General features: G+C 41.4%; 13 protein-coding genes across 23 annotated transcripts; 8 read left to right on the top strand and 5 right to left on the bottom strand.

Annotated features, from left to right (window-relative positions):
• Window positions 1-9,421: 9,421 nt before the first annotated feature.
• Window positions 9,422-37,167, top strand: LOC6560371 (terminal nucleotidyltransferase 5C). Of its 2 annotated transcripts, none has more exons than XM_032735361.1 (2): window positions 9,422-9,722; window positions 34,224-37,167. In XM_032735361.1, the coding sequence occupies exons 1-2, from the start codon at window positions 9,597-9,599 to the stop codon at window positions 35,991-35,993; spliced, it is 1,896 nt and encodes a 631-aa protein (XP_032591252.1). In that variant the 5' UTR covers window positions 9,422-9,596; the 3' UTR covers window positions 35,994-37,167. The 2 variants fall into 2 exon arrangements, with proteins under 2 accessions (XP_032591252.1, XP_032591253.1); XM_032735362.1 differs by lacking the exon at window positions 9,422-9,722 and adding an exon at window positions 29,700-29,770.
• A 3,421-nt stretch (window positions 37,168-40,588) lies between these two features.
• LOC6560372 (protein GDAP2 homolog) lies at window positions 40,589-58,667 on the top strand. Of its 5 annotated transcripts, XM_001986792.2 has the most exons (13): window positions 40,589-40,828; window positions 48,318-48,396; window positions 48,473-48,624; window positions 48,704-48,846; window positions 48,915-49,047; window positions 49,125-49,234; window positions 49,790-50,050; window positions 51,809-51,936; window positions 52,041-52,141; window positions 57,129-57,282; window positions 57,354-57,493; window positions 57,563-57,761; window positions 57,845-58,667. In XM_001986792.2, exons 2-13 carry the CDS (start codon window positions 48,322-48,324, stop codon window positions 57,887-57,889), a joined length of 1,641 nt encoding a protein of 546 aa, XP_001986828.1. In that variant the 5' UTR covers window positions 40,589-40,828; window positions 48,318-48,321; the 3' UTR covers window positions 57,890-58,667. The 5 variants fall into 5 exon arrangements, with proteins under 5 accessions (XP_001986828.1, XP_032591164.1, XP_032591165.1 ...); XM_032735273.2 differs by lacking the exons at window positions 40,589-40,828; window positions 48,318-48,396; window positions 48,473-48,624; ... (2 more) ...; window positions 49,125-49,234; window positions 49,790-50,050 and adding an exon at window positions 50,454-50,503; XM_032735274.1 differs by lacking the exons at window positions 40,589-40,828; window positions 48,318-48,396; window positions 48,473-48,624; ... (2 more) ...; window positions 49,125-49,234; window positions 49,790-50,050 and adding an exon at window positions 50,476-50,499.
• A 2,068-nt stretch (window positions 58,668-60,735) lies between these two features.
• LOC6559481 (2-acylglycerol O-acyltransferase 2-A) lies at window positions 60,736-64,162 on the bottom strand. 2 transcript variants are annotated; one of them, XM_032735280.1, is made up of 7 exons: window positions 63,844-64,162; window positions 62,560-62,844; window positions 62,400-62,497; window positions 62,207-62,338; window positions 61,785-62,126; window positions 61,529-61,728; window positions 60,736-61,464 (listed from the first exon to the last, which is right to left on the bottom strand). In XM_032735280.1, the coding sequence occupies exons 2-7, from the start codon at window positions 62,686-62,688 to the stop codon at window positions 61,307-61,309; spliced, it is 1,059 nt and encodes a 352-aa protein (XP_032591171.1). In that variant the 5' UTR covers window positions 62,689-62,844; window positions 63,844-64,162; the 3' UTR covers window positions 60,736-61,306. The 2 variants fall into 2 exon arrangements, with proteins under 2 accessions (XP_032591171.1, XP_001986829.1); XM_001986793.2 differs by having other exon boundaries at window positions 60,917-61,464; window positions 62,560-62,768; window positions 63,844-64,131.
• A 102-nt stretch (window positions 64,163-64,264) lies between these two features.
• On the top strand, window positions 64,265-65,407 carry LOC6559595 (S-adenosylmethionine sensor upstream of mTORC1). Its single transcript, XM_001986794.3, has one exon. The coding sequence runs from the start codon at window positions 64,265-64,267 to the stop codon at window positions 65,279-65,281; it is 1,017 nt and encodes a 338-aa protein (XP_001986830.2). The 3' UTR covers window positions 65,282-65,407.
• On the bottom strand, window positions 65,404-67,709 carry LOC6560057 (transcription factor grauzone). The gene is made up of 4 exons (XM_001986795.3): window positions 67,552-67,709; window positions 66,212-67,494; window positions 65,757-66,147; window positions 65,404-65,697 (listed from the first exon to the last, which is right to left on the bottom strand). The coding sequence occupies exons 1-4, from the start codon at window positions 67,669-67,671 to the stop codon at window positions 65,404-65,406; spliced, it is 2,088 nt and encodes a 695-aa protein (XP_001986831.1). The 5' UTR covers window positions 67,672-67,709.
• Window positions 67,710-67,919: 210 nt separating this feature from the next.
• LOC6560058 (apolipoprotein D) lies at window positions 67,920-71,953 on the top strand. Of its 3 annotated transcripts, none has more exons than XM_043216391.1 (5): window positions 67,920-67,965; window positions 69,035-69,652; window positions 71,081-71,235; window positions 71,307-71,379; window positions 71,436-71,953. In XM_043216391.1, exons 2-5 carry the CDS (start codon window positions 69,509-69,511, stop codon window positions 71,706-71,708), a joined length of 645 nt encoding a protein of 214 aa, XP_043072326.1. In that variant the 5' UTR covers window positions 67,920-67,965; window positions 69,035-69,508; the 3' UTR covers window positions 71,709-71,953. The 3 variants fall into 3 exon arrangements, with proteins under 3 accessions (XP_043072326.1, XP_032591172.1, XP_032591173.1); XM_032735281.2 differs by having other exon boundaries at window positions 67,958-68,052; XM_032735282.2 differs by having other exon boundaries at window positions 67,959-68,113.
• Window positions 71,954-73,368: 1,415 nt separating this feature from the next.
• Window positions 73,369-76,590, bottom strand: LOC6559740 (tyrosine-protein kinase transmembrane receptor Ror2). Its single transcript, XM_001986798.3, has 5 exons — window positions 76,489-76,590; window positions 75,404-76,433; window positions 75,065-75,344; window positions 74,767-75,009; window positions 73,369-74,704 (listed from the first exon to the last, which is right to left on the bottom strand). The coding sequence occupies exons 2-5, from the start codon at window positions 75,797-75,799 to the stop codon at window positions 73,434-73,436; spliced, it is 2,190 nt and encodes a 729-aa protein (XP_001986834.2). The 5' UTR covers window positions 75,800-76,433; window positions 76,489-76,590; the 3' UTR covers window positions 73,369-73,433.
• Window positions 76,591-76,906: 316 nt separating this feature from the next.
• On the top strand, window positions 76,907-82,820 carry LOC6559741 (tripeptidyl-peptidase 2). Its single transcript, XM_032733897.2, is given in 16 exon segments — window positions 76,907-77,354; window positions 77,581-77,841; window positions 77,919-78,038; window positions 78,111-78,447; window positions 78,512-78,817; window positions 78,887-79,130; window positions 79,225-79,779; window positions 79,848-79,969; window positions 80,033-80,189; window positions 80,255-80,460; window positions 80,523-80,686; window positions 80,753-80,864; window positions 80,930-81,541; window positions 81,544-81,927; window positions 81,992-82,316; window positions 82,377-82,820. Coding segments are annotated over 16 exon segments (4,530 nt in total). The 5' UTR covers window positions 76,907-77,102; the 3' UTR covers window positions 82,750-82,820.
• Window positions 82,821-83,125: 305 nt separating this feature from the next.
• LOC6559516 (activated Cdc42 kinase-like) lies at window positions 83,126-94,299 on the top strand. Of its 2 annotated transcripts, XM_032735278.1 has the most exons (8): window positions 83,126-83,171; window positions 84,193-84,262; window positions 84,615-85,011; window positions 85,098-86,183; window positions 86,240-86,958; window positions 87,023-87,245; window positions 92,091-93,599; window positions 93,674-94,299. In XM_032735278.1, the coding sequence occupies exons 1-8, from the start codon at window positions 83,168-83,170 to the stop codon at window positions 93,863-93,865; spliced, it is 4,200 nt and encodes a 1,399-aa protein (XP_032591169.1). In that variant the 5' UTR covers window positions 83,126-83,167; the 3' UTR covers window positions 93,866-94,299. The 2 variants fall into 2 exon arrangements, with proteins under 2 accessions (XP_032591169.1, XP_032591168.1); XM_032735277.1 differs by lacking the exons at window positions 92,091-93,599; window positions 93,674-94,299 and adding an exon at window positions 87,547-89,674.
• A 323-nt stretch (window positions 94,300-94,622) lies between these two features.
• On the bottom strand, window positions 94,623-99,837 carry LOC6561343 (condensin complex subunit 3). Of its 2 annotated transcripts, XM_001986801.2 has the most exons (9): window positions 99,682-99,837; window positions 99,422-99,598; window positions 98,536-99,344; window positions 97,820-98,468; window positions 97,242-97,752; window positions 96,794-97,173; window positions 96,071-96,736; window positions 95,848-96,009; window positions 94,623-95,450 (listed from the first exon to the last, which is right to left on the bottom strand). In XM_001986801.2, the coding sequence occupies exons 1-9, from the start codon at window positions 99,763-99,765 to the stop codon at window positions 94,812-94,814; spliced, it is 4,077 nt and encodes a 1,358-aa protein (XP_001986837.2). In that variant the 5' UTR covers window positions 99,766-99,837; the 3' UTR covers window positions 94,623-94,811. The 2 variants fall into 2 exon arrangements, with proteins under 2 accessions (XP_001986837.2, XP_032591170.1); XM_032735279.1 differs by lacking the exons at window positions 99,422-99,598; window positions 99,682-99,837 and having other exon boundaries at window positions 98,528-98,593.
• A 765-nt stretch (window positions 99,838-100,602) lies between these two features.
• LOC6561044 lies at window positions 100,603-103,636 on the top strand. The gene is made up of 4 exons (XM_001986802.2): window positions 100,603-102,081; window positions 102,143-102,375; window positions 102,468-102,861; window positions 102,936-103,636. Exons 1-4 carry the CDS (start codon window positions 100,618-100,620, stop codon window positions 103,443-103,445), a joined length of 2,601 nt encoding a protein of 866 aa, XP_001986838.1. The 5' UTR covers window positions 100,603-100,617; the 3' UTR covers window positions 103,446-103,636.
• Window positions 103,637-103,879: 243 nt separating this feature from the next.
• On the top strand, window positions 103,880-105,059 carry LOC6560745. The gene is made up of 3 exons (XM_001986803.2): window positions 103,880-104,064; window positions 104,136-104,371; window positions 104,440-105,059. The coding sequence occupies exons 1-3, from the start codon at window positions 103,986-103,988 to the stop codon at window positions 104,755-104,757; spliced, it is 633 nt and encodes a 210-aa protein (XP_001986839.1). The 5' UTR covers window positions 103,880-103,985; the 3' UTR covers window positions 104,758-105,059.
• Window positions 105,060-112,053: 6,994 nt separating this feature from the next.
• LOC6561013 lies at window positions 112,054-121,577 on the bottom strand. Its single transcript, XM_032734808.2, has 9 exons — window positions 120,773-121,577; window positions 119,960-120,483; window positions 119,573-119,907; window positions 114,813-114,932; window positions 114,482-114,720; window positions 114,279-114,406; window positions 114,038-114,195; window positions 113,817-113,959; window positions 112,054-112,501 (listed from the first exon to the last, which is right to left on the bottom strand). The coding sequence occupies exons 4-9, from the start codon at window positions 114,877-114,879 to the stop codon at window positions 112,457-112,459; spliced, it is 780 nt and encodes a 259-aa protein (XP_032590699.1). The 5' UTR covers window positions 114,880-114,932; window positions 119,573-119,907; window positions 119,960-120,483; window positions 120,773-121,577; the 3' UTR covers window positions 112,054-112,456.
• Between the last annotated feature and the right edge of the window lie 1,628 nt (window positions 121,578-123,205).

A 123,205-nucleotide genomic window follows, 5' to 3' on the forward strand; every position in this document is an offset into this window, starting at 1 on the left:
TTAAAAAAAATATATGCAAATCATCGGATGCGATTATGTAATTGCATATTATTATTTTGTTTTTGTCTCTCGCATTGGCAATATTACAAAGTATTCATTAATTTGAATATGCTGTGTGATTAGCTGGAAAATTCAGAAGCGGCTCCATACTGTAATTATTGCATATTCATTTAAATATTTACAATAATTACATAATCAAGTTTATAGCTTTTTTTTTTTTAGAGTCGAATACTGTGTTGGAATTGATTTAATTTTGTATTTCATTGATGTGATAAACAAAACTATATTCGTATGTTATTTTTCCATGATAATTGCGTGAGTTGTAAGCGTATTTGATATTCGATTAGAGATTTTCTTCCGCTTGTGCTTATGTGGCTTACTTTCCTTTTGTTGTCTCATTTTATATATCTTTTTTTTCTTCTTTGGTTGTGGCGTATTTTTGCCCACGCCACGAAAATGAGGGGAATGCAGGCTGTCTATTTTTAGATGCCAATTTGTAAATAGACTGACTGCCAATACGGAGGACTCTCAATCAAGTTAAGTCAAGTGTGTGTTGGTGTGTGTGCGTGCTTGTGTTTGTGAGTGAATGAGTATTTGAGCTGTGTGTGTTGCATGCTGATAAACATTAAATGCTTATCAACCATTTTGCGAGCAGTTTTGTTCGCCCACACAAAATGCAGACAGGAAATTGTTAGTCGTGATTCTCAGCACTCTGCTGCTGACGTACGGTTTGTCTTTACTGTGTGTTCCATACCCTACAATCAAACCAATTTTGGGCAAACAACATGCAACAGGGCACTGTGTGCAAATTGTTGGTAGAGCCTTTGATGGCTTTGATTTAGTGTAGGCATTGGTAAACAACACAAACTATAGCTAAGCCGCCTTATTTGCCTTGCCATGTGTGCTGTTATACCATATGCAGACAGTATATATTTTTCAAGCCATGGATATGCTATTTATTTAGTCATATTAAAAATAATAAATAATATTACAATTAATAAGTAAAAACACTAGTGGCTGCAACTCTGCTAAAAATAGTATTGATTTGTTTATATTATTTTATATGTATTCTCGTAAATTAAAGTTTTTAATAAAGGATTTACAGAAAAAAGTTCAAAACGGACTCAAAAGCTATGAAGTTGGGGTATGCAGCAAGCAGATGGCAGCAAATTCGCCACCATTAACTTTATACATTAATATACTTGATCGGCTTCCAGAGCCAAGTCCGGCATTGTTTGTTTGTATTTAAATCTCTTTCCCAGAGACAAGACGAGCTCTCCCGACTTTCAAGCATTCAAACTATTTAGAGGGTATCTATTAGTCTTGTACCTCAATCCAAAGCACTCTTTCTTGCCATATTTGCGTTACTCTTATTTGGGTCTTTAACTGTGGCACTTTGACGCCAGCAACGCGACAGGACATCAATTTCATGGTCATTTGTTTACGGGGTGGGGGAGGGCTGGAGAGCAACGGGTCAGCAACAGAGGGTGGAGTCTTGACTGTGGCTTATATGGCATAATTTACCGTTTTATGTTGTATTTGTTGTTGTTTTTTATTATTTGCCTTTGGATCAGTTGTGTTCACGCTTCGACAAGTTTTCAAATGCGCCACAAAACGTTGACGGCAACTTTCAATTTTATTTTATTTTTTCGCGTTGAGCCTTAAAAAAAACAGCAGCAAATAATTGTTGTGCGTGTGTGTGTGTGTGTGTGTGTGTATGTGAATTATCAATTTGGTTCATGGCAATTCTTGTGCGTTGTTGTGGCAGCCGCACGAGCTCGTTAACGCCGCCTAATGGAGGCTGCATGCCACGGAGGCGTTGCGCCAAGTGTTAGGACACAATTCAGACGATGGCAAATGAATGCTGCAGCAGCAGCAGCAGAAACAGCCACAGCCACAGGCCGAGCCGGAGTTGCAGTTGCAACCAGTTCCATTCTAATGCGCCTGCAAAGTGAGCGTTTGCCACAGATCCAAAAGCCAAGAGCTACACTGCCGAAAAATTCGACGAGTTGCTCCATTAAATAACAAGTTTTTAGTTAAAGTTGGCGTGTTGTTGTATTTGATATACATGCCAATATTAAGATTCTTAGATCCTTTTAAATTTTGTGTATTTAGGTATATTTTTGCGCGTCTCTAGCTTGATGTATCTGTAATTATTGCAGTGTACTTTGTGCTTTAAATGTGTATTCTTTCAAGATATGCATTTGTATACTGAGTTACTTCAGTAATCGAAAGCATTCAGCTAAGTGTTTTAGTATCTGTCCATCTTTGCTTTTAATCGATATGTTTAAGTGAAATTTCTTGTTTAGCTTTTTATTATTGGTATGCAAATTGGAATCAGAGAATTAATATCTGCCATCAATTAGATCAATCGAATAAAATTGTATCTGTCTTGCATCGAAAGTTTTACTTTCGCCTATATTTTCCATTATTTTATATTCACAAATTGATGCAAGTTGGTTTTGTGCCACATCGAATAAGTCCGCAATATAGCATAGAATTTGTATGGGGTCAAATCTGTTTTTGTAATGCTTGACAAGCCCAGAAATAAGCTTTTCTTTTAAATTGAGTATTGCTCGAGGCTTGGGCTAAAAGTTTACATGCAATCAATGGAATTCCTTAAACGTTTTCATTTCGGTTTTTTTCCTTTAACCTTAGGGCTTAAAATTCGTTGAGTGTAAAACTGTTGCAAATGGCATATATTTGTATATGTTGTATGTACAGAAGTGTGTATGTATGTACATATGTATGTGTATGTTTCCAAGTCGAGAGTGCAGGCAGCATTGTCGCTGCCCTTGGAGTCGTTTCTTGACGATGTTAATTCTGCTGCTGATGCTGCCACAGAATTAAGGTCGTTGTTGTTGCCACTCACGGTTGCACGTTTGGCTCTGGCCTTTCGTTCTTTCAGTCGTAAATTTGTTTGGCAGCACACGTGTCTGGAATTCAGGATGCGCCAACTCTTATCGCTGCTGGCCAAAAAGCATCGCAGCAAGCCGCCAAGTCGACAACAACAATTCGATTCAACGCTGCGTATACGTAATGTAATGTGTCTGTGTGTGTGTGTGTGTGGTGTGTGTGCATGTGTAATGTGTAATCATGTGTGTAATGTGTGTTGGTGTCGCAGTTGTTGACTTTCACTTTTTGCAATTGAAATTCTTGCATAAAGCCAATTTAATTAACGTTTCTTACATAATGCCCCAAAAGACTTAAAATAACAAAAACAAAAACAAAATGCCTGCGCTAGATGCTGTTGCTTGGAGTTTATTGATTCTTTAGCTGCAATTGTATATATATATATATATATATATATATATATAGCCTGGAGGGCGTTGCGTTTTGTTCTTTTGCCTGCTGGCATAAGTGAGAAACGAATATACCCTAGAAACACTCCCTTTTTTGTTTGCCTGCTGCTTGCTTGGTAGCTTGAGGCATTTGAGCAATTCACTTTGCATTCGGTCAACAATAAACGACATTCTTTTAACTTGTTGGCAACTGCAACTATAACAACAGCTGGCAGCCAACACCCAAGGCACACACACTTGAACACAGACACTTGAACACACACACTTGCACTCGCACTCGCAGACACAAGTCAAGCCAAGAATTAGTTGTTGCATTTAGTTGGTGCCTTTTAGAAGTCTCACAGCAAATGAGCTGTAACAAGAAGCCAGCCAAGAGACAAACACACACACAATAACTACTACTATTTGTGAATAAATATGTGTGTGTTTGTAGTCAATAACTAAACCAGTCTTGAAAGGTGTCTTTTTTAACCTGGCATAGGCCGAACAGGGCACTCCAAGAGCAACTCAAAGCGAAGCGAAGCCAAGCCAAACCAAGTCAAGCAACCGAGCAACCAAGCAACAAACCAACTCAGCCAAGTCAACAAGTTAAATGTAACCAAGTAGACGAGCTGGTAGCTCAACTAACACATACCCTGTAATAACCAACTACGTGCTTCGCTTTATTCATATAGTAGGGAGTCTTGGAGAGAGAAAGAGAGAGAGAGGATGAGAAAGTGCCCACTTTTCAAACTATGAAACTTTACTTATATATTTATTTCAAATATATATCGAAAATCTCAATTAATCGATTTAGAATTATAAATGTTTACATAATACTGTCTATTATGTAATTTTAATAGCATTTCCGAAATGCTCTCAATATTAAATCGTCAATCGATAAACATCGATATGTATAAATCTGTCCATTGGTCGTATGTCTGGCTCTAATATGCTTTATTTCAGTCTATGCACATACTTACCTAACAACATCAACACTTATTTCGATCAATTTCAAAATGTTATCGATTGTTTTTGTTTGTTTTATCCTCTAACTGACATAAAGCTATCTAATTATTTTGTGGCCATATTGAAACTAATTTAGATATAGCTAACCAAAACTAGCCAATTTAGGCATTTCTTCTTTAGTTTCTCAGCTGTTATCGATAACAAGTATTATATATGTAAGGTTATCGGTTTGTGCTGGTTGCCTACTCGTTAAAGTGTTTGAGTTGTTAACAGGGTATTCGAACTAAAACATTTTGGCCAACAAGTTCTACAAACAACGTCGACGACGACGTCGACGACGATTACGAAGCTTGCTGTCGCTGCTGACGTCGACGGCGACAGCGAAGGCGACGCCGACTGCGGCGCATTGAAGCGTGTTGCTATCGACAGACGTCGCCGTCGACGTTGCTGCTGCTTTAGTTGTTGTTGTTGTTTTTGTGCACTTTTGGCTTGACTTGGGCTTGGACTTGGGTCTTGTTGGGCTAGCGGAGCTGTAGGCGTGGCTGGCAGGGTGGAGAGAAGAGGGGGGGTGGGCGGTGTCGGAGGGGTGCGGGGGTGTCACTGGGGCTAAAATAAAAAGCATTGATACAATTTATAAATGACTTTGCTTTGTATCTATCACAAAATGCTAGCCTGCTGCTGCTGCTGCTGTTGCTGCTATTGCTGTTGCTGCTATTGCTGATGTTTTTGGTTTTTGTTTTTTGTTTTCTTCTTATTTTTATTAATTTTTATTTGCGATTTTGGTTGTTGGTATTCCATAGTCAGATTTCAGTGCATAAAATAGCAATTTAAACGTTTACTTGTTGTGTGTGCGACTGACTGTGACTGTGTCAATGTGTGTGTGTGTGTGTGTGTGTGCTGTGTGTGTTGTGTGTGTTGTGTGTATGTGCGTTTTTGAAAATCGAAAGCAAGGTCTTTTTATTCTGCGCAAAACACGCAGACAACAACTCAGACAGACAAGACGGACGGCCAAGTTGCCTTTGTTGCTGCTGCTGCTGTTGCTGTTGCTTTTGTTGTTGTTGTTGTTGTTGTTGTTGTCTTCTGTTCTTTAAGCTCCACTTTTAGTTTAGAACGTAATTTATATATGTATATGTATATTGTGCATATATCTATATATCATTTTTTAATTAACGCCCCAAGTCACATGCCGCAAACATACGCAGCCCAAAGGAATTCGCATGTCGTTTTCTGCATTTCTGGCTTAAAGCCTTACAGGCCGCCCTTAAACTAATTTTAACAGCAAAAATACAACAAATGTTTCTCCGTCCGACTGTCTTTCTATCTGTATTTGTCTTGAGTTTTGTTTGTTTCCATTCCATTTCACTAGCTGCATCTCTTTTGCGTTTTGACACGTGTCGGTCTAATTGCAATTAGCGTTGTGCCTCAACTAACTACCAACAACTATTAATAGGTAGCAACAAACACTCTGACACTGATACACACAAACAGATAGCTATTGTTGTCAAGGGCGTTGGGGCACAAATCTTCGATAAGCAGCAGCAGCTCCCCCACTTCATAAATATAACTGTGAAATGCATCCTGTTTGCTTGTGTGTTTGCTACTGATAATAGCAGAACGCAACAGTAGCTATATATATATATATATATATATTTATATAATACTTGAAGTCAAAAACACTTGAGTTCAGCGTACTTTTCTTTTACTGCTCATTTGTCTTTGTTGTACAAATAAAACATTATATAAGTGAACATTTCTTTATTGTATTATAAAGTTATCATCAAATATTGATCCAATCAAATATATACAATTGCTTGAAATCTGATTAAATTTCTATATATCTATATATATGATAAGACTGCAAATGTGCATCCAAGTAGCATAATAATGTAGATAGTTTTTAGATCATAATTGAGTTTTCAACTGTACATTTCACAGTTGCAGAACTTTGCCGAAAAATCTTATAAATAGTGAAATACCTTTACACCTCACAATCAATATTGATAAGAATTGACGCTAAATTCTTGTTAACTTTTACTTACATTATGTACATGTACATTAATGTACATAAATATGTACTTATCGAATTCCTATGATATGCTATAGGAAATGTATAGCTAGAAGGCTAGATAAGATAAAGTTCAAAGTGTTGTTCATAATTTCAAAGATGACAAGTGTATATATAACTTGAAATAATCCCATATCTCGAAGTTTATAAGATTTTATCTGCAAATACATGTGAAAGACAAATCTTAGCCATAAACCAACATTTTATGAATTTATTTTACCAGAATTTCCAGTTGCAATTTAAACAAAATAATTAGCAAATCAGCAAACAGTTCATGTAATGTTTTTTTGTTTTTTGTTTTTTGGTTTTTCTTCTCTCATAAACCCAATCCACTGATTTGTCAATCAGCAATCAAAATTAACTGCTGGAATGCACACAATAATTATGGAAAATGTTGCCTTTGGTATTTCGTATTTAATAAGAATTCGTTAGCAGAGCTATAAACTTTTTCATTGCCATTGACTTTGACTTTTGATTATAGTCGTTCTCGAGGCATTGACTACAACAAAGTAAAAGAGGCTACAAGTCTACAATCTATTTATATATGTATATGTATGTCTATGGCTTTAATTATATTAAATGAGTAGGTAGCGCATGATAAATTAGCCAATGTCACCAAATACGAACTAATTAAAAAGATGATTGCCATGGATAATAATTAAAATCAACTTCTCCATGTTGTCTTTCAGTAGTCAGCTTTGATAAAAGCAGGATACTCCATAATTTTTGTTGAAATTTAGCTAGCCAACCATTTTAGAAAATATTTCTATTACCTTGCAGATTATACCCTTAACATTTTTCCATATGTGTCAAAATCAAACTTGAGTGCAATATACAATTTTATTATGATTATTTTTTTGTTTGTTTGTTGAATGCCTCTCAAGTAGCCAAGTGTCTGTCAAATTTGCTTAAGCAACATGAGTTGCACTTGAGCAAGAGATGTTCACACTACGTATACGCGATTTGTATGGTATTTCAATGCATTTCGAGAGATTTTCGAGATTCGAGTGAAACAAAAGAAACAAAACAAGTAAAATAAAATAAAAAGCAATTTCAATACAAAATTCAAATAAAAATAAAAATAGTTAACTTCGTGCAAATAAGCGATGCCAAAAAATAAGGTGACAAAACTCGCAAAAAAATAACAATAAGAGAAAAAGAAATAAAACAAAAATAACACTCAACAAAGGTTTCATTTGCAATTTTTACAGTTGCTTTTTGTGGTTGGGGCGCTAAGCTTTTTTTTCGCATTGGGTTGTTCTTGTTTTAGATTTTGTTTTTGCTTTTGTTTTGTGGCTGCTATTTCGATACGCGTTCAAAGTGAATTGCATTAATTACGTACACACACACAAACAGATACACACACACACACAAACAGATACACACACACACACACGCACACACAGACAGTCAAACATAGGCATGTGTGTGCTTGTGCACAATATTTATTTCTAATTAATTTAATTTTTGTTTTCGCTCGCTGTTTTGTTGCTGTTTTGTGTGTGCTGCTGCTGCTGCTTTTTGGTAAGCGCTCCCAAACATGTACACATACCTATCTGTGCATGTGTTTGTGTGTGTGTATGTGTGTGCCTATCTGTGTATTTTTGCTTGGGTCGCTATGCTTTGGGTCGCGCATGAATTGAAAAAAAGAACGGCGCACGAAATTCGTATAAGTAAACTTTTAGTGCAAAGCTTTGCGGCCTGTCGTCGCTTTGTGTGTGTGTGTGAGTGTGAGCACCTCTGACGTAATTGTGCTGCTGCCGAAGCCGAATCGCCAAACGCACCAATACACACAGACACATACACATACACATACATATCTAGGAGCACCAAAACAATGAGCGTGTACAATTTGTTGCTTCTTTGCTACTGATCGACGCAGCGCTGCTGCTGCCGCTGCCACTGCTGCTGCTGCTGCTGCTGCTGCTGCTGCTGCTGCTGCTGCTGTTTGCGCCTTGCCGGTTTCGAAAATCCAAATAGTAAACAACAACAACTACAACAGCAGCATAGCAACTAGTGTCGGTGGCGCAAATATAATTAAACTTTCGAATGGGATCAGCAGCAACAGCAGCAGCAGCAGCAATGCTTGACAAGTTTTTTTTGTTTTTATTTCGTTTTCGATTATTTTGTTTTTGCTGTGCTTTTCACTCAATTTAAGAGTCGCGCTTGTGCTTTTGAGAGCTTTACTGTTGCTGCTGTTTGCGGCTGCTGCTGCCGCGGCTGTTGCTGCGTTTTTTTCCACTCAATTGCTGTTTGCTTGGGAACGGCATAGTCAAGTTTCATGCCACCAACGATTGCCGTTGAATTCAGTCGTTCAACGAGAGTGACCGCGCACGAAAGCCCCAACAAGCCAACAGCGGAGCCGCACAAAACATCATCAATAACAACAAAAACAACAACAAATTGTTTTATACACACATGTAGAGTGAGAATTGAACGCATATACACACATATATATATGTTGTATCTGTTGTACTAGAACACAGAAGGAGCCTCGAATAAATCAGCAGCGAAATTTGTGCAAGAAAAAAGAAAAGAAAAGTAAAGTAAAAAACAGAAGACCGACCCCCAATCAAAGTACGAGAAGAGTTGCCCTTTCTTTGAGAACATTCTAGAAAACAGCTTTGCTTACCGTTAGGAAAGTACTCTCGCTCCTGCCGTCAACTCTGCTGTCGTCTCCTGCTCTTCTACACTCTCGCACTCACTCACTCTCGCTAACTAAGTCACCTTTGCTTTTGTCACGTCACGACGACAACGACAACGACGACCCTTCAGAAGTTGCGTACGTGCCTGGCTGCCCAAACATATGTTTGCTAGAGCAACACTAACAACAACTGCAATTAAAGCTTCTCAGTCTATTGACGACTGCTGTTAAATCTAACATATGTTTGGCCGCCAGAGGCCGCTTTTGCCTACCAAAGTGCAGTTGTGTGCGTGTGTGCCCAAAAAGCGTTTAACTTACAAAATTTAGCAAAGAAAAGAAAAGTAAAAAAAAAGTTTTTGTCAATTCGTCGCGTTATATACATATATTATATATAAACGTCAACGGAGTGTGTGTGCAGTGTACAAATCAAGACAACAACAACAACAAGTAGAAGTCGCAGAAGAGAAGAAGAAGAAGAGCAGCAACAGTGAGTGCAAGTGCAATTGAAAAAGTTGTCACAGCTGCCCAGCCCCGCCCCGCCCGCACCCCAACTGAAGTGTGCGCACTTGAAATATTTGTAACTCTCTTTTTTTTGCAACAATTTGTGCGGTTTGTGCCGCCCACAACAGATTTTTAAATGAAACCGGAAAATTGGCTAGAAACATCTGCCTCGACATCAGCAGCAGCAGCAGCAGCCGCAACAGCAGCAGCAGCAGCATCAAAATCGGCAGCAGCAGCAGCAACGTACACCAGCAATGCGAAGGTAAATGTCACGCCCACAAAGACACGCCCCACGCCCCAAATACCCCCTACAAAGCACAGCCAGTAACCCACAAGTGGCAGCCACACCCACACATACACCCACCCACCCACACATCCACACACACACACACATACAGCCCATTCGCAATTGTAGCATATGGCGATGAAAAGTTTTCCCGATGCGTAGCTCGTTAAAAATGTGTTTTCACATACCGCGTGAAAGCCATTTAAAATGGGTTATACCCAATAAATACGGGTAAGAATCAGAAGAAAGAATCTTGGATCTTGAGATATATCTGTGTTTTTTTCAGCTAGAAATTACTAGCTTATGGCATATAAATATATATATACAAGTATATATAATATATATACATGTAATAAAAATATGTTGACAATTTGAGCACTTTATCGATCTTCAAGCAAGAGGGTATCTGTTAGTCGAGCACTACAATTATTTGGGTTGGTTTTAGATGTGCGCTTATGGCATTTTGTTGCTCTTGTTGTGGCCCATTAAGTGGCAAGAATTCTGCTTAATTTTGCAGCTCCAAAGTCATTTTGAACAACGTAGTTATAAAAAAAAAGCAGCTCTCTCAAATAGAGACATATTCGAAATGCAGTCGAATTGAATTTCAATTTCCATTTCAATTCAAATTCAATATGCGACATTGATATTCCAGTTCGATACAAAATGCGTGTCACAAATATATGTACATATGCTTAATTTATAAACAAAAACAAATCACATCTATACTATTTACAAAGACTACACACACACGCATACACTATGTATATATACATATCTTTGACTATTTATATATATACACTATATACATGTGTATATATCCGGGTTCATTAGCGTCGCGCGCAGTGAAACCCAATGACTTGGTCAAAACTTTGATGGGGCGCAGAGGAGGAGGATGATGAAGAAGAAGAGGGAGGGGGGTGGGTGCACTGGGCGTTGGGTCACGTGTGACACCCAGGAGGAGGGAGGCCCACCCAGACACATTTCACAAGCGCAAATTACATTTTGACGCTGCAAACCCTCACTAATTACATTACATTGCTCTTTATAATGTGTGTGTGTGTGTATATATATATATATATATATATATATATATATATATATATATATATATATAGCACTTGGCACAATAGTTGCACCTATTTTGCTTTTTTCGTTCGTCTCTTTTTCTATGTCAACTTTGTGCAGGCAGCGCACGTTGCCAAACGCCACCCAATTGGACTCTGACTATCAATTGTGGGCAGCGTGTCTGCTTCTGCTTCTTCTACTGCTTCTACTGCTGCTTCTTCACATATAGATTACACAAAAGAAAATAAATTTAAAAATTGACACACTGCATGTGTGGCGACTGATTTGAGTCGAGTTTCCGAATGTGGAGGAGACTGTTTAATTCAAGTCTTGTATTTTATTCTATTCCATGCTTAAGATTAATGAACGACGTTTCTGCTTAGTCTGGCAACGCCAAGTGATTCCAGCTGCCTGCTATGAAATCCTGCTTACAATTTGTCCCACATTAGTCGAACAGCTAGCAGTAAAATTCAGGCTAGAATTTAGTCTGTACATAATTTCTAGCTTGCAAATTTCGCTCAGTGTGTGCGTCACGGATTCGATGTCATTCAGACCCGGGCAGCAATTATGTAAACAATGCATTGCCTAGTCGCTTTGCTGTGTGTCTCTTTTATTTTTGTTGTTTTTGTTTTTACACTTTTACAGCTCTGTAGCGCCTATCAACTGATAATATTGATTGCCCACAGCCACGTACCAAGATTCTGGAATTCATTTGGTGTTTGCCTTATTGTTGCCACAAGTTACAAAAAGGAAATAAACAAACAATTTGAGTTTATTTGGTGCAAACATGCATATTACACTTAACCAGACTATAAATAAACTCGAGTTATAAATGAATTTATTGATGGGTGTTCATACAACACACGCCAGATGAGTTAAGAGGGTTCTTATGAAACACAGCTGTGGGCACACGCAATGCAAATGGTTTAATTATCAAGATGTATATAAGAATATGTATGTGTGTCAATGATTAACAGATCAATATGATCTACCTGACATTTATCATGTATTTTATGTGCTTTTTTATTTGCCTTTGCTGATTGCTAAGAGGTCGTTAACCTGCCTTTAAAATTGGCCAATCTTTTGGGCAGCATCTACCTGTAAAAACTTTGACGATTATGCTTGTGGCACACGCTCCGCTATCGATGTCTCTTAGCATCTGACCCCATTAAAAGTCATATGGCAACCAACAACTGTCGTTGTTGCCTAAGCTGCGGCACGTTGGCCAAATGAATATTCTTAACTCTTGCCTGGAGCTATTACATATCTCTCTCGAAAATCCGATAGGTAAACGGCCTACGCTTTGTATTATCCCAGTTTTTTTCTTCTTCTATTTTGTGTGATTTATTTCCAGAAATTACATAGAACAAAGTTGCGTGCCGCAGCATAAATCACAAAAACAATATTTTAAGATATGCCAGCAGGGTTTGTGCTTTCAATGCAATATTTAATTAGAATTCTCAACTGGTTTAATTAATGATATAAATGTGTATATTCGTAGTACAACAATACCTTGGCATACATTAACCAGTTACAATGCTCTAGTGGAGAGAGCTCGACTAGGGGAATACCCTAAATGAAGAAGCTTCATCTAATTGCTGTGTAAACTGTTAAAACTGATCAAAATTGAGTCAAGGTTTTTATTGCTATCGGTAATCGATTCTTATCGATAATGGCGATAACTTGTATTCCAAATTTAAAGTATCTACTTCATTAAAACCATCATTATCCATTTCCAATGTTATTAGGGTAGGCTAAATAGAAAAACCCCAGCTGAAAAGTACCGTTGATAAGTAATTGTGCCAAATTAGCAGATAGTAAAAGGGGTTAACTAAAATATATGCTAATGAATGCAGCTGAAAATAATGCAAATGGGCCAAAAGTGGAGCATTGATAATACTCGAAATTCGTATGTAAATTGGTTGAGACTCGAAAGCAATTTGTGTTTGCCTGCTGATGACGAGTTAATGAGTTTGTAATCATAATTACAAACCAAACTCTTGAGTTACCATTAAAGTGTATTGTGATAGATGTTGCGTAACAGACACACAGCCTGAGGAGAGTGAAAAACGATGCTGCAACTGAAGCTGAAGCTAAAGCTGGCCAAAGAACTATTAAAAAGCACTCTGTGTCTGTGTCTATGTCTGCTTCTCTGCTTGTCTGTGTTTAAGTGTCATAAAAACTTCGTTTAACAGTTTTAATTTTTGTTGTTGTCTTCTTGTTGTTTTGTTTTGTTTTATTTTGATGATGCTAGTTACAAGTCACGGCGCTGAAATTGAAGCCAAACGAAATCGCACGCCAATGGTTGGCTTGTCTTTGTTTTTATTTATTGTTGCAATGTGCAATTAGGTTTTTCGGCCTAACGTCACACAACACAACTCTGCCACAAGCAACAGTCGAAGCAACAGCAAGCAAACAATGCAAGTTGCAGGTTTCTTTTTTTGGGTTTTTGGGTTTGGCAATCACTCAAAATAGTTCATATTGTTCGAAATAGTGCATAGACGTAGCTTGAAAAACAGGTTCAAATATGCCATAAAAACAGTTACTATAATCTTAAAAAAAATGATAAGACTATAAAAATCATTTGGGAATATAGGACTCAGTCTAGAACTAAAAACTTTTTTAATATCTATCAAGTTATTATAGCTATAATAATGGTAATAACACTTAAATAGTACTTTTATAACTTTGCAGAACGCATGGGCGTAGCCAGGTTGGGTGGGGGAAGAGGGGGTTCAGATAAACAAATTTGAATTCTTGTTTGAGCAAGTTGTTTGTGTGCATTAACTAAACTCAACAGTTATGCATTTTAGAGGATCATCTAGATTGCACTAATAAATCTTATATAGCTGTCATATAGGGTATGCAAGGGTATGCAATATTCGGCTCATTCAAGTTAACCGCTCTATCTTGTTGACATTAGCAAGAACAAGCCCGTTTCGAGTACCCGGATTTTGTTCTCTTCGAGTGTTTTGGTTTTGTTTTTTATTTTTATTTTTCTGTTTTTGAAATGCAAGCCAGAGCCAAATATCAGGCGGGGCAGCTCTTGCTCTAGTTAATGCGCTTTTATCTTTATTGTCGCTGCTGGTTGTTTGTTGTTGCCAGTTGCTGGTTGCTTGTCGTTGGTGGTTGCTGTTGTTGCTGTTGTTGCTATTGATTGTTAACCTTGATATACGTACGACGCAGCGTACACGGCGAAGGTCGCCAAGTGCGTTGTCCGTCGGCTATTTCATGCACAAACTAAATAGCTAAATAGCTAAGTAGCTAAATAGCTAAATAGCTGTGAGCTATACTGCTGCCTGCTCGTATAGATACGCAGATAAATAGACATACATATTACATATGTCTACGTATGTACATACTTAATGTACGTAATGCATTCGCATTAACATATGTATGTGTGTGTGTTTGGCGCGATTTGACTTTGATTACAATTTTGTTGTCGTTGTTGTTGTCGTTGTTGGCTGCGTTCTAATTAAAAATGGGCGCAGTTTTTCGATATTTCGATATTGTTGCGTTGTTTATTGCTTTTCGTATGCAGAAGCCAAAACGTCAGTTAAGGACAAGAGCACAATGAACAGCCAAATGCTAATTTAATTAAGACTCAAACACAACAAGCACCAAAGTGCTTAGAAGAGACCAAAATAAAGACTTGCCGAGCACAAGGCTGTGCAGAGATAGAATAGAGAGAATAGAGAGGGAGAATACTTGAGAGCGAAATAATGTGAGACGCCTCAATGACCCAGAAGGCGACTCGGGCGAGAGATGCAGCCAAAAGTCCCATTTGTAGATACATTTGTATCTAACGCTGGCAAAGGGCATGGATTTGATGTTGATTTAGGCACTCGATTTGGCTATTTGATGGCTACACTTGATAACAGCAGCTGAAATATAAACACATATAAAAGATAAATGAGTTTACATACGAAGAAAACAATTTAAATTAGCCCAGAGTGTTTTCAGAGCGAACTTTTAAAAGGCAGGTCTAAACATAGATCACACTAATTATATATAAATAATTTTTCTCTAAAGAAAAGGTTGTTGAAATTTATTTATTTTTCAATTTCATATGGCAGTCGACATTGAGTTTAATGGGGCTATTTTTATATAGACCTTTATATACAATGAAGTTGTGCACGTGAAAACAACTCCAATCCATTGTCTCAAATTGATTAATTTTATCGATAAAAATGTGCTATTGATAGCATTCAAAACTATTATATTAAAGATAAATCTTTTCATATCGAAATTATATATGCCCTGACATAATACTAATGATCTATCAAAATTTCATGAAGATCGTTAACGAAAATCGAAGATATATACGACTGAAAGACGACCTCTCCCAGCTAGCGTATATTTCTATGTTATTTATATCATTTTTCGATACACTTATTTTTATGGGCACCTCATAAAAGTGGCAGTTGTTTTCTTTTGTTCTTTCTGTTTATTGAAGTAGGTGATTGTCTGTTGTTGTTTTATAGTGCTCCCATTTATGGATATTGTTGAACATGAATTTCGATCAAGTTGAAGTGGGCAATCAGGCAAAAAAAAAAAGAAAGAAAGAAAAAGGAAACAGCTGTGACAACAGCTGTTTAAATATAACCCATATAAGTTATTATTAACTCAACTGGAGTAGAGCGCAAGTTGTTTGAATTGAGCTGAGCTGATCTGAATTCAATTGATGCCCAAAACAAGTATTGTTCTTAAACGCCAAAAAATGCGTCCAATTTGTTTTTTTCTTTTGGTTGTTGTATTTGTATTTTTATCAAAATAAAAACAAAATCAAAACAAATTAATTTATTTGTGTTTATTTTTATTTTTTTTTTTCGGTAATGCTCGTTTGCCTTGAGCACATTACCAACACAAATTTGCGAATCTTTATTTAAATTTGTTTGTTGCTTACGAACAGCAATCCCCGCAGCATCCCTCAAATATTCAAATTAGCGTCCACTTTTCAATCGGACGGTTGTCAAGCGCTCAAGATTTTTATTTTAGCAGACATCGCATTTTTGTTGTGGTTCTTGTTCTTGTTGCGTATATTTTTAAATCGCATTTCACATTTAGACGCGCATCGTAAATGATTTTATTTTAATTTCACACTTTTTTGTTGGTGTTTTTGTCGTTGACTTTTACATTGACTTCTGGTGGTGACGCTCGTGCTTGGAGACACTTTGTGGCGCCTTTTTTGGTTACACTTCTACTGCAGGGTATTCGAAATATGTTATGGGTTCTGCAACATATCTAACAATATAAATATCTATCCATATAAAGAGAAACTCTCTTATACACTTTAAGACAACTTTTGTTTAGTTTAAGATTACAAATACTCCGGAGTATGCTTGTAAATTTGAAGGGTATTCAAACAATGATATACCCGCGTACACACTTGTTGTTGTGCCTGTTTTAGAATGTAATTTGAATTGAAATTGGAAACTGTTTATTGATGCAGCATTTTGCATATTTTTCTTCTATTTGCAGGTAAGCCATTTCCCTCTGCGCATTGAATCATTTGAATCATTTGAATTACACGAATGAATCATGTGAACAATATTCAATTGGCAGCGTAAGTAAACATATGAAAGTAAACAATTTGACAACTCTATTTTAGTGTTTGTAAATATTTTGCCAACTATAAAATGAAGAGGAAAACAACAAAATCAAAACAAAACCAAAAAAAAAAAAAAAAAAAAAAGCAGAAGTAAAAGAAACAAAACTCACTTTAATGACCGCAAACAGTCGTTGCGTTTCTTTTTTGTGTGGCTGCAACACCAATAACAATAACAACAATAACAACAGCAAAAGCAAAGAAAAGCGCGTTTTCAAAGATTTCACTTTTACGCCGTAAACAACAAAAGAGGCGCAAAATGCAAATGCCGACAAAAAGATAAGTTCCACAGATCTTTGCAAGCGCCTCTACTCTCGTCTCTCGTCTCGTTGTTATCATCGTTGCATGAGTATAATCAAATATATATATACATGTATATATATATATATAACATCACATAATTTAATATGAATATAAATATTTAAATCGTGTTCTATATACAATTTGTATATTTAGACTTGTTTAGAATTTGTGAAAAATCTTGTATACGAAAGCATCAAAATAGATAAACAAATTTGCCAATATAAGATATAAAATTATTAATCAATTTTAAAACACAAATATAAATATCCTCAACGAACTTTCGATAACTCTCGAAACTTTCAAGAACATATAAACTTAACTTACTTTTGCAGAACTTAATTTAATACCCCTTTTGTACCCATTAATGGTGTATGTGAAAATAATGATCTTAAATATTCATTTAGCAAAAATTTCCTGATTGTTGAGCGGTTTTTTGTTGTTTTTTTGACTTAATGAAAGTGCAGCAATCTCAAATTTTAACTGTAATATGTGCCTTCTATATAAGAGCAAAGGCAACAGCCACAACAACAACAGCAACAACAACAACAACAATGGTAGTAAAATGCCACAAAAACTCTCAGCTCAATCTCACGAGTTGTTGCAGTTGCAATTGCAATTGCAGCTTTAGCTACGGTCAGGTGGTTGGTGGTTGGTGGCTGTTGCTGTTGTTGTTGTGGATTGTGGCGCAATGGTTTGGCATGTGCATGTGCATGTGCATGACTTGGGGGCATTGTAACACACACACACATCACAACACACACACTGCTGCTGTGCATGCTCATATTTTTTTTGGTTTTGCTTTTTGCTTGAGAGGCATTCAATTGCCACAGCGACAGCAAGCAGCAAAAAAATGCAGCAGCAGCTTTGTGGTTTGGGTTTTTGGTTTTGGTTTGTAGCTGCTTTTGGGGTTGGGCATTCCGTTGTTGTTTGTTTGTTTGTTTGTTTGCTAAGTGAAAAGCGTTGTTCGCTGCTCGTTGTTATTGTTGGTTCGTTTGCGGACAACACACTCGACACTAATTTTCACCAACAACTGTTGTTGTTGTTGTCGTTGTCGTTTGTTATCGCCAAGGATCAACATGCTTTTTGCATGTCGCATCATCGTTAGCAGAAGCAGCAGCAGCAGCAGCCTATATATATCTTTAGGCGCTTCTTTGAATAAAAACCTGATAAAATGGTTTAAAAAGAAGGATGACATATCCGACCTTAAGGAATATATATTATATTGATCAGATTTAGCCTCAGAGCCTGGAGATTTTAACCAGGTTTTTACTCTTATACCATAGACAGATTAAGTTTACATTTATAAATCGATAACTTTTTCTGTTTTCCCAATATCGATTTAAAAGCCACAATTTTAAAGACATACATTAATCATTATATTAATCATCTGTAAAAGTTACATCAATTTCGATGGGGGCCCACAACGACCCGATCAAATATCGAATTACTTAAGTTTGTTTCAAGTTTTATTCAGCCGTCAATTGCTTAATCTTTTAATAGAGCTGTTATTATTTATTATTTTATTTTTATTTTTTTAACCCATTGCACACCTCGTTTTTACCTTTCACCCAGCAGGACGCCTACCAATTGCCTAACCCAATTGTTTAACAAATTGGGTTGCACGTTTATTTTGTAGTTTTGCTTGCAGCTCGAGGAAGTTGCCTATAAAACTTACAAATATTATGGCCAATTATTTGGCAAAAAATATAATTGTAATAAAATAAAATAACAAAAAAAAAAAAAAAAAATTATAAATGCATTAAACAACAAAAACGCAAGATAAATGTTTGGAAAAAAAACTCCTTTCACTTTGTTGAAATTAAACGAAGCGCAGTTTCAGTTTCAATTGTTGCCGCCGCTGTTGCTGCTGCTGCTGCGGTTGCTGCATTTGTGTGTGCAGAATGTTTGCCACATTGCCACACACATATATATAAATATATATATATATAGTGTAGCTGGCATTTTTTAAAGTTCGACTGACACAGAGACCAACTAAAGCGCAACGAGCAAACGAAGCGGCGAAGTCCACAAAAACCAAGTCAACTAAAGAAAAGAAAAAAAAAAACACGAAGACGCGCTGCGTTGAACGAACTTTCAGCAAAGGCAGTGACTGTGGACTGTTTAAGTAAATCTCTATATACCCATTAAAATATATATAAAGCGGGTATCATCAAATACAAAAATGACAGGGAAGCATTTACGAGCCCATATCCATTTGACTGAAATGTTTGAAATACAAGTTTTCAGGTTACATCAGATCAGTCACAGATTTAAATATATATTATATATAATAATATAATATATAATATTGATTATCTGCCAAAAATTTCAAGATACTTCGAGGAAAATAATCGTATTCTAATATTTACTAAATTACATGGTGGAAATGGATAGCTAAAGATTTGAGTAGAGGGTATTTGCCAGTTGCACTCTGTCAACTGGAGCATGCTTACTTATTTATATATTTTCTTAATCACAAGTGAATATCTCGGTTTCCATTAAGATTATAAGCTAAATCATTAGTCATACAACAATTATGCCTTAAGTGGGAATCTGAACCCGTTTCTTTTAGTTTATTACTGCTGAATTTAGTGCGAATATGATTATATATATCTATATATATATATAAACTCGCATATAAATGCCCCAGCAACAGTTTAATCAACTCGGGTCCATATAGGAAACTTGAACTTAAAAAAGAAAAAAAGAAAAAAAAAAAACGACCAACGACAATTGTCGCACGTGGCGTATGCGCAATGTGTGAAGCGTGCGATGTAAAAGGCTAAAGTAATGCTTGGCTATAGCGAACCGGAACACGCTCACTCTCTCTCAGTGTATGTGTGTGTGTGTGTGTGTATTTCATGGATGCACTTGACTACTTATCTGTTAAGTGGCTGGGCAGAACTATGAATTGAAATTGAATTTCTATTTTGCATTTGCGGAGCAAGTTTGGCTTGGTTGTGGTGGAAGGAAGGATGGGGGGCAGCCGCGCTTGGTTGATTTCAACACATGCGCTTCACGCGTTGTCAGTAAAATAAGCTGATTAAATTTAAAAGCGAGCGCACTGTCGACAACATATGCAAACACAGATAGTTGGTTGGGATCCGAGTAGAGTCAGCACTCAGGAGTACCAATTATAGCACTGAAAAAAAGCCGTGGGTTGTCTTCGACTTCAATATCGACGTCGACATTTTGTTACACTTCAGAATGTGCACATATATTTGAACTTATTTTTTTGTGATAAACCTTCTATTTGTTGTTTATTTTTTAGAGGTAGGCATTACGTAATCGCTAACTTTTTGTTTGTGTCTCGAGTGCCTGTTGAAATGTTGTTTCTTTATTTGTTTCGTGCTCTTCTTGAATTAATTCAAATTTAATTTCAATTTCGATTTCATTTCGTTTCGTTTCGTTTGTCAATTTGATTCTGCCTTTTATGAATGTTGTCGCTTGTCGTCGAGAAACGGAAGCATCATTAATATAAAAGTACATTGAAATGTGTTTCATGTTAGGTATAGCTTTTTCAGCGCTTTATTAGGCAAAGACATTACTCAAAAGATCTCTTTAGATAGTCTCACATTTGAGCCAAAGAATCGTTTTGTGCATTTTTTAATCTTTTGATTTTGTATGCGAACTTGTTGGGAATTCTTAAACTGTACATTGTTTTATGTTTTTTTTTTTTAGTTTTTTATTTATTTATACACTGAAGTCATTAAAAATGGGAAAATGTTTATAATGAAGTTGTGCAAAAGTATGCAGGAAGCATCTCTGATCACATAAGCTATATATATATTTTTGATCAGCATCAAGAGCCGAGTCGATTAAGTCACAAAGATTATACGAGCTTGGTTGATCAAGAATATAGATTCTGTTTCGTTTGTGTGAGTAAGTCGTTCTCCCAAGCCTTTCAATAGATATATAATATATATAGATATAATAGACAAAGATATAGAATAAAGAGCTCGATTTTTTTTAAATCTAAATCTAAAATATATTGCATTAAATGAAAATATAAGAAATATTTATCAAATATCTGGCAGTATTAACTGCAACATTTTTTTGTTTGTCTTTTAAACAGACTTTCTTTACATTGTCTATAATTGAATGCTCGAATATTTGTAAATATTTTTTATTTAGTTTCTGTAGAATTTTAAGTTTAGATAAGAGAACTAACACGAGAGTATAGAAATGTATGAAGAGTGTTTATTTGCCCACTTAAAAACCATACACATATCTATATTATATGCATATTTCATTGTATTTTATAAAAGAAATTTCATTTGTTTTTTTCTTTCTTTTTTTCTTAAACATAATTTGATGCACTTACCTATTGTCGTCACTGTCAGACAGGCAGACAGGCAGACAGTTCACGCCGGCGATTGCATAATGCTCGTTATAAAGTTTGATGGCCATAGCCAATTTTGAATGGCACGTAGCCAAGAGTCCGTTGTCCGCACGTCGAAGAAAGTGAAATTACAAAACGCGTAGACTTTGCATAGTTACGAGTACCCAAATTATGATCAAATAAATTAAAAAAAGAAAAGAAAAGCCAAAAACCAAATAAATAACAATTGTAATGCAGTTCACTCGATGCCGATTGTACAATCGCAAATTGAAACATGTCAGTTTCCAAAGATCTGACCCGGCTCTAAAAAACAAACAGATTAGTAAATCGTTTACTGAATGAAAATAGTATATAATATAGTACATTTATAGATTATAGTATGATTATAGTGTCTGTCTGTTTTTGTCCTATAAATGGGTTGCTGTCGGGGGGCCAATGAACGTTGAAGGTGGCTCCATTCTGGAAACATTGCACGTGCTGAGACCGAGACTGAGCTGGGATGAGATGAGCCTGTGATTGATGTTGATAAGCCCATAGCGACCATCAAAGTCCGCTGTATATATATACATATATATATATAAATATATATATATAGATGTATATATTGCTACATATGCCAATTTATTTACAGCGAAATTTTGTTTGTGCCAGCACTTTATAAAAAATGATATATTTTTGAAAGCTGTTGCCGCCTAGCTGCATCTCATTCTCATTCACACTGCCCTCTCTCTCTCTATCTCACTCTCTCTCTCTCTCTCTCTCTCTGTCTCTTTCCATCTATCTCCATCTCTCCCTGGCATTGGAGTGCATTAAACTCATGCCTCGGCCTGACATTTTGCGCTGACAAGCGAATGAAAGTAGCAAAGGCAATAAAACTCATAAGAAAATAAATTAAATAATACACAAAAAAATAAATAAAATGAAATTAAAACCATTTATTTCAAATCGCGCAATAAATTCACAAAAAGATGGCGATTTTTATTTTTTGAGTCTTCACTCAACCCAAGCTGCATATTCAAAGTCACATAAATCACAGAGGAAGACACGTGTTGGCAGTGCGGCAATCCCCAGATTCTCAAGCGTTAGTCATTCAACAAGCATATGCACAGATATAGATATATATATATATATATATATATATATATATATATATATATATATATATCTAGCGATAGATTCATTCATATATTTATAGATCTGGCAATAGATGGAGGCAACAAAGCAAAACACAAGAGCACACTGTGTGTGGGGGCTGTAACTCAAATATTTCTTGTGTAGGAAACACAATCCACAATCCACAATATACATATACATATATATATATATATATATCTTGTGTCGTCAAATTCTTGCCCATCTTTGATCAGCTAAAACAACATCAACAACAAAAACAACTGACAACATATTACGCATGAAACACTTAATACTATAATTATATTGATATATATTATATATATACATGTATATATATATATATGTAAATATTTCTCAAGTGAATCTAGCACACACCCGAAATATGTTGAAACAACTGTTTTTCTGTGGTTGTTTTCATTTTAATATACCTGGCTGATTTGAAATATTTGTGTACGAAATTGCAACAAAATTTGTGCTGAGCTGGCATGTTCCCATTAATCATAATATAAGTTGTTGGCAATTTGCAAATGTATCTCTGAATCTGTGTTAGTATCTTTAACGTAACACATTGTATTACCGTTTCTATTTGCATCCTATTACAAAGTGCGACACGTGCCTTGCTTTAACCATTGTTGTTGTTGTTGTTGCAACTTGAGATTAATTGATTTGCGTATCCAGTGAATTCATTCAAATCAGATTTATATGGCACAAACTCTATTTTAGTATTTATTTGTTTATGTTCATTTGTCTATTTTTGTCTAAAGTTTAATTGTGTTTTGCACGTTTTGGCTATGATATTATTTTGATGTCTGTTGTGTGTTCTATTCACTTTTCCGATGTGTTCTATTCGTTGTTTGTTTACTTTGCATTGTTTTATGGCGTGACTTGACACAAAAATCATCCAACTTGTAATTACAGCAATGAAATGACAAATGATTATCGAAAACTGTACAACATACGATCAACCAAAAGATACAAATACATTTAAAATATGGATATATATATTCACATAAGTACAAATGTATCTGGAATCTGTACAGAGTTTAATTTTGAATGGCAAATACCCTGTCACCTTTAAGAAAGGGGTATAAGCTATTTCCAGTCCAGAACTAATTGTATAAAATTGATTACAAACTGTTTAACTAATTTTTAAGCGACAGCATTTAGCTATAATTAAAAAATTATAGTTTGTTTTTCTTAAATTTAACCCAAGTCTTGAATTTTTTCATATAACTGTTAAAGTAAATTAGCAACAAAGTGGTTAAAATTGATTCTCTAAATTGCACAGACTTGCTGTAAATCTATAGTTCTTATTTAGACAACTCTTTTCTTGAGAATTACTTCTGCTTGTTGTTGTTGTCGATTTTCAGGCGAAATTGTCTGTGTGTAATTAAAATTGATAAATGATTTCGTGCCACAAATGTTCGGTGTTGATATCGAGCACTTCCTGAGAAAACAACTGCACGCAAATGTTTGCCAGTTTCAAATTGAATGCAACAGTGTAGTTCAACCAGACACATATGTATGAGTATATATATATATATATACATATATATTAAGTTAAGATCTCCCACAACCTTAGGCAGCTTCCTCTCTTTAATTATGAACGTGATCATCTTAATTGCTGTTCGTCATATGGTTGCACACAAATTTAACGGTTGGCAATCTAATCAGTCAATTGCTTGGGCCATATACAACCAGATTTCACAATTAGTTAATTGCTTTCAATAGCTTCAACTGTCTAACATTCAAATCTAAATATAAATATTAGAAGAAACCAAACAATTTAGGGGTCATGGCAAACGTTTAAATGTTTAAACTTGTTGTTCAATTCGAATTGAAAATCAAGTTTGCACTTATTGTCAACTGTATACTTTATTTAAATTTCTTATTAGCTGACAGAGTCAAGCCTAAACTGATGAGTTACTTAAAGCCAAGCTTAAACTTGTTGTGAATTACAGGAATTATCTAAACTGAAAGTCAAGCTGAAACTTGTCGTGATTGATATTTTGTCTAATTAGCAGCAAAAATCGCACTTTCTTTTCACTTTCTTGAAGTTTGTTGTTTATTTGCTTTCATCTGCCCAACATATTTTTGCTGTTGCTTTCTTACCAGTTTTCTTGGCATTCTTATCTTGAAATATTTAATTTCCTGCTTATTCCACGCCTTCAACTATTTCTTGTTTTTGGTTAATAAATAAAAGTGCTCTAGTATAATATACTTGGCTATTTGTTTTCTCACTTGCAAATACGCAGCACAGAAATTCAGATGTTGTTTTCTTCAATCAATGTTTACACAAACTGAAATTGAAATGAAAACTACATTACCTTTTAATATGTAAAAAATATTTGCACAATTGTGACGACAATTTGCACGTCTGTATTTGCCCATAATATATATATATATATGTGTGTGTTTATCTGTCAGATACCAGCTTAATATTTATGCGTATCTAGAAACAATCGGCAATCTTTGTGCCTTAGTTTTGCATAATATTTGGTTTGTTCAGTTTTTAACAGCTGAAATTCGGTGCAAACTTTCTAATTATTTGCTACTTGTTGTTATTTATATTTATGTAGCAATCAAATGCGATTTTTTTTATAACTTTGTATTTATTTTTTAATAAGCTGCAATTAAATTTTCGCACAGTGCTAAAAAACAAATTTAATTTGCCAAACTCTCTGGTGCGTTATGAGTGTTTTGTATATTATATTTTCAATTAGATAGTCTCTTTTTTTTTTGTGTAGATTGCATAACGGTGTGGTGACTGCAGTTCAAGTTGGGTTATCTATATGTATATAGGCATAGGACACGGGGACAGACATATAGCGAAATGACCACATGAAACACAAAATGCAAAAAGCAAACAAAAGCGCAGTCAGCTAATGGAAAAGAAAAGCAGCAGCAAGCAGAAACAAAAAATAAAGTAATTTAATTATTCAAAATTTATTTTTATTTTTTACTTGTTTTTTGTGTCGTGCTATTGTCGTTAAATATAGACGCGTGTCTACAATTCCATTTAAAACCAATGAGCAGAGATATCACAGTGCATGGTCACGGGGATGGGGATGGGAATGGGGGGTGGTGGGGATGGTGGGATGTAGTCTGTGCACCTGGTCGCAACAGCTCTGCACGACGGCGGTCACGTTTTGTGCCGTTCGGGTCAAGATTAACTGAAAACCAAAACTGAAATACAAAACCCAAAAAGCAGCGCAGCAAAGCAAAGCAAAGCGAAACAAAACGAAACAACGACGTCAAACGAAAGCCAATCAATAACATCAATGCTTCCTAAAGTGCAAAGCGTACACCCCCCCCTCCCTACTGGCAACCTCTACCCCTCATTTACATAGCTAAAGCCGAATGCAAGACTGAGAAAGAGAAAGAGACAGGGAGAGAGAGCTCGTGCTGCGGGGACAGTTGTTGTTAAAGCTCAGCAAAGCATTTCCGTCATCATCAAAAACGGTTCCAAATTCTCGTTTCGCGCTGCACTTTCATTTTCGGTTTGTGGCTCGTGCTTTTTTTAAACATGCCACACTGCCACCCTGCCTCCCTCCCCCACCCACTCTCCCCCTATAGCTCGTCAGCGTCTGGTATGTGAAACTATGCCAAAAAAAAAAACGCAAGTGAATCTTTGGCTGTTTTTCTGTTTGTCTGTCTGTTGTTGCCCTGGCTAAGCAAGGTTTTAACTGTTTGTGCTTGTATGTGTGTGTGTGTGTGTGTGTTTGTTGTCTGTCTAACTGTCTTCGGCCAACGTCCCCCCTTCCCTGGGTGCCTCTGCTTCTTGGCGTAGTTGTATAATTGAATTGTAGTCGGTTGCGCGCTTTGCGTATTTGAAATGTCGGTCGAACCGGTTTCAATTTGGCACTCGTCTTTTCGGGCCCGGCATAATAATTAAGTCTCATTTGCATTGGAGAGAAGGCGGCGCGCTAGAATTCGAATTCGATTCAACTCGATTCGACACGATTCGATTCGATTCGATTCGATTCGAATTTGATTCGATTTTGGTATTGGAATTGGAATTGGAATTGTGCTATGTTTGCCTATTGGCACACAATTGTCAATTGTCAATTGGAATTGAAATTGGAATTGGAACTTGGTCTGTTCGCACTTTCCTTGGCATTTTGTAAAGTACAACAACAGCAGCAGAAAGCAACGAAGATAGCATCGAACCATGTCGACAACATTTGGGGGACACTGTAGAAAACAACCTTGATTCCAAATTACATGTGTCCGAAGAGTGTTCAGAGTTTTACAGGAAAGCACTTGGGCAAAAATAATAATAATATTTTTGTATAGCAAACTAATAATTAATACTAACATATTTCCTTATGGAGTCAAATTTCTTTAGTTATTTTTTTAATTTACACTCATTTTACATAAATTATGAATGAAAATCATTAATATTTGCATTGATCATTGTTTAGTTGCTTTCGCGAATCTTAAATCTTATTTTTTGACAGACTTGGCAATTACAAGTGTTAACATTTTCATACTTGGCATTTAAAAATGATGCATATTAACGCTATAATTCATAGATCAATTTCATCGCTAGATGAGAATAATAAACAAAAATGGTGAATTGTGGGAAAAATCATTGCAAACATTTATCACACGTAATGATCAAATTATTATACCCTATATGTATGTATGAGTAAGTAGAGGCAATCACAATTCCGATGCTCTTACATTTTTCTGGAATTTCAATGCAATGCAGCAATTGCAGATGCAGCTACAAGATACACGATACATGTGATTTACTCTGAATGAATGAAAAATGAAAGAAAAAAAACAACAAGAAAAAAAATTCAAAAACAATGCCAAATGCGTCAAACGGACAATTTGCGCTTGCGCATACTTATTAGGTCAGGGTCACACTGAATCTGAATCTGAATCCGTCTGACTCGCTGGCTGACTAACTGACTGCCACACTGACTCGAATGCGAATACGAACGCAGACGCGCCAAAGTCTTGCCAAAGAGCACAAAGGCAACGCCATCATCATCATCATCAGCGGCAGCTACAAGTGGCTATAGATACAGCTACAGATACAGCTACAAATACAAATACAGATACATCAGATAGAGATATATGGGTTACAGATGCAGACTATAAATGGCATTAATAATAAAGACAGGGCTGCCACAGCGAGCGAGGGGTGCGAGCGGTTTCTAATGCAGTACAAGCTATGTGCACATAAACCTATACATATATATATATATATATATATATATATGTGTGTGTATCTGCAAGATACATTAGTGTAGCTTTAGCTGAAATTAAAGTTTCTTGTCTGTTGTTGTTGTTGTTGTGGTTGGTTACTTGGCTGTGGGGCATTCAGCAGTTGCCATCATAATAATAAAGGCCTGGAAAATAAAACAACATTAATCTTTTTGGCCAAAGTGGCAGTTGAATTGCGTTACTTGCACATCTCTGTGTGTGTCTTGCTGTGTTGCTGTATCTTTTTTTGGTTGAGTATTGTTATTACCTTCTTTTTTTTTTCCATTTTTTCATTATTGTTAATTTTTGGCGATTCGATCCGCTGATTAACATTGAACCACAGGCCACCAGCAGCAGCAGCAGCAGCGGCAGGTAAAAAAATAATGCCGATCATTGCGTTCTCCGCACAAAATGCCAAATTAACGGTACATGCACATGTATTCGTATATATGTATTTATAATATATTTCTATATATATATGTATATATGTATGTCTGTTCACAATTTATGCATGTGTACATAATAAAGCTGTGTGTTTACGATTTTGCCAGCCTGAATTTAAAAGGCCAGCCATTTAAATGAGTCGAAACACAAAATAATAATAATAATAAAAAAGACAGCAACAGCGCCAGAATCATTAATACATAAATAAAATATGGCAATTATTATAAAACTGTATAATTATGCATTTAAAAAGAAAGAAAAAAACAAACACACACATCGTGTGTGTGTGTGTGTGAGTGTGTTTGAGTGCTGTGTGTGCTTTGCATGTGCCGTTAATCTATTTTCGGCAGCGCATTATTGTGTAAAAGCTGTCGAGTTTCAGCTTTGAACATTTAGCATTACATAATTTTTGAAGTAAGTCGAGATCAGCGCCTGGGATCTGAATTAGAATTCAAAGCTCATTGCTCGGAGTATTGTTGCTGCAGCTGCAGATGCTGTTGCTGCTTTTTGCTGTTGCTACTTGTGCATTTGATGCCTTATCTCTGCTCTGTTGGTTCATCTTCTGTTTCGTTGTCGTCGTCGTCGTCGTCGTCGTCATCATCGTCGCAGCGATCTTTGAGTACCGTACATTATTTGTATACATGTACTTTGTACGTATTTCCTTTCTAAGCGCGCTCGGCGCTTATCAGCTTTTGTCAGCGTTGTCAGGCCCCATTGCGGTTGATTTGCTTTCTGCGTTTAACGACGTGCAATGGTGGGGGTGGGGGTGGGGGAGGCGCCTGCGGCATAGCTGGTAATTAGTAAAGAAACAAATAAAAATAAATATCAGTCTAAAAATAGAGTGGACACAGCAAAAGCAAACGGCAAAACAAACGTAGCAGAAGAAGTATTTAAGCAATTTGCGTTGTAGCAGCACCAGCAGCAGCAACAGCAGCACTAAAAACAGCAAGCAAAAACAAAACTTGTTTGCACAAACACAAAGGCTCTTGTTGCTTGTTGTTGTTGTTGTTTTTTGCATGAGAATTGAACGAAAAAATTGTAGATATAATGAAATCGAAAACTCACAAGTAGCAAAAATGCATTACAAATATGGTGTAAAAGCAGCGCACAACACACATATTCACACACACACCCATAAAGTGCATAGATCGTCAGTCGTGTCAGCTCAGCGTGCGAGCGAGAGAGCAACAGTGGCAGTGGCAGCAGCAGCAGCCGCATTGCATCGGGCAGCGACCGACTAACCGAGCGACCGTCAGAATTTACCTGCAGCGCCATGCAATGCTTGCCCTTCTAAAAAAAAACACTGGCACATATACAGAAACAAACTCACACACACAAACATGCATACAGACAAGCGCCGCCAGCCTCAACACAAAAGTCACTCAAAGCTTGTGCAGCGCGCTCAGCTGAGCAACGCCTCTCACCACTACTCACTCGCCGCTCGCTCAATGACTCAAAAAGTCACTCGTTGAGCGGCAAAAGCGTCGTGACGTCAGCTGGGCAAAGCTTTCGATTTTTGGTGTGTGCGCGCCAGCCGCTCACTCGCGAATATTCTAATAAGCATTCCAATTCATTTGGTTTTCAAACGCGCAACGCAACGCAACGTAACTGAACAACGCGCGGCGCACTTCGTAGCTTCAAAATTTTAAAAGCCTACAATAGTGTTAACAATTTAATAAGCACACCATATATATATATGCAAGTCGTGTAGTGCGTGTTATAAAGTGAAAAGTGCAAATATTCGCATAAATATATCTAGTGAATAGTTGTGATAGAAAAATAAATAAATAAATAAAAAGAAAAAAATCACGCAGCTGCTGCAAAGTCGCATAGCAAAAAAAAAATTCAAAAAGAAAATCAAGATTAAAACAATAGACGCGGGTGCGTCGTCTTCGCCTGTTTCTTAAAACGGTAATTGCTGCCCGCCTACCTGTTTACACACTCCCTTCACACTCCTGCTGCATCCTATATACATACATACATATGTACATATCTATCACACATGCGAATGAATACTTTTGCTTCTTCTACACGGAATCCATATTTGTTTTTGCATTTGTGTTTTTTTTGCTATTTTTTTTGGACATCACACGCACACAGCTGCCTGCTGCTATGTTACACTTGTTTGAGCTTTGCTTTGCAAACACTTTCTGTTGCTGCTGTTGTTTTTCTCTTTTTTGCTGTTATCGAAAGAAAGAAAAAAACAACGGTTTTCACTTTTATTTGAGACCAGTCCCCCAGTCCAAGTCTGTCTAGGCCACCAGGCTCCACCAGAGACCGATACACCTGTTTGCGTGTCTCTCTCTCTCTCTCTCTTTGGCTTTGTATGTGTGTGTGTCTGTGTGCAATCCAACTGCAGCCAACAACATAATCATCATGTTAATACATAATGAAGTTGAACCATTCATTTCTGCTCAATAATCATAATGAGCAGCAAAATAAATGCCGAGAAGAAATTGGTGAAAATTGCAGCGTTAATTTATTATTTGTGGAAAAAGTACACACACATCAAAATATACATATACATATATATATATATATATATATGTCTCTGTGTGTGTGTGTGTGTGTATGGGTTCAATGAATACATTGTATTGTGAAATTCGCCACAGCAAAAAAAATAAATAAATAAATTGTGGTAAATGCCAAATCAAAAAAAAAATAGTTGTTTTTTTTTCTTGGCTTTTATCACAGCTTGCGGGCCAATTAAAAAGCCTTATCTGCAAATCTGCAACAAAAATGAATGTAAATTAAAAATTATTTCTTGAAGCACAGCCAAAAAACAGCTTAAAAACTGTGTCAAAATACGCAAAAAGAAAACACAAATGTAATGTAAGAAATGCACTATAGAAATTAAGAAGTGCGAATATGAAAAACAAAAAAAAAGAGTGTGCTAATTTTAGTTATGGTGTGAATTTCAGTTAAAATTATTTTGTATTATGCATGCGTTTTGTGTGGTGTAGAGGAGAAAGTAAAATTCCAATTTGAGAGCTCTGTGACATAGATTGCAATATGGAATCCCATTAATGTCGAGAAGAGTTACGAAAGGAATTAAATACACTTTTGATATAAGCAGTAAATTTACGAAATATGCGCTTAATTATTGTTGTCAAATGAAGAATTGAGCACACAATCAAAGCAAAAACAAAACAACAAAAAGTGCAAAAACAAAAAAAGAAAATTGCGCCTGTAATAACAATTACAAATTACAATTCCATGCAATAAATGCTTTGTTGCCAGCCAGCGGCAATTAATAAATAATTGCAGAAGAAATAAAAAACGACAACGACAACGACAACTACACTGGGCAACATAGAAACAGTTTGACACCCAGCTACCCAGCCACCCTCCTGTTCCATCCACACAAACTGTGGACTTCAACACTCAGCTAAAAGCTAAATCACATTAATAATTCTACTCCTGCAAACTAGTATGCCACGCAGCAATTCGCAATTCCCAAGTTGATCACAAATAAAACACTTTGAAACAATTCCCTTGAGTAAATAAATGGACTCGAAAATTCGCCAGTGTTGGGCACTCAATTGAATTGAGTTTATGCGGCCGATGATTACGCGAATCATCCATCTCTCTGTGTACATGAAGCTGAAGAAGCATCGAGAATCGAGATGTTTATCAAGTGGTTAATGGACGCGCACTTCCTGTGCATTTTTTGATCTACTTAAATCAGGTCTACTTAAAGGCTTGAGAAATTAGAGATAATCTAATTGTTCGTTCTCATTGTTTTTATCTATCATCCATCATTGGGTTTATGACAAGCTTACAAGCTTAGGCAGTTTCCGCTAATTAGTTGATGCTTGTTGATTCAGTTAAACGATGTGCGGTGGATGCGTCACTTTTGACTTGTGGTTGCACCTCAGTTAATTGTTTGCCCTTTCGCTTTTAGTAGCTGCTGCATTTCCATATTTATCATTCCGATTCACACGCAACCGCGAAATCACGATAAACGCTCAAAATGTGTGTGTGTTCGCCAGTCGAGTGCGGTCAAATTGAAGTATTTCATTATTATTTAGTTACACACTCGAAATGGGAAGCACCCAAATGTAGCAGATAATTTTAGTTACCTGTGTCTTTGTTATGATAAGCAGATGAAATATTATATATATATATATATATATATAGTAGACAAGGCTGTAAGATAAAGCACGCTAATAAGCCAATCAGAAAAACAAGGCAAATGTTGAAAAATATTTAAAAATTTGATTAATATCTATATATTATTGGCAAATGAATAAACAAAGCGAATCGAACTCGTTATATAGACTTATATCTAATCGTGATTATTAAGTTTTATAATAGATAAAAAATAAAATAAGATTGTTCACATGATTACTTATCAAAAGAAATAAAATAGAAATGTATAAAAAAAACGAAAAACATATAAACATTGACTGATAAGAAGCATTAAACTTCAAATCAAAGCAACCGAGTTATGTTTGCTCGTGTAAACGTTGCATACTTTCTCGAACTTACTGCAGAATGCTTCTATGGCTGTGTATGTTTCTATGGCTGTGTGTGTGTCTATGGCTGTGTGTGTTTCTGTGTGTGCATGTGTATGTTTATCTATGCAGGGTGGCTCTGGCTAGTGAATCATTCGCATCAGGCAGGCATCTAGTTGATTTGGTTTATGGCTGTCCGAATATTTGCACGCAGACATAGACCTAAACACACAAATGTATATATATATATATATATATATATATATATAGATAATATCTAAATACATACATACACAGAGCAGCAGCAGCAGCTGGTTATGCCAGATAATTTAAACCAAAAAAATACAAAACAATATGATAAAAAGTCGACGCACAAACAAAACCCTCGCAGCAACAGCAACAACAGTAAAACAGGCACGCAAATGCAAATACAAAGAGAAAAGAGAAGAGGAAAATAGAAGAAAGAAGATAGAAAGAGTGATAGAGCTAAGCGATAGAGGTATAAAATAAGCATAGCCCCGACCCAGACCCAAATGCCGATAGCCGCAAAGCAAAAGGCGAACGAAAAGAAAGACTGGGTGAAGAGTGGGTGGGGGGAAGAAGAAGAAGCGGCGCCGTCGATAACAACGCGGAAATTTCAACTCGGATGGCTGAAAATTCTATTTTTGTTTTGTCAAAAGTTGAAAATGAAAAAAGAAAAAAAATCATTGAGCCCAGTGCAAAGGCAAACGTTAAACGGTGAGGCGGTCGGACAGTCAGTCGGACAGTCGGACGGTCAGGCGTTGATAATAAACAAATAAATTAGTAAAACATAAAAAACACACAAAAAAAAGTGGGAATAAACAACAAGTTAAACATTATATTAAATGTGGGAAAAAGTATAGCTCAATAAGCAGCGAATATATACATTTGGAGGAACTTGTGTGGGCGAGGGGGACACACACACAGACAGACACCTACACAAGCGAAAATTGAACAAATTTAAAGCAAATTAATTAATTAAAAGAAGCCCCCGGGGCTGGGCAATTTAGATGGCATTGGCGCAATAAAATGTCATAAAAGCAACAACAGCAACAATAATAACGAGAACAACAAAAACAACAAACTAAATAAATAGATAAATTATACTCGGGTACACAGCTCAACAAATTGTGTGTTCTAAACCTAGACCCAGACACCAATAATTAGAGCTGAAAAAACGATGTGTATTATACATTCAATAATGCCACAAAATCTGCGTTGAGTGTGTCTGTGTCATCTGTGAATAATATAATAATAATATAATTAAGGATTAAGCTGCATCTCATTAATAATTGCTTGTGTGAATTTATAGAACTGAACTCTTAAGTGAAACGATCTACAATTATGCTTATCCTATCACTATATTTATTTTTGAGAACTATTTTCATTTAGTATTTGAATACGTTTATAATACGATTAAAAGCGTCTTATTTGACTATCTTATCACTATACGATTAAACAGAACTATAACGTATTATCCGACTTTGACTTTGATTTTAATTATGCATTTTCTGCTCGCATTTAATCAGTTTTGCACATGGAAAATTAGTTTAAACTTGATAGAAAACTTAAATTTTACTCATGTGTAGAATAATGTTTCGTCAGAAATGAGCTTGAAGTCGATAGGATTATAAATGGAAAAACTGAACAGTAGTGCTTAAATAAATCCAAAGAAAAGCTTTAATATTAGCTTCATTTATTCTTTATACAGATATAACGTAATGTTTAATGAAAGAAAAACACAACGAAAACTAAAACTTGCATTTTTATTGCTTTTTGAAAGTAGTTTAAAAAGCTCAATGCGAGGACTGCATTAAAGCTGTATTAAAGCTCTCTTAAAGCTTGCATAACTAACGTAAATCTTTCTCTCTCTTTTGTTCTTGCAGTGCGGGACACTAGACGGAGCCGCCGAACCGTTATTTCATCAGCAGCGCAACAACAGAATGGACGTTTACCAGATTGACGACGGTTTCCATTCGGATGGCGGCACCGAAACGCCGCCGCCATCGCCCAGTTCGGGTTCGTCGATAGCATCGACCTCGGACCATGGATCGCTGGAGAGTGTGGATACTGGGGGAACACAGCGGCTGGCTGTGCTCTCGTTTGAGCAGGTGCGCAAGCTGCACGACGTCATGGACGAGAAGGTGGCCATACATGGACGCGGCAATTTTCCGACGCTCGAGGTGACGCTCAAGGATCTGGTGAATGTGGTGCGACGCAAACTGGAGGCGGATGTGAACAGTGGCGGTGCTGGTGTCTTGGTGAAGGATATACGCCTCAATGGCGGCGCTGCTAGTCATGTCCTCGGCAACGAGGATCAGCAGTATAACGATCTGGATCTGATCTTTGCCATCGAGCTGAGCTCGCCGCGTGTCTTCGATCGCGTCAAGACCGCCGTGCTGAACACCCTGCTCGACCTGATGCCCGAGGGCGTCTGCAAGCGTCGCATCTACACGTGCTCCCTCAAGGAGGCCTATGTCGGCAAAATGGTCAAGGTCAACAATAATAACGATGGCGACCGCTGGTCCCTCATCTCCCTGGGCAATTCGCCCGGCCACAAGAATGTCGAGCTGAAGTTCGTCGACACGATGCGTCGCCAGTTCGAGTTCTCCGTGGACTCGTTCCAGATTGTGTTGGACTCGCTGCTGCTGTTCTACGATTGTGCCGCTCTGCCCATATCGGAGAACTTCTATCCGACCGTTGTCGGCGAATCGGTGTACGGTGACTTCCAGGAGGCGCTCTATCACTTGCAAAAGAAACTGATCTCAACGCGCCAGCCGGAGGAGATACGCGGCGGTGGCCTGCTCAAATATTGTAATCTATTGGTGCGCAATTATACCGCCGTCGATTCGCAATTGATAAAGACACTGGAGCGCTATATGTGCTCCCGATTCTTCATCGATTTCCCCGACATTAACACACAGACAACGAAACTGGAGGCCTATTTGCGCAATCATTTCTGGGGCATCGATGAGGAGCCGCTGCAGTACGAGTACCTGATGCATTTATACAATGTTGTCGAGATGTCCACCGTCTGCCTGATGGGGCACGAGCGTCGACAGACTCTCTCGCTCATCCATTCGCTTGCCAATCAGGTGAAGCAGGCACAGGAGCAGCAGCAACAGTATCACCATCACCATCATCACCAACAGCAGCAGCAGCAGCAACAGCATCATCATCATCACCAACAACAGCAGCAGCAACATCATCACCAGCAGCAGCAACACCATCACCAGCAACATCTACACCAGCAACATCAATTCCTACACCAACAACAGCAACAGCAGCAGCAGCAGCAACTAGACCCGCAGCAGCAGCAGGGTGGAGTGCAGACGACGCAAGTTTTGACACTCGTTTCAACAACGGCGCCGCAACAGACGCCAACGATTTATGTGCAACAGGCGACGCCGGTTTGCTGCACCACAACAACAACGGCAGGAGCAGCAGCAGCTGTCGCTGGCACAGCAGCAGCAGCAACAACAGCTGCAGTTGTCGCCGGCACAGCGGCAACAGCCGAGCAGCAACAGCAGCAGCAGCAACAGACCATACAGATTCAAGCTGGTCCGCCTGGACTGATCTATGCCAATGGCGTCTACTATGCACCTGTGATTCCCAGCTCCATTTGCACCTGCAATTCCACTTGGCTGAGCACGTGATTAGAGCAGCCGCCGCAGCAGCAGCAACAGCAGCAGCCACTCGAGACACAGCAACAACAACAACAACTACAACAGCAACACTATTACAACCATAACAACAACAACAGCAACAACAACAATAGCAACAACAACAACAACTTAAGCACAGCACTGGATGAGGATGTGGCAGCCACAGGCAGCTTGGTGCTGACGCAGCAGCAGATCAACAATTTGCCCGTTTACAAACTGAACAACAGCAGTAACTACAACAGGAAGAAGAAGCAAAGGAAGCAACAACAGTTGCTGCAGCAACAGCAACAACAACTGCAGCAGCAACAACAACAACAACAACAACAGATGGGCACCTACAGTGGTCAGTTTGCATATTTCTATCCGCATGATGGATCAGCGCCCAGTTTGCTGCTGCTCGGCGAGGACTCCTATTTAAACGTGACGCAGCAACAGCAACAACAACAACAACAACAATATCTATAGGAAAACATATGCAATGCAGTTATGATGTAGCCAGGAATTGGATTAATTCGATGTACATAGTTGTTATGCATATATTATATATGTATATATATACATCTATATATCCATATATATATACTTATATATACACGTTCTGTTGTTATGATCTGTTGCCCGAATGATGATGCACGATGATGTTGTTGTTGTTGTTGAATAACAAAAACAAACACTCAACAAACAACTAAAAACAAGAATAGAAGAAAGACGCCAAGTTTCAACTAATTTAACTGAGGAAGAGCCGCTGTTTTGGGAGTGCGCTGGAATCAGGAGACAAGAGCAAGAGCGGCAAGAGGGACGGTGCAACGTCGTAAATGAGAAGAAAAGATGCCACAGTTGTAGACCCCAATCCGCGGACAAAGCAAGCAGCACACCAGCAACGCAACCAATCAACATGCAACTCCAAATTTTCATCACAATTTACAAAAAAATAAGAAAAAAAAATTCCAAATTGTATCTTTTTGCGTCGCAAAGAAAAAAAAATGAGTTTGTCTTGTATCCACAAAACACAATCTTCAAAAATGCTTATCAAACTTGCAGTTTTTCGATAGCCCCTCGCTTGGCCTTCCCCGAATTTGCCACCCGGCTCTGCTCGTCGCACACATTTCAAGATTGATTTTGTACTAATAAAAAGAGTTAAAATTGCGGCGCAACACACTTAAAACAATTTTTATTTACTCCTCCCATTTGTTGTTTTGCAGCCCAGTTGCAAGCCAGCCAGCCTCCTCCCCATACCATATATAAATATATCGATATATACATATACAAATGGATATATATATATATATATATATCCTAAATAGCCCATCATCATCCAATATTATAATTTTTTTAATTTGTTCAAATGCTATAAGCGCAGCTGCCTCCGTGCCGCCGCATAGAAATTCCAAGCAAATTATCTTCGTATACACACACATACATATATTAAACAAATAAATACAATACATGAATATATTTACAAATAAAAAAAATCAACAAAAAAAACCTAAAAAAAAAACAAATACTTATCAACCATAAAAAACAAAAAAACATAAACAAATAATTACAAGGCAGAAATTATGACATGTACATAAGCGAAAAGAAAAAAAAGAAAAAGAAAAGAAAAGTAAAGAAAAAAAAAAGAATAAATATTAGTCAAATTTGTAGCTGTCGAAATTGACAAGATGTGCAAGTAAAAATTGTATTTATATATTGTATATGATTTAACATTAATGCTAACTCTTAACTGTAACTCTTTAATCTGTAATCTTTAATCTTAACTCTTAAATCTTAACTGTAACTGTGTCGCTCTTAAGTACGGTACAATCATGCAATTACAGTTATTGAACCCGAAACTAAATGTATCTCAGCGTGAGACGATGCTCAATGGAAAAGCTGGAAAATCTGATAACTGAAAATACAATGATGTTGATAAAAGCTTAGCAAGCAGCTTATAATTTTCAAAAAAAAAAAGGCAAAAACAAAAAAAAATTAAACACTTGAAGCATGTCAAATGAAAAACGCAAATCAAAATCTCCAAAAGAAAAAAAAAAATCAAATTTTTTACTTAACAGTTTTTTAAAGCAACAAACAGAAAACTTTGCTAAAATATTTTCAGTGTATCCTTTTATATATGCGTGTAAAAGTTGAAAACTGTGTAGAGCTGTAGTTTATATACAAATAATAATAATAATATAACTAAATATAAAACTAATGGTATCTAGTGAAGTTTAACAGCAGCAGCAGCAGCAGCAGCAACGTAATTGATTGATTGATTGATTGATGTATTGTGATGTTTTGTGATTGAGTGACTGTGTTTTGGCTTGATTCTTTGTTTGTTCTTTGTTAAAAACTGCTGGGTGATAATTTATGAATGATTTAACTGATATACATATAGCGCATAATATATATATATATATGTATGTATACGAATATATATATATATATATACATCCACAATATACCATACTTATAATAATACAAGAATAAACTCGATTTAAGAGAAATATATAAATAATTGTATATTGCATTGAAAACAATATTCAATGAAAGACAACATACAAAAAAACAACAAAAAAACACTGAAGTCCAACACAAAATTATACATATATATATAAGTGTATATATATGCTATATATGTATATATATATATGCTATGTTTCCTCTTAACTGTTAACTGTACTATTACTTTAACTTGATTGCGTTTGTCAACTTTTATTTTATTTTTTTTCCATTTAACATTTTCTTTGCATAGGCTCGAGAATTGTGTTTTTGAATTTTTGTATTGTATTAACTTTAGTTTAAGCGAAATGTGTGACACTGATTGATGTTTATATATAAGTATGATGTGTATGTGTGTGTATCGCAAGAGCCCGTGTACGCGTGTGTGTGTGTCTGGGTCTGTGTGTGTTTGTGTGTATAGTGTATGTATTCCAAACCAAAACAAAAAGGAAAACCAGACTCAATTCACAACACGTTTTCGACTAACGAGAAAATGTTTCAACTTTGCTCACATCATTTTTATATATAACTCTGAAAAAAAAAAAATATATATATATATATACATACATATACACATATACATATATATATATATATATATATATATATATATATATATAAATAATAGTAGCTGTAAGAAAACGAAAGAAGAGCGAATGATTGAAGCAGATTATGATGATGATGATGATGAGGATGATGATAAATAGAGCGAATAGTCTGTAAGTGTGTAGAGAAATACAAAACAAGAAAAGAAGATATAAAACAAGTGGACATTTTTTGAAAAAATATTTTGCTTGTAATATATTAAATGTATACAAAACACGAGATAAATAAATAAATGTACATGAAAGGAAGAAAAACCGAAAGGAAATCAAAATGAAATCAAAATGAAATCAAATCAAATCAATCAACAATCTATTGAGATTTGTATATAATATTATAATTATGCATAATTATACTATACTCTACTATATCACACTATACAATATATGTATATGTGTATCTATTAATACACACACACAACACACACACATAAACACACTATTTACACACACACACACACACACAGAGACACACACACAAATACACCACACACACCCACAATATATAAATATTACTTACATATTACATATATATATATATATGTATATATATATATATATTATATAAATAATAATCTTAATTATTATGTATGTATCTACAACAACAATTTACCATATACATATTACTTCTGTGCGCTTCTTGCGATCTAAGGAATTTCAATAAAAACAACAAAAAATACCTAAAAAGTATAAAACCAACAAAAATACAAAAAAAAATTATAATTTCGCAATGCATTTATTATTTATTTATCGTCCACTCGACTACTGTCTCTTTTTGTTTGGCCACGGGCGATTTCCTCCTTTCGAATTCGGCCAAACATCTGCTGATTATGACAGAGACAAGCTGTGATCCAACAGCTGCAGCTGCATCTTCATATCCTCCAGCTGAAGACCGAACTGGAACTGAAAGTGAATCTGGCGGCTTTCGCCTGTTCCTCCTGCGCTCTCCGCCGCACAGCAAATTCGCCTGTTTGTTGTATAATTATTTGTTTGGCAAAATCCAATGTTCGTATCATATAATAATGCATCTTTGGTCCAGCTTGAACCCGAACCCGGCTGTGTTCACAAGTGTCCGCAAATATGAAATATGACAAATCTTCTGCAGCCGTGGACATGATTTATGGATTCCGATTAAGTTGTGCGGGCAACGCACATAGAAAAAAAGAGGATTTCTCACATATTTTATGGCTACGTAATAAGTGATTGCTTATTGGTATTAATGTCTTCAACTTTCGGTTTTAATGACATAACACTGCAAAAGTTTGTACAATGCTGCCGTTCTTTCAAACTAGCTTTTCAAATTTGTCAAGCGTGCGCGCCTTGCTCTTCACATGGACAAATGCAGTCAGCTTTTGTCATGCAGCGCATGTGTAGTCTCAATAGCGCGTTTGGTATTTTTTTTTTTTGCACGGTCTTATCATTTGTAATTTTTTAGCGCTTATTGTTGGGCACTACCTCAAGCCCCACAAAAAAAAGTCTAAGCCCGCAAAACGCGAGCTTTTCAGTGTCGAACGTGGATTCGTGACGAGCGGTGGGCAGAAGCGACGAGCTTGACGAGCCAGTTTATTTGCAACACACACACACAACACACAAAAACACACACATCAACACCCAAAAAGTGCACAAAGTGAAGTAATAAACCAACAAGAAGTGAGAAACAAAAAAAACCAAAAACGAAACAACTAGCCATCAAGTGTTGGGAAGTGTGTAAATTGTTCGACGATTTGAATATCATTGAGAAAAGTGCGTAAAAATTAAGCAAGTTTTCATTTCAGGCAATACCAACACAACAACGTTCATATACATGCATGCATATACATACACCCATACACACATTCGTAGAGTTACCTGAAATACACTCTCACACACACACACACACACACACACATACACACCGCGCCTAACACTGACTACCGCATTTTCTTTTTACTCCCAACGCCCCCATCACTCCCCCCTCCCCCCACACAAAGTTACGCTTGTGTGATTGTGTGTGTTGATGTAACTGAGCGTGTGAGTGTAAATTTTAGATGGCGCTTGGCAGTTCTTCTTCTTTGTTTGGTGTTTTCATTTTGAAAAACGTCGCCAAAGTCGTCGAGTGTCGAGTGTGTGTGAAGTTTTTGCAGTCACTGTAGTTTGACACACACATAGATACATAGATATAGGTGTATGTAGATCTATATTTGAATATATGGCATACAGCAGTCAGTTGTGCTGCTAATTCCAGTTGTACTATAAAAGTGGTTTTCAACTAAATAGGTTTCAAAATCACAGTAATTTCCTTACTTGGGCTCTTAGAATAAACACACTCACACACACACACACACACATATACTCACATACATAATAGAATAGACAAACACACACAAACACACACACACATGTGTGTCACTAGCCTATCAAAACGTAACCTTCAAAAGCTTGTGCAACGGTTTTGCTGTCCGACTCTGCAGCTGCAGCAGCATCAGAAAGAGAAAGAGAAAGCAAAACAACAAACTAACTGTAAGTGGAAGCCATTAAAGAACGTAATTATTTATTATTGGTCCACTGGTCACTGGTCACTGCTCACAGTGGAGTAAGTAAGTAAGTAAAGCAGAGGAGCAGGTTTCTCCATTTCTCTTTCGGTGCAGAAAAGCTTTTCTCTTTCAGTACGTGCAACAAAATGCATTGCAACTTTCTGCGAATATTCATAAATAATCGGGTCTTGACTTACATAAAAACTTAAGTGCGCAAAACGACGACGACCTCGATAAGAAGTCCAGGTGCAAGACTGCAGCAGACAATGCCACACAAAAAGAAACCCACACAGCCAACTCCCACAAGGGCACCTGATTAATTGTCTGAATTGGACAAGCGTCTGACTGTCCTTTCCCCACACACTCCTCCTCCTTACTACCCACCACCCCCCTCCCCTATTACCAGTTTACCATTTGCTGTGCACACATGCTCTTTGTACTTTGTTTATCCAATACACACAACATAAAGATACAAATGTGTGTGTGTGAGTGTGTGTATGTGTGTGTGTTTATTCTGTGCACCCTGAGCCATTTCCCGGCTGAATGCGCTCTTGCAGCTCAATTATGAAATGCTTTTTAAGGCCCTCCTCCACATAAATGTGGCAAATGGAGGATGTATCGATCAGTCTGCAATGGGTTCAATTAGATCCAATTTCAGATAATGATATTACATGAAATTGAATTTATTCAATCGCTTCGCTATATCAATTCATTCGAATTCTTAAAGCTATGTTCAACGTGTCGTATACGTATTATTTGCAATTACAGCGTATACGCATAGTCCGGCAGAAGTGGAAACACCAAAAACCTGTTAGTAACTCTATTAAATAGTAATATGCTTAGATTACTATTCGATACAGTGGACAGCAGCAGTGGCAGCAGCAGTGGAGGCAGCAGTGGCAACTGGAATTCAGTAAAAATATCATGAGGCACATTTGCGACTAGATATTGTTAAAGGGACTGCGAGTTACTAATGAAAGTGACGAATATTCGTTATATTTGACCCGCTGTGCGTTGCGCGCTCAACACAAATGAATGATATAACGATTATATTAGTTATTAATAAGCCCGTTCGGCAAAGAAAACGTGAAATTCACGAGTATGACACTGAATCGACTCACTGCGATATAAATAATGCGAATGGGGGCAGTGCTAGTCACACACACACACACACACAAACACACACGCAGACACGCATATTATTATATAGTAAGCTTTTTTTTTTTTGGTATATAGAAGGAATGGCTTTAATGCGAACATTATGTAAATGCATTCGTATGTGAAATTGACATCTAACCAACCAAGAAGCTTCGAGGTTTCGATGAGAACATGATGAGCTAATGATCATGTTGGAAATAATGCTGATGGATGTTGCCTAGTGCTTTTGGACAGGTTTTTTTTTGTTTTTTTGGGAGAGAACAACTATACGCCATTCTCAGATTAGTTTTTTCGACTGAATGATTGAAAAGAGTCGGAAAACAAAACCAAAACCAAAACCAAAACGGAGACCGAGCCCACAAGGCGCGACGAATGACGCATTCAAAATAAATATAAACAAGGAAACAACAGACGAGACACAACAACGTAATAAGAGTGAAACAAAAAAACAATAACAAGCACAGAATATGGTTGACGTTGGCGTTAAGCGTCGAAATTCGAACATAAACAAATCGAACTTTCGCGCTGGCTGGTACAAAAAACAAAAAAAAAAAAGTTGGCATTGTCATTCGGTATGCCCATTCTCCTTCCCCCTTCCCCCGGTCCCATTCCCAATCCCAATCCCAGTGCCATTGCCATGCCCGTACTCCTTGCCCCTTTTTGTGCTCCGTGGCAAGTTTAGTTTAAGCCTCGACACGTTTCTTACGTTTGCCTTTGGTCTCTTTATGGACGTTTTTCGGCCAGAGATCACAAAAAGGCAAAGGACAATGCCAGCAGGCCGTATACGTAATGCTTCGTTTCGTGCCAAGCGCAGTTACCACACACAGAAACAGATATATATATATACATATTTATATATATATATGCTATGTATAGGCCATATGAGCAGGTATCAGAGGTATTAGTCCTTGCCAGTCCTTGGCATGTGGGCGACAATTTCGCATTGATTATGCAACAGTTTGGCGGATTGAGCGTGTAGCGAAAACAAAACTCTGCAACGCGACCCAAAAGAAAAAAACAAAAAAAAAAACAAAAACCAGCACAAAAATCATGCAAAATATTTACAAGGGGAAGCACAGGCATAACAAATGTGAAATGTTTCTCAGGAGTAATCACAACAACACACGTAAGCGTTGCCACTGCACTGCGGCAAGTAATCAGCTATGATCGACACAGCAGATGCCCTGTATATATTTCGATAGAATAATTATTGATGAGACGCTCATCTTACTCAGTTAACACTCAATAAAAATGTCGTATTTCTTTTTGCATTCGCCTTTATAAACACTTACCAATGGAATGTGTCAATTTGCATCGAAAATCAAAGAATATTTTTCTCATGTTTATTCTTTTGTTTATCTTTATTTAGCAAATGAATAGTCAACAATCGACAAAGTTAAGCAGGCTCAGAATAAACATTCATATTAACTTGTCAACTCATGCAAAATATTCCACGATTTATTTTTTTTTTTATAAATTGTTGTTATTTAAGCATTTATATAACAATTGTCACTATTATTATGCTGCATAAAGTATTAGCTGAGGAGTGAGTGCTGGGCGAGTGGGGGGAAAGCGTACACATTTCTAGACAGAACAATTTGACATTTAAGCAGTAAGCAAAGCCACAAGTAAAACTGAAAAAAACAAAACAAAACATGGCATGCAGTTCGTCGCTGTAGTAGAATATAATTGACTGAAGCACGCCAGCTTCAACTTCAACTAGCAAGCAAGAAATAGTAGCTACAACAGGATTAACTAATACAACGGCAACAGGAATAGTTAACAGTCTTCCATTTGAGTTGGGTTATTGCTCGCCGGGCAGCTGAAGTCGTTTGGGTGGGTGGGTGAGTGGGCGTGACATTGGCGATTGCGTTCTCATATATAATTCAATTCGATTTTGACATTTAGCTTTTGTGTTGTGTGCGCTGCGTATACGTAATGTATCCAAATTGTCAATTTGCTGTAACTAAATATCAGTCAGCTCAACTGCCAAACTGTAAACTGCTAAGTGATGATGTGATCGTCTGACGCAAACACACACCCACACACACACACACACAGACACACACACACACATACACACACAGACACACACACACAAGAGCACACTCCTACACTGGCGCTAAGAGTCTAGCACATAACGTCTAAATTTTTGTTGACGGCATTTGTTTGCCTTAAGTTTGTGAGCAGACAACGTGCGACGCTGCTTATCAAGTTGAGACGCAGCTCATTCAAAAGTCAACACACACACACACACTGACACACACACATTATTTTAGGAGGGGTGGATGGGAGGCAGAGACAACTACTTAGTTTTCCAGCAAAAAATTTGCAATTACAATGGTTGTCATTAACAGCTACAGCTGTGCACTGAAACACCTGCACATACAACTGTGCCCCTCACACACACACACACACACACACACACACACACACACACACACACACACACACACACACTCCCCCTCTCTCTTTCCCACTCTCTCTCGCGTAAATATTTGTCAATTTTGATTTACCGGTAAGACCAGCTCTCGACTTGTATACAGGGTGCGCCCAGTTGCTGTGGCGCAGTAACAACGAAAACTGCATAAAAAACGTGACAAATAAATCACTATACAAATATGCACATGTATCTGAGATATATGACTATATACTATATATATATGGAAAAACTGATGCATTGTCGCGTCATTCTTACTGGCAAATTTATTTAGTTTCTTTATTAGGGTTTAGTCAGCTCTTAATATAGCTCTCTCTCTGTGTGTGTGTGTATCTTTGGCAAATACTTGCTGAACCAACTGTTGACTTTTCCACGCTTGCTAGTATTATGCACATCAGTCTCGGATGACTTTGGGGTCTACAGATTGTTCCGCCGCACCAAACGATTAAATTCCTCTTTGTGTACCAAATATTCTTAAAAAAAAGAGATTGACAGACTTTTGTTTAGACACGTCCGACACTGATGAAAATCTATGGCACGAAAACAAGACAAATATTCTGGAAATCTAAATTACGTTAGCCAAGTCATGGGAATTAAAAGATCACCTTAAAGTCAAGAGTCCAGACAAATAAACGTCTCATGGGAAACTGTTGGAAGTTATTTAAGATATATACAAAAATGTGATTAATTCACCTTTGAACACAACAGAGAAAAACCCCATTGCAAATATATATATATATATAGATAAATGCAAGTCGCATAACAAAATTTAATTAAATACATAAAATTATTAAAGTCATTGCTAGAATCCACATTTTTTAATACAAATTAGCACGATAAATAATTGGTTGCCCTTCCCCTCGCCAAGCAATTTCCAACTGAAGGCTGATAATGAAGCGAATAATTTCACGGCTGCTCAAAACAGAAGTTATTTCAAAACCAGTTTTCTATTCAATTATTTGCAGTGGGTATTTGAATTTTTGTCTTCAAATTTGCAGCTCATTGAAGGAGAAGTCTACACTATATATATATTCTTGACCAGCATCAGCAAACGTAGTTTTGCTAAAGATTGGAGGATCGTTTGTCTTTAATAACATTTGTTGCACATTAAAAGTAGAATGTTCTCTTTGCAGCAAAATATATACAATAATATGACAAACTCTGAACAATATGCAAACTCCGATCTTCAAGGGTATATCATCTTCGGCTTGCTTGTTAGTAAATATATTTGTATATTTGCGGGGTATTCCCCCCGTCGAGCAAGCTCAGAATGCGCCACATCTGGTTGTTATTGCACATTAATGTTTGGTGTTTGTGAATTGAAATGCAAACATATTTGCAGATTAATTTATCAATGTGCGTATTGTGTACAATTGAAAATATATGTGGCATGCGTGTGTGTGTTGCTGTAAGTAGTACTCCTCTTATATAATAATGGCACATAAATTTATCAGTTTATTGTTTGCGCACATGTGCCTAACGGGTATTTGTGTGTGTGTGTGTGGGTGTGTGTGTGTGTGTGTGTGTGTGTGTGTATTTGTTAGCATGTTGTTCATTGTGCTGCGCTTTTGTTATCATCAGCACTCGAAAATGGCACCTTGAGCCAGATTACCACAGCCAATTTAGGCCAGTGCTTGGACTATATACCACATAACTATATACCAGATGTTGCATATAGATACCAGATACTATATACTATATACTACCATAGCATACCTGCAGTATTTTCTAACTGCTCTGCAAAAGGCCAAAGTTCAACTGGTGTCCATAAAAAAACACACAGATAGAGATGGTGGGAGAGGGGGGAAGGGTAACAGGGAGACAGATGAAGCACTTAATGTGCACGCAGTGTGTGGATATGGCAATTAGGCAAGGAAGCGGGCTGCAGCTGCAGCTGCACTGGTTGTTGCATGTTGCATGTTGCAGGCTGAAAAAAGGCTGCAGGCGCTGTCTTTGTTTTCAACGGCCTCTCACCTGCCATTCGACGTGTGACGCACATGCCACAAATAGCAGCAAGTAAGTGGGTGGCACCAGCAGCAGGTGGAACAGGCGTGGCAAGAGGCACTTTGCAGGCTGCCAGTGCATCACTCGAGATATGAATAGCCTCCTCCTCGTGTGGGACACTCAATTCTTTTAGTTCGACTTGAATAAATCGCAAACGTAACGAAAAGTTTAAGTTTTTTTAAGTGTATTTTTGGCTGCTTTTGCTGTTTGCTTGCAAATTGGGCAGCTATCGCCAACGGTTGTGTCTTTTGTTAGTCGCTCAGCCAAACTAGTTGTTATTCAGCTCAGTTCGTTGACGTTTCCGATCGTGACTCAGACCGTTCCGTTCCGTTCTGATCTGGTCTGGTCTGGTGTGGTTTGTTTGTGCGGCGATAAGGCGAGTGTTTGCATAGATTTCGTAAAGCTTTTGGGCCAGCAAGCCAGACCGACTTTGCCCACACACATATTCAAAGTCTTCAGAATGCCCAGATACAATATTTACTGCAGTGTCTGAATTGTGTGCAGGAACTCTTTCTGTCAAATGCATAAAGGGTATCTGCAAGTTGAGCAAATGTGTACAACAGATGGCATTTGAGGTCATAAATTATATGTATTATTGATCGGCAATAACAGTCGAGAAACAGTGACTCACAAAATGTCGCCTAAATTTACTCTGATATATAAAATGTATTTCAATGACTTACAATACTCACCGATCTCTTGACAGTCGACTGTAGACCTAGAAACCCCCAAGACGAAAAAAATCTTGGATAAGAGATAAGAGCTGGTGGCTATATATATATATATATATATATGTATATAGATCTAACCGCATAGTGATAAAGGGTATAGTATTTTTCTGAGGAAAACATCATAACTTGATTCAGCGTATTGCGTAGTCATCTAAATCTAATTTTAAGGTTCTTATTCATCTTTAGGCTAACAGTTTATGTTAATCTTCAGTTAACCTTGTTTCTCATCGAATTTTTGCCTCTTCATCTCCATTTCTTCCCTTTGATCCGCCAAACACTGTTTAACATCGTCTTCAGTCCATTCTTCATTCGCACAAACTCATTTTAAATCTTGCAGATCTTCAAATATATTGTTTCTTTAACAATTTCAATATTCCCAATTGTAGCGCAATGCGTCTCGACACGAACTCAAATGTGGACTTCAAAGCGTTCGACTCCAGCTCCAGTTCCAGCACCAGCTCATGTGTAAGTTTTAAACTGAGCTCTCAGCGCTCTGTCAATGCCAGTGATTAATTGCGTTTTCCAATTCGTTTCCAATTAGCTTGTCAAATTGGATAATTTGGCCACTTGGGGTGGCTCACAGAAGACGGACACACGGCTGCCCTTAACGGATTATTCCACACTCGGCGGGCCGCGGCACAATTGCAGTCCCTTTCCCCTGTCCAAAGATGTCAACAATCGCCTGGTGATTTGGTGAGTCCTCGACATTAATCTACCTCTACCTGTACCTCTACCTCTAACAAACTAACTTGTGCACCTGTGTCATTTAAAGGGATGGCGACATGACCACACTGGAGGTGGACGCCATCACGAACAGCAGCGATGAAACCCTGACTGAAAGCAATTGCATATCGGAGCGCATTATTGCCGTTGCGGGCAATCAGCTCAAAGAGGAGCTCAGCACAACTGTAAAGGGTAAGGCCACTGTTTTGGAATAAGTCCTTCCCCTTGAACTGAACTCATTGAAGTGTATCCTCTTTCAGAGTGCCGCATTGGTGATGTGCGCGTTACGCGTGGATACAATCTGCCAGCCAAGTATGTTCTGCACACTGTTGCACCCGCCTACAAGGAGAAGCTGAAGACGGCCGCCGAGAATGCGTTGCACTGCTGTTACAGGTGAGCCTGCCAATGACAGACACACATTTCTGTTGCACTTGTCTAATGCACTCTACTCCTTTAACCAACCAACACAGAAACGTTCTCTGCAAGGCCAAGGAGCTGAATCTGCGCACAATTGCCGTGTGCAATGTGAGTGGCAATCAGAAGACATTTCCAGCCGATGTAGCCGCGCACATTGCCCTGCGTGAGTAATGACAGCAATCTATATATATATATATATATATATATCTATGTAGTCATCTGGTCTATAATTATCTGATTTGATTGGTCAGTGAGTGTATAGTATGAGTTGTGTTATTGCTTAATGCATTTTAGTGGTTAGCCACGATGCAGTTGTATTTTGAACTGATTTTATTCCTTATAATACTGTTCTTATTTATATAACAATGATCTCTATTTATCTAACTGCAGTAGAGCCATTTATGATATATGTATTTCTAAATTTAATACCTGTTTTTTAATCACTTAAATTTGTTCATTTATTGTCCATGAAGAGTTATTTCTTAAAAGCATTTGATTTGTCTTCGTTTTTATGATTATCACATTATCACTTATATTTGATTGAGTATCTATTCAAATTTCCTACTTCATTTCAGACTACGGGGAACAATTCGATCACTCCTTCTTTTATTAGTTTCTGCTGCACCTTGCAGCAAAGACAATCAAATCAGAAATGTATATAGACTGATTGCAGGCAAACAATCATTAATTCGAGTGTATCTTTTCTATTCATATACAGGCACCATTCGTCGCTTTCTGGACAAGTTTACACAGCAGGTTGTGATACTGTGCGTCAACAGCAGCGAGCGTGGCACCTACGAGGTGCTGGCGCCGCTCTATTTCCCACGCGATCAGCTCGAGGAGCGCAGTGCGCTGTGGCAGCTGCCCAAGGATACCGGTGGCGAGTTGGGCGAACCTCAGCATCCCGATCCGGATCGGCAGATACGGATCATACGCAATCCGCAGCACAGTCACAGTGTGCACATGCGTCATCGACACGGTAAGTGTCTATCGGTTATCGTTTATCGTTTATCACTTATCGCTTATGTTTGTGTTTGTGCTGGCTTCGACTGGCTGTGATTTTGATATCGTTCCCTTGGAATTATTGCCTTGTTTAGCCCGTCAACAGCTGACGATAATGTCGATGTCGATAAGATTAGAACTCACACACACACATACACACACACTCTCTCTCACACACACACACACTCTCTCACACATACAAAGACAGAGCCGTTTGATATATGCTTGTGCGTTGGCCAAGTTCCCATTCCCATTCCCAATCCGAATCCATACACATTTTGTATGGCTTCAGTTACGTTTTGAAGACGCCATCGTGTGGTCATTCAACGGCAAACGCAATCTATTTTCCAATTTTCTTCCATCGTTTTTCATTTTGCACAACTGATTAAACAATTGCGCGTCAACAAAACGATTTAAGGCACAGTTGTAGGTGAATAATGAAAAGTTTGCAACAAAATAGTGTTGAATGAGTGCTCATAAATCTATTCAGAGATCTTAAACTATAAACTTGTGTACAAACGGCATTAAATTGTTTTAAATTATTCATATTTGTTAATCTGATACAAAGTTGTGACGATTTGCAGCAACTCACGCGACTGACGTCAGCGTCGAGTTTGCCAGTTAGCAAGCTATGTGGGAAAAAGTGTTGCATACTTTCAAGCTGCTTCATAAAAAAAAGCTGGCAGATATGAAATCAAATTTAAATTCCAAAACAGTAGCGGCAAAAAACAATTAACGCTTCGCTATTAGTTCAGGTTTTTGGAAATTTAGCATCTCAACTTACTTTAAAATTTACGAGAAAATGTAAATTTGCAGAGAAAGATTAAAATACAATTTCACATTTTGTTTATTTAGTTCTTTGAGTATGTAATTATAAATGCCAAATAAATCCCCTTAGCAAAGAATGCTAATAGCAATATCAGGAACTGAATTTGCTTATCAGAAGCGATCATCGCTGAGCTTCTGTTTGGTCGACAAAAATGTACGTGATGAGGTTCTTCTACGCTTTAGATGCTGCTTATCTAAAAAGAAAGATCATTGTCAAACATTGAAATTAACTCTGCGGCTTATCATGACAAGATGATGCTAAGATGAGTAGCTGCTGCTGTTGTAGTTTTTCTTGCTACTGTTGCTGTTGTTGTTGTTGTTGCGGCTGCTTGTTGTCTTGGCAAAATTCGTTTTGGCCCACTTAAATCATGTCAGCGTTTCAAAACAAACGCAACTCGCTTATCGCGCTCATCCGACGCCCCTTCGCTGGTTATCCGCTGCTCTCAGCTCCACCTTCGCCCAACAGCTGCTGCAGATGGGGGGGCGTCTCGGTGCTTTCCCTCTCGCTCGCTGGCTCAGCCAAGCGCTCAACGCTGCCACTGTCGCAGTCGCAGTCGCAGTCGGCGTCGCTGTCACTTCTGCAGCTGACAAAAGCGGCGTTCAAATGCTGATGGCGCCGGCGTCGCTTTCAGTTGATATCAAATTACGCAGCGCTGAAGTTGAAGGCATAAGAACAAAGTTTGCGAATTGAGTCTGAGCTTTGATAATAACTGATAATAGATAAATCAACAACAACAACCACAACAACAATACCAAAACAATAACATCAACAAATATGATAAACAACTCATTTGAGTTTTCATGTAAATGCATTTGGCATCTCTAAAATACTCTCGAAAAACAACTAAACTTTAATTTTCTCTCTCTTCCACTCTCTTTCTCTCTCTGTCTCTCTCTCAACACACAGCTGACGACGATTCAGACGTGAGTCCACACGATATGGAGGGCAACAGCTCAGATCTGGAGTATGGCGGCCGGGATATGAATGGCCTCAGCCTCAATTCCTACAGCAGCGGACTGCAGGCACAGCTACAGGTTAATTCCATCATAATCTCCCTCTTTCACTCTCTCTCTATCTCTTCCTCTCTCGCTATCTCTTCTTGTTTTATTTATACTTACAATCTCTTTCATACACACAGCTCGATCTGGACAGGCAGCATTTGCTGAGCGATCGGCCAAGAGCTGGCGTCTACGAGAGCGTCGTTGCCGAGGGCATTGAGGGCATGGAGCATCAAGAGCGGTAAGTGCGGCCAACAAAGTGGAACACAATTGAAAGCTAAATGCTAAAGCATAAAATAAGACATTTGCTCACTGGAGTGTTGTAGCTACATGCTATATAATTACACATAGCTTAATGATGGGAAACACCGTTCAACTCAAGTGTAACATGAATATGCAGATGCAATATTATTGTGAATAGTCTGTTGTACTTCTGTGCTTAAAGTCCTTGCCATTTAATAGATATACTATTGTTAATGCAGCGTGTTGCAGAGTGAAATCAATCCTGTTTTGGTTGCTGCTGCTGCTGCTGCTTTCTTACGGCAAGAGACAAACAGACGCATTCATATCTGGACATATCAGTTATTCAACGCTTGCGTCATTAAATACATTTCCTACCCCATTTACAATGACACTTGAGCATGTATTCCCAACTGCTCCGTCTGCAGCTCATAAAACTGCCACGAGATCCAACAGCCAACAGCTAACACCTTCCAGCCCCAACCCCCGACAGCCACTCCCATTCTTAGGTGGCCACATAAACATTTGCTTTAGGTATTTCTTGTAATACTCTTAAATAAATACGTTTCGTGTGTGTTTAGTGTGCGCGTGCCGGAAATATCTTAAGCGTCTAACAAATGACTTCTTTTGACCGGGTTGCCTTTGCTGTTGCTGTTGCTGTTGCCTTTTGCCTGCCCAAAATGCCTCTGCCTAATAACTATGCCTATGTAAATTTTACAGGACATTGGCACGCGAACTAGTTTCGTGCAATTGAAGTCAAGTCCAAGTCTAATAAGCCCCACACTACCCGACTACCCGCATCCTCAAGCTTGTCGACGTCATTGCTACCAAATTGACTACGTCATCGATGGCATGTCCAAAGTCCAAGTCCATTTTTGGACACACACTAAATATAAGTACCTAATCAGTCGGCTAAAAATACTCAAGCACGTGTCCAAATAAGACTTGGAACCCTTTCAAATCGTTGAGTGAGTGTCAAGCGATAAATACTAAATAATAATAAACATCAGTTATGTGGTTCACAAGGGTGGTTCATAGGATAACTATTATATTTATAGTCGCAACATCTTTTATTGATCTATTTTGAGTGCGCAAAAGTTTCTAAGCTGCCCTCGCAATATCTTTTGTTTACCTTTTATCTTTGTGGCGTTTTAATTTGCATTTCGCAATTCATATTGTGAACCCAAAACGAATCCAAGCCAAATCCAAAATATGAATAGCAAATAGCCAAAAAAAGAAAAAACTGCAAAAGTTTCGCATTAAATTAAATTCATTTGATGTTTCAAGTTGAAATTCGGTTTTGTTACGCTGCCAATGTCAATGCGATGACATTATTTCTCTCAACTTAATTATAATCATCTTAATTCTAAATTAGCAGCATCCCCCTCCGTCTCCTCCTCCTCCCTGTGATTAACACGTGAATGTTGCAGTTCATTGAATGCAACCGCACATTTTGTTGCATTTGTTTGACTTGTTGCCGACTCGCAACTCGCAACTCGATCCGATCGGGTGTCATCGCATTTTGTAGTCATTTAAATCTTCAATTCATTTCAATAAATTACATTTTTTTATGTAATTATTCGGCATGTGTGTGTTCATAAACAGGCCAGCCACTCACAGTCAGTCACAGTGACGATTGGTTCAATGCATTCCGCATTCAGCATTCAGCTGGGTTCAGCTACAGTTTATACCCTGCACAAATGTGTTGTATCTGGAATGATATTACTATGCTTGCTTATGGCGCAGGGCATAATAAACCAACCTGGTATCTTAAGTAGTCAATTAAATATGCTATTTTTGCTTTATTAGTGAGTAAAGTGTTACAATTAAGAATGCGTTCTAGTTGATTTAAGGATATCTTCTAGTTTATCACACTTATCACATGCTAACTGTTTGTTTGTTTGGCTTGCTGGTTGGCTATTTGCATTGGCTTAAATAGAAATTGCGCATACGTCACGTTGCGCTGTCCAAAAAGTGGCACAAAAGAACTCGAAACATTTGATGGCTCTCAACTGATTCGTTGGACAGACATGGCATTTGCATTATGCGATTGGCGGCTGTCAAGCAAGCAACAAAGGCAGGCAACCAGGCAGGCAACCAGGCAGGCAACTAGGCAAGCAACAAAGGCAGGCAACCAGGCAGGCAACTAGGCAGGCAACCAGGCAGGCAGGTAGCATGTCCTTGGATAGTTGTGTCCTGTGCACCCACAATTGTTATTATTGTTATAATAAATATTGTTGTTGCTGTTGATGTCATTGCACAGCTGAAAAAAGCGCAGACGCAAGACAGAGAGAGAGAGAGAGAGAGTGGGAGGAAGGGAGGAAGCGCGAACTTCCTGCAGCTGCTGCTGTTGGTGCTGCTGTGCTGTGAGTTTCTTGGTGTAGACACGTACCATCCGTGAGAGAGCTTCCGAGAGAGAGAGAGAGAGAGAGGCATTTTGGACTAAAGAGCAGGCAAGAGCAGCCGCCGAGTCAGTCGAGAAACGCAGCTCGTGGCGAACGGTCGTTTTGTGTTCGTGTAACGGTTCGAATAGATTGGCCAACTGATTTATATAAACTCAATACTTATATTCCCATATACAATATACACATATATACAAAAATATATATATATCTGTATCTGTAAAAGTTTACACATTTTTCGGTTTGTCATAATTAGTGTTATTGACGCGGCTTCCGTACGAAACGCAAAAGTCTGGCAAAATTAAATACGACTTTTCGGGCAAAAGTAAAATATTGAGAAATCTATTTATAAGCAGCGTCACTGAAAGAGGCAAATCGTCTGCGCCATTTGCGTCAATTGCCGAGAAAGTGCACCCACCAGGCAAATATACGCGAATTCCAAATAGTTATTCGTTCAACGTTTCGCTCGATCGATAAACCTTTAAACGGGAACAAAAACAATATAATTGAACAACAGTTAGCAAAAGCAAAGGCAGCAAAACAGAAACAGAGACCGAAACAGAAACAAATCAAGCAAACCAACAAAAAAACCCAACCCACCCAAATCGCCCAACTATCTAAGGCAGTCAGCCACTATGACAATGCTCGAGGGCATGACGTCCATTGACTTGGGCTCCAGCCCCATGCAGGAGACCACTGGGGATATGATGGCCGCCGATGAGCTCATGGAGACGCCCGAGGAGAGTAAACAGAGACGAAAGACGCAAGAAATCAATTGAACGCTGACAGTCAGCCAATCAGCCAGTCAGTCAGTTAGTCAGTCAGTCAGTCATTAACACTCAGAAGTGATTGAACTACTTTTTAACCCAAACACACACACACCTACACACACACACAATGAAACAAACTGACGACGTTTGGCATTTCTTTCATTTCATTTCAATTTTCCAAATTGATTTTTGTTTTTTAATAGCGTGACGTCATTTGCTGTGACCCCCAACCCAATTGTTTGCTCGACCTGATTATTGCTCATAATTTCAACTAGTTATCATTTATTTATAGCGCTCGATATGACCAATTAATGTGGTCGTTGTCGTAGTCGTTGTCGTAGTCACTGCCGATGCCGATAAGGTCCTGGTAGACAGCTCATCAGCAGTCATGCATTATTGAAACCACGTTTACGACCCTGAGAGTTGCCTGTCTAGTTGCCAATTCAAACTGAACAATGGCATGCAATATGCGGTTGGGCCCGGAGTGGGTAGTAATCAATTTCTACAGTAGAGAAGAATATTTCCGGGCTGCGCCAAGAACGCAACTCACGATCACAATACAATATGCAAGTCTTAAGTTAATTTTCCGCATCTCAAGCACAACTTCTGAGACACTAACTGAGACATAAAACTGCATGCTAAATTAGCACGTTTGCAAGCGAATTTCACACGGGCTTAAACAATTCATGTACATAAATACAGGGTATAATTAGTAGTAGTAGTTTATACAAACACATATTACTTTTATATGGCATATGCACATTTATCTTATTTGCACGCTGCGTCACAATGCGTAACTTTTCTATTATAGAATCGTGAACGCTTCTTATCTTAAGCCGATTTGGGCATGCATTGCAGATGCTGTCGCTGCTCTTATCATTTTGCGGTTTACGCGCTTATCGCTCTCGCAGTCAGCTGCTGCCGGACCGAAAGTTTTGTTAAGTGCGTCACATTGCCACAGTTCAAGGCACAACAATTGGCGGGGCGTGTGCCAATCATAAGCTCCGAAACTGGTTAATTAACACCTTACAAATTTAATATGCCCGGAGTCAATGATTTGCCAAAATGACTCAGTCAGGCGTGCTACACTGATCCAAATATAGCCAGTGGAAGGAAGGTGACTTAATCTGAACTCAGCTAGTTTAAGATTAGTTAACAGTCTAAGCTGCTGTTAGCAGGCTGTTAAGCAATTGCCTGTCAATCTGTTAAGCAACTGCCTGTTAACCTGTTAAGCAACTGACTGTTAAGCTACTGCCTGTTAAGCTACTGCCTGTTAACGATCGCTGCAGTCACGAATATTGCCAGAAAAAACATGACAATTCGATGTTTATTTTTATATATTCTACATTAATTAATATTTAATTAGGCCGCTCGCTTTCAAGCTTATCGCACAAATATTTGCGCTCATTTTAGCACAACAATAAAGCAAATCCCCTTTAAAAGTCATATTTTGTTTAAGCACTCATAAAACTGGTGCTGGTAACTTTCAAAATACATACAAACAAATAAACGACGTGAATGCGAATGCGGTGCGAATTTCGAGCAGTTAACAAGGCAACCACAACGATTACGATTCACAAATATTTCGGCTACTCGTGGGGGTCATCGCTGTCAACAGCTACCGAATCACATTGACAGACAGATAAATAAATAATGCTTGATATGTATCAACACAACAGTTTCAATCAGCCATTAGCACATCTGTAAGATTAATTAGGAGCTATAGGAAATTTTTGAAGTGCATGTAAATCATTGAATAAATCTTGATGAATATTTGTTAATGTGTTTTTTGGTTTTTTTCTTCTATTTTTTACAGATATGAACGCCTTCTGCAGCGCGCACAGGTTGAGGATCTGAATGAGGTATCTGGAATCGGTTGTCTATATCAGAGCGGCGTGGATCGTCTGGGCAGACCTGTGATTGTATTCTGTGGCAAATGGTTTCCAGCGCAGAATATTGATTTGGAAAAGGTAAGCCAACATTTTAGCTAATCGATGCCCTCGAAGATGACTAATATATTGTTTGCTTCTGCTACTGCTAGGCACTGTTGTATCTGATAAAGCTGCTGGATCCAATTGTCAAAGGCGATTATGTCATCGCATACTTCCACACACTCACATCCACAAACAACTATCCATCGTTGCATTGGCTGCGTGAGGTCTACAGTGTCTTGCCATATAAGTAAGTAATCGAGTTGTAATTCATCTGTTCAAACAATATTTCTATAATCAACTATCATCTTTCGCCTAGATACAAGAAGAATCTGAAGGCCTTCTACATAGTGCATCCCACGTTCTGGACTAAAATGATGACCTGGTGGTTCACCACATTCATGGCGCCAGCCATCAAAGCCAAGGTGCACTCGCTGCCCGGCGTGGAGCACTTGTATTCGGCCATCACAAAGGATCAGTTGGAAATACCCGCCTACATTACCGAATACGATATGGCGGTGGGTGTTATACATACTAATTCTGATATAATCTATATTCTACAACGAAACCCATCTCTCTCTCGCTCTCTCTCTTATTACAGACCAATGGCCTGCATTATTTTAATCCAGTGCCGACTGCTTCGTAGATGGCGGCCATTGTGGCTGTTTAGACAGCTGTATCCACCAAGCATACATATACACACACCTAAACATACACATTAATACACACAAATATACACACTCAAACGTATAATGCAATTTTTTATGAATTTTATAGAATTGTACTATTGTTTTCTTTACTAATGATAAGAGCATTTTTTTGTTGTATTGTTGAATTAGATTTTTGTGTAGGTTTAAATTTGCAACTAACCAAATGGAACGCGAGCTGATCATGTGTAGAACTAGAAGATATACTACTACTATATATATATATATATATATATATAGTGTAACCCGATAAAGCAAGAACAAGAGAAACACGCAACCTGATAGCTAAATTAAAATGTAACCCCAATAAAAACTAATACTACATGTAAAACATTCTTATGAAGTGCATGAAATTAATAAGCTATACAATTTTGTTAATTTGCAACAAAATTGAAACAAAATTGATTAAATTAATGAAATTAGCAATCGTTATTTGGCGAATTGAGGAGCTACAAAGCAAAGCCAGCAAGCTGAACAAAATGATAATTCGATTATAGAACCTGAAACATTGTTGTAGTTAAAAAAAGAAAAAATTTAAGAAAATAATTGTATCTCTGAGATGTACTTATCTACATATAGTGCATATGTTATACCCATAACTGAATTGTCGGCTGAGAAGCGTATGAAAGCGATGAAAGCGATGAAAGCGATGAAAGCGAGCCCCACTAACAAAACAAATACGTACATACTATAAATTCAATTGTAATTATACAAAACAAAAATGAAAAGAAAATACAAGATTATATATATTAAATATACACATTAAAAACCAAATAAACTAAAAAAACATATATATATACATATATTAAAGCATACATATATATAAATATACATATGTCAACATAAATAAAAAACCAAGAACAAAAACAAAAACGGAAACAAAATTCATATATATTTTGAAGTTGTTAAAGGAAGGGCGTAAATAAATCTTTTGTAGATACATACTTACACAATTAACAAATTAAAAAAATTAAATTAAATTAAATTAATTAAAATTAATTAGAGCTCACCGTTAGGCCCGCAATCGAAACACCAATAAAAGAGAACAAACAACCTAACGATTAATAAATGTTCAATGTTAATTGGCTTATGCCAAAACAGAAAATCAAACACCTACACACACTCACACTCACACACACACACATACACTTTAAGTCCTTGTTAATCTTCCATGCACCTTTTGCGCTCAACAAAAAAAAAAAAAAGAAGAAGAAATATATATATAAAAGAAAAACATTGAATTAGCAAATTACTTAACGTTATTTCTCGACTTAACTAAAGCACAAGCCACAAATTTTTGAGATTGGTAAAACTAAAAATGTAAAACCTTCGTATCTAAATGTAGTTAATAAATAAATAACTTTTTCAATTAGGGCACTCGCGCGCAAGCAGCACACAACCAATTCAATTCTATAATGCTGAAAACTGAAATCTTTACTAGACAAGAAAAAGAAAACAAAAACTTTTTACTTATTACATAACAAGCAAAACACCAAAAAACCAAGAAAACCTAGCAGCAATAAAGCAAGCAGAGCATTAAAGCGGTTACAAACAAAAACCAACAAAAAAAAAGTAAAAATGCACTCAGGGATTGATTTAAAGCAACCAAAACCAAAAAAAAAAAACCCAAAAAAAAACCACAAGTGAAAAATATGAAAACCAATTTAGATAAAAGAAGTACGCTTTTTGGAACCACAGCAAATATCGTAAACCTTTTTGCATTGTTGCGCCCAATTCGCAATTCGGCTGCCTGGCTAGTACCTAAAACGTAGAAATAATTTAAAGAGAGAGCTAGCATTTAAACGATATGATATGATATGATATGATATGGAATTAGCAAATGTTTTTAGGCTCTTTAATAATTGATAGCAACCAAATGAAAATCCAATTTTGAAAAATGTTAACTCATCATCATACTGCATACAAACATATATGAATTATGCCAAAAACTAACTTAAACATTTTGTATTGCTATTAACAAATTAATCAAATTATATTTATATAGTTAGAATGTATAGCAATTGAATTGCTTATAGATACATACTATATACACACACCCACACACACATACACATAACACATATATATTTTTGCCACCCACACACACATACGCATAACTAGATTCCAAAAAAAAAAAATGCAAGAATATATAGAAAGCGATTTATAGAAAATGAGCGAAATATTCAACTAGCCGCAATATACAAATATTACGAGTACGTTCTAAGCAGAAGCCCCCACAGAATATATTTAGTTTTTACTACAGAGATACAGTGTTACAGAGATAATCATATACATAAAGTGAGTACATATGTCTTTAAAAGAAATACAAAATGAAATACTTGAAAAATTGTTGTTAAAGCCGATACACAATACTATTTTTCGCCGAGTTGTAGGTGAGCTGTATGGTGTCATATGCCACGACAAAGAACAAAGAACAAAACATAAAACCCTCAACTCGTACTCACATAACCAAAAACCCAACCCAAAACCCAGTTATGCCAAGTGTTCCTTCTGAAATTGTATTGAATTGTATTGTATTGTACGCGTACTTTTACAGAATTCCCTAATAGATTTGTGTATTTTATTTTGGAAGTAATATTTGTAGATATTTTATATAGTTTAGTAATGAAAACAAAGTTCTATAGGTTATTTCATATGATTTAAATCCCAATAAATTGTTTTAGTAAGTACTTATTGCAAAATGGTGATTTGTTGCTAAAAAAGAAAGGAAAAGAAATCCAAAATTAATTGTACCTTACTCGAAAAATTCTGCGATTGAATTTAGTGTAGAATAATATTGTATTTTTAAAATTCCTTATATATAGTTGTTAAACCAAAATTCTATATAGTATATACAAACGAAAAGTTAAAAATTAAATGGAAAAAATGGGATTAAAGATCATGGCACAAACACAAAAGCAACATTTAGTTAAGTTTTCCAATATGAAATTCGAATCCTACTTTTCTTTTTGTATATAATATTTATGTACGAAGTAATAAATTTAATTGGTAAATTAATAATAATATTAATAATAATAATAAAAGAACATACGCTTTCGTTAAAATTAACCAACTAACCCTCTTTATTGTGTACAAATAACTAGCAAATGCTTATAAAACATTTCGTCTAGATTTTAATTCATTTTTAATCACTTTTGAACTTTCAAAAGACTGCGAATATTATAATTTGTGCGTATTGGTGCTTATTTCAACATTATTATTATTATTTATTTATATTATCAGCACTTTTCAGTTCAAATGCGCCTAAGTGTGACCTTACGTCTTTGATTTTAAAATGTCAAATACGACGCTCTAATAGGAGAGCTGCCAGTCTCGAACAGTTAGTGTGTGTGTATTTAGTGTATGACCAGCTTCGTCTTTGTTGAATTGGGCATATATTTATCCTTATACTGATCGAACATTTGCTCCAGTGCCTCCATTACCTTGCCATGGATCTCATCCACATAAGCTGGGTCCGGCTGCGCATTGCGTATGACATCAATTGGCGCTCCAACTGGAATGGACAAGTTCGCAATTTAGAAAACAAAATCAAAATCAAGATCAGTTTTAGCACTTACCAACTTGGACAATGGGTCGCCGATAGGGTAAGAAGCCAAAAGTATAGTTGAAGAAGCCTCGTCCCACGGGTATCAGCGGTGAGATGCCCGTCAGCTTCTTGACAATCGTCTGTATGCGACGCAGCGTCGAATCTGGCGGATTGTCCACCTGATCAAAGATGTCGACTTCTCCAAACGAGATCGTTGGCACAATGGACGAACTGAGCCATGGATTAGTGTCAGATTTTATTCGATGCCCAGTATCAGATACACTTACCCCGTGCGTATGGCCATCTTCACAAAGCCCTTGCGATTCTTCAGGGTGAGAATGTATTTGCCGGGATGCGAATCGAGTGCCTCCTGAGCGCCGCCCACCAAAATGGCCACTGCATTGGATGTAAATCCATCACGATTGTTCGGATGCTTGGGATCATTGGGCTTGGTGAGGTAGTACGTCAAGGATTCCTTGGAGACCGAAATCAATCCCCACCCGCGCAGCAAATCCCTGAGAAAGGGTATCACAAAATGCTGATCGAGTGTGCCCACCTTAGGACGCACTTGGGGAAAGAGCCTCAGCCAATGGCTAATGTCGAGGCCCATATTGATGCAAATGCCCGTTCTATGGAGTGAGTAGTATAAAAATTATATATGTATTCTATAGTGTATATAAGTGTAATATTATTTGATAAGATATCTTACCCAAGAATTCCATGTGGAAAGCTGGCTAGTATATAGTTTTTATTGGCCGGCAAATCGGCAGTCTTCACTAATGTCACGGGAAAATAATTACGATAAATGCGATATATGAAATTCGAGCGATTTATCATCCAGCTAAACATATTTAAGCGTGAAGGTAAATATCTTGAGGAAGAATTAGAGATGGTAGACCTACCCATTGGTGTCCATAGCTGAGTAATTCCGCTTGTGATCAACATATATGTAAGCCGTATAGATCACCAGAAGAGTGCGTAGCACAAATCCACCATAGAACTGCACAGCATAATTAATAATTAGTGACTCGAAACAAATAATTAGATTTTGATGCAACTTACCAGAAGTGAAGCCAATAACAGAAGTGACGTCAGAGGTAGCGTGAAGAAAAACAAAGTAAAAAGGCCAGTGATGAAGGTCTCCAAGCGACGCTTGGGCGGCACATTTGCCGGCGCCCATTCGACTTTCATTTCGAGCTGATGTTGTGAAGCGAAGCGTGGAGTTTAAGGCAAAAGCAAGCGACTGGGTAGACGACCCCTTAAAGACTGAACTGTTGAACGAATGAATTTCGAATGCGTTCTTATCCTTATCGCTACCAAAGCGACCATCCGAAATCGCTGTTAACACTTTAAGAACCAATTTCAGTGATTATTTAGCGATAAGCAAATGCCTGATAAGCAAATAACAACCTGCATGCCCGAAACTACAAAATATTTGACTTTCCATCAGTGTCTGTCGACTAAAAAGAGTATTATACTTGTTAATCTTTACGGGTATTACTTGCTATATACATGCTGAGACCAGTCTGGCGTCTAAAATAGAGTCGTATATCAGTATGGTAAAGTATGGGGTGCAAAGAGTGTGTTTCAGCTATAGTTAAGATCTGTAACATTACATTACAAGTGGAATGTAAGTGTTTTGATAAGCTTAAACTAGCTCTCTGCTCTCACAGTCCTTCTGTCTTTCTCCTTCGCACTTTCTATATCGATATACCTTTTAAATGTGACTTTTCTGAGTGGTTAAGATACATTCAAGTGGCCTTAAGGGGTATTGTGTAAGTCATAAATGTAGATGCAGATTAGCTAACTTAATTCAGAGCTATTTACAGCGTGTCTGCAAGTCAAGCACACCCTAGTTGGTTGTCATGTTGCGATAGACATAAACAAAGGTATGTATATGCGTCACACATTTTATGCATGTATTTTTACACAATGTTGACCTTTAGAGTGATACCATTCTAGAACTATCAACACGCATGTTCTACATATATCATTAGTTGTAGTTCGCAATAGTCCAGAGTATTTATGTATCTGGGCGATGATAAGAAGGGAGTCCAAGTCAAATTTAGACAAATGATTGTCTACTAGGGTGCTGGCAATAGTCTTATCAATGTGCATACAAAGGCGAGTGGCCAAGTCTGCTTTGTTGTGATGACAAATACGTTACAAATACGCCGCAATTGTCTTACGTATGCCTCATTTCGATCGCTGCATACCTAATCATCATATAAGTAAATAATATACTATAGTTGAGACAATTGTTGTTACTTCGACTTGTTTTATCTTTCGAATAATTGCCGTACTTGAGATATTCATTACTTAACTACTTGTTATATATTCAATTACCAAGCAACCGGTTCAACTCGAGTAGAAAACAGCATAGGCAATTAAAGTTATTCACTGCGATTACTTAACACGAGTCAAGTATATTGCCATTGACCTTAGTAGGTTGCTAAATTGTTATAAATTCTAAGCGATTCATCAACGCTTATTAAATAGCTAATTTTTGGTTTTGAAAGATTCTGAACAAGTGGCACTCAATGATTCAGCGAAAATCACGCATCCGTATAATTAGTTTCCGATTAGTTGCACTCTGTGAATTTTAAGCTTTACTCTTCCTTTTGAAAATTCTGCCGTATAGTCAAGTGGAAAGTGAGACCCTATAGTCAAAGACGGAAAATAATGAATTGTTAAACTCTTTTTGTAGAGCTGGTCACACTTTTGTTTATGTGAGCTGTTGCGCCTTAATAGTAAATATAAAGGGGCAATGTATACATTTTTTACAGTGGCGTCCAAATTAATGTGCATCCCCATGAAAATATCGTTCATCTCGAATATACACACACATTTGTTGCGCCTCGGGAGAAACGAAATAAAATCCATGGCGACCGAGGAGCATCAACGCTTGGCCAACATTGTGAAGAACTGCCACGACAGTTTGCGTCAACTCACCAAATTGTACGGTGCCGAGCGCGCTTGGCAGGAGCACACTGGACCTCATAATGCTGAAAAGCTGGCAGAATATGCGGATGCAATGCAGCAATTGGCTGGCATCTGGGAAACGAATGCCAGCAAGACGGAGCTGCACGCACGCAGTCGCATCAAGTGGGCCATCGACTATATAACCAAGTACTTCTACATCGAGGGCATCTATTTGCAGAAGCGATTGCGCGAACAGCGACTGCTGGCCTCCTATAATGAGTTGGCCGATGCTGAGTGCGCCTACATGGAGGCGCCGCCCGACAAGCTGCGTGTGCTGGATGTGGGCAGCTGTTTCAATCCCTTCGGCAATACTCCGCATCTCGAAGTGACGGCCCTCGATCTCTGCCCCGCACCGGGTGCACTCGTGCTGCAGGCAGACTTTCTTACGGTTGACGTGGATGGCATGCTGACGGAACCCGAGATCAGGGATCAGAGTGTGAAGCGATTACCTGCTGGCTACTATCACTGCGTCATCTTTAGCCTACTGCTGGAATACATGCCCAGTGCAGATCAGCGATTGCTTTGCTGCCAGAAGGCCTATGAGTTGTTGCGACCCGAGGGAATCCTAGTCATCATCACACCCGATTCGCAGCATGTGGGCAAAAATGCCAGCATCATGAAGAACTGGCGCTTCGCCCTGGCCAAGCTGGGCCTGCTGCGCATTCGCTTCGAGAAGTTGCCGCACATCACATGCATGGTGTTCCGACGAGCCATCTGCCAGGAATTGTCGCAGCACTGGGCCAGTGTGCACCGGGAAGAGGGCATCTGTGAGACAATCCGCATTCCACAGGATGAGCATTAAATCTAAACATTAGTTGTCGTAATTGTAATCGTATTCTTTAATCTAATGGATGTGTCCTTATGCCTAGAGTATATTTATGAGTTCCTTCCTTTAACTTATCACTATGTCATAAATATTAAATACTAATGCAGTTGTTGTTGTGGTTGTTGTTGCGATTCCGGCTTTTGGGCAGCTGGTGCAGTTGGCGTCTCTGCGGATGGGGGGAACAGCGTTGGTGCGGCAGCCTTGCTGCCCTGTCGCTTCTTCATGGCCGCCTGCTGCATTATGTTGGGTGGCAGTGGTTTCTTGCGATCCGCTTCCCATTCGGCGCGATGCAATCTCTGGCGATGCTTGTACATGTTGGCATTCGAGAAGAACGTCTGCGGACAGTTGGGACAGGTGTACAACACCTCGCCTGTGTGTGTCGATGTGTGCTCCTGGCAAGCGTACAATTATTTTCTTATTACTTCCATTTGGTCTATCAGACTTAACTTACTCTCAAATCCTGTGGCCTCTTGAAGGCCTTCTCGCACATGGTGCAGCGAAACTTTCTCTCGCACTGATGATTGTGGTAAATGTGCCGCTTGAGTGCTCGGGAGTTAGTTGATGTCTTGTCGCAGATGGGGCAGCGATGCTCGCCACACGGTGGTTCGTGCACCGTTTTCATGTGCTGCTTGAGGCCGGATAAATGGCGCAACCAGGTGCCGCATATCTCGCACTGCACGGGATCCGGCTTCGGGCGTGGCTCATCGGAATGCTCCAGTTCGTGATGTTTCTTAAGATTGGCCTGGGTACGCAACGTTTTGCCGCACTTGTCGCAAATGATTGCCGTCTCCGGATCGTGCATATACCGTCGATGCTCCTTCAGCTTTCGCTCTGTGGGCAGCCTTTAAGCATAAGCAAAGATTACAATTATGATCAGTGAGGAGGAATGAGAAAACTCTTGCTTACTTCTTATTGCACTCGGGGCAGGTGTACTTGAAGTCCGACTTGGGCACATGCTTGGACATAATGTGATACTCGACGGCGGCCTTTGTGGTGAAGGTTTTCGGACACTTGTCGCATGGGTAAATGCGTTTATCCTTCGCATCTGCCATGGGATTCGTGTGCGTTTGCTCGTGCGCCTCCAACGTCTTGGAGTCCTGAAAGACGCGACCGCACGGGGCGCACATAAAGTGCTCCGGGTTATTGTGCACCAGCACATGCTCGGCCAGACCCCTGCGTATGTGAAACTTGCGACCACAGCAGGCAATGAAGCCACTTTCGATGTTGTGGGACATGCGCAGATGACGACGCATGTCTCCGAAATTGGGCACCAACAGATTGCATACGTGACATGGCAGCTTCTTGAAAAACTCAAATATAATTTCATCGTATTTCTTTTGTTGCGCCCGTCGTTTGGCGAGATCGTCGCGACTCATGCGCACCGGCGCGACCAGCGGTTTGGGACGCTTTCGATACTTTTTGGGCTTGACTACAACCCGTTTGGGTATCTCTGCGTAGCGCTCCTCCGGCTCGACATCAGGCAGACTGTCGCCAGAGTCGCCGTCGCTGCTCTCGCTGGAACTGGCACTGTCCTCAGTGCCTAGCACTGCTTCTGCGGCCACAAAGTCCATATCCTGATCATTATCATTATTATCATCACCATCAGGGTCAGCATCATCAGATTCCGATTCCTTTTTCAAGCTGGTTGAAGGCGATTCCGATGGGGTTTTCTCTCGGCGACCACGTCGAGTGCTTCTTCGCAGCTGTCGTCCAATGAGCGGCGATGCTGCTGCTACTACTCCTCCTGGCTTTGCAGTCGTTTTAAGATCAAGGAACTCAGCTAAGGGAATGTCCCCATCCGAGTCACTGGAGATGGTTAGCTGTTCGTTTTTGATGCGCCTCTTAGCAGCTGAACGCTCGGCACTGGTACGTTTGGATGCCCTGCTCTGCTCCTCGACCACTGGCTCATCGAGCATTTCGAGCTTGGGCAGCGGCTCCAGTTCGTTCACCTCCACCTTGACATCGCCGGACGCAAAGAAATCCTCGGCGAGTGCATCCAGTTCACCGCCAAGGGCTAGAGGATTCGCTGCCTCCGCCTCGTCACAGAATTCAATCGTGACGTTCTTCACATCACAGAGGCGCTCCTGGTGCAAGTTGTAAACTCGCTCGTATAATTTATTAAAGTTGCTCACGACCTGCCAGCATTGGTGGCAAATTTCCTCGCGTTCGCCTCCCGCTGCGTTGCTCAGCTGCGAAAGAGATCAACATCATTCGAATGCACAAAGATACATAAAACGCATTTTTACCTCCAGCCAAAAATGTTTGTTTATTGTTTTGCAAATTTTGAGCCGCAATCCGGCCTCGGAAAATATCTTGTACGACTCGCCGGTCTTGCAGCAGTCGAAGCATAGCACACAGGCTGCCATCGCCAACTTTATTGCTTATATTTGTTGCTAACACTATGCAGTCGCCATTAGTTAATAAAATAAACAAATAAATAATTCGTTTAAAAAAATTGTTTTCTATTTGTTTGGTATTCGGCAAATTTGTGGAGGCCGGCTGATTAGAGCGATAAGGCTATCGATTACTTTGCCAGTGTGTGCACACTTAATAATATTCTTCTACTACGGTCACGCTGATTGCAATTCAAATAACTATGCGATAAACATCAGACAGTATAATTTCAACGGTCGTCCGGTGTGGTTGTTAAAGAAGAGAAGGTTGTCGCGGCGTCAGTTTTAGATTAGACTTTCTAGACCGAGATTTAACGTACAACAAATGCCAAAGAACGTGCAGCAGTCAAACGTGTAAACAAAGAGACAACATTAAAACAATAAAACAACAAGGCGCACTCAAAGTGACAAAGCAGTAAAATAAAAATAGTATAATTGGCAATTGCAATTTGCATCTGAACAGTGGAAGGCCATTATTAAAGGCATTTGTAATTGAACGAATCACTTTTGCCTTTTTTGTTTGCTTCTGCAGCTGTTTGTCTGTCTGCAAAATTAACACTTTTTTCCCAGCTGTTTGGATTTTAAATTTGTTGCTTGGTTGGCTAACTGCTGATTTTCATTGCCTGTTTTTCTACGCGGTAAATGGCTAATAACTTGTCATTTATTGCAAAATGTGTGTGTTATAAAATAAACTATGTGTCGACTTCCTTCATTTTGCATGTGAAAATTTTTACATTTTCTCCTATGCATTTGCTTGGCTAATTATCAGCTATCTTGAACTTGCACCACTTCAATTAAATTTGTCCGACGCCCGATAAATGATACTGTCAAGTGTCTCGCATATCTCGCATTGCACCGAATCCGGCTTGGGGCGTGGCTCAGGGGCAAAGTTTTGCCGTAAATAATTGCCATCTCCAAACTGAAAACTTCATGACACATTCGCGAACAAGAGAAACAAAGACAGACTTCCTTTATTAGACCTTTTACTTTTGTTTATGATGAATGAATGCGCAATAGCTTTGAGGTGCACACTAAAACACTGAAAGTGCGCTCACCCATTCACTAAGTGCAACTAACTAGTAACCAGTTGCCGTTGCATTCCGCATATGCTTGGAACTCGGAACGGGCTACACTCCAGGAGGCGGGATCTATGCGGCAGCTGGTTCACTTCTCCTCGTCTCACCTCGCCTTGCCTTTGCCTTGTCTCGCCTGTCATTTTTTAGCCTGGTCTGGTTTTCGGATTTTCTTTTACGTAACGCCTAGTCGGGCACGAGCCAACCTAGTTAAAAATATTTGTATTTGTATTTATTTTTATTTTTTTTTGTTTATTTTGAAGACCGACAAGTGTCCGCTTCGCTTAATTTTCACTCTTTGTGTTGTTGTTTGCTGCACTCGCCAAGCCAACTAAGTCAACCCACTCATCCAAGCCCAGTGAGACTCGAGGAGCAGCACGTTTTGATTATCGCACATTTCTTATGCGGAATATTAATAGGTACACCGAGTAACAACAACAAAAACAACAACAACAACACTGATAGTAACAATTACAAGTAACAAACCAAACAAATAAGAAAAACAAATAATAATACTCGCATCGCTTTGAGGAAATGGAAATCCAACGGCTCCGTTCATTGACCAACTGACATCATAAACGGAAGTTGCACCGTGCATAACAAAGTGAATTCATTGCCTCCGATTAAACATTCTACGCAGAACAAATCGACGCATAATAATTGCAAACAAACACATATAAAAACTGTGCCAATCTTTAACCCAATAAGCAATATTTTGTGTTTTCGGATTTACCAAAATGAGCAAGCAAAAATGTTGTGCAATTTTGCGAGTTTTGCTAGTGTCGTCTGTATTACTACTGACATTTGTTGAGCAGACCCAAGCCTATGGATTTGGACGTTGCCCGAAGTATCCGTCGATGCCAAAGTTTAATATGAGTCGCGTAAGTTCCCAATATATGTAAATACACATTTATATATAATTTTCGCACTATAAGTTGAATAACAGCAAAACAAAGAGCACCTGTGAAATTTTCCATTAATTAGTACGAGGCGTCAAAGGCAATGGTATTTTTATTTTAGTTTTATAGATTGTGCATAAAGTTGAACTTGAACCAATTTGAGGTGTGTGCAACCATGTAAAAGTGCAAACCAGTTTACAGCAAAGGAGATAAAACAACTTAATAAACCTTACAAGCACATATTTGTATATCTTCAATCGTTATGATGGTCGTGCAGTCGCCAATGGCAAACAATCCACTTCTTTATCATATTTAAGAAGACTACAACTACAACTATCACTATTGACTATTGACCATGTCCAACCAAGCAGCTAACGTCTTTGGCACGCCAAGGACAACAACAATGAGACCAAAGCTCTTTTTTCGTGTTGTCGCTGTGCGTTTTCTTGTTTTTAAGTTGGACAAACTAGAAAATTGCCTTAATCAATTTAGCAGCACAATTACATTAATCATGTGCGTTGGGGGTTGGGGAACTTACACATAAGCCCATTTATATTCAGTTGACCGCCTTGAAATCACTTACAGTTCCATTTGCTCAAAACGCAAATGAAACCAAATTACCATATCAAACATATAACATAATAGCCGAGTGAGAGCTGCAAACCGAGCACAGCTGCTAGAGATGGCACTAAGAATGAAATCAAATTGAAATTCTATTTGAGAAAGGGACACGAAATATAGAACCTTTGAAAATTATCTAGAATTTTGTCTCTAAAGTGCACTACAAATCAATTTGGTTTATGGGCTTATAATTGACTTAAATAATTGTTTCTCTTGAATAATTGTCTGCCTTTATTTTGACAAAATGACTTTACAAAGAAACAAAATGGAACTATATAACGATATCGTGTTAGATATGCGTTTCTCGTGTCACGTATGCCGTTCCCTCTTGAGCAGTTACGCGTTGGGGATGCAGCATCGTTGTTTGGACTTTGAGCTGCAAGCAATTTGATAAATCGTCGAGCACAATTGAGTTGATAAGCGTAAGCGTTAAAGAGCACTTTGACATCGTTCGCTTGGGCGGGGGCAAAGACCCCGACCCCAAGAATAAAATTGTATAAAGTGAGGGTTTTATCACAGCCCATAGCTATCCGTGGCTTCTGCTACTGGGCACTGCTTGGACTCTGCCAGCACTAAAAACCAGTTTACCAAAATAACAACAAAATAAATAAAAATGCTTGAAGTGTTTATGTTTTACGCTGGGAGTGGAGGCAGTTGTTTTTTTTTAATCTCTTTTTTGTATAATAGTAACCCAGTTAATTGCTTACTCATCGCCACAAAGTGAAACGCAGGCAGGGCGATCTTATTAATATTGTTTCTAATGCAACGATGGCATATAAACATTTCTAGGTGCTCGGCCACTGGTTCGAGGTGGAGCGTTCATTCTATTTGCCCGAAATTGCATCGGGCTGCACCACTTTCGAGTTTGAGCCCTACAACAAAGCGGATCTGTCCAAGTTCAACAACTTTAAGCTGGAGGTGGCCATAAAAACCGTCAATCGCATGTAAGTGGTGGACTTAAATTGATATAAGCGAACCTTATTCGAATTATCTGCATATATATTAATAATTATAGCACTGGCAATCCCAATGTAAATCTGGGCTATGCCACGCCAGAGAACAGCAGATCCTCTATTATGGACTTTAAGGTATGTCAATCAATTATTCAACAACATTGTCAATTCAATCATATCAATTCCTTTAGTTCAACACTCGCTTTCCGGAGGTGATTGCCCGCCTGTTGCCCGGTTCTGGTAAATACCAGGTGCTCTACACGGACTACGAAAACTTTGCCATATTGTGGTCCTGTGGCAGCATTGGCTCCCTAGGCTATGCCGATCAGATCTGGGTGCTCGGACGCGAGACAGACTTTGTAGTTGAGATTCGAGAGAAGATCTACGATGTGCTCAAGCGACTCTCTCTCGACCCCGAAAGACTTGTGCTCAGCAAGAATTCCAACTGTCCCAAAATGCACTGAATCCACACCGATATACACATCTGTTTAGATATAACTTACTGTTTAAGTATCATATTCAATGTATTGTCTAGATCCTAGGCTTTAGGCTTTAGGCTGCTGTGATATCGCCAAGTTAAGCTCTGTTTTGTATTGCCAAACAACAAATATATATATATGTATGCGAAAATTGATATTTGAGCGCGATGTGGGGGATTTCCAGCACGAAGAGTTGACCTTACACCAATTATAATGAATACTCTAATTAATTTGGTATATATACTTAGAACTTGCCAATCCAGAAATCAAATGAAATTGTTTTAGTCGCAATAAGAAACAGAACACGATAGAACTGTTTTCTAAAAATGTCGAAACTTTGGATAATTTTCTTATTCGCCTTGCTCCTCGATTGCTTGCACATTTCGTTGGCGCGTGGCGGAGGAGGGCATGGTGGTGGAGGACACGGTGGTGGAGGACACGGTGGTGGCGGACGTGGTGGTGGTGGACGCGGTGGCTTTGGCGGTGGACGTGGACGTGGTGGCTTTGGTGGCGGACGCCCAGGCGGTTGGGGTGGAGGACGCCCAGGCGGTTGGGGTGGAGGACGCCCAGGTGGCTATGGACGTCCCCACGGCGGCTATGGAGGCTATGGAGGGTACAGACCTCATTACTACGGTGGTGGTATAGGCCTCGGAGTCTTGCCAGTGCCCGTGCCTGTTTCGTATCCTTGTCGTCGCCCATATTCCTACGACTATGACTACTATTATGAATACTATTGCTGATAAGTTGAAATGAAGGTCATTTTGAATTTTGATTATGAAAGGTATATTGTACAAATTACATCAACATATTAGTTACAAGATTATTATGTAAATGTCCTAAGAAATTGAGGCTGTAGACAGTTCTCTAAATATTTCATATTTTATATTCCTTATTGTTTTGATGGTCTTCGGTGTTTTGTGATTCGTTTTCAAAAGTGTTCCAATGTGATAAAATATCCCGAGTATGGCGCACCGTTGGCAAGGTGCTCTTAAGCTTAAATCTAGTAAAATCCGATTGGAATTCAATCCACTGGGCATACATACATGCAAAAATATTAATATTACATATATATATATATATATATATATATAGATATATGTATATATATATTTATAAATAATTAAACTTATATTGTCTACGAACTAGATATGAGTACGAGTACCAATAAAATGGCTGACTAAATGCATTCGTTGTGGAAAGAATATCATAATGATAATCGTCGTATTATAATATCAAAGAACATCATAATAATATATTATATTAATCATAATACTTGTGTATATGTGTACGAGTACGAATACGAGTTCAACTATGGAGTTTAACCATCTGAGGTTCCATGAAATAACTAACAAAAGAAATATTATATAGACCAAATCGAAACACAAGTTATAAAAGTGCAGCGAAATAATTGCCTCTGAATTAATTAAAATTATTATAAAATAATGAAGATTTAAATGACTCCAAGAATTGATAGACTTTGGACATTTTCATGCATTTTTTTGTTTTTGTTTTTTGTTTTGGTAATTCAGTTGATAGTTAGTTCATGGTACGCTCCGTACTTTGATTATGTGTATGCTTAGTGCGTCTGCTCCGGAAGACAACTGGAGAGCATTCAGATTTCGGATACGGAAACGGATCCATTTCAAATGGCTGAAATATGACGGAATAATTTCGGTTAGCTGTGGTTGACTGGAGTCTAGAATGTGGATTCTAGAGCATCGCCTTGCACTCGCACTCGGCGATGCTGTGCTGAATGCAATGATTGATCTCCGCGAAGCCTGGTCGCTCGCTGGGCTTGCGGTTCCAGCAGCGGCGCATCAGGGCGTAGACGGACAGCGGCGTATTGTCCGGACAGCCGAGTACGTTGCCCTCCCTTATGTACTTGATGACCTCCTCGTGCGTGAGGCCGTAGTAGGGCTGCAGGGCAAAGGAGAAGATCTCCCACAGGCAGATACCAAAGGCCCACACGTCCGACTCCAGTGAGAACTTGTTGTAGAGAATGCTTTCGATGGGCATCCAGCGTATGGGTATGACATCGTTCTCATCCCCCTTGTAATAATCCTGCAGATAGATCTTGTGCGATAGACCAAAGTCCGCGATCTTCACCTGCATCTGCTCGTTGATGAGGCAGTTGCGCGTGGCCAAATCGCGATGCACAAACTTGCGCTCGGCCAGGAACAGCATGCCGGCGGAAACATCAGCGGCCATGTGGAGCAGCTGCAGCTCCTCCAGCTGCTGTCGATTGCGCGGCTGCGCCTGGTGAGTCGCATATGGCGAGCAGGCCCTCAAGAATTCACTGAGATCCCCCGGCGACATGTACTCAAAGAGCAGACACATGGGTCGACCCAAAGCGCAGACGCCGAGCAGCTTTACAATGTTGGGATGATCAAATTCAGCCAGGAGGCAGGCCTCACGCTCAAAGTCTGTTTGCATCTGATCACTGGCATCGTCCTTCAGCATCTTGACGGCCACCAGCAGCTCCTCATTGCCCGACACTAGGCCAGGCGCCTTGGCCTGAAAGACGCGCCCGAAGGCGCCCTGGCCCAGCGAGCGTACGTAGACAATCTCTCCACGCGGATACTCTAGCTTCTCGAGGCGTGCATTCAATTTCGTCTTGGGCTCCTGCACCGCTGCAGTGGTGGTCAGCATGATGCAGTTGCTGTGAATGGTTGCGGTGCTCCTTATGGTGCCGCACTTCGTGGCGTTCGTGGCGGCAAAAGCGTTTGAGCCGAGCGTCTCGCGACTGGCAGACAAATTGCAATCCCCTCGCACGGAGGCACCGCATTCGCCGTGCGCTGCCTGCGATGGTTGCGTGTAATCCTTGTGTTTGGACAGCTTGTAGGCGAGTAGTATGATCAGATGCAGAGCCACAATGCCAATGAAGCCAATGCCCGCCAGCAGAAATATCATGGATGGTGTGAAAAACTCCTCCATCTTAATGGGCGTATTCAGATCCTTGGCACTAGGATCCACATAGTCAGCTGCAAGGTAAAATATACAATTAATCTCTGCTGCGGGAAACTGTAGTGGAAACTAAACTTACGGCAAATGGGAATGTCGCAGTGCTGCCAGCGCACAGATTCGTCCAGAGTGTAGCACCAGGGCTGCGGTTCCTCACCACCTGCATTGCGGCAGTAGTTCTCGCCCTCGGTCAGCTGGGCGAAAACCAGCGGCGGCTGAATGTGCTTGTGCGGATGTTGGGTGTCCCACCTCTGGCAGGGTATGCCCGACTTGCTCACATTCATCGTACCCATATAGTAGCGGCCGTTGCCATTGCGACAGTCATCTATAATAAGCCATGATCAAAAACCAGCCCATGCCAACGAGCGGCTTATACTCACAGCTGACCTCCGACTCCTTAATCTCGGTTAGTCCTATGTAGGAGCAGCTGGAACGCCGCATGCTAGCATCGTAATGCGGCAGCGCCGTGCAATTGGGTAGCCTGAAGTGAGCGCGACTCTTGAGGAACATGTTGCGCTCCCGCTTCTCCTCAATCAGCACCCAGTCATTGTAGCAGAACTGCAGATGGGTCGCCTGGCAATCCTCGAGGCAGAGTGGCGCCTTAATGGCCCGTCCGTTCTCCACATGACAGCGCGGAAAGGCATAGGCGCACAGCATTTTCTGCAAAGGATGAGATATTAAACTGCATATTTCTGGTAGTTGAAGAAATGTTAACCCACCTCGGCTGCCTCACGGCAAAGGCCGGTCAAGTCGACTATCAGCTCATCCCAGAGCGCTGTGGTGATTTGCTCGTTGCGCCAGCCACCCGTCGGATCCTCTAGGCTGTACCACACGGGGCCAGTGATGAACTGTTTGCACACTTTGCCATTGTATGGGGCACAGTAGCCCTTCTCCTCGCGTTCACCACGTTCCCGATCGCGCTCGTGGTCGCTGTGGTGCCGCTGATGGTGGCGTCGCGCCGGCTCCTCCATGTCGATGGCATTCTGTGAGTTGCCATCCGCCTCGCATGTAAATAATAACACGCACAGGCCGAAGGCAGCAACAAACACATATACAAAAGTTTGGCAACCCCTGCACCCAACCCGGCCAACCCCCAGCCCGGCCACGCCAGCCATGGCTGCACCCCCCACTCGCGACTCCTCTTCGTGTATGTGTGTGTGTGTGGTTGTGTGTGTGTGTGTTGTGTCTCTATATGTAAATAGTTATAGAGGAGGTATCTTTTGTGTGCGTTTCGCTTTTTGCGTTTTGTTTGCTTATCTTTGCCGAAGTTGGAATCGGTCGTGTTTTGGGAGCCTTTCACCAATTTTAAAACATATCTTTGTGAAAATATTGCGACACTCTTTTTTTAAATAGCGGAACTTTCTTATTAAAGTGTAGGGCGCATCAAACTCTGCACTCCGTACTCCGTACTCTGCACTCGCCTCTGTCGACGCCTTTTTCAGAATACCACAAAAGTTGACAACCCAATTGGGGGAAGCGTCCCCATAGGGGTGGTTTTTCCGTGCACAAGCACAAGAACAGGGTTGTTTGTTGCGCGGCAAGCGTTGAGTTTATTCCAAACACATACATGTACATGCATACATATATAAATGTGCGGTTGTTCGCAATTAAGTAACCTTAAGTCAGAGGAAATCAGTGTAATCAAACAGTCAACTACATTTTAATCTACTCTTTTTTTTCGTCCTTATTGGTTTGTTGCGTCTTTTTATTCGCAACATCTTCATCCTCATCTTCAATCTCTTCTAGACCCTGTAAAGGAATGCACTTAAATATCGCTAAATAATACAATTCTACAAGTTCTAACAATAACTGAAATATGAGCCTTTAAAATTTTCGATTTTCAATTTCGTACTGTATATTTATTCACTTTTGCACTTAAGCTTAATAGAATTTCAACTACATAACATTTAATTTTTGGACTCATCTGGAATAGCATGGAGACCCTGCAAGAGAATGAGAAGTTTTCTCAATTTTTGACAATCAAAGCTAAGCAAATCAAGTATGAAGTATTAATGAAGTTAGTTGGGAAATTCGTGAAACACAAGGGTTAAATGAATGTTGTTCGTATTTTCAAAATAAATAAATGATTGTTGTCTATGTGTGAGGGATTAAATTAATGTTGTCTTTTATATTACAAGCGCATGAAAGGATCACGGAATATCAGAAAATTAGAGATGTTAAAAAATTGTAAACGACTCTTGGCAAGCAAAATTAATAGTATCAAAATCGACGACTTACATTCATTATGTACGGATTGTTGGTCAGTCGGAAATCGCGTTGATACATCACACGATCGAATCGTTCGTCCATATTGCGGCGATAGGCCTGGAAGAAGTCATCACAAAATTAGGCATATTAGTAGAAGCAGTGTTTATACAAATTCCATGTTTTCGGTAGACTTTTCGACGCGTTTAAATTATGTTTCATAAATTACGTTTAATGCACAATCAACGGGCAGCATTATATAAGAATTTCTTCCTGCTGAACCAGACACTTACGTTGCCAATCGTCAGTTTCTGCAGACCGTACATGGCGTATATGGGCACGGACATGGCCACGGTGATGATGGCAGCTGCTGGTAAGATTTCGAACCACATTTTGACTGTGCCACACACAAATTATTGTGTTATTTTCCTATACCAAAAAAAACACGGCAAACCACGGAACGACTGACAGCTGTTGTGCTTATCGATATATCGATAGATCTTAACAGAAAATGCAAAACTTTTTTGTATGAATATGACGCACAGTATAAATTCTTCTGTAATCGTACCAAAAAAAAGCAATTTTATTTCGATACTTATCGAATTTTATCCCGGCCTGCGCTGATACACTGTTTAATTTGAGCAGCTGAAGTGCTTAAGTGTGGCAACGCCTGCGCTCATAAATATACATACGTATGCAAAGGAGAAGTCGAATTACCGCAAATCATTCTATTAAAGGTGTATCAAAGAACGCAGAACGCAGCAGGCAGCAATCCACTTACAAAGCAAACGAGCATCAGCGCATAATTCTAGGACTGCGCACAGACGAAACTCAAGAATATACGGAATTGAAGCTAATAGATAACGAAAAGAACAGCGCCAATAAATTTGTGGAAAATATGGCTACTGATCTCAGCGGCATTGTCGAGTCATCGTTTCCCACGGGTGCATTGGTATGCATAAATCATATATTTTATGTTCTCTATGCAATTGTCAAGTGACAAAATTCGTATCATTCGTCATCACTCAGGTGCCGAAGGTAGAGACGGGGGTGCTGAACTTCCTGCAAAAGTATCCGGACTACGATGGTCGCGATGTGACCATTGCCATCTTTGATTCTGGCGTAGATCCACGCGCCACTGGACTTGCGGTTAGTATTTATACATACAAAATATATAATTATTTATCTATTTAAATATGTATTTTTCATATTTAATTTCAGACACTGTGTGATGGCAAAACTGTCAAAGTTATTGAGCGCTTCGATTGCTCGGGCTGCGGCGACGTGGACATGACCAAGAAGGTGACCCCCAGCGAGAAGGGCACCTTCAAGGGTCTGTCTGGACGAACGCTGCAGCTCAGCGCCGAACTGTTGGCACTCAACACAGACAAGGATCGCGCGGTGCGCGTGGGCTTAAAGAGCTTCAACGATTTGGTACCGGCAAAGGTGCGCGACAACATTGTCGCCCAGGCTAAACTGAAGAATTGGGACAAGCCGCACAAGATCGCCACGGCAAATGCCAGTCGCAAGATCGTTGAGTTTGAATCTCAGAATCCGGGTAAGCAGTCATCTGATGTGTTCCAACAACTGTTTCAGCTTAAAGATTTGATGGTTTCTTCTAGGTGATGGCCAAAAGCTGCCATGGGACAAAAAGATTATCAAGGCGAATCTGGACTTTGAATTGGAAATGCTGAATACATATGAGAAGGTATACAATGATGTGAAGACCACTTTTGACTGTGTGCTCTTCCCAACCGACAATGGCTGGTTGGCCATTATCGATAACACGGAGCAGGGAGATCTGGAGAAGGCGCTGCACATCGGCGAATATAGCAAGACGCACGAGACGAAAAATGTAGACGACTTCTTGTCGATTTCCGTTAACGTTCAAGACGATGGCAACGTGCTGGAATTGGTGGGCATGTGCTGTAAGTAGTGGTTCCCTCTTCTGCTGCTTCACCTGTACCTGTCATATTTATTTTTCCATTCCTCTTTAGCCCCGCACGGCACGCACGTTGCTTCGATTGCCAGTGGCAATCACAAGTCCAGGGATTTTGATGGCGTGGCACCAAATGCAAAGATCGTTTCGCTCACCATTGGTGACGGCCGCTTGGGCTCCATGGAGACGGGCACAGCGATGGTGCGCGGCATCTTGAAAGTTATGGAGCTGTGCCGCGAGGGTCGCCGCATTGATGTGATCAACATGAGCTACGGCGAGCACTCGAACTTTTCCAATTCCGGGTGAGGAATTTGTCTCATTTTCTACTCGATAAACATATTTGACTAGGTGTCGTTTATATTATTCTGAGAAATGTTCCACTCTTTGCCTTTGCAGACGCGTTGGTGATTTGATGAACGAGGTGGTCAATAAGTATGGCGTCGTGTGGATTGTCTCGGCGGGTAATCATGGACCGGCGCTCAGCACTGTGGGCACTCCGCCGGACATCAGCCAAGACAGTTTGATTGGCGTGGGCGCCTACGTGTCGCCGCAGATGATGGAGGCAGAATATGCAATGCGTGAGAAACTGCCGGGCAATGTGTACACATGGACATCGCGCGATCCCTGCCTCGATGGCGGACAGGGCGTGACGGTGTGTGCCCCCGGTGGCGCCATTACCTCCGTGCCGCAGTTCATGATGAGTAAAACGCAGCTGATGAATGGCACCAGCATGTCGGCACCACATGTGGCCGGTGCAGTGGCTCTGCTCATCTCTGGCCTGAAACAGCAGAACATCGCTTATTCGCCATATAGTATTAAGCGCGCCATTAGCGTTACGGCCACCAAACTAGGCTATGTGGATCCCTATGCCCAAGGACACGGCCTGCTCAACGTGGAGAAGGCATTCGAGCATTTGGTGGAGCACCGCCAGGCCAAGGACAACATGGTGCGGTAAGTAGAAGTAATGTGTGTATGCTTCGATATTCAATTGAAATTACAAATCTCTGCTTCTCTTTCAGTTTCTCAGTGCGTGTCGGCACCCAACAGGCGAAGGGCATTCATCTGAGGGAGGGCGTGCAGCGCAAGTTCATTGAATGCAAAGTGAGCATTGATCCCGTCCTATTCAATGACAAGGAAGTGGGTAAGTGATTGCATCCATCATTGATATGCGTAATTTAACTCTTTGTACATTTGATATCCATAGATCCAAAGGATAAGTTCAATTTTAATGTGCGTCTTAATCTGGTGCCGTCGCAGCCTTGGGTGCAGTGCGGCGCATTTCTGGACCTCAGCTACGCCGGCCGCCCAATTGCGGTCAGAGTTGATCCGACTAGCCTGCAGCCGGGTGTGCATAGTGCCGTGTAAGCAGCTAATCCAAGTCAAGCAAGCTTCAGTCTCTTACTTTTAATTCAACTCTAATTTGCAGCATTCGCGCCTATGATACAGATTGTGTGCCGAAGGGTCCATTGTTCGAGATACCTGTGACAGTGGTGCAGCCGCATGTGCTGGACCATGGACAGAATACGCCCATTTATGAGCCTGCCTCTGTTAAGGGTGACAGGAGCATTGAGTTCCAGCCCAACACCATAACAAGGGACTTTATTCTGGTGCCGGACAAGGCCACCTGGGCATGTGCGTGAATGCGAATCTATTGAAATAATTACATATTATTTATTCATTCATTTCGATTGTAGTGCTGCGCATGCGGAATACGGATTCGAATCGGGGCAACGATATTGGCAAGTTCTTTTTGCACACGAATCAACTGCTTCCGCATCAGTCTTGCCGCAAAGTGGAAACGATGAAAATAGTTGGCGTTAACTCGGAATTTGAGGCAACGACCACTTTCCGTGTTCAGGTACATTTTTTGCAAATGTGGGAAACCCACTTTGTGCTAAGCTGAGCCTTTTGTATACTTTTGCAGGCAAATAGGATACTGGAGTTATGCCTTGCCAAGTACTGGTCCAATCATGGCCAGACACATTTGAAGTATAGTCTTGAGTTTCACGGTGTTGCTGCCTATAATCCCGGCGCTTGTAAATATGAATCCGCATTAGAATAATTCATTTTCTACTGTATCTCATGCTCTTTGTTTTTCTAGACGTCATGCACGCCGGTCGGGGCATACACAGACTGGAGATTGACGCGTTGGTGTCGGAGGAGATTCAGCCGCTGCTGCAGCTTAAAAACGCCGCCGTCGTGCTCAAGCCCAGCGAGGCAAAGATCTCGCCGCTGAGTAGCACACGCGACGTTGTGCCAGAGGGCAGGCAGATCTATCAGAACTTGCTCGTCTACAATTTGAATGTGGCCAAGGCGGCGGAGGTGGCGCTCTATGCGCCGATATTCAACGAGCTGCTATACGAGTCCGAGTTCGAGTCCCAGATGTGGATGCTGTTCGATGTGAACAAGTCACTGGTGGCCACCGGCGACGCGCACTCGCAATCCTTCTACACGAAGCTGGAGAAGGGCGAGTACACGGTGCGTTTGCAGGTGCGGCACGAAAAACGCGACCTACTCGAAAAGATCTCGGAGGCCACGCTGATTGCGGCATATAAGCTGCCCAATATGCTGTCGATGGACTTCTACGACAGCTATAATCAGTGCATTGTGGGTGGCCGCAAAGTCACCACCTACAAGGTGCGTGAGATTACAAAGATGCTCTACCTTGCGCCCATTGCTCAGGAGAAGCTGACAAAGGCGAATCTGCCGGCACAATCGCCTGGCTGAGCGGCAATCTGGTATTCCCCAAAGACGAAGGCGGCCGTCGCATCGCATTGCATCCGTTCACCTACATACTGAATCCGGCCGAGAAGAAGTCGTTCTCAAATGGGGCCTCCAATGGAACAGCCGCCACCAATGCCAGTCCCGCAGCAGCAGCTGCTGCCACCGCCAATTCGGTGAAGCCGAATTCGACAACCACGCCTCAGGGAGCCACAAGCGCTGCCAGTTCAACCAGCGGCGATGGCGTCACGCTGCAGAATGAGATCCCAGCCAATGGCGGCAATGGTTCGCCCAGTTCGCCACAAAAGGGAAAGACCAGCGCAGATGACTACGCAGAGAGCCTGCGAGATTTCCAATGCATGCACATTGCCAGGTGTGGTAAGTCCACCAATCCAAGCTAATTGCTGTTGTTCTCCTTTACCAATTTGTGATTTCTATTTAGAACTGGAGAAGGCGGAGAAAATATACAATGATGTTGTGGCCGCACATCCAAAACATTTATTGGCCCATCTGCAGCTGATCCAGAACATTGAGTCGAGCGAACTGAAGTCTCAATTGCCGTTGACTTTTGTCGCTGCCCAGAATAGACAGAAAGAGGGCGACAACCAAAATGTGGATAAGACAGATGATCCTCAGAAGCAGCGTTGCGCTTTGGAGCGCATTGTCAAACTGGCGGATATTGTAATTGGAGAAACGGATGCCGATGCCCTGCTCTCCTTTTATGGCATTAAGAATGATACTCGTCCCGATGCGACCAAGATCAAGACGTAAGTTGAGCAACGATAATTCTAGTTCCAGCTGCATATTAATAATCTCTGAGATTGCAGCTCCATGGACAAACAGAAGAATAATCTCGTTGAGGCGTTGACCAAGAAGGGCATTGCACTGGCAAAGCTATGTGTGCTGAATGACAATATCAAGGATCATTTGGCCGAACTGAATGAGGTGTATACAGATATTATTAAGTTCGCGGATGCGAACGATTCGAAGGCCATTCAGTTCTCCATTTGGCACGCCTATGCACACAATCATTATGGACGCATGTACAAGTATATGACGAAAATGATTGAGGAAAAGCGCACACGGGAACTGTTCGAGGAGATGGCGGCCATCAATAGTGCCCTGGGCTACGAGCATACCAGAGCCGTCATCGATCGCATGGCCATTTCTTTTTTCCCAAATAGCTTCCGATTGTTCTAAGTGTGTTCATTTTTTTGCCACTTCTTGTGTATTAAGCTGGTGAACCTTTCAAACAGCACATTTTAATCTTATCACTGTTTTATTTGTATTGCAAGCCGTGAAGTAATCAATTATATAATATGTACATGAATTCAGTATGCGACATGTGTTTTTTTATCTGAATTAGTTGCAAAAGTTGTTTATTTTCGGTGGCAGCTGTTTTTTGTTTAACAGCTGCACAATCTAGATACATAGTTATTGTTTACATGTTAAACTCAAAATGGCGCTGTAATGGTTAGCAGCTTAGAGTGACCATATCAAGAGTGCATTTATCACGTTGGTATTTTTATAAAAGCAAAGTGGTGTTTTTGGTGTTAGTAGTTTTAGCTCACACTGGTTAAGATGCAGTACTCCCAAACAATGCACACGCGAAAATAAAATGGGTAAGATTGAGTTAAAAAGTGCAAAAGTTTGCTCAAAAATTTGTGCATATTCTATACGAATGCCGAGTAAAGCACTAAATAGTGAAAAATGGTTGCAAGAAAAGAAAATGCAAGTGTTTCCCCTGATGGAAAAACTGTCTCTGCTACGTAGTATGTGTAGCTTCTGTGCGCTGTGTGTGTGAGTGAGTGCGTGTGTATGCATGCATGTGTGTGTGTGTGTGTGTATTGGCCGATCGATTTTATTTTGCAAATTCAAGGACAACTGCAAATCCTGTGGGATAGCTATGCCGATTAAATTATAGCTCGATGAATCAGTTGACTAACCCTAAAATCTACACACACATACATATGCAGTTGCACAGTGGGTGCAACAACAACAACAACAACAAGCCGTCAAGCGGATGTGAACGGTTTCCATGGAATTTATTATCTCAATGAATGTCGAATGCCGCGTTTATGACTCAAATTGCAAATCCAGAGGTTCAACCGACATTATCAGGCAATCTGTGTACACACACAAATATATGTATGGATGGGTGTGTGTGTGAGTGTATATTTATGTATATATATATACATGTGTTGCGCTGTTTCCTTTACAAAGGCAAACAAAAACACGACCGAATGACAAATGCTGCGGGTTAAGCGGCAGATTTCTCTGTGTGTGTGTGTGTGCTGTGGAAGATAAAAATATTGAAATGAAATAATGAAAATATTTTAAGGCCTGTGTGCCACATGAGGGCGCCGCTCTGCCAATGAATGGGAATCAAAGTCGAGCAAATGTGTGTTGGCGTCAATGCTGCTGCTGCTGATGGTGATGGTAGTGGCGGTGGTGATGGTGATGGCGGTGGTGGGTGTTGAAATCCATGCCACCCACACACACACAAACATATATTCCCTATGGTATTATTTTATGGAGTGCAGCTGTTGTTGTTTGGTGTTGATACACCACATGCATACTTAAGTTAAATATGCATTTATATAGTCGTATTTATTTTTATATTTATTTATGTGTATCTTGCAGAGTGCCCACAAATTGATTTATATGAATTCCTCACCGAGTCCGAACTGCAGCAATATTACAATGCCATCAAGTGAGTTCTGTGACCCAAATTGACCATGGCATATGGCAAGTCTGGTATGCTGATCACGACTAATGCGAGTAAAACAAAAATTGTTCCATATGTCAACACTGATTGACAAAGATAGAGAGAGAGAGAGAGAGAGAAAGAGGGCAATTGTAAACAAACAGCTGGTATTTTTTTATTGTTGCTATAATTTAATACCAATTTGCAGAAAGTGTGTATATATTTAACAATTTAAAATAAGCGAAATACGCAAGGAGAGGTTCTTCATCAGTGGTTTTTGTTGCTACGTCATTAATTGTGATCTGCATACCGGGCTTAGTTGACGACGCAACTCAATTAATTTCCCCCTTTCACACAGAAACGAATTAAAAATAACAAATGCAGCACAATTCAAATATGCAGCGGATGAGGATTTACGTTTCATTGGCCTGTCGCGGCCGGAAATCCGAAGACTGCGTAAATTCTATGAAAAGCATTTCCCCCACAGTTACCTCAGCAAAATTAAGCGTCTGCTCCAAACGCCGGCGACAATTGTGAAGCGCGAGGATGGCGCTGCCAGTGGACAGGCAACAAATGAGAGCGGCGCCGCAGCTGCAACCGCAACAGCGACGCGGAACGGGGCTAGTTCACCGGGCAGCAAGGTGCCCAACAACAAGCACATCATACCAGCTGATTCGATTAGCGTTAACAAGCAGCTGGGCATCGGGGAGTTCGGCATTGTGCAGCAGGGCGTCTGGACGAATGGCAGCGAACGGGTGAGTTAAGTCGCTTCCCCCACCCCCTTCCTCAAGGGCTTCCGCTTGAAGTGAGTAATTAATTTTTCGCTGCTGCCGTTGCACAGATTCAAGTGGCCATCAAGTGCTTGTGCCGCGAGCGCATGCAATCGAATCCCATGGAATTTCTCAAGGAGGCAGCCATAATGCATTCAATTGAGCACGAGAACATTGTGCGACTGTATGGCGTTGTGCTTGCTACCGATTCGCTGATGCTCGTCACGGAGCTGGCGCATCTACGTTCCTTACTCGAGTGCCTTAAGGATTCCGGTTTGCGTGTCAGCTTCCTAACGATACCCACCCTCTGCGAGTTTGCGCTGCAGATCTGCAATGGCATGCGCTATCTGGAACAGAAGCGACTCATCCACAGAGATTTGGCTGCACGCAACATACTCGTGTTCAGCAAGGACAAGGTGAAAATCTCGGACTTTGGGCTATCGCGTGCACTCGGCGTGGGCAAGGACTACTACAAGACGAATTTCAATGTGAATCTAAAGCTACCGATCGCTTGGTGTGCACCGGAATGCATCAACTATTTGCGCTTCACGAACGCCTCCGATGTGTGGGCCTTTGGTGTCTGCCTCTGGGAGATGTTCTCGTATGGATTTCAGCCATGGGCTGCACTGACCGGCCTCCAGATACTAGAGGCCATCGATGCGCCCAATTATCAGCGCCTCGAGCAGCCGGACTGCTGTCCGCGTGAGTATTACACGCTGATGATGAAGTGCTGGCAGGATGATGCGGCTAAGCGACCCAAGTTTAGCGAAATCTACGAACAGCTGCCCGACATGAAGCCCGAGCAGCTCAAGGCCGTTGTTAACTGTGTCGAGCCGAAGAAGGATCATCTGTTATATCGCCAGGGCGACATTATCAGCGTGCTCGATCGCAATACGGGCACGCCCTTCTGGAAGGGTGTCCTCAGCACCGGCAAGACGGGCTACTTCAATCCCTCGAATACTGTAGCATTTCTCGAGGGTTTACCCTGTGCCTCCAATCGTGATTCCTTCAGTCGAGTTGGGGATCATCGCATTAGCAAGCGTAAACTGCGCACCGAAATGATTTCAAAGCCACAAAATGATTTTAAGCACACCGGACATGTCGGCATCGATGGCGCCACCTTTGGCGACATTGCCTTCCTCGGAAGTTCCCAGAATGTAAGCGAGTCGCAGTCTCAATGAACTTGTCTATTAATTGTTTTCCTTTTCTACAGTATAATCATGTACCCAAGCAGATTGTGACGCCCTACAAGCCGTCGGAGGACATTGAGCAGACGCCGCTGCTGCTGCCACCGACACCGACCAGTCCCGATTCGCTGCAAACGGCGAGCGGCTACTTTCCGGAGGGTGCTGGCACCTCGATGAATCCCACGTTTATTCCCTCCACGGAGCACACGCCCAAACTGATACCGAGCAATGGGCACAGCTCTTTTGATTTTGCCGGCTCCACAAATCCCTTTGCCACGCACAAATTGGACGAGGAGCAGCTGGCCTATGCGCTGCAGAACAACAACTACGGCGCCGATGGTAAGAGCATCCATTCCGAGCCCAATTGGCGTGCCAGTTCGCGCAATACGACCGACGATCCGCACGAATATCACGAGATATCCGATGATGAGATCACTGGCGACAAGTTGGACTTTGGTCCGTCACTGCTCGATGAGATTAACTCGATGTTCGGCTCAATTAGTGGCGCCTCTGGCAGCCAGCCAAAGTCGCCCGATTTTGATCATGTGAACACGAAAAACGAATTTGCCGAGATGTCAGCCAAGTTCGCACACAAAACGGCCGGCGACAGCAATGGCAACAAGCAGCACGGCCATGGACTGATGTCCAAGAAGAAGGCGGCAACGGGGACAGTGAAGGCCATTTCGGTCAAGGATGAAAAAATACTGAATCATGCCATCGAAATGGCCAATGAGATTAGCGCCAGGTGAGGCAACAGCATAATTTATATTGTATATATATATATCTGAGTCACTAATTGTCCCCTGCAGATCGATGATTAATTTGGTCTCGGATCATCCGCCGGCGACGCACAGTCCCAAGCGCAAGTTCAGCTTCCGTTTTCCGCATCTGAGCAGCGGCGGCGACAAGTCGAACAGTGGCTTGGGAGGCGCTGCTGGCAGCTCTGCGCATACGCCCACTCACGGCACTGGCTCGCCCTTCTCCACGAAGAAGAACTTTACGGAGGAACTGCAGAGCATACCCGATATACAGGTGAGCCGAGATTATATATAATATATACTTAAGTGTTACATTTAGAGCCAGAGCTATTGCTAGTGTATTTATTTTATTTTGGCCATTTTTGTCTGTTGCTAATCCGGACGTCTTTTCTTGTCTACACTTTGCTCTCTCTTTCTTCATCATCGGTGCGCTCCATTCATTCCCCGTTGCTTTGTTCTTTTGGTTGCCCCCCGCCCATTCGTTTGTTGTTTTCTGTTCGTCTTGGCTTTCGTTTTGTTTCCGTTTTTAAACATACACAACACACCTCCCACACACAAACAAACACATCAAGCAGCGCTTTCGCTCGCTGAGCGAGATCAAGAACAGCTCCGATCTGCGCATTCCCATCTTCGACAAGGAGAGCTCCGACTTTCTGTTCGAGAAGTCGCGCGAGTTGCTTAGCCGTCCCCTGAACCGCGAGCTGAGCAACGAGGAGTCGCGCGAGCCAAAGAGCATCAACGATAATATTATGGATATTGAGAATACGCTGAAGGCCTTGAACTTGGACTTTATGCACACATACACGGAGCTGGACAAGAGCGACTCGAACGACACCATTCTAAATGATCAGCTGCCGCATCAGTTGGTGGGCTCGTTGGACGATGGCATCAGCAGTGCCACTGGCAGTCTCAAGTCCGCTGTGTACAGCTACAGCAACGGGGTGCAGACGATGTTTGATTTCAATGCGGCAACCAGTCACCTAGATAAGCATCTGCAGTACATGCACAACCAGGCACAGGCGCAGCTGCACAGCCACAGCCAGCAGCCCGAACAGAAACTGGTCGACGATAAGCGCAGCAGCACCCCGGACACTGGCTTCGCTTCCCGAGACACAAACATCTCGCTGTCGCGTCGCAGCAGCCAGAAGAGCAGCTATAGTCCCCAGGAGAGCTATTTTCCGTTGAAGAGCGAGGCGCTCTTCAGTGCACCGCCCGTGGTGATGAGCAGCGGCTACGAACGCTTCGGCAATGGTCATACCAAGCAGCTGCTGGCCAGCGCCTCGCCAGTCAAATCGTGCTTGAATACGAGCAGCAGTTCCGTTTATGCGGCAGTCGCCAAGAGCTATCGCCAGCGTTCCACATCCTTCAATGAGAGCTTCCAGCCGATTTCGCCGGTGCTGTCGGATGCCAAGCAGCGCCAGTTCAGGCAGGAGCCACTCCACCAGCAGCAACAGCACCAACTGCAGCAGCAGCAGCAGCAGCAATCACAGAAGCAGCTACAGCAACAGCTGCAACAGCATCAGCAGCAGCCGCTACCCAGACGCACTGCCTCATACAAGCCGCGTTCTATAAGAGCGCGCACGTTGCGCCGTCTCAGCTACAATCCCATGACGCTCGACTCGAGCAGCTCCTCTAGTGGGGGTGAGGACGGCAAGCCCAGCAAGCCTAGCCTGGCGCGTTCCGAGTGCGATATACGCGCTCGTGTCGTCGCCAGTTCCAGCAGCTCCTTATGCCGTCGGCGTCGTGCCGGCTTCAGCCGGCAGGTGCAGTCCGCCTGCCATTATGAGCGCGAGGCGATCATATCGCCGCGTCAACTGTACGGCTCCAACTCGAGCATCAAATCGGCACCGCACTACAATATGGGTGGAGGCAATAGGCGCAGCTTCCATCGGACTGGAGCCAGTGCTGGCTACGAGCAGTTTCACTACGACGAGCGTATTTACGACTTTGGCGGACGTGGTCCGGGCAACAACTATACGACGGCCCAATTGGCACAGCATGCCCTGTTGCTGGCACCGACGCAATCGCAGAAGCTCAGCTCCGGATCTGGGTCCTCCTCGGCGGCCTCCTCGGCAGTGGCCACATATCGGACGGCTGCCTCCGTTGCTGCTGCTCCAGTGGCGCGTCCGATGAGCGGCGCCACGTTGCATGAGTTTGACATAAGTCGGCTCACGGGCAAGAGTCCGACGTCTACGAACTTTGTGGGCAGCTCACCGGATGAAATGAAACAGCAGCGACAGTCGCAGTTGATAACGGTGAAACCTCAGCGACCCACAGAGTTCCACTGGCCGGAGAAGATACGTGTGTCCACGGTACAGCAGCACGAGATGAATTGGCGCCAGTTCCAACAGCAGCAACAGCAACAGCAGCATCCTCAACAGCTGCCTTTGGTGACGGCGGCGCATGACTCGAGTGACAGCAGCTCATCCTCCAGCACAGAGAGCGGTGATGAGTTTCAATTCCGGCGTGAATTCGTTGCGCCACGCATTCCGCCCAGCCCGGCGCCATAACTAAGGAAAATGCTGAAATATGTTCTCAATTTACTATTCGGACATGTGCTATCGGATTAGGATACACACATTTGAGTGGGTGGGTGTGTGTTGGTGTGTTGTAGTGTGGTGTGTGTGTGTGTGTGTGTGTCGCAAGTTGTGTCGAAGAGTAAATTGCAGAAATATTTACAGCCCCATAAATTAGTCGGTATTAATATACATATATTTTTTTGGATTTGATATATATATATATATATATATATATATACATACATATATTTGAGAGTGTGCCTTATTCGGAAACACGGAAGACCTCTCAGAACAGATGATAATAATGCCCGTAATGTGCAGTTACAGTTACAGTTACACAGATACACACAGATACAGATACAGATAAAGTTACAGTTACAGTTTAAAGATACAGATACAGTTGCAGGCAAAGATACAGTTGATATTTAAGATAAGCAATATGCTAACAAAGTTCAGGGCGCCCCTCAAAAGGGAACCGCGCTCTCCTCGGAATTATAACTAACAGCTCAATAATAATAATAATAATTAAAGCAATATTAATTAGTTGCCATACACATAAAAAGAAATCAAAATGAGCTTCGGGCTGTCGAAGATTAAATACCCTTGCAGACACTTGTTAATGTTATAATAATATTGACTCACATTTAGCCGAGTATAATTATCAAAAACGTCACTGTCTGTTGTTTATAATTGACAAGTTTGCCTTAAAACCACAACTATTTGTTTATATTTCTATTTTATGAAATCGACGAATTCGTGACAAGGAATAATAACTTCTGCAAGGGTGTGCAAATAAATGAGTACATAGCAGTTGGACGTAACCGACTGCGCAATACTCTGATACCAGTTGCAAACAAGTATTTAACTTACAAATCTGCTGACTTCATCGCTTAAATTGTGGCATATAAAATAGCAATCTATTTCAACTTTGTGGCATATGACATGAAAGTGAAGATAATATATTAATATTTATTCCACCTTCGGTATCAGAGTATAAAAATAAAAAAGACTCGATAACAAACACATAGCGTAACACTCGTAAAGGCTTCCAGGACAAGGCTACTCAATTCAGAAAAGCAGCTTGTATGAATGACGCTGGCAACAACCAATGAATCCAATTTCCTACAGATCTCAGATATCATCATAATATCATCCATAAACAGAGCTTGGTTGTCGGCGTCCTCGCAGCAAGATAACGAAGAATATATTGAAGAGAGAAAGAGTATCAGTATTAGCATTTCATTAAACACTAGACACTTGAACAATTCGAGAACACCTCATATAAGGGACAGGGTATAAAAAAAGAACAAAACACACACACACAACAGCAACAACAACAACAGTCATCCTCTACACACAGACACACAAAACCGTTGACAATCCTCCATCGAAAACAACATCCCCAAAAAAATAAAACTTGCCTAATTTATAAATGAAAATTGTCCAAATCAAAAAAAAAAAAAAAAAAAAAAAAGAAAAGAAACAAAAAAAAAGAAAGAAAGAAAAAAGCTATAACAAAAATTCGTACATATGCAAATGTGTATTATGTGCCATATCCTTACGCTTGCATTTTTACTATACCATATAATTGATATACTTACTATATATATATATTTAAAAAAGAAATCTGATCAAAGCACTCATACAACTTGTATGGAATTGCAGGAGATCTATCTCCTCGAGCATATTATAAGTGAAGAGTATTTGATTCTTCGAAAACGATGTACTAAATATTAAATATGAAATATGACGAACGGTTTGTAATCAGAGTTGTTCGTTTGTCGAAATTTCAGGCGTCTACATTTTTATAGAGCTCCCAAAATGAGCACTAGATACTTGAATAATGTATTCGTATTAAACGATTTGTCGCATTCTATGCATTTATTGATCAAGTTAACCAAAATCGAAGATACGAAGTGAAAGCAAACACACAAAATTACTTATATACAAAGTTTATATACCTACGATTAATCGTACTTACATATATAAATACAAATTCATATACATATTCATATCTATAATAAAAACCAACAACTTATACTACAAAATGATATTCTAAAGCATGCGTTCGAAGCGTTTCACAACCCAAATGAAATACAAAAAACCAACCTAAACTTAAATCTAAACTTAACTTAAAATCTTAATATTTAAAAACTAAACTCTTTTTTCCAAGTATTATATATACATATTTATAAACAAATGAAAAGAAAAGAAAAAACTACAAGTTTGCATTCTAAGAACCAGACAAAAAAACCAATTGGTAATCAAAAAACGTTGTGTATATTTAAAGGGATTCAATAAAACAAAAGGAAACCAAAAACAACAAAAAAAAAACGCTTATGAATTGTCTATTAATTAATTTAACTGATAACTTAGCAAAGTAATTGCAATTTATTTTAATTATTTTATATATTGACTTATTTAAACACTAACATTTGATTAACAGGTTATCTTAACTACAATTATCACTAAGTTATTTATTAATTTGTATTTAATTGTGTTAAGAAACTTTCGTTGATTTACATTTTTTATTTATTTTCATTTCTATGTTTTTATTATCTTTTCTTCTTGTGGCTTTCTTCCTTAACTCGCTACAACAGACGCTGATTGGCGAAGAGGGTCGCGAGGCGTACAACAGTCTGATCGAGCGCAAGGGCATGCTGGACATCGGTCCCAGTCCGGCAGCGACACTACTGCGCCACATGGACACCGACGAGTTCGAGCTGATGAACGCCAAGACGCTGCCGCGTCGCCTGGGCAGTCAGCTGATGAGTCATCAGGGCGTGGGGGCCGGGCATTCGAGCCTCGAGCCTGTGGCATCCTCGAGTTGTGTCACCGCTGCCGGGTCGGAGAATGTGCGTCCCTTGCAGCAATTGCAGCCGCCGCGGCCTATGACGCTGCCGACACGTGGCGCTGCTGCACAGCGTGTGCGGCGAGCGGAACAGACGAGCGCGGAGAGACAGAACGATGAGAACCGCAACTCGCTGGGTCCCAACGAATCCTGCGAGAGTCCCAGCTACATGACACACGCCAGCTACAAGTTCCCCGAGCCGCCACAGGAGGCGAATCCCCTGCCGCTGCCATCGCGCGAGGGCAAGAAGCAGGTGAAGACTAGCGCCAAACGGCACGTCCGCAAATATCCGCTCATCATACCGGCCAACGGATTGCAGCGCACTCTCAGCAAACTGACTGATTGCGGCGAAGAGGCGGGCAACAGAGGCGGCGACGCCTCGCCACAACAGCAGCACCAGCTGCAGAAGAAGCAGTCGTCGGCACGTTCCATTGAGGTGGTGGCAGCCGTGCGTTCGAGCAGCGTGCGCCGTCGCTGCTCCGAGGCCAGGGAATATGAGAATATGCCCGCTGTGACGGGCGGAGCAACGGCGCATACGTACCAGAACCTGGACAAACTGATGCCGGCGGATGCAGCCGGGCTGACGGATAGCGCCTCGCTGCAGTTCGAGTCCATACTAGAGGCGGACATGGGCAAGGAGGGTGTGCTGCAGTCGCCGGACGTGACCGATGGCTTCTATAATTTCTCCATACAGAAGGAGCACTATAACAAAAGCAAGGATGTCGGCTTCGAGCCAGCCCAAATTTCGGGTCTCTATGTAAACGACGATGAGTTACGCAATTTGGACAAACCACTGGCAAGCGGCAGCAGCTCAACGACACTGGACTCCGTGGCCGTTCCGCAGGAGATGGCGCCAACAGCTGCCTTAGCAGCAGCGGCAGCTGCAGCTGCGGCAACAGTTGCAGCTGCAGCAGAAGAGCCTCAGGAGAGCAGCGGCCGCCGATTGGCTATCGCAGACAATGAGCTGGCGGCCAATGCGCTCTTCAAGAAGGTGCGCGCCTCCGTCAACTTGGCCATGAATCGCAACTCAATCAACGGCAACGATGCCAGCACCGTCACAGGCCATCTAACATCTTCGCCTGAGCCCAAGGCTCAAACGGAGGCGGAATATTTTGCAGCGACAGCGGCTCGCCTGGCCGATTCCAATTCCGTGAGCTGTGAGGATTTGCTTGAATTCTCCGACAAGAAGCCGCGCGGGTGTGAACGCGGCGTCGACTCGGATGAAGTGCGTATCATGGTCAAAGTGCTTGGCAAGGATGTGAGTAGAATGGCGACTTAAATTTCAACTTTTAAACTTAATCAAATCCCTTTCTTCTCCCTACATCCCCACAGAGCACGCCAACACGTTGTCTGGGCGCCTTGGAGTTCATCAACTGGGATGTGCACAAGTCCATCAAGCTGATCAAGCTGCAGAATATACTCGCCGATGCGAATCTCAGCCTGTCTGCCGCGTACGAGGCGCTGCAGCAACAGGAATGGGATTTGCATACAACAGCCGTCAAGCTGAAGGGGGTCAAGCTCTAAGGCATGCGCAGCTGCTCACATATATATATATTTATTTATATATACACATACATACATAGATATATACGTATATATCCTATACGCAAACCATGTGCCTGTTTAAAACAACCTGCTTTGGGCCTTATCGTATGTTTCTAATTGTATCTTATAAGCATTTCAAGTTCGCTTCGGATATTTTGTATCCTACAGTATATTAAATTATACCATAGCTTATAAGACATTTTTATATTGAACTCTTCACTCAATCACTGCTCAAAAAATGTTTCTAATGTAGCAATTCATACTCTTTGCCTATTGTATGAAGGAATCTCAGCATGTACTTATCTAATAATGCAATGTTTCTAGTTTTTAATTGTATTACGTAATTCTATATCGCCAGTTTCACAGGATCATATAATAACATTCACAAAATAAATACATCTTACAACAACAAATACGAAATATGAGTTTTAAGTTGGGGGTTCGAAATATGGTATTTTGATACATTTTCATTGGTAAAATGTGGATTATTCCGATCGAAGCCAGTCGAGACAGAAAACATAAATAAAATTTGTTTAAATCCTAGAAGCACATTCAAATATTTCAAACTACGTTCTACAAGGGTATGCAATCTTCGGCGTGCTTAAAGAGAACCTCATACTTGTTTATTTTAGATTCCAGCGAACAAATTCAAATAATATTGTTGTAGCCCTAAAAGTGTGCTTTCATTTTCTTCTAAGCATGTAATTGGCTTGCATCTTTTCAAAAGAATTAAATATTTATATTTAAACCCATACTGGACATATTTGTGCAGATGGGTTTTATGTTTAAAATGGGTTTATTTAAACAAGACTACGTAATATACATCAAATATACAAAGTTGCAACGAACATGGAAATCTTGCACAACATTTAAATTTATCTTAATGCAAAACAATAAAAAAAAAAACCAAAAGTCAAAATTTTAATTACTGAGAAATGGGTTTGGGCGGGGACAGATAATTGCGTCGAGTTCGCTGTGCCACGGTTGCGACTTCCGCTGTGGCCGCCCGCGACTTCCGCGTTGTTGTTGTCTTTGAGCTACTGGTATTCGCTGCTTTGTCCTGCCGCACGCGTTTTGGTGTGGACATTTTCGGATGACCCTCGGTCATACTCAGCTCTTGGGACAAGCGCTTTCGGGTCATCACCATGGAACTCAAGCGCTGTTTGCGTGCCGAATTTCGCGTTACCATTCTGGGAACAGGCGTACTGGTGCTCGACTGCGTTACGGAAGAACGCCGGCTCGTCTGCGGCGTTCTGAGGCTGGACTTTGTTGATGGTGCTAGTGCCGATGCTGATGCTGGTTCTGTATTTTCTTTGATTGACGATGTGCTGCTGTTTGTCGGACTAGCAGTGACCTGCTCAATTCCCACTGGCGCCACCTTCACGCTGCTATGTTCTCTGGGCGTTTTGGCATCCAGGCGCTGCTGTTTACGCTTCGGCGATATGCGTAGCGAAGAATCGGAGGATTGTGACATGCGCGCTGACGTTCCACCCTTCGTGTTTCGAAGCAAGCGCTTGCGTCCATTGCGCAACGGCGTTTGGATCTCGAGGTGTAGAACTTTGCGCTGCAGAAAAACAAGAAGAACATAACTCAAGGAAGTGAAAAAGGAAAACATACCGATAATCGAAAACTTAATATTAAATCAGATATAGAACAAGGTCTGCAGATATCGCTTAATAAATCTTAATAGATTAGAACTTGTTGGTTGAAAGAAAACAGCTTTTTTTGTTGTTAGGTTGTTGATTGTTGTTATTTGTTTTTAACTTGTTTTTTTCTTTTCTTCTATTTTCTTATTTTGCAAGCTAATTTTATCTTTCGTTCAGTAGAATTTTTTTGAACAATTACAGGCTACATATTAAATTTAGGGAAACTACTGCTATTGTCTGCCTGGGTGTGGGTCTAGGTCTGGTTCTGGACTCTGTGCCTGCCTAGAGGTGCAAACGCAAGCGCGTGGTACTCACTTTGCTGCTGGCCGGTGGCGTGTTTCGAGATATGCCTCCGCTGCCGGTTGCATTTCGCTTGCGCATCGGACGCAAACGCAGGCGACTCGCGTTTTTTGTTGTTGTCGTCTCATTGGGGGATGCGGATGTGGGCGAGTCCACAATCACCTCCGAATCATTGTGCTGTAAAAGGGGCAGTTGAGATAAACATCGCATTAAACTCTAATTTTAGCATTCAACTTACCGTGTGCTCTTTAACAGGACTATGACTTTCTGCAGATACCGATTCTGGTTCAACTACTGTTTCCGACAAGGTTTCTGAGGATTTGGGAGCCTCTGATTGCTTTTCAGGCGTGGTTGAGGCTCGCGCCATTGCCTTTTCCAGTTGAAGTTTCGATTTGGGTCTACGCATCATGCGACGACTTATTGCCCTAGCTCCCTCTTGCTGCTCGACTATTTCCGCATTAGCCACTGACGACGCTGGTGATTGTGGGCCGCATATGCTCTCCGTATCCGAGTTTGTGATAGAATTGTGAAGCGAACGCCGTAGGAAGCGAATACCTACTTGATTCTTTGCACCAAAAGTGGTCAGCACAGGCTCCACAGATGTGGGTGCTGGCGTTGCCACGCTGTCTTCGCTTGCTGCGACTTCTGTTACAATTGATGCTTCGGTTATGATTATGGCTGGTGCCTGTTCGCTGTCAGACATCGCTGTCACTGCTCCACTGCCTCTTGACGCTGACGCTGGACATTCATAGCCGGGTGCTGTGATGGCCGTGATGCTCTCACATTCCTCAGCATCCACGTCGCTGTTGTTGCCATCTGGGTTGCGTGCGGGCGGATTAAACTTGCCGTTAAGCATGTCCTTGAAGTTCATAATGTTCTTGATCATGCGCGGCTCCAGTTCACTCTGCCAAAGCATTTAAAGATTTAAAAGAGAGTTGGTTTTCCGTTAAGCTTCACTTACATTGATCAGCTTGTCGGCCAGCTCGAGCATTTCATCCTTCAGCTGCGGACAATTGAGCACATTCAGCGTGAGAGTGGTTAGCTCTTTGGCCAGCAGGCGGCACATCTCCTTTCGATCCGTGTAGTAGTTATGAATGTAGTGTAGAAAACTGAGCGCAATACGATTGTGCAAATTGCTCTGTGGCGTATTGTGTTCCTGCACGGTCAGATCGATGAAGAACCGGGTTACATGATCCGGCAGCACGTCGTGCAGCAGTGAGTCGTAACTGCTGTTCATCACAGACCACACAATGGGTAGCAGGCAAGGCTGAATCAAATGTTGCTGCTTCTGTTCGACAATATTCTCAAAGAACATGCCTAGCACCTGCTGTATGATGGGCTCTGCGCATAATAATAAAACAAAGAACGCTGCTCAGTTTGCACCAGTAATAAATATTCTTGTAGCTTACCCGTGTTTGGATTGAAGTAGCGCTTCAGCAACTTCTCAATCACATCGGTGCGATTGTCGAGCTGGCCGCGCAACACCAAGCGGCACAGACCGCGCACAATGGCCAGTAGGATGCCCTGGTCGACGACCTTCTCGATAAAGAAGCCCATCATGTTGATAATGTCCGCATTCTGTTCGCTGCTCTGCGTTTGACTGCGGTCCTCCTCGCCATCGAAATCCTGCATGGTAAACAGCATACGACGCTTCGATTTAGGTGGCTGAACCTGACCACCGGCCACCGACTGATTCAGATCGATAAAATATTCCACACCATAATGGTCCATAAGCTCGCAAACGCATTGCGCCGATATTTCGCAGAGTCGCAAATTGTTGTTCTTGTAGAACTCGTCGATGAGTACGTCGAAAACCTCTTTCGTGTACGCCTCGTACATAATGCTAAACGTGGTGCCGCACTTCATGGCCCACTCAAAGATGTCCATTTCTGTCGAAGCCAAATGTCGGCATATGAAGTCCTGCAATGTGAATATTCCATAAATAGATTTTACACACACAACAAATAAGGAATTCTAAACAACTTACCTTATAGAGTTTACATATGCTGGGATTTAGGGAGTGCACATGCTCAGAGGCGACCATATGAAAGGATATGTAGAGGCCCTTGAGCACGCGCTCCTGCTTGGACAGCTTCGGCCGTGTGGGTAGCTCTAGGTCGCCATGCTTAACGAGCAGCGGCTGGATGAGATCCTTGTATTCGTCCCGCACGGCCATTCGCTCATCGTTGACGGCCTGCGCACGAATGTACTCCTTTTGCCGCACAAAATTCTCCTCCTGCTCCTCGAGGTCAAGTATTTTCACCTTTAACGAACCGATCTTCATAACCAACGAGGGGTCCTCATTGTCCAGCAGCTTATCGGTTAACTCGCGATCGTGCACTAAATCTTTCTGCTTGGCATTAAGCTCGCAAATCTCGTAGATGATCTCGATGAAGTACTGCATACGTGCACCCACATCGCTGACGAGCTGCTCCACGCAGCGCACCAGGACGGCAACAATTTTGTGATCGAGCAAGCACTCCTTCAGCAGATGAGTGATTAACTCCTTGAGGTTCTCGCGTCCAATCTCATCGCCCAGATCATAGGACTGCAGTATTTCCACTAGCGATAGCAGTATGCACTGGAACTCAATCTGTGCGAATTTGTCCATATCCGGCTTTTGGAACTGACAGTACCTACGAAAACAATTTGTGAATATGTATTCATATACAAATATTATTCATTTGGAACCTACTTTTTTACATATCACAGAAGACGCTCAGCTCGGGCAGCACCTCCTCGAACTCCTCGGCTTGCGTCTGCTGCAGGTAGCCGCTGAGGCACTCCCAGTAGAGCACCAGTTCCACAGTGAGTGCCTCGTGTGGCACACACCGATGCAGATCACAGTCCTCGGTCAGCGGCAGCTGAGCGAGCAACTTGCAGTTGTCTTCCTTCTTGAAGATTACGAGCAGCATTTGTCGAGCGACGCGTTTGAAGCGCATCAGCTCCTCCTCATTGGAATCCAGTTTAAGTGCAGCCGTGAGCTGTATGTAGTTCTGCTGGTACGACTCTATCCACGATTTGAGCATATACCTTATGACATTCTTCTTCACACTCTCCGCAATATCGTTGAGGCCGCGCTCGATGAGCGTCAGACGCTGCGATACCTTGTACGAGCGCACTGGATAATTGCACAGGTGGACGTAGGTGTGGCGTCGCACCCTCTCGTCCACATCCCACAGACGCTGCAGGATGTGTGGCAGAGTCAGATAGTTGCGGCCCATGCACGAAATGATGCACTGCCGCACACCGGATGAGGGATCCGAACAGAGGTGGAACTGATAGGCGCACAGCACGGGATCGTTTGGATGATCAGGCACCTGTAATCGCTGCATGGCCAGCACCGCCTCCTTGCGCACACTCGCTGACACATCCTTCAGACGATCCAGCATGTAGTGCAGAATTTGATCGCACTGAGAGTCATCCAATGCCGCATATGGCCCCATATGCTTTAATATGAGATTCACCGAGAAGCAAATACGATAGCGTATTTTCGGTACACTCGAAATTGTCTGCGAAACAACACACAAAATAAAAGAATTGTAAACAAATGCTCTGAATGCCTGTTAAAAGTACAGTAACAACTCACCGATAGCAACCAGCAGATTATTTCGGCCAATATGGGATGTGTTTTTTCCGATTCGAAGCTAGTGACGAACTTGGCAACAAATGCAAGCGCTGTATTGCCACATTCGTTGCCCTCATCCGCCTCCAGCACCGTTTTGAACATCTTGATGAATGTGAACATAAACGCATCGTGACCGATCTGTGGCAAAGAGTCAATCAGATAAAAAGAAAATATTGATATTATCCCAACAAGAACTGTAGGATATGCTACATGCCACACACCTTGGAGTACAGTTGCTGCAGCTCTTTGCTGTAGCGCTTGTGGAAGGTTTCGTTGAGCTGCGCATTCGAGAAGATTGTGAACATGGGCCCATGGCCCACGGAGAGATGTTTGTTGTTGTTGGCGGCGTCGGTGGCAGCAACAGCATCGGACGCCACTGGGACGCCACTTTGCTGCTGCTTTTCATTTTCTTTCTCCTTGGTTTTTTTGTTGCGCTTGGTATTGGTCCGACCTTTTTTGATCATTTTATTTGTATTTTTTGATTGCTTGCCCGCCAATTTGTTCACGCGCATCAATTTTGATGTTTGTAGTTGTTAAGTTGAAAAGCTAGCTTTCTATTGCGAAATATTTGCTCTTTTAAATTGTACTCAGCGCAATTGAAATTATTTTATTTTTTTCTGTTTTCTTGTACGTTAGCGAACAAACACAAGCGTCGCGTTCTTTTGCGTTCCGTTTTGCAACCCTATTCGTTCTGCAGTTAATACGATTTCTTTGCATTCGGTGCTGCCAACTTGGTATAATTGAATGGTTGCATCGATCGGCATATATTTCCTGTAAATGTTAATTTAAATTAAATAAATGATTTGAAGAAATTAATTTTAAAATGTACTCGTGGAGTTTTATTAAATTAGATATGGAATCAACGTAAACGAGAATGATCAAGAATTTATGGTGTTTGTCAGAAGTGCTGTATGATAAAATGCTCACTGCTACGAAATAATACAATATGAAAAATTTTTTAAAAAGGCTTCCAAATTCCTTCAAATTTATTTTGTCGAGATAAAGTTACCAACTCCGTTAAGGAAAAACGTCAAAATGATTTTGATTCTGTAATTTCCTTATGAATGTTTCTCATACTGTACTGAGTTTTCAATCAAATGAAATGAATACATTTGTAGAATTTTAAAATAAATATATATGTTAGAGTTTATAAAAAAATGTCGGGTGGAACGAAGCGCATATATGATGCTCGATCGCAATATACAGATCGTACAAAAACCAATGAAAATTCGTTTTCGCCATTGACTGTGATTATGAAAAACCTTGATACGAGTCTGCTGCTGTTAAGTTCCAAGGAGGAACCGGTAGTGCAGCAAGTACTCAATCACTTAGCAGACTTTGCTCGCAAAGCGGACCAGAATATAGAGGATTTGAAGGAACAAAATTTGTTGGAGTTGCTGGTATACAAGGATCTATTTATTAATGCGGATAGTGTGATTATCCGTCGTTTTACCTTGTACCTTATCACGGTGCTGATGGACCGCACGCAACTGGGCGAGCTTCAAACTGAGCAAACGGCACAGCTGCTCGAGGTGGGCTTCAGGTTCTATCTGAAGGAGATCGATGAGTTTTGCATCGAGTATCTGACGTACATAATAAATCTGTGCCTGCGCGATCCTAAAATCGCGCAGAACACACTCGAAAATGTTGAATTTCTAGAAAAATTCAAGATAATTTTCATTAGCTCGGATAATCCCGACACTGTGGTCAATTCCATTGAGGCAATGCATAAAATTCTACAGATTCAAAGCGCCAAAGAGATGCTGGAGTTTACCGCTCTACCCGGATTCCCCATAGATCGTGTCATCTGTGAGCTGACCAACGATTTCTTGCAAATCCGCCTGGCCGCCATTAAGGTACTAAAAATTCTACTGGCCGACACCAGCGAGGAGAGTGTTTTTGAGCCACTGCATCGTTGTTTCTTCGTGCTGCAGCAGCTGGTCAAAGCCTTCTGTGCAAATCCAAAGGCACCCGATGCTCTTGGCATTATCGAGGTGTTAGCGACGGCGTTGCGGTCCGAGAAAATGACGAAGCTCTTCTTCGAACAGAATCTCTTTGACCAGATGGTGGAGCATCTGAACGAAGACGTAGACATGTTGGCTCCAGAAGTCGTGTGTACCATCATTTCCATATTCGCCGAGGCGGCTAAATATCAATACTATCTGGCACGCATCCACAGTGCCAGAATTACTGAGATGTTCCTCAAGTGCCTCTTGAAGAGCAAGCCGGAGCCATCACCATTCGTTATCATGGGTTTAAATCGCATGACTGTGCATCCGGATGCACTGCGCACCATTGTCGCCGGGTACGAGCATGGGGTACTGGATCAGCTTGTGGCCCTGGTGCAAGCGGCGGAGGTGTCCATTAAGACCCGCGAACAGGCCGCCGAGTTCATTGGGAATCTCTTGGTCAGTTCTTTCCGAACCACGGCTGACCAGCTAATGGTGATGAACATCTCTGAAGCACTTGCCAAGACCATAGAGCAAGGATTGCCGGAATTATCGATAGATCTAATATTGTCGGTGCTGGCGATCATCGAGACTTTGGCACAGAATGATGAGCATCGCAAGATAATGGGCGAATATACACCACTCACTGAGCAAATTGCCCAATTACTTATGGTAATCACTCAAATATCGGTTGTCGATTGCCTCTTCTCGATTATAATTTTCCTAATTGTAGGGCTCATATGCACACTCCATATTGGTTCACAACATATTCCGCTGCCTGTGCACCATTGTCGACGAGGAGCCTGTTCGCGAGATTCTTATGAAGAATTATATCGTATCCTCGATCAAGCGAGCCCTAAAATCCGTATCGAATCTGGTCAAGACCGCTGTTACCAATTTTATACTGCAGACCACACGTTTCAATGAATTCGTAGATGCGTACATTGATCGCGGCATTCTCGAGGTGTAAGTGCATCGACCAGATTGCAATTCTTACAACGTCTGGCAACATTTATTTCTATATACAGATTAACAGATATTGTTTTTTTTTCCTGCAGACTGATGAATTTCCAGAAGCACGCGTTCTGTGTGTCCACCTGGGGTCCGGCTATTGAAAGCATTCTGGCCAAGTGCCCCACCATGAAGTTCTGCATTCGCAACCATTTGGGCTTTACGGACGTAACCGCTGGAAAGGATTTCTATGTGTCCAAGCGCAAGTTTGAGGATTTCCGGTGCTTTCAGAACATATTGAGGCAAGACTGCTCACCGCTGGAGACCGTGCTTGTGGTGAACTTTGACCGCCCCTCAGCGGATGAGAGAGATCTGATTTGTGTGCCGCTACATTGCCTGCATGACATTGATATCGGTGGCGATCAGAAATGGGCCTACTGCAAACGACCCGGCGACCGAAAGCTACCCGAATTTCTGGAGGCACTGAATGAGACTTTGGCAGTGGGTACCACAATCAATCCAATTAAGAACTATGCTCGGATTGCAATAAATAACTGCTAACTGCTCGTCCCTAGTTAAACGGCCTTGTGGAGAATCCTGATAAAATCAGGCGCAGCATTGATTTTGAGAACGTGGCCAAGCGCAGCAAGATTATTGCTGAGGCGGTGAACAGCGTTATGAGCGTGGATATCAAGATACTCGATCTGAACACCACAGAGGAGTGTTCCCGCCACACAGTGCGCTGCCATCTGGAGAATCTGCGTCACGTCTTCCACACCAACTTCATACCACTGGGTGAGGTGCAGAGCGGATGCCAGTTCGAGCGTGCCGTTCTCTTCAAGTGCTTCGCCGATCAGATTGGTCTGCCCTGCACCCTGCAGCGCAGTGTGGACGGACGAATGCTGTACAACGAGGTCCCGCTGCCACTTGAACTGGAGAAGGATATACACTGCGATAAGAAGACGCTGAAGTTTATGCCCTGGCGCATGCTGCGTCCGACCCACATCGTTGATCTTATGTACAACATTGGCGAACTCTATCCCATGCAGAGCCGCCAAGCACTTCAGTATTTGCGTCTCTATTGAAATCAGTTTTTATAGTTGTGGGACTTTCAAAATTTTTAGCCCCTATAAATATTCTATAGTATTATATTGGGCAAAGCTATTAAAATGAATCGTTTATAATATTTGCTTTATCGGATTGTCGGTCAAAAATTAAGACAAATATTTTGGAATGACAACTCTTAAGTTCTTATAAAAATTTTATGAGATACTACCTTAAGGCGGACAGGCCAATAAAACTTACATTGTCTCTTAAACAAATGTGTTTTTATTTTGTTTTAATAATATGTATCTCGTCTCGGAAGCAGGCAATTTATTTTATGAAGCAACAAATGCATGGGTTCGTGTCCATGCTAACAGCTGGATTGGGGCTGCCAACCTTTGGCAGGTTGATTGCAGTGCGCATGTCCTTATCGCCGAGTCTGCTTCGGTTGACATTTGCTGCTAAGTGTCAGTTGCTGGATTTGCATATAAACAAAGATTAATCGGCGGCTGCAAGGGTATATAGAATTAGTTGTTTAGCTGGCTGGGAAGGCGTTAATTGGCCCAGTTGGCGGCCAAATCATGTCCAGAGCGCTGCTGACGCTCGCCTACTTTGTGCTGACCTCCTGGTCCATTGTGTTCACCGCCTGCGTTAATAACGGTAAGTGTGCCTTCCTTCGACCTTCGCGCGGGGAAAATCAATAAATTCAATGCAAAAATCCCATTGGACAGTGACTGGCACTGGCACCAGCTCGCCAGGATCGGGCCCTAGCTCGGCGGTCAGCCTGAGCACATCGCTGACCAACAGCGGGCACATACATCGCACGGCAGCGGCCATTGAGCGGGTGAACAAACTCTGGTGCTATGCCTGCGATACGATGGACGATGGCCCCGCCTGTGTGGATGTCCTCGAGCGCAACGATACGACGCTAATGAAGAAGTGCCAGGGCGAGGAGTTTATCTGCATGGTAAGAAGTACTATACTATACTATATATATATGGACTGATTTATCTCGAATCTGGCTTATATATACAGGTCAAGCGATTCTCGTACACAACCAGCACTGAGAACTCGACCAGTCCGCCAAAGATGTGGTCACTGGACCGTCGCTGTGCCGTTAACTGTGAGCCAGGCTGCATTATTATTGGTGAGAGGACTAAGCTCTATGCCTGCACCTCTTGCTGCGAGGAGTCCTTTTGTAATACGGGCCGTGGCGGCGCCTCGGGTATCTTTTATCGCGAGGCAACGGGCATCGGGACGCGCATCTTCTGGCTGGCAGCCCCGTTCCTGGTCAACATATCGCTAATGCTATATAAAAGGCATGCCGGCCATGCGCTCATCCAGCTGCAGTAGACCCTCGACAGCGTGTGTACCTTATTGAATTTAGCCAATCTAAGTAGCCACTAACTAAGCTCTCCAATTGCTCAAATCTATTAACTAAAACAATTCAACTCACCTTAATGTAAAACGTTGTTTGTCTGATTCCATTTTGCCTAATTATAGATGATATTCAAATACGCACACAAATTCATCCGTGCATTATTGAATATAAAATTATGTACTGCTACAGAGCCAGGACATTACTCGTGTGTAGTTAGCCAATGATTATGGTGTGATAATAAATGAATCCAAGTGCCAGTCAGTACGAGTATTTATCAACTTTTGTTTATAATTGAACCAACTGAAAATTGCAGATTGGTCTTAAATAAATATTATTGTATTTAAATATTAATGCGACGCTAAAAGTAATTTAGTAATTCAAACGAATTTGAAAATTAACGGCAACAGTTGGGTTTTCCATATTTTCCCTTTTAGGCAGATTATATTGAATTAGGGTCTTAACTTCTAATTGAAATACGTTGCCCACACCTGATCCAGTTGACGGCCCACACGCCTAGTAATCTTCTATAGTTGGATACATGTGTAGCTCTCAATTTGTTTGGGTTGCTTCTCAGGCTCCTTCAACCGTTGATTTGGTCTCGTGAATTGCATTACATTTCCGTTTCCACTGTATTCTCTGCCACTCAGCAGCTGCCTGCATCCGCAACCACACTCGCATCACCACCACCATCATTCACAATCATCCACATCCGTAGGGTGCACGCCCAGTTGGCCACTCGAGCTACACTCTGGGCGGCATTTCCGGGCAGACAACTTACTTGCAGCATGAATTATTTATTGGACAAAGTATTCATAAGCAGACAAAGTGGGTTAACGGCATGGGGAGGTGAGTCCCTGGGCCAGCTGGAGGAGCCGTGTTCCTAATCAGCTTCTCTCCCTCTTCCCATTCTTCTTTTTCTCTCTCTCTCTCTCTCCGTGTATCTCTTTTTCTAATAGGGTTGCCATTAAGAGCAGATACTTGGCTACATATGTGCCTGGTCCTGGGGGCCTTTCACGCCCACTCATTTGAGTTGATCTGAGTGTGCACAATTCTTTTTCATCAGGTTGCCTTTTGCTTTAGCTTGGGCTGCTGTCTCCTGGGCCCAGTTGCAATTGGCTTTGGATGCGTGTGAGTTATGGCCAAGTTTTGGCTACAGCTTGGCTAATAAACACGAGACAAATCTGTTCATTTTGTTGCTTAATTTACATAAATGGCCAGCAGTAAAATCCGCCTACTTGGAGGCGACAGCCTGCTCAGCTCGATAGGGTTGCCGTCTTGCGAAGCCGCAGTGCATCCATCATTTAGGAGTGTTCAGGGGAAAGATGCGGATGATAGGGGGTGGTGTTCGCATCCTCTAGTCTATTGGCTTTTTGCTTTATGTACTTTTGTGTTTCTGGCGTTTATTTTGTGGCTTTCATGTCGTAAATCTTCATCAGACGGCAAATTACGTGGTTGCCAGCCAGCCGACGGCCCAAACACCCCTTCTCTCCCTCCTTCCCTCCCTCCCTCTTTCCACCTCTCTGAGGCTGCCGACTTCGCTCCTGGCCACTTTTTGAGCTGGTAACTGTGTTGGCCATATCCGGCAAACAATAAAGTGACCGCAATGCCAGGCATTCAGCCAGTGGGTGGTAAAACAATAAAGCGGTAACAAAAAACCAAACAACAAGTATTGCAAACAGCAGCAACAACAGATATAACAGCAACAAAAGCAAAATCAACATTCCATTGACAACAGTTTCATTTATGAAAAATAATAGCCGAAGCGGCAGCAATATGCGAAATTTATTATTATTATATATGCGTTGTGCCGCAAAAATGTGAACGCTACCGTCGCCATGCCCTACAACACCCCACGCCTCACCTCCCACATTAACAGCCCCAACACGCATACCAAATACCCCTAAAAGCCCCCACAATGACGACCCCGACCTCGATACGCTACGGTTGAGTTGCCGTTGGCTGTCATTGCGCACATTGCCAATGGGCAGCTGCAACACGGCAACACCACCAACACCAGCAAGAAGTCCAGCAACAAACCATAGCAATGAAAGCACATAACAATTGTTGTTGTTGTTGGTGTTGCTGCTGTTGTTATTCGTTTTATTCATTCATTATTATTGCTACTTTGGCGTTGTTCCTTCTTTTATTTTTGTTGTTGCATTGTGTGATTGCTGGCGACACGTTCTTGTTGTTGTTGTTTTTATTGTTGCTTTTGTAGTTATTGTTTCTCGTTGGTCTTGTTGTTGTTGCGGCAAGTTCACAAAGAAATTTCAATTAAAATGCAACAATGCCGCACTCCATCATCAGCGCGCCAAGCTGACAAACCGCGCACATCCTCTCCACCCATCTTAGCCATTGCTTCAATGGCGTACTGTATAACAAACTAGCCCAAAACCACCCATTTGGTTACCCAAACCCAACCGATACCCTTTCAAACTGCAACTGCAAAACTGACAGTGTGCTGCGCTTTTCAGTGGGCTGCTTGAAAAGTTTGCACTTGTTTCAATATAGTTTTCAAACGATTCCACAAATGTAATAAGCAAAAAATTAAAACTACTTGTGAAATCTTTTTAAAATCATTTTGTATAATTTCTGTTTTTATTCATATATTGTTGAAACCATTTCTTATTTATTTTATTCTATTTGTAGCGTATATAGATCAAATAATTTCTCAGATATTACGCTGATCTAGCTTGTAATCATTTCTCTGACCTTTTCTTGTCTTAAAGATTTTAACTTTCTTCCAGTTTCCATCGATTTGCTGATTGGTTTATCTTATTTCTACCTAAACTGTTCATTTTTCAAGTTGTTAAGCAACCATCGATGTTGATTTGTTGTTGTTGCAGCTGTTCCCGTGTCCCTTCGCCCTGTTCCTGAGTGATAAATCTTTGTAGCCAAGCAAACACGGCGCTTTGCATGCAGCTCTGGCAACAACAGCTGGTTACAGGCAACATAGAACCGGAACGAGCAATGGGCAAGGCCAAACAGGCGTAACATTCCAGTAGCCATGCCAAAAATGTTAGTGGCCTTGTAGCTGCGGGCGAATTCCCCATTCCCTCATTCCCTTAGTCCCCAGCCCTTGGTCCACAGACCCCGATTCTTCGTCCCAATCCCAATTCTCAACTCTCAATTCCCAGTCTCGGCAGAGCGAACGAGTAATTAAAAGTTTGAGCAACAGCCACGCAACAACAACAACAATTGACTGAATGCCAGACTGGCTGCCTCGCTGTCTCCATTTCTGTCTATCTCTGTCTCTCCCTATGTCTCTCTTTCTCTCTCTATGTCTTTTCCTGTAGTTGTGTGGAGCTGGGTGCTAGGTGGCCTAAGCCGTCGCTGTCGCTGCTGCTGTCAGTTTTTGGCACCACATTTTTCAGTAGTGTGAACATTTTTGCTTCGATTTAATAAAGTTTCTCCGTGAATCCGTGATTGGATCAAATCCAATGCAGCTGACACTGATGGCGCCTGACCTGAGCCGGCTGCTGGAGCTGGAGTCAAGAGTGTGGCATTTATGGTGCTACTGCTGCTACTGCTGCTGCTGCTGCGATTTGCGTAAATGATGTTGATAGATTGGATGGGATTTGTGTACGCTTTTATTTTGTCGACTCCAACCAGCTAAATGGGTGTCGGGGCAACAGCAGCTGAGCTCTCAAGCTGATTACAAGTCCACCAGTTTTGTGTGCGCCGCTGGTTAAGCTTCGCTTTTCTCCACTTTGCCTTTAATTCCCGCCATTTCCGGACATGGACACGAAAATGCACTACACACAAATTAGAGTGCAAAAATAAAAAATACAAAAAAATCAACAAAACAGGAGAGCGTCGAGGAGTTGAGCGGGACGCGTGTTGCAAATTGATTTTTTGTGTCTCTATGCGCGCTGGAAATGCTGTCACTTGCCACTTCCTATACACGCATAATCTGTGCTCAAAGCATACCTCTTTTCCACTCTTCACCCTCTCTCACTCTCTCACTCTTTGCTGCTCTGCCTTTGGCAACATGAATTTGCATATTAATCTGGCCAAGAGCAGCCGCTCCAGCGACCCCAAAATTACATGAAACTACACATTTTGGTTTGTCACCTCAGCGCGCAGCAAGTAATCAGCTCTGTGTGTGTGTCTTGTGTATGTGTTTTGTGTTGTGCGACGCTTTCGGCTCCTGTCCCCACTCCCCTTCACCCCCACTTCTCCCACGCCTGCTCCTAAATGTATGCAAATGAACGACGACGAGGACGAGAACGAGGATGACGGCAGCTGCTCTCAAGGCGACTTAACGCCTGCTTAATGAACATAAATTAGTCACCAGGTGTCACGCTGGGCGTGTCAGTGGGCGGTAGTAGTTACACTTGCTGACTGGGGAGGTGAGGAGGAGGTGTAGGTGGGCTGTGCTCGTAGCCACGCATTTATATTTCAATTTGTGAAGTAAGCCGGTTATTGTTGCCACATCGTAGTTCCATGGAGTTTGCCAAACTTTTTAAGAAAACTCAAAATTTAAGGTAGCCATTTCATTTCAAATTTAATAATTGCTCAAAAGATAGTTCAGTTGACATTTAGCTAACTCATTACGTTAATCAATGTCAAAACAATTCTTCTTCAATTTAACAAATCAGAAATTTCATGTTGAAGTAGTAGTTTGATTGATTTGGAGTCACTGGCCATATGCTTTTATTGAGGGCATTAATGATATATTAAGTAAATGCACATTAAGAAATATACTTCGCTATTCAAGTTAAACTCTATCTGCAAGATACTACATACAATATGTAAAATTATTGTAGTCAATCAAGTGGAATCCATATGATAACATACCCAGTAAGGTTGAATCTCATCATTTTCATATTCCCAGTTCGATATGCATGTATGTATTTATGCAGTAGTTGACTGTTGATTGGATTGCGCTTCAGTGAAAGCCATAATACAATTTGTTGCACATCCGGTTCGAGTCCACTCAAATTTCCTTTGCATCGCATTGGGGCAGCCGGCAGGAGGGCAACACTTTGATGCAATTAGTTTGGCAACATTTGTGAAGCATTTCATATGCACGTAATATGATTCAACGGCAATTCAGAATTGATTGATGGGTATCCATGGACATACGTATGTATTGATCGCTTACTGACGGTTACTACCAGCGAGTACACTCATGAATAGTGAATGATTGCTTGTCAGCAATAATCGCAATTTGATTGCCCGAACCCCATGCTCTTTAATCGAGCGAATCAAGCAGTCTTTTAATTGCCCACCCCTCTATTGTATTGTTTAAACTCATTTTCATTCATTTTCTAATGGACATTTCAACGGAAGAGCTGCTCAAACACTCGAAACCTCAACTACAATACAAGTGATTAAAGTTTTGACCTCATTCGCCATGGAGGGGATGAAAGTGCACCTTTCGACCCAGTTTATTGACTTTTGTCTTCTATTACTGTTGGCTAATCATTGCCTTTCGCTCATTACAATTGTCAATCTCGCTGAGTGCTCACCCCGCCCCATCTCCCTTTAACACGCATCCCGATTAACAGACAAGCAACAGTGCAACTAATGGCCTCCGTTCTCTCCCCCCTCTTACAGTGAACACAACTTGGCCGCAATTTTATCAGTGGAAAATCACACATACCCACACACACCCAAACACACAACCAAACACACACAAACACACACAGCCAGTGTCCGAGTGGATAGTGCGAAAACCGCGGGCACACAGTCTCCGGATCGCTGCTCGTGGAAGCATCTAATACCACAAGGGGATGAGCACATAGAGAGTTAGTGGCTTTGGAAGCCGCTTATGCGAAGTGCTGCACTGCGGCTGGCCAAATCACACACAAAGCCCATAGTGGACAGCCCAAACTCTCGCCGAGCAGTTGGATAACTGGCTAACTGGGTAACAGGCAACAAAGGCAACATCCGCTGGCGACTTCCGCTTGTCTCTCTCTGCGGCTGACAGGAAGCAATCAATAGTGTAATGGCAGACAAAAACATCCGCCGTAGTTTGGCACTAGACTGACACTGGACCAGCGGCAGGACAGGTTCATAGGGCGAGGGGAAACTTGAGCGGACAGACCAACGAAAAAAAAATGCAAAAATGTAGAAAAAATCAACTGACGGCTATGCAATTTGTCAACCTTTGCCAACGGTGACTCCCCCTCTTCATTCACGCCCCCTCACCTGGCCAGACTTGAGCTCCGTCGCACATTAAATTGTCCCCCTTCTAGCCGCTTGCTCCAAATGTAAATAATGCGTTTTAATCAGAAGAACAACACTGAGAAATCCATTAACGGCGTACGTGCCGCACCCCATTTACCTCAGATGCCCCAAAGGGGGACAGTTCTCAGTACAACTTCCCCTTCTCTTTGCCACTGTTAAGGCCCAGGCTTAACTTTTCGCATGCTGCGCGCGTCATTTGCAGGTTGATTTACAAATTTCTTTAATGGGGCGACGACAACATTTTTAATTAGCACCTGTTTAGGTTTCACGAATCTCTCTCTCGTAATCTCCATAAAATACTCTGTGCCGGGGCGTGCTCCATGGAAATTAATTTCGAACTTTGCTCTATGTTCTCTCATATTCTTTGCTCCTATGTTTCGCTTGGGTTGCTCACGCACTTCTTCAACTTTGCCCCCAAATGATGAGATTCTGATGCGTCGCGTGACGTTGAGGTATATCTTGTGCCAACTTCTAACCCATTCACGTCATGTGCTTGAGATCTACAACTGCTGCACCCAGCCACACAATCCCCTTCCCCTCTATAACTTATCCTCATCTCCATCTGAGTTGAGTGTTCCTGATCCAATATCCTAAAGTCTTTCAATGTTTGCTTCGCATTGCCGATTTTTGTTGCTGCCACTAAACATGATGTGTAGTCTAACTTGGATTCAATCCCCAGTTCCTCTTAGCTGTCTGCTCCCCTCAGTTAGTTGCCCCCCTGCTGTTGCAATAATATTTTGCAAGTGTGTCTTAACAAGCACAAAGTCATGTTTCAACAGCTGTAGTCTGGCTTCCGTTCGCTGCTGTTTTTATTGTTATTTACCCTACTGCCTCCCTACCACCCACCGAACCTCCCCTCGCTTTACCCATGTTTTTCCATGTGCTGTAATTGTTGTAGCTGCCGTTAGCTAAACTTTCGCTGCACATTAAAGCAATTTGGGCAACATTTATAGACTGATTTAATAGAAACCAAAGGGAGTGCCACTAGAATAGAGCGGGAGACGGAATGGGTAGGGAAAGCCACACACAAATGAGATATTTCCACACAAGTGAGCAGATCAGGGCCGACAAAATTTCAGTGTATGCACTTGGATATAATTGTTTGACTAAATGAGTGAATCTCCCCTCTGCCTCTTCACTTCGCTTACCGTTCTCACAAACAGTCACATGAGTTTGTAACAGGGGTTGGATAATGGGGGTTATAACAAGAGAACAGCAATAATTATGGCAAACAACCCAAACTCCTCGAGCTCATCAGACGGAGCCATATGCAATTTTGGGGCTCTGCTTTTGTTGAAATTCATTTAATTCCCCGTCGCATACTTCAGTGCGATACGAGGATGACTCTTGGCGATGAGTATTATCCCAGACATCCCGATATCACACATATCTATGTTTGGAAGTGCCTTTCACTGGGCATATTTGTGGTTGTTCATGTGCTCCATTGCTGCTCTTCCTCGTCTTTCTGCTCCTCAGTCAAATGGCTCGAAACGGTTGCCATAATGAGTATGAAATTGAAATCTAAACAAACAGAAATCGTTGGAGTAAATAGCTGAGGCCAAACGAAAGCCAGGACAACGCCAGGAAGCTGATGGAGAGATGTTGAGAAATAAGCGGCAAATAAAAATTCGGAAGAGTCTCCATGGAAATTGAATATTTAATTATGCGTCGATGGAAATGGCGTTTGAAGATGGTGACGAAAATGGCCCAAACAATCATGATGATGGCGGCAAAGTGGAAGAAAACAAGAGGTGGGGTGGCTGACTTTGTTGTCTAGGAAAAATGTAAGCGTTGGTTCCTCTTGGGTCTGAGCAAAGTTTTCGTCAAAGCAACAGCAAAGAAGCTGCTAAATAATTTATTCTAATTTGGGACAGATTTGCCAAAGCCAAGAAGTTACAATTTCAGCGAGGGAAGAAGAGGGTAAGAGGAGAGTCGCAAATGAGTGAGAGAATGTATAAAAAGATTTGTGGACTATCATTAAATTAATTTGAGGGATTCGTATATGCAATGTTTGCTTGATGTTTGATAGCTGGTCTTGGGGCTTTATTTGTGGCTTTCTGTTAGTTTAGCTTTAGTTTCCATAATTGCACTCAGCGAACATTTGGAAGAACAACAAAGAAAGGAAAATGAAGAGCAAGAGTTGCCTATCTTTATTTGTCTGGGTCTGTGAAGCACCTTTCGCTTATCTAAACAGACTCACACGCTTCCCCCAACTCTGTCAAATCCCCACTCTCGTATGAGAACTCGTATCTATGTAATTTACCTCTGCCGGCAATGGGTTTGTGGGTCGCAGCACAAGGTACGTGAGCATCACGCAAAACTTGCCCCAACCCCATTGGAAGCCAGGCAGCTGGCAACCCTGTCAGCCTGGCATCCTGGCACCCTGTCGAGTAAAAGGGAGAGTCGCATATTTATGAATGGCTGTTGTTTCGAGTTTAACGCACTTCGGGAGCTTTATCAGCTCGTAAATATAAATTAGAATTTAATTTTTATCGCCGAGGAAAGGTGGCTCGAGTGTGGTATTGGATATGGCTGCAGCCTTGGGAGCAATCGTCTGGTGAGTGCCACAAATTGGCACTGGAGTAGAGAAGAGTGGAGAGAATTGGCACTGGTGGCCAAGGCAACCGACCGACCCACTGCAGGCTGAGCATCAACAGGATTCATTTCCATTTGTGCCTGGCACATGGCACGTGTCGCAACATATCAAAGGCATTGATTTACCTGAGGCCAGTCAACCCCCAGGAGGGAAATCGTGTGGCATCAGATTGAGAGAGAGAGAGAAAGAGCGACGGAGAGAGAGAGAGAGAGAGAGGGAGTTGGATAGATTGGGACTCACCTGGGTTTCTTGCGAGGAGGTGTAGTAGGATATCCTCGAGGGACAGACCGATTCTGGCTTCGAGTAAATGGTCTCGCCGGTCTGGTCGCCCATTGGTAGCAGGGCGGTGGCATAGGGTGTGGGCGTGGGCGAGCTGCGGAAACCTGTAGGGAAATAAGTAGTTTGTGTTCGATGACTAACATAATATTGGATTGTAAAGAGAGAGGGAATGGATGACTTACGGTCAAATATGCTGCACGACTTTTTGGTTTCCACCGGATATTTGTTGAGGCTGGCGATGGTCGCGTAGGAGCCGGTGGCACTCGGCGGTCGTCCGAGCGGATCAAAGCGAATAAATACGTTCTGATGACGGCCATAGCCTGCTGTAGTGAAGCTGGTACTAATGGAAAGGTGAAGAGAAGAGTGGGTTAGTGTAATAAGCGGATAGATAATTGAATTGATGGGCCAATCAATCGGACTTACTGCAGCAAGTCCTGGCGCAGCTGTTTGCGAGCTCGCACATACATCATGCTAGCCAAGAGGCCTACGGCGAAGACCAGACCCAAAGCACAAGTAGCGGCGCTCATCAGAGTTTGGTTTGGGTCTGGTGCCTGCAATGGCAATAAGCAGAAACGAGGATATGTAAGGATGACAAAGTGAGTGAGAGTGTTGGGATTTGAGCTTACCTTTGGCACAGATCTTGTTGCGCTTGAAGTGGCGCCGGGTATCGTTGAAGCGGGGAGTTCCTTTGCACTACCATGTTGACATTCACAGGCAATTGGAGGCTGGCATTGCCCGTGTAGGGCAGGTAAACCAGGAAGGACTCGATCTTCTACGGCACCAGGCCCTTGTGCGGAATGCTCAGCGTGGGTGTGCCCAGTGCGTCCTGGTCGTTGGCGTACTCGATGCTGATTGTGTAGCGCAACTGAGAATGGAATAAAGGGGGAGATAGCCAGTTAATGGAGTGCAAATCAAATTGCAAGTTAAATGGAAGTGAGGAGGGGAAGGGTTACTTACAGGATAAGTGACGGCAGGAGAACCCCAGCTCGTGCACATCTGCCGGGACGGGGACGGTGAAGTACATCGCGTATGTGTTAATGGCTCCCTCGTGGACTTAGAGCAAATCCGCCTTCAGCCCTGCGAATGAGAGGCGAATGAGAATGTGAGAAGAATCAGGATGAGATTGGGATGCTGATGCATTCCAGGTATAAGGAGAAAGTTTATTTCACAATTTGCTTTGTTAGAAGTTCCCCTTGGAGTCTCAGTATGCGCAGTTTCTATCATTTTCTACTGTTGTGCAAACTTTGTGCATTTGTGTTTACTTTTCCGGCAAGTTGATGGCTCTGTTTCCCTCCCCAGCCACCTGCATCCACCTTTCAACTTCAACGGAAATTGATTTCCTTGACAACGCAACAACTGAGGGTTGGTTTCGGTAAACAATACCCAAGACACAATAATAATCGAGATCGAATCCGTCACCAGCAGGCAACAATGCAAGTGGCGTCAATCGCTTGTATCACTCTGGTGGTGTAAATAAATGTGCGACTGGCATGCAGGGGGAGAGGAGGATAAAATGAGTCCAAATAATAAAAGGTGTCAAGTGCTGTCTAACCCGATTGGAGGCGAGACATCAAAAACATCATCACCATCATCGTCATTCGCTTTGCTTTGTGTAACTCGTAACTAGCTTGGGAGCCCTAATCTCTGACCCCGATCCTGGCAGTGAAAGACGAGCTGTTCGAGTTAAAAAGACGTAAAATTAAATTTCTTCATCCGCTTTCATTGTTGCCACTGCCTCACTACCATCTTTCCTTAGCTGTTTACTAGTTGTCTGCTTTATGTTGCATCATTTACTCCATGGGATCAGGCTTAGTCTCGCTTTGCATTACAAGTCGCAAACACTATTTACTCTCCTCAACTCCACTGCCCTCTTCCCTTCGTGCTTTGAGACAGACTGTGCGCCTGTTGCGGATGTTGAATGTTGTGTTTCCGGCGAAGGCAAGACTGAGTGAAGGACAAAGGCAAAGACGCGTATGTGAATGTGCGTCTAAGTGCAATGCAATAGAAGAAGAGGGGCTCGCCCGATTTTTAAAACAATTTCAAATCCAATTATAGAACAAGAAAAAGCATTTTTCGTTAACTCCCTTCCATTCTTGGCTCGGCAAAGAACTTCCCCAATTCTTAAGCCATTTTCCTGAACAGTTTCATTTTGTATTTGAATTTAAAATTGTTATGTACCCCGCTTACTTGCTAGACTCTCCAAGTTACTCAAACCGAGCTACTTGCCTTTTATGTATTCCGTTTTCAGCCTTCCGCTGACAAACTGCACAGCTCTCTATGAAGCAGAAGAGAGTAGAACGAGAGGCAAGGTGCTCCTTGGTCTTGTTTTGCATTCATTTAGAGTATTCGTCACAGACTAAACAAAACACACAAACATAACCTCAAAACGACTCACATTAAAAATGCACAAGCACAGGAAAAGAACAATGTCATTCAGCCCGGAACAATGATGAAAGGATACAAACGGTGACAGAGGAATTGCAAGTGGGTTCTTGTAACCGCAAATGGAATGAGAAATGCACTTGTGACAAGCTTAATTAATTCAATTCTGATTGAAAACGGATGTGATTCACGCTTAGAGGGAGTTCAACTTTTCGACTGGCATTTCTAGCGAAATTTAAAACCCATCCTGAAAGCATCTTTAATTTCACTAGTCCCTTGTGTTAGTCCCTTGTGCTAGCTCAGATAAAGAGGACATCCAACTTGGTTACGGGTCCAAGTCCTGCTCCGTCGAACTTTGGCCGTCTTTCATATCACACGCCTTGCACAGCTCCAACTTTGCCGTCGCCTGAGAAACTTTTGGCTCGTTCACAAGTCTTCTTCTCCTTCTGGCTTGCCCCAGTAAATTCCCCCTGCTGCCCGCCTGCCTATCCACCATAATTATAATACCTGCGATTGTCTGAATGGCTTCGCCGCACACACGTGACACTGCAACCGCAGACGCTCGCTGCCAGAGCTGGGTGAGGAGGGTGGAGGGTGAAGTTGTGGACTGAGGCGGCAGGAGGAAAGCAGCGTCTGATTCCGACTTTGACAATGGCGTCACACAATTTGCATAAAAGATTAAGAGGATAATTAGTGTCATTAGCTGGCAGCCGCTTTGAAGAAGTGCAACGTGCATTCCCTGAAATTATCATCTCTCCTGCCCCGTCCCTCTAACCTGTTTCATTCTCTCTGACACCTAGACACGGCTTATCCCTTTGCAGTGAATGCAGTGCTTTTAATTGCCTGTGCTCCTGGAATCAGAGTAGAGCTCGGTACTTAATTGACACAGTTTACAAATCTCACACACCTTCTATTTCTTTCATGTTTTTCATTTTTCTTTGCAGTTTACTCAGCAATAAAGCGAATCGACACCAAAACAGACTGATAAACCAGAGGAGGAGTTGGGGGTGAAGGGTCGAGGGTTGGTTTATTAATGTGGCGATTTTCGGGCTGTTTTCTATTCATTAAAAATAATTTTCTTTTGCATTAACTTTTAATTTAAAGGGAAATTCCCAGCCCAAGGTGGGAGAAACTCAAGATGTTGGAAGGTCTTGTTTCTCGTGGGGTTTGGGGCCAAGAAATGTGCACATCAAAGTGAAACTTGTTGAAATTGCATTTTTACGCGCCCTTGCACACCAAGTTCTAGGAGGGGAGAAGGGGTGGTGATGCGGATGGGCATGGGGATGAAGATGGGGCAACCCTCCTGACTGGTGACTGACGCTGGCTGGTGTCGCTGGCAACATTGGGACGAAAATTGCTTGTTGCTGGGGCAACGCGATGGAATGGAAGGCAGAGCGGAAAATCTTCAACAAAAGCGTAAACAATATTTAATTTTAATGTTGTCGTCACTCCTTCGAAGGAGAAGAAATCGACATATATATAATATGTAGTATAGTTACAGGGAGCAGAATAAAAATCGTTTAACTTATGCTGTGTGAAACTTTCCTTCAAATTGTGAGTAGACAGACATGTGAGGGCGGAATACTGAACTGATGTATGTACACGATTTTTATTACGAGAATGCATCACGTCAATCACAGCCCGGCCAGCAATAGAGGCACAACCGGAGAGTAAAAGTATTTCAGAAATGTGCACACTTAAAAGGGGAAGGAGACTGGAGTTGGGGCTTGGAGATGGGTCATGTAGCCGTGACGCGACTTCCACATGAACAAATAACCATAGAGATATATGCGGAGGAGGGTGGGCGACCTGAAAACAAATCATGCAACAGCATGTCGCACGCGGGATGAAGGGAAGCTGTTGATGAAAGGAGGGAAAGGGAAGGTGGGCGGGTCAGTTTGTTTGATTTCATGCTGCTTGTTAATTTTGAAATGGAAACAGACCGTGGGGGTGGCAAGTATTGCTGGGCGGGGGTGTTAACTGGTCGTTAAAAACATAACGAGTTCTGTGGATGGGGAAAATCAGAAGAAGAGGAAGGGTGATCGGAGGAAGTGACAGAAGAAATCTATGGGAATCGTGCAAAGCAGAGGAAATTACAAAGAGCAACAAAACAAGTGGAAGATTCTTTGAGTTGTCGTTAATGAAATCCGATTTGCATTCAAACGGGAAAGGGTTGAGGGGTTGATAGAGGCAGAGAGAGGGACAAAGCCGGCTGGGAGAGTGTATCATGCCTCAGCAAACTCGATTGCAAACCACCAGAGAAGTGCTACGAAGGGGCTAATATCAGAACAAGCTCACAAAGGAGCGGGAGGATTAAGATGGGGGTCAAGTGAGACAGTGATGTTGGCCACTGTTGCAGCTCAGAGTTGTGGGTCATTCGTCAATCTGGGACTCGTGTGGCACTTGTGTGGATTATTTTTATGCTGCTCAACTAATTGAAGTGCCGTGATTTGGCGATTAGGAGCGACGACTGTGAGTGAGCCTGCATAATGAGATGGAAGCATTTTGCTCCAATTACAGTTAAGTGCCGGAAAATGCTGTGTACAGCTAACGGACGAATGATGGAGTAGTGGGGCAGAGTTGGAATAGGAATTGGAACAGCTTCGACTCACATTTTGGAGCCATGAACCATTAATCAACGAGAGGCACGACGTCATTCCGCCCTGGCACGCCGAATGAATGCCTATTACTGTAACTAGTTTTTAGGATACGAATAGGAGTAGGGGCTGGAACGGGGAAAGGGAGGGTTGGGCCTGACACAAGGTCGATCTGGAGGCACTTGAACGGTTGGCGCCATCAATAACGAGGCCTCGCTTTGAACAACAAGCTGCAAAACAACAAAACAAACAACAAAATGCTCAGCACTGGACTGTGAAGTCGTTAGCAATTGGAAGAGGGTGGAGGAGGGTAAGGAGGAAAGCCACTTGCAGCTGTCAACAGGGTGGCAAAGGTGCGAGGGTGACTCAGTCTTTGGTTCCGGGCTCCAGCCGGAAATCGATTTGTGTGGATTTGTTTTGTCGTGTTTTCGCGCAACTTTTGTGGTCGTCGTCGTCATGGTCAACAATTATTTTGGAACTATTAATGACTGCGACGTGGTCTCCGCCTATTCAAGACCCCTCTACCAGGCCCCTTCCCCGCGCAGACATAGTCTGTTTGTTTTTCCTGTTGAGGAGCAATGAATTTGTTCTGTCGCACTTTGCCATTCAACTATTAATCATATCTGTGGGGCGGGCTTTTTGGCGTGTCTTGAAGTTTCAGTAACTGTCCCACCGATTATTTCCTAATCGATATGTGTTTTCCCACCCAGGAGACATAGGTCTGTGATGTAGACTTACCCATCAGTTTTATCACTTCATGGTGGCTGATGAAAATGTTGAGATATCCAGTGAGCAGTGACAAGTGAGGATCTGCAACTTCTCCTCCTGATATGGTGTCTGGGTATGCTTATCTGCGCGCCAGACGTTGAATTAATAACTTGTCAGAGCATGTGTCGCCACAATTGGGGCTCATTTCAATGGACCCCCCTTTCTTCTGGTGGAACTGTCTTCCCCTTTGGCTGTATGACAGCCAATTTCAGTGTGTGGCAATTGAAGCGTTCAGGATGCACAGGCGCAGGAAATAAGGACTGAGCAATGGGAAGGAGACTCTTCCGCTGGGGGCACAATTTTGTCTAAAAGAAGAAGCGTTAAAATCAAATTCCAGCAACAGCAACTGCTGCTAACAGTTCCGGATGCGGCCACAAAGCGATGAGGATTCAGTCTGCCAAAATTTGGAACTTTTCAGCCGCTGCAGCTGCCTCTGACTCCCCCTTCTCCTCAGCTGTCGACTCTCCCCTTTTGCACACAGGGTTCAACTTTTCCAGTTTTGTTTTTGTTGCGGTTGTTTCTCTTGTTGTTGTTGTTGCTGCTGGATTCGCCTGTCGACTGCAAGCGGCATCAGCATTTTCGCATCTGACTCTGCTAGACTTTCGTTAGCTTTTTTATTAGCCACTCCTCCCTCTCCGTTGGCTACCTACTCCTCCCACTGTTGCTCCTTTGACCAACTGCTGCTGCTGCTGGTGGCTTGGTTCTTCTCGTTGGTGACGTATTCCCAGCTGGTCAGCAGAGAGTGGACAACAGTGACCAGTAGCCCGTTATTGGTGTCGAGCACGTGTCCTGGTTGTCCTCGTTGTTCTGGTGGCCTTTTTGTGTCGTCTGCTCGTCTAGTCGTGGGTTGCCTGGTTGGTTGGTTTGTTCTGTAGAGAGTCCTGTTGAATAGAAAGTGATTTAGTTGAGTTTCGGACAGTAGCTGAAGCTGAGAAGTTGAAGTTGATGTTGGTGACACTGTGTGGTTCGAGAGTGGGCAGTCAAGTGTGGTTGAGTGGCTTTGTTGTTTGTTTCGAATATAATTTGTGAATGAGGTTCTCAAAGAAAGTTCTTTGGCTGCAAAAGTAATTACAAAGTTGAAAAAAGATTAACAGCTTGGGGAATCACATATGCATTTTCCCACAATTTTAGGAAAGGAATTATGAGTTTGCTCTTCTGATTTAGACTTACACGACTTACTTCGACTGACGCGTTAATAAATACGTGTTAATTTTTGCTTCTGTGCATTAAATTATTCAAGAAACATTTGAAGAGCAAACGAGGAAAAACTTTTAGCTTTAGGATTTTGTGGTTCAAGTGGTATTTTCCCTTTGCTTTCCCCTTTTTCTGCTGGATGCGTGCAGCTACACGAATGGATTTCCATGTGCAGTTAGAGCCAGAACCAGAACCAAAACAGTTGGCCAGGTGGAAAGTCAAGAGTTGGCAGAGTTGGAAATAGAAGAGGAAATGCCTCCGAAATGAAATTGTTGCCAAGAAACCGACCTCAAATTCCACCTGATTCTTCTTTCCCTCTTCGCGTTCTCTAATCTCCATGGCAGCAGATTGGAAATTGTTTCAGAGTTTTTGGCCACAATAAAAATCGAAATCAGAAAACTTTGCTGCTTCCTCCTCTATTTCATTCTGTTCCTGTTCCGCTTATCCCTTTGGTATATCATGCCCATATTTCCCGGAGCTGTGGAGAAGTGCTTAAAGAATTGCAATGCGCAGCTATGGGCGTGGCAGCCACGAGAGCAGCATTCGAGGAATGTGCCTGGGATTTAATTAAACTTATCTGCGATGAATGCGAATGCCGCAAGGATGCACGAGGCAACGACTCGGTTGATTAAGAGCCAGGTCATCAACAGACTTCAACTGCAAATCAGGTCAGTACAGTTGAGTTCAGTTCAGATGCTGGCCACGTAAACACAGCTTCAACTTAAGCCCAAGTCCACGCCAGAGGCTGAAGCCATTCAACGACTTCATTAATAATTCAAAAGACAAATAAGCAACTGTAACGTGTACATGTGTGGGAATAAATGTGTGTGTCTCTTGTTTGTGTTTGTGTTGACATTGGGAGAAATGTAAATGATTTAAATGGAACAGCATCTCCTCCTTCTGTACACCGCCCATCCTCCCCCAGCAGCAAAAGCTGTCAAGTCGCGAGCGCGAGTAAAACATTCGCTCAAGGAGCGCCCATCATCGTCATCGATAACATATTAACGACGTCAACTCAATCATAATCAGGGCGAAAGAGGAGAAAAATGAGGGATAAGGAGTTCTCTCTAGGATGTCACAGGCAGCGGGAATTGAGGGGACGCAATGCTGGAAATTTTCTGCTTAGTCACACACATCATCAGTCAGCCCAAAACCCCCCATTCACTCCTAGTCTTGGCTGCCACGCCCCTCACCTCCTAGGCACGCGAGTGACAAATTGAGCGACGTGTTTTGTCTTTGGGTTGAAGATGATGTTCGCGATGCTGACGATGATGATGTGAGTCCTGGCAGTTGTGTCAAAAAACTTTTCAATTACATGATTCGCCGTCTAATGAATAATCATATCTCCAACTTCCCTTCCGCACTAACCATTATCATTATTGTCCTCCGGTTTGCTAATTTTGCGCTGCTCGCAATATCTATTGATGTTCAGTTTATCTTTATATTTCGCCAGATTAAAAGTAGGCGTCTCTGTCTGGGGGCGTGGCGTGCCTGCCAGGCTCGTTTCAATTATAAAATGGCTTTCGTTTCTAATTGAATCCGTGAGTCGGAGAGTTAAGCTAAGCAAACGTCAATTTCCATTACCGCCGCCTTTGTTTCAGTACCTGGCTTCATGGTGACTTTAATTGCGAGGCAGACCACGTTTCTATTTTTCTTACCATCCCCGCCCGGAGGGGATTGGCCGACGAGTCGTTGTGCTTTCAATTATTTTTGTGTTCAAAATGTGAGCAGTTAAGTCGGGTGAATAAAGAATTTAAAGTCGTTGCTATCTAATTGAAGAATGCAAAATATAAACAGATTTATTATAATCTGCAATTTCTTTGGCTATCGTAAAGCACCTTAACTCTATTTGTATTTCACGAGATATAAAAAAATGCCAAAAATGCGAAAGGACTATCTGATAGTAGGGGGGAGCAACAGAGGTCGGGAATTCGGTGAAATTCCATCCCAGTTGAATTTTAGCCGGCCGGCGGCGCTTCGCTCATTTCGCAAATAGTTTTTGGCTCAGTTTCGGGCCATAGCCAAAAGTATCAAATTGCATTTCAACTGAGTTTTATGAGCTCTCATTGTTTCTGCTAGTTCTTCCTGTCCCCACATCCGATGTTGTTGTGCGTTGAATAGCCGCTGGCTTTTCACATTAACTTTAATGTGCTCCACACATTTTCGACTATAAACAAGTTGAAAATGCAATATGAGAGGGGCCAACGGATGTTGGACTCTGGCTGGAGGGGGAGGGGCGGTGGTCCACTTCATTAAACTCGCGTAAATGTTAAACGCAAAATAGCGCGAACAAAATTAAAATGAACACTAACTATATATACATCCAGAGTCCTTTTACTGGCCCACACATTGTGCAGACAAATTTAAAGCGATAAATTTTGATAACTGATTAAAAATAACGAGCTTTGT

Source organism: Drosophila grimshawi, unplaced genomic scaffold, assembly GCF_018153295.1.
Source record: "Drosophila grimshawi isolate 15287-2541.00 unplaced genomic scaffold, ASM1815329v1 contig_1367, whole genome shotgun sequence".
In the NCBI taxonomy this organism is placed as follows: domain Eukaryota; kingdom Metazoa; phylum Arthropoda; class Insecta; order Diptera; family Drosophilidae; genus Drosophila; species Drosophila grimshawi.

Excerpts from the sequence above, each read along its gene's own strand:
- LOC6560371 (XM_032735361.1), top strand. The coding sequence starts at position 9,597 with ATGAAACCGGAAAATTGGCTAGAAACATCTGCCTCGACATCAGCAGCA. Across the intron at positions 9,723-34,223 it reads CGTACACCAGCAATGCGAAG|TGCGGGACACTAGACGGAGC; the intron begins GTAAATGTCACG and ends TTGTTCTTGCAG.
- LOC6559595 (XM_001986794.3), top strand. The coding sequence starts at position 64,265 with ATGTATACATTTTTTACAGTGGCGTCCAAATTAATGTGCATCCCCATG.
- LOC6561343 (XM_001986801.2), bottom strand. The coding sequence starts at position 99,765 with ATGTTCACAATCTTCTCGAATGCGCAGCTCAACGAAACCTTCCACAAG. Across the intron at positions 99,345-99,421 it reads TAATCTGCTGGTTGCTATCG|ACAATTTCGAGTGTACCGAA; the intron begins GTGAGTTGTTAC and ends GTTGTTTCGCAG. Across the intron at positions 98,469-98,535 it reads CTGAGCGTCTTCTGTGATAT|GTACTGTCAGTTCCAAAAGC; the intron begins GTAAAAAAGTAG and ends TTGTTTTCGTAG.
- LOC6559481 (XM_032735280.1), bottom strand. The coding sequence starts at position 62,688 with ATGAAAGTCGAATGGGCGCCGGCAAATGTGCCGCCCAAGCGTCGCTTG. Across the intron at positions 62,339-62,399 it reads TCAGCTATGGACACCAATGG|CTGGATGATAAATCGCTCGA; the intron begins GTAGGTCTACCA and ends AAATATGTTTAG. Across the intron at positions 61,465-61,528 it reads GCGACCCATTGTCCAAGTTG|TTGGAGCGCCAATTGATGTC; the intron begins GTAAGTGCTAAA and ends TGTCCATTCCAG.
- LOC6561044 (XM_001986802.2), top strand. The coding sequence starts at position 100,618 with ATGTCGGGTGGAACGAAGCGCATATATGATGCTCGATCGCAATATACA. Across the intron at positions 102,082-102,142 it reads AAATTGCCCAATTACTTATG|GGCTCATATGCACACTCCAT; the intron begins GTAATCACTCAA and ends TCCTAATTGTAG. Across the intron at positions 102,862-102,935 it reads CACTGAATGAGACTTTGGCA|TTAAACGGCCTTGTGGAGAA; the intron begins GTGGGTACCACA and ends GCTCGTCCCTAG.
- LOC6560058 (XM_043216391.1), top strand. The coding sequence starts at position 69,509 with ATGAGCAAGCAAAAATGTTGTGCAATTTTGCGAGTTTTGCTAGTGTCG. Across the intron at positions 69,653-71,080 it reads CAAAGTTTAATATGAGTCGC|GTGCTCGGCCACTGGTTCGA; the intron begins GTAAGTTCCCAA and ends AAACATTTCTAG. Across the intron at positions 71,236-71,306 it reads ATAAAAACCGTCAATCGCAT|CACTGGCAATCCCAATGTAA; the intron begins GTAAGTGGTGGA and ends TAATAATTATAG.
- LOC6559516 (XM_032735277.1), top strand. Across the intron at positions 86,959-87,022 it reads GCCAATGAGATTAGCGCCAG|ATCGATGATTAATTTGGTCT; the intron begins GTGAGGCAACAG and ends TGTCCCCTGCAG. Across the intron at positions 87,246-87,546 it reads AGAGCATACCCGATATACAG|CGCTTTCGCTCGCTGAGCGA; the intron begins GTGAGCCGAGAT and ends CACATCAAGCAG.
- LOC6560745 (XM_001986803.2), top strand. The coding sequence starts at position 103,986 with ATGTCCAGAGCGCTGCTGACGCTCGCCTACTTTGTGCTGACCTCCTGG. Across the intron at positions 104,065-104,135 it reads CACCGCCTGCGTTAATAACG|TGACTGGCACTGGCACCAGC; the intron begins GTAAGTGTGCCT and ends CCCATTGGACAG. Across the intron at positions 104,372-104,439 it reads GCGAGGAGTTTATCTGCATG|GTCAAGCGATTCTCGTACAC; the intron begins GTAAGAAGTACT and ends TTATATATACAG.
- LOC6560057 (XM_001986795.3), bottom strand. The coding sequence starts at position 67,671 with ATGGCAGCCTGTGTGCTATGCTTCGACTGCTGCAAGACCGGCGAGTCG. Across the intron at positions 67,495-67,551 it reads ACAAACATTTTTGGCTGGAG|CTGAGCAACGCAGCGGGAGG; the intron begins GTAAAAATGCGT and ends TCTCTTTCGCAG. Across the intron at positions 65,698-65,756 it reads AGAGGCCACAGGATTTGAGA|GAGCACACATCGACACACAC; the intron begins GTAAGTTAAGTC and ends TACGCTTGCCAG.
- LOC6559740 (XM_001986798.3), bottom strand. The coding sequence starts at position 75,799 with ATGGCTGGCGTGGCCGGGCTGGGGGTTGGCCGGGTTGGGTGCAGGGGT. Across the intron at positions 75,345-75,403 it reads TTTGCCGTGAGGCAGCCGAG|AAAATGCTGTGCGCCTATGC; the intron begins GTGGGTTAACAT and ends CATCCTTTGCAG. Across the intron at positions 75,010-75,064 it reads TAAGGAGTCGGAGGTCAGCT|ATGACTGTCGCAATGGCAAC; the intron begins GTGAGTATAAGC and ends GGCTTATTATAG.
- LOC6561013 (XM_032734808.2), bottom strand. The coding sequence starts at position 114,879 with ATGTACTTCACCGTCCCCGTCCCGGCAGATGTGCACGAGCTGGGGTTC. Across the intron at positions 114,721-114,812 it reads CTCCTGCCGTCACTTATCCT|TTGCGCTACACAATCAGCAT; the intron begins GTAAGTAACCCT and ends TTCCATTCTCAG. Across the intron at positions 114,407-114,481 it reads CAACAAGATCTGTGCCAAAG|GCACCAGACCCAAACCAAAC; the intron begins GTAAGCTCAAAT and ends TTGCCATTGCAG.
- LOC6560372 (XM_001986792.2), top strand. The coding sequence starts at position 48,322 with ATGCGTCTCGACACGAACTCAAATGTGGACTTCAAAGCGTTCGACTCC. Across the intron at positions 48,625-48,703 it reads AACAATCGCCTGGTGATTTG|GGATGGCGACATGACCACAC; the intron begins GTGAGTCCTCGA and ends TGTCATTTAAAG. Across the intron at positions 57,762-57,844 it reads TTACCGAATACGATATGGCG|ACCAATGGCCTGCATTATTT; the intron begins GTGGGTGTTATA and ends CTCTTATTACAG.